General features: G+C 48.6%; 2 protein-coding genes across 2 annotated transcripts; both read left to right on the forward strand.

The window, feature by feature from the left end:
- The first annotated feature begins 14,811 nt into the window (after positions 1–14,811).
- pole2 (polymerase (DNA directed), epsilon 2) lies at positions 14,812–105,279 on the forward strand. Its single transcript, XM_072490925.1, is given in 20 exon segments — positions 14,812–15,092; positions 26,308–26,408; positions 36,973–37,048; positions 41,706–41,783; positions 45,092–45,185; positions 47,474–47,548; positions 48,234–48,317; positions 50,476–50,531; positions 53,259–53,308; positions 58,513–58,585; positions 63,272–63,444; positions 65,755–65,844; positions 65,938–65,992; positions 67,321–67,380; positions 68,068–68,145; positions 68,246–68,354; positions 92,948–93,070; positions 93,072–93,125; positions 104,107–104,174; positions 105,109–105,279. Coding segments are annotated over 20 exon segments (1,662 nt in total). The 5' UTR covers positions 14,812–14,946; the 3' UTR covers positions 105,128–105,279.
- Positions 105,280–121,538: 16,259 nt separating this feature from the next.
- Positions 121,539–137,040, forward strand: dnaaf2 (dynein axonemal assembly factor 2). Its single transcript, XM_072490939.1, has 3 exons — positions 121,539–123,522; positions 124,733–124,879; positions 135,881–137,040. Exons 1-3 carry the CDS (start codon positions 121,579–121,581, stop codon positions 136,556–136,558), a joined length of 2,769 nt encoding a protein of 922 aa, XP_072347040.1. The 5' UTR covers positions 121,539–121,578; the 3' UTR covers positions 136,559–137,040.
- Positions 137,041–144,179: the final 7,139 nt, after the last annotated feature.

The following is a 144,179-nucleotide window of genomic DNA, read 5'->3' on the forward strand; positions in this document are numbered from 1 at the left end:
CCTAGACTGGCGGGTCTTGAGCCAGCTCCAGAGATTCCTGTGTGCGGTGGCCTGGACCTAATAGAAGATTGGGTCAGTTGCCCTGAGCACCACGCCCGGGATCCAACTGGCGCAGCACCAAGATTCCAAACATAGACGGCGTCCCCTGGCTTTAAGTTGTGCAGCTGCGTGCGCCGACCAGCGTCCGTCTCTTAGCGATCTTATCGATGCCGGATCCGTGCACCAATGTCCAGGATGATGAGGTTGAGGCATATCCTGAGACGATGTCCCACCAGCAACTCCGCTGGTGCCACTCTCATGGTGGCTTGAGGGGCCGTCCAATAACTGGCAAGGAACCGGGTCAGCCGTGTGGTCAGCTTCTTCATGGCCCGGTTGAAGGTTTGGTCCGCCTGTTCAGCCAACCCGTTCGAGGCCGGGTGATATGGGGCAGTGCCCATGTGCCGGGTGTCCTTCAAGGTCACGAATAACTCAAACTCCCTGCTGGTGAAGGCTGCACCATTATCGGACACCAAAACTTTGGGGATGCCATGGGTGCTGAACATGTGCCTCAGCCGGTCCACGGTCGCCTTCGTGACCACGGTCTGCACCTTGTGGACTTGAAGACACTTTGAGTGGGCATCACCATGACGATGGACGTTGCCCCTAGAATGGGCTGGTGAAGTCTATGTGGAATGGCACCACGGTTTCCTAGGCCATGCCCAAGGATGCATTGGAGCAGCAGGTGGGGCTTTCTGGATCTCCTGGCAAGGGCTGCAGCGCTGGTCCACCTTTTCAAAGTCAGAATCTAACCCAGGCCACCAAATGTAGCTGCGGGCGAGCATCTTCATCTTGAATACCCCTGGGAGTCCATTGTGGAGGTCCTGCAGCAATGGTGAACGACCGCTTTCTGGAACACCACCTGTGACCCCATAACAAAATGCCGTCTTCCAAGCTAAGCTCCAGGAGCATCGGCGTATAAGCCCGCAGGTCGTCGGGCAGAGTCTGCATTGGGCTCCGTACTGCACCATGTGCCGGACCCGGGATAACTGTTTGACCGTCTGAGTCCACTCTTTGATGCGAGCAGACATGACCAGCAAGGAGTCCTTGAAGTGGAGGGCCGCTATGATATCTGTGGCATGGTAAAGAGGGGCAGGTGGCTCAAGGCATTGGCATGCAGGATCTATGTGCACAGGCGGTGTTCCAATGTTTACTTGTAAGCCGCCAACAATAACACCCACCGCTGAACCTGGCGGAAACAAACGGGGGAATCACCCGATCTTCTTTGAACAGCCGAAGCAGGGGCTTGTGTTCCATATATATATACAGTGAACGTGTGGCCGTAGATGTACTGGTGGAATCTCCATACTCTGAACACAACAACCAGGCCCTTCTTCTGGATCTGGGCATAGTTACGCTCAACGCCGGCAAATGTGCGAGACTCAAAAGCGATCGGCTGCTCTGACCCATCGGGCATCCGGTGTGCAAGAGCAGCCCCAAGCTTTTAGGGAAAGCGTTGCATGTGAGGAGAAGTGGTTTTTCAGGGTTGAAATGTGTGAGCAGCTTCTCGGAGGACAACCAAATCAGTCAAGCATTTTGTTTGCTGTAGTTTGTAAGGACTCTATATAAACACCATAGCGCAGAGGTTAGTTGCTTCGCAGCGCCAGGGACCCAGGTTTGATGTTCTCCCCGTGTCAGTGTGGGTTTCCTCCGAATGCTCCGGTTTCCTCCCACCAGTTCCGAAAGACGTGTTGTTAGGTGAATTGGACATTCTGAATTCTCAATGTGCCCAAACAGGTGACAGAGTGTGGCAACTAGGGGATTTTCACAGTAACGTCTTTGCAGTGTTAATATAAGCCTACTTGTGACTTGCCCAAACCAGGATCTTTATTAAATCACACATGGTAAGGTAACGATCTGATACAGAGCAAGTTATCATGGAGTTTTTTTATAGTCCCCTGGAACTACCCCTGTGCACGACTGTCCTCATGTACGTCTTATAGCCATCTGAGGATCACCGGATCTTAACTATCTATAATATTGTACAGGCATATCACCACACAGACATCTTTGTGACTCCTTTCCAGTCTGTATTCTCTACTGCTCCTACTCACTTCATTCATTTCAATCTCATTCTCCACAATGGTACACCTTGCTTTGCTCTACCATTTCTGCTACCCCAGCATTTCACCAGTAGGTTTGACAAGTTTCTCTCATATTTTGTCTCTTTTCCATCCACTCCCTATACTCCATAATATTTCCATTATTAAGTAAGAAACTTCATAAACCTACCTTTTTGACCAAGTTTGTGTTTACCTGACCTAATATCTTCTTATGTGGCTCTGTGTCATATTTTGTTTTATGATGCTCCTGTGAAGTGCCTTGGGACATTTCATTACATTAAATGTACTATGTAAGTGTGTTGTTGTTAGACTTCCTTGATCTCTTCTTCACTCTGCCATGTTCTCCTGTACTCATACTTAATAATTTTCCCCAGCTTCTCTCTCTTTCTAACTGCACTTCCCATTCTGTTTCCTATATATTTTCCCCGTTTCCCCTCTTGATTATCTCTTTTACTCTACTTTTTTAAATTTAGAGTACTCAATTCATTTTTTCCAATTAAAGGGCAATTTAGCATGGCCAATCCACCTACCCTGCACATTTTTGGGTTGTGGGGCCGAAGCCCAAGCAAACACGAGGAGAATGTGCAAACTTCACACGGGCAGTGACCCAGAGCCGGGATCGAACCCGGATCCTCAGTGCCGTGAGGCAGCAGTGCTAACCACTGTGCCACCTGATGTGTTGGGTAGGCTGAGTCGATGTGGACTGCACTTGATGCAATGTAGCGAGAGTCAGACCTCCAACACTTGATAAGATGCAACACGATTTTATTTAACATCTAAACTATTATACACGTTCAACTGTGGGTTGACACTATGCTGACTTGACTGGAGACCTGACACTAGCCTAACCAGACTTACTAGCTACCACATGGTGTTTGCGCTGGCCAGCTCACTAACTCTGACTGTCTCAGAGGCTGGGTCCCGAGAGAGCTGGAAAACTGGTGCCCTCTGGCTTTATAGTGGTCGTGTCCTGTCTGGTGATTGGCTGCTCTGTTCTGTGTGCTTAATGGTCATCCTGTGTGCAGTCACTGCCTGTCTGCACTCCATTGTATACATAGATGTATATTATGACATCTCCCCCCCCCTTTTTTTTTTGTTCTGTATTGTGTGTGTTGAGATAATAAATATTAAGGTGCATGTGCGTGTGGATTTGCATATGTGCGTGACTATATACAGAATGTACTAAAATGACCTTATGTACACAGGAAGGTGTCGCTAGTGCAGATATAGGGCAGATGAAACGGTAACAACGATATTTACAGAGGTCAAAACGATAAGGTAACACAGTTGTGCAAAAGTTCAGTCTATAGGTTTAGTCTCTGCGGCGGGCGACGAATTCTGGTTGACCACCTCAAGGGTGAATCAGGGGCCACCTGCACTTGGATAGGCGGGACCGCCGCCAATGTGGTGGTCACAGAGGTCGGCAGGATTGCTGGTAGATCGGTGGCCTCATGGTAGGGCACGTCCGGAGGAAGCATTGTGTGAGGCGGGACATCATGGATAGGTGGCAGGCATGGAACTCTGCGCTGCGCCCATCTGTTGTGTCGTGGGAAGGAGCCATCAGCCATGCGGACGAGGAACAATCTCGGGGCCACTTGCTTGACCACCACAGCTGTGGCGGACCAGCTGCCGTCAGGCAACTGCACACGAACACGATCAGTTGGGACCAGCTCGGGGAGATCCGTGGCATGAGCGTCGTATGCTGATTTCTGATGGGCCCGAGACTGCTGCATCTTTTGTATGACCGTGAGGTGGTCAAGGTCTGGAACATGGATGGCTGGAACTGTGGTTCACAGAGTGCGATTCATGAGCATCTGCGCAGGAGACAACCCAGTGGACAGGGGGGATGCTCTGTATGCCAACAGCGCCAGGTTGAAGTCAGAGCCTGAGTCTGCAGCCTTGCATAGTAATCTCTTGACAATATGGACCCCTTTATCGGCCTTCCCGTTTGACTGCGGGTAGTGGGGGCCGGAGGTTACGTGACGAAAGTTGTATAGGCGGGCAAAATCAGACCATTCCTGGCTGTAAAAACAGGGACCGTTGTCACTCATCACCGTGAGCGGTATCCCATGCCTGGCAAATGTTTCTTTGCATGCTTTAATCACCGCCTTCGACGTGAGGTCGGACAGTTTCACCACTTCAGGGTAATTGAAGAAGTAGTCGACCAGGAGGACATGGTCACGCCCCTTGGCGTGGAAAAGGTCGACACATGGGGAGGTCACTATCTCATGTTGCTGCAGAGTTTCTTTGGGTTGAGCTGCCTGAAATTTCTGACATGTGGGGCAGTTGAGGACCGTGTTGGCAACGTCCTGGCTGATGCCCGGCCAATAGACTGCCTCACGAGCTCTGCGTCGACATTTCTCGACCCCCCAGGTGACCCTCATGGAGTTGGCCGAGCACCATAGCTCGCATGCTCTCCGGAATCACAACCATATCGAGCTTCATGAGGGTTCCATCCACCACCGTCAGGCCGTCCTTGATGTTGTAAAACTGGGGACACTGTCCCTTCTGCCAGCCATTCGTGAAGTGCTGCATCACACGCTGTAGCAGAGGATCCTTGGCCGTTTCCTCACGAATTTGGATGATCCTCTCATCAGTGGCCGGAAGGTTGGAGGCATACAATTGCACCTGCGCATCGATTTGGCAGACAGTTGAGTCAGTTTGTTCACACGGTGTGGTGATAGACCTGGAAAGGGCATCTGCAACAATGAGTTCTTTGCCTGGCGTGTAGACAAGTTCAAAGTCATAGCGGCATAGCTTGAGAAGGATTTGTTGTAACCGAGGCGCCATGTCATTCAAATCCTTCTGGATTATGTGGACTAGTAGCCTGTGGTCCGTCTCAACCGTGAATTTTTGGAGGCCATATACATAGTCGTGAAATTTGTCATTTCCCGTTAGGAGGCCCAGGCATTCCTTCTCGATCTGAGCGTACCATTGCTCAGTGGGTGTCATGGCTCTGGAGGCATACTCATCTGGGACCCATGAGGAGGAGTCATCCTGTTGGAGGAGCACCGCCCCAATACCATCCTGGCTCGCGTCTGGATATTTTGGTCTCTTTGGTAGGGTCGAAGAACGCTTGAACCGGGGCTGTGGTGAGTTTTGCCCTCAGCTCATGCCATTCGTTCTCATGAGCGGGCAGCCACTGGAATTCCGTCAACGTTTTGACGAGATGGCGGAGGGCTGTGGTGTGTGCCGCCATGTTGGGAATGAACTTCCCGAGGAAGTTGACCATCCTTAGAAAGCGGAGGACCGCCTTCTTGTCCTCAGGGGTCTTCATGGCATTGATCGCCGAGACCTTGTCAGCATCTAGCCGCACGCCTTGCTGCGAGATGTGGTCACCAAGGAATTTGATTTCTGTTTGAATGAATGAGCACTTGGCTCTGTTGAGTCGGAGGCCATGCTCATGGATTCTGTGGAATACCTGCTTGAGGCGATCGATGTATTCTTGAGGAGTTGTGGACCAGATTATGACATTGTCAACATACACGCGCACCCCCTCGATACCCTCCATCATCTGTTCCATGATGCGGTGAAATACCTGTGAGGCAGAGATGATGCCAAAAGGCATCCGGTTGCAGCAGTAGCGACCAAACGGGGTATTGAATGTGCACAGCTTGCGACTGGATGCATCCAGCTGTATTTGCCATAACCCCTTGGAGGCTTCCAGCTTTGTAAAGAGTTTGGCATGAGCATCTCGCTGGTCAACTCCTCTCGTTTTGGTATCGGGTAATGTTCCCTCATGATGTTGCGGTTTAAATCCTTGGGGTGGATGAAGATTCGAAGCTCCCCTGACGATTCTTGACGCAGACCATGGAGCTGAACCAGTCCGTGGGTTCTGTGACCTTTGATATGATGCCCTGGTCCTGGAGGTTCTGGAACTGCTGCTTGAGGCGGTCCTTGAGGGGTGCCGGCACCCGACGTGGTGCGTGGATCACAGGGGTGGCGTTCGGTTTGAGCAGGATTTTGTATCAGTATGGGAGTGTGCCCATTCCGTCGAACACGCTGCGGTACTGCGTGATGATATCATCAATTTCAGCCTGGAAGTTCTCATCAGGTGAGGCTGTCGCCTGTGAGGATGACATGGTGTGGACTCGCTGAACCAAGTTCAGGAGTTTGCAGGCCCGAGCACCGAGCAGGGATGCTCTGTCAGGTCCCACGATCTCAAATCGCAGTGTCGCTTTGTAGCGCACAAAGACTCACGAGAGACGAATAGAGATGAAGTCGATGAGGCTTTATTAAGCGTGACTTGTTCCCCGCAGTTCAGTAAGACTGGCCTGCGGGGGAGAACTCCTGGTTCTTATACTCCGCCTTCAGGGTGGAGCTAGAGGTCAACAGCCAACCAGGACCCGGGATCTGTCAGCCAATGACATCACGGCTTCACAGTCCCACATGACCCCTAATGCATACTACCACATTCACCCCTTGTTAAAAATGAACCCGGCGTGGTGGTGCTTCGCATGGTGGTAAGGGTTTACAAGGCTGGTCCTGGGAGGAAAACCTTTGCATGTCATCACAGTATGTACAGGGTTTTTTTTTTGTTTTGCACTATTTACAGTAGTCGTAAGGGGGAAAAGAAAAAAGTTCTCGTTAAAGTCCACAACATTGTAGTGTTACATCCATGCCACGAGTCGGTCGGGCGGTCTGGTCGTCCTTGTCGATCGCCTCGGCCCCGGTGGTGGTGCTTGTTCCCGTGTTGTCATCTCCGGGAGCCTTACGGTTTCTGCTTCAGCTTCACTTCTGGTCGGACCTGGGAGGAGGACCGATCCTCCCGGGAAGGGGGCGGTGGCGGGGTGCGCCGGTGGCAGGGAGGGGGTGATTGGTGTCGGGGGGGTGTGCGTGTTGCCGGCGGGCGCCAGATCTCACAGGGAGACCGTGTCCTGTCGGCCGTCGGGGTACTCCACGTAAGCGTACTGCGGGTTCGCGTGGAGGAGGTGCACCCTCTCGACCAACGGGTCCGACTTGTGCGCCCGCACATGTTTTCGGAGCAAGATGGGTCCTGGGGCCGCCAGCCAGGTCGGCAGCGACGTTCCAGAGGAGGACTTCCTGGGGAAGACAAGGAGGCGCTCATGAGGCGTTTGGTTAGTGCTAGTACACAGTAGCGACCGGATGGAGTGGAGAGCGTCCGGGAGGACCTCCTGCCACCGTGAAACTGGGAGGTCCCTGGACCGTAGGGCCAGTAGGACGGTCTTCCAGACCGTGCCGTTCTCCCTCTCTACTTGCCCGTTCCCCCGGGGGTTGTAGCTGGTCGTCCTGCTTGAGGCTATACCGTTGCTGAACAGGAACTGGCGCAGCTCGTCACTCATGAAGGAGGACCCCCTGTCGCTGTGGACGTATGCGCGGCAACCGAACAGTGTGAATATGGTGTTAAGGGCTTTAATGACTGTGGCCGCTGTAATGTCAGGGCAGGGGATGGCGAAGGGAAAACGGGAGTACTCGTCCACCACATTCAGGAAGTATGTGTTGCGGTCGGTGGAAGGGAGGGGCCCTTTGAAATCCAGACTAAGGCGTTCAAAGGGACGGGAAGCCTTGATCAGGTGCGCACCATCCGGCCTGAAAAAGTGCTGTTTGCACTCTGCGCAGATGTGGCAGTTCCTTGTGACTGTACGGACCTCCTCCACAGAGTAGGGGAGGTTGCGGGACTTTATAAAGTGGTAGAAGCGAGTGACCCCCGGGTGGCAGAGGTCCTCGTGGAGGGTTTGGAGGCGGTTAATTTGTGCGTTGGCACGTGCCGCGGGATAGGGCATCGGACGGCTCGTTCAGCTTTCCGGGACGGTACAGGATCTCATAGTTGAAGGTGGAGAGCTCGATCCTCCACCTTAAGATCTTGTCGTTTTTAATTTTGCCCCGCTGTGCATTATCGAACATGAAGGCTACCGACCGTTGGTCCGTGAGGAGAGTGAATCTCCTGCCGGCCAGGTAATGCCTCCAATGTCGCACAGCTTCCACTATGGCTTGGGCTTCCTTTTCCACTGAGGAGTGGCGGATTTCTGAAGCGTGGAGGGTTCGGGAGAAAAAGGCCACGGGTCTGCCCGCTTGGTTAAGGGTGGCCGCTAGAGCTACATCGGAGGCGTCGCTCTCGACCTGGAAGGGGAGGGACTTGTCGATGGCGCGCATCGTGGCCTTTGCGATATCCGCTTTGATGCGGCTGAAGGCCTGGCAAGCCTCTGTCGACAGAGGGAAGGTCGTGGTCTGTGTTAGGGGGCGGGCCTTGTCTGCGTACTGGGGGACCCACTGGGCGTAATATGAAAAGAACCCCAGGCAGCGTTTTAGGGCTTTTGAGCAGTGAGGGAGGGGAAATTCCATGAGGGGGCGCATGCGTTCGGGGTTGGGGCCTATTATCCCATTGCGCACTACATATCCCAAGATGGCTAGCCGGTTTGTGCTGAAAACGCACTTGTCCTCGTTGTATGTGAGGTTCAAGGCTTTAGCGGTCTGGAGGAATTTTTGGAGGTTGGCGTCGTGGTCCTGCTGATCGTGGCCGCAGATGGTTACGTTGTCGAGATACGGGAACGTGGCCTGCAACCCGTGTTGATCAACCATTTGGTCCATCTCTCGTTGGAAGACCGAGACCCCGTTTGTGACGCCAAATGGGACCCTTAGGAAGTGGTATAATCGCCCGTCTGCCTCGAAGGCTGTGTACTTGCGGTCTCTTGGGCGGATGGGGAGCTGATGGTAGGCGGACTTGAGGTCCACGGTGGAGAAGACCTTATATTGGGCAATCCGATTGACCATGTCGGATATGCGGGGGAGAGGGTACGCATCTAGTTGTGTGTACCTGTTGATGGTCTGGCTATAGTCTATGACCATCCTTTGCTTCTCCCCTGTCTTTACTACTACCACCTGTGCTCTCCAGGGACTATTACTGGCCTGGATTATGCCTTCCTTCAGTAGCCGCTGGACTTCGGACCGAATGAATGTCCGGTCCTGGGCGCTGTACCGTCTGCTCCTAGTGGCGACGGGTTTGCAATCCGGGGTGAGGTTTGCAAACAAGGATGGGGGCTCAACCTTGAGGGTTGCGAGGCCGCAGATAGTGAGTGGGGGTATTGGGCCGCCGAATTGGAAGGTTAGGCTCTGCAGATTGCACTGGAAGTCTAATCCCAGTAATGTGGGCGCGCAGAGTTGGGGAAGGACGTAGAGCCTGTAGTTTTTAAACTCCCTCCCTTGCACCGTTAGGGTTACTATGCAGAAGCCTTTAATCTGTACGGAGTGGGATCCTGCAGCTAGGGAAATCTTTTGCGCACTGGGACGGATGGTCAAAAAACAGCGTCTTACCGTGTCGGGGTGGATGAAGCTTTCTGTGCTCCCGGAGTCGAGCAGGCATGGTGTCTCGTGTCCGTTGATCAGCACCGTTGTTGTCGTCGTCTGGAGCGTCCGGGGCCCTGCTTGGTCCAGCGTCATTGAGGCCAGACGTGATCGTAGTGCTTGAGCGTCTTCCTCGAACCCCGTGGAGCTGTCGACACTGGGGTCCGTTGTTGCCGTCCAAGATGGCGGCGGGGGTGAACAAAATGGCCGCCACCATGCATCGCACATGGCTGGGGGGTCACAAGATGGCGGCGGGGGTGGACAAAATGGCCGCCCCCATGCGTCGCACAGGGCTGGGGTGTCCCAAGATGGCAGCGCCCCTCCTCCCCTCGTGGTGGCCGGGACCCAAAATGGCGGCGCCTGCGGGTCGCACATGGGGCGCTGGGGGGGTTGGTGAGCATTTGAAACGCGCAGGACTCCTTGTTCTCCGGGGACAGCGGTGGCCGGGACCCAAAATTGCTGCGCTTGCGGGTCGTACATAGGGCACTGGGGGGGTTGGGGAGCGTTAGAAACGCGCAGGACTGCTTCTTCTCCTGGGACAGCGGCGACCTCCCGGGACCGGCACACAGCCGCGAAATGGCCCTTTTTCCCGCAGCTCTTGCAAATTGCTGCGCGGGCCGGGCAGCGCTGCCGGGGGTGTTTCGCCTGGCCGCAGAAATAGCAGCGGGCTCCCCCTGGACGACTTGGTGGAGTCTGAACCGCGCAAGCCTGTGGGGTGGGGTTTGTCGCGACGGGGGTCCACGGAGCCCAAGGGGCGGCCGCGCGGTCGGGGCCGCCGCGCGGGCGTTTCGCGCGGCTACATCCAGGGAGGCTGCAAGGGCCCGTGCCTCTGAGAGTCCCAGCGACTCTTTTTCCAAAAGTCTTTGGCGGATTTGGGGAGAGTTCATACCTGCAACAAAAGCATCGCGCATCAACATGTCCATGTGTTCAATCGCGTTTACCGGCGGGCAGCTGCAGGCCCATCCCAAAATTAGCAGCGCGGCGTAGAATTCGTCCAGCGATTCTCCGGGACTTTGCCGTCTCGTTGCGAGTTGGTAGCGTGCGTAGATCTGGTTCACTGGTTTAGTGCTGCGAACGCCGTCTGGAAATCCTCTGCGTCTTCGATGAGAGGGAACATTTCCGGGCTTACCCTCGAGTGCAGGACCTGTAGTTTCTGGTCTTCTGTGACCCGGCCGGGGGCCGTTCTGAGGTAGGCCTCGAAACAAGTCTGCCAGTGTTTGAAAACTGCTGCTGAGTTCACTGCGTGGGGGCTGATCCTCAGGCATTCCAGGATGATCCTGAGCTCCATAGTCCTTTAAGCACGCTTAATAAATTGTAGCGCACAAAGACTCACGAGAGACGAATAGAGATGAAGTCGATGAGGCTTTATTAAGCGTGACTTGTTCCCCGCAGTTCAGTAACAGACTGGCCTGCGGGGGAGAACTCCTGGTTCTTATACTCCGCCTTCAGGGCGGAGCTAGAGGTCAACAGCCAACCAGGACCTGGGATCTGTCAGCCAATGACATCACGGCTTCACAGTCCCACATGACCCTAATGCATACTACCACACGCTTTAAATGACTTATTGGAAACACCGAGTTGGCATGAGCCACTGGCAGCTATGGCATTGCCATTGTAGTCAAGGAGCTGGCAGGCCGGTGGAAGAATGCTTGGTCTGACGCGGATGGTGTCGAGATCGGATTTGGAGATGAGGTTCGCCGATGCGCCAGTGTCCAGTTTGAACCGGATGCGAGCCTTGTTGACTGTGAGGACAGCACACCACTCGTCGTCGGGATCCACGCTGAGGATCGGGAGGTGCTTCGCTGTTTTGGAGAAAGGCAGCGCATGCTTCGTAATGATGCCCACCCGGTATGGAGATTTGAGGCACGCAGCATCAGGATCTGTTGGGCTGTCGGGTCGGAGACTGGCATGGCCTGCTGTATTGAACGGACGCTTCTGCGCGCGGCTGGGATCGCTGGATGCTGGGCAGTGGAGCAGATCTGCAAAGGGCTGCGTAGTGGCCAAGCTTGCCACACTGTAGACACCGTCGTGATTTTGCCAGACATTGCCGCTTTAAATGGGCGGAGCCACAATTCGGACACGCCATGATGCCAACGTCAGCGCGTTCCGTGCGCCATCGCGCATGCGCAGTGTGGTCGAACGACATACACACCTGCGCAGTCTGGTCGTCGGTCTCGCCGTCCCCTCGGTCGGGGTGCGCATGTGCAGGGGTCTGGGAAAAGCGCGCGGAATGGCCACTCTCGTCGATACTTAGGCCCTGCATTTGTGCGATGGCCTGCCCCCTTTCCGCCTCGTAGGAGGTTAGCTTTGCCGTTTCTGCCGCCCTGATGTGGGAGTACCGATTGTTAGCATGTTCGTGGAGAACGTACGTTTCGATGGCGATGGTGAGGGTGAGCTGCTTGACTTTCAGGAGCTGGTGGTGGAGGGAATCGGAGTGGACCCCGAAAATGATCTGATCCCGGATCATGGAATCAGTGGTCGAGTCATAGTTACATGACTGCGCGAGAATGCGGAGATGGGTCAGAAAGGATTGAAAAGGTTCATCCTTACCCTGAAGCCTCTGCTGGAAATTGTACCATTCAAAGCTCTCATTCACCTCAATGTCGCAGTGGCTGTCGAACTTCAGTAGGACTGTTTTAAATTTCATCTTGTCTTCGCCTTCAGCGAATGTAAGGGAGTTGTACAGGTGGATGGCGTGGTCCATGGCTGTGGAGAGGAATAGTGCGATCTTCCTGGCGTCCGATGCGGCCTCGAGGTCAGGGGCTTCTAGATAGAGTTGGAACTTTTGTTTGAAGATCTTCCAATTTGCACCGAGGTTGCCGACGATGCGGAGCTGCGGAGGAGGACGGACGTTTTCCATGTCACTGGATGGCTGTTTGCTGGTCAACGCTGATTCACTCAAGGTAGGTCTGTCAATTTTCAGCATTACTCACTGGTACCATGATGTGTAGGGTAGGCTGGGTCGATGTGGACTGCACTTGATGCAGTGTAGCAAGAGACAGACCGCCAATGCTGCTGTGGACACGGAGACCCTGTCAGCTGTTTTATGAATGAGCCGCTTGATAAGATGCAACACGATTTTATTTAACATCTAAACTATTATACATGTTCAACTGTGGGTTGACACTATGCTGACTTGATTGGAGACCTGTTACTAGCCTAACCAGACTTACTAGCTACCACATGGTTTTGCACTGGCCAGCTCACTAACTCTGACTGTCTCAGAGGCTGGGTCCCGAGAGAGCGGGAAAACTGGTGCCCTCTGGCTTTATAGTGGTCGTGTCCTGTCTGGTGATTGGCTGCTCTGTTCTGTGTCATCCTGTGTGTCAATCACTGCCTGTCTGTACTCCATTGTATACATAGATGTATATTATGACACCACCGTGCTGCCTCTTTTACTCTACTTATTGCTTTCTGATCCTTCAACACTGTCTACTTTGTTTTTAAGCTTTACCTCTATATTTTCCTTCTTTATACCAAGGAATTGTCGCTGCTGAAGAACGGGAATGTGGCTGCGCACACAATATATGTTAGGATTATCTAACAAAAATCCTTATTACTGTATTTAGCGGATCCAGGACTTGGGCCACTGTCCGTGTGGAGATTACACATTCTTCCCGGGTCTGCATGGGTTTTACCCCCACAACCCAAAGATGTGCAGGTTAGGCGGATTGCCCCTTAATTGGAAAAAAAATAATAATCGGGTACTCTACATTTTTAATTAATTAATTAATTAATTAATTAATGTATTTAGTCTGTCAGGTATGGCACAAGTCCCCTTCTGATCTCATAGACTTTGGAAAATAGAAAAATAAATGTTCTATTGGTTTATAGTGTAAACTACATCAGGCGTTCTCAATCTTTCTGCCTCCGAGGCCCCCGCCATGTTATAAAAATTCTACAGACAGCCAGTAGCACAAGTATTTTTTCTGCATAAATATTAGTTATACCATTGCAAGACGAACATTGATTGTTCTCATATATTTCATGCAAAGTAACTAAATGTTTGTAATTTGGAGGGTTTTAAATATTAATTGAACAGTATTTATGCACAAATTGCTCACTGATTGTGGTATTTTTCCACTTTCAGTGCAAATAAAATTGAAATTCAAGTGGCTATCTTTATATGTCCTTAACTTTTTGAGGGTTAATGGTGACTTTACATAGTTTACTCACATCTCCACCTCTGCGATGTTCTTCAGCCCTGATGATTAAACTTAATGAAGGTAGTTCTATTTCTTCCTTTAGTGAGTTTGATAGATTTGAAGTTGCTTATCTTTTGCAACAATAATTCCTGCTTTTCATAATTTATTTGCTCCCAATGAAATAGCCTTATTAAATGTTCCGTAAAGAGAACATACTACATAACCTGAGATGCACCAGCTAGGGATGGACATATAAATGTCAGCCTTGACCACATTCCAAGATTCAAAATGAATAAGAGATATCCCAGCCATCACCTGAATAGTGAGCAAAGTATGCATAATATTGCAGTTCCGAATGGGCAAACATATCAGATACCCCACATGGATTTTAAAAAACCACCAAGGCCTTGGTTTAGCGTCTCATGGGAAAGATAGAATATCTGACAGAGCAGCACTCTCTCAGAATTGCACTGAAGTCAGGTGATTTTTTCCTTATCAAGATCATCCCTTTCCCCAAAATTCATCTTCTGGCATTTTCTGCCAGAGGGCAGGTTCAACGCAATGCAGAGCACCACAACCAGAGGTCGGTCAGGAGACAGGTCCTGAATCCAACCTGTGCAGCAATCTGATCCACACTGACCATCCCGCCAACCACCCTCCAAGGCACTACTGCCTCACAATGTCAGGGACCTGGGTTCAATTCCGGTCTTGGGGGACTGTATGTGTGGAGTTTGCACGTTCTCCCAGTGTCTGCCTGGATTTTGTCTGGGTGCTCCGGTTTCCTCCCACAGTCTAAAGGGGTGCAGGTTGGTGGATTGGCTATGCTTTTAATGCCCCTTCGTGTACAAAGATATGTAGGCTAGGTGGGGTTAGGGGATGGAGCGGGCCGAGGTAGAATGCTCTTTCAGAGGGTTGGTGCAGATGGGTCGATTGGCCCCATTCTGCACTGTAGAGGTTCTACGGAGTCTGAGTTGCTGTGATAACATACACTTTTAAATGCATATGGTGACTTGGAGGTTCAACCTCTTTCCCTCACATTTCCGACCTTTCACCGTCTGCTGGAAGGATTTAAAAGCTCAATCTGGTTGGCCACATTATGAATGTAACTTCCTTGGCCATCATGTCCCGGATTGGCAACTCGAACCTGGAGTTTCTGGCTCATTGGCAGGATGTGATCCACTAGTGGATAGCATCCCGCCTCTTTAATCAGCTGCTTCACAAGACCTCCTCGCAAAAGCTGCCAACCCCCAAAAATCTTCTCCCTCATCAATTCTATCATACTCCACAGGGGGAGGAGACTCTTTATTGGAAGCTCTCAATCTTTTCCCGTAAAGAGGGTGACAGTAGGTTTTTCGGACATGTAATGCTGCTGTGGACACTGAGACCCTGTCAGCTGTTTTATGAATGAGCCGCTTGGCGCTGTTCTCACGGCTGCGTTCGGCTTTGTGACGAATGCAGCGATTTGGCGCCAAAGCTGCAGGATGGCCACGAAAGTGAAGAGCAAAGTTTCAGCTGCTTTTAAAATGCACGGATTAATCCTGAGATCGTAAGTAGAAACTGATTTAATTACAAGACCAACTGCTTCATATATTTCCAATCTGAAAAATTACAGAAAGGAGAATCGTCAACGTTAGCAATTTTTAAAATGGTTCCTTTATATTATAACTCGTCCCCATGCAATTCAATACTAAAATGATACTTTATTATGAGCGTATATAAAATATAATTAACATTTTAGTGCGTTAAGTTCAATAATTAACGTGGCCAGCTGGTTTAAAATTCATGTTTTTTAAATGAAATATAAGCAACCCGCAAGTCACAATTACTTCCACGGTACGTTACTCTATGTCTGTCTTTTTTTAGTAACTTCATTTCAACAGCCTTTCCGGTTATTATTGTTTAGACCTGTGGCGTTGGTAGCTGTGTTCACAACAATGTGCGTTTATGTCGGGGAAGATATATTCAGTCTAAAATGGAGATCAATCGCAGGAGATAGGGGCAGGGATGACTAAAATGCATAGTCAAAGAGGGATTCTTAAGGAGGGTCTGGTGAAGTATTTTGAGGAGGCAATTGCAGAGTTTGGGGAAGGGCATCTGTAAGGGAAGCGAGGAATAAACAACACACTACAACAGGCTTTTCAGAGTTGGAGAGCTAAAAAGGTTCTGAACATTGGGAGGGATGAAGCCATAAAGGAATCTAAACACAAAGACTTTTTAAAATTTGAGGCACTGGGATATGAGGATCTAATGTTTCAAAGCGTGATGTTTGAGTGAGATGCTACAGTGTAAGGTATGGATGAACTGAAGTTTATAGGGGATTAAAGGGGTGGCTAGACCAGGCCACAGCATTGAAATAGTTCAGTTTGAATGTTCCTTCCTGGCCCTGCGTCAGCGGGTCTGGAGATGGGGCCGGGACTAAATTCGTAAAGTAGCCCACCCCAGTGCGTTCCTGTGTTTTTGCTGAAGGCTGGATCAGTTGGCCACGGTTACTTGCCCAGCAGCAGGTGGCCAATTAGCTTAATGAAGGGTCCACGGGGTCAGGGTGAGGATGGCACTGGGATCTTCCAGGTGTAAGGTCAGACCCTGCTGTCTTCTGAGGCTGGTGACAGCTTGAAGGTGCCCCCCAGCGGTAGGCCACACGTCATGACAGTGCTGCGGACTGGGCGGCCGTCTGGATGTTGGGTACAAAAGATAATATGTTGGGAGTGCAGGTGGAGACACAGCGTGTAAGAGCTGCTCAGTTATACTTGCTAAACATCTACTGTTAGTTCCAGGTTGCCAGTCATTTCAACTAGGTTACCCTAGCATGGAGCCACTAGGATGCCACAGCCAGGACTGCAAGCCATTGTTTGGAAGGGTTCACCCCTCCACACTGATGGCCCCATAGCTGTGGCTTTGTGGGATTTTTAATTTGTGCTGATGTTGCAAATAGTGCCACCATTCTGAGGTACCCTTATGGCCTTCTTGCTACCTCAGTAGCGTCAAATTCTCTCACTGGGGCTGAGGACCCTCCCACTACCCTGGTGAGCTTGGCTCTCTTAATTGGACTGGGCTCCCAGAGGTAACTTCTTAATTGGTCATCTCCGGGAAGATTGCAGCTGACAGGTTGCTTCTGGCTTCCCAACCTGTAATTGAGGGCGGCTATTGGATTGTGACACAACCAGCAAAATTTAGCCCAAAGTTTCAGCGGCAGATGGGTTGTGGCAGGGATGGAGATGGGTTCTGTTGCAGTGTTTTAGTGGTCTGGGATTGGCAGGTTGCAATTGCACGTCAGGCAGGTATGGAAAATGCCTGGTGCAGAGCTGGGAAGAACTTCAGGTTTTTTTCCCTTATCCAACAAGCTTGAGGTTCTTATGTGGATGAGGATCCATTCTGCTTATGTGGATGAGGATCCATTCTGCTTATGTGGATGAGGACAAACTCTGCAGGGTGGATAACCAGTGGTATGTGAAGTCATTCAAGTGGGAGGGGTGGAAATAAGTATTGTAAATTGCAGTGTATAAGCACCCAAAATCGTGCTTTTGACTATACTCTGTGTATTACCACCCCATCCCATTCTGTTAATACATTTCAATTTGCCTGCATTGTACCTTGGGCGCGCTTTAATGGAAACATTTTTGTGTCATTTTGGGCGTGACTGGCAGGGTGTTTCTCAACAGCCGAGTTGGCGAGATCACGGCCCGTATATAACGGCAGTTAGTGCTGAAAATGAGCCCGTGCAAACTTATTGCCATTACTGGCCATCTGATTTGCCAGGCGCATGCCTCAGCATCTCACCACTAACAAGAGGGAGATGCTTTTAAACACTCCCTCAGCACTCACTCAGTCAACAGACAAGCACAGTAGCGCGTAGATCTGCTCCTCGCTTTGGCGGTGCCGACTTGGCCAGGTTACTTGATACTATGGATACGATGTGGGACATCTTAATACCCTGAGAGGGTCAGAGAATCAGCAGCAGGGTCATCAATACCACTTGGGTGGCAGTGACAACGGCTGTAAGTGTGGGCAGCATGACTTGCGTCCAATGTAGGAAGAAGACCAACGACCTCCACCAATCTTCAAGGGTAAGTTGCCAGCTCTCTCCTGGCATCAGTTCCGCCTGCTCCTCCTCAAATTTCCAACCCACCCACCTCTCAAATCACTGGTTGGCACCTCGCACCCTCCTCGCATCCGATCTTCATGCTTGTCCCCCAGTGCAACCCCCTTGTGTCCAGTTGTGGTACTCGCACATATCACCTGACATAGACCCCCCCCCCCCCCCCCCCATATCCATCAAGCGCACGGCTCACAAAGCCCACTCTTTGTCCCCGCAGGAGAAGATAACCTTCTGGCTCCTTCTGCAACTCCTTCCGGGCTCGTCCACCTTCCCCTCCTGGTCTGGCTCCTCCTCCTCAGATGAGGCCGCATGTGCCTCCTCCCGAGCATGCCGCCCCGCTGCTATGCCAGGTTGTGGAGGACACAGCAGACCACCATATAGCTGAAGACACTCTTGGGGGGGGGGGGTGTAGTACCACAGGGCACCACCAGAGCTGTTCAGGCATCGGAACCGCATTTTGAGCAGTCCGATGCACTGCTCAATGACAGCACAGGGCCCAACATGGTCCTCCTTATATCGGGTTTCCGCCTCAGTCTCCAGCCTCTGCACTGGTGCCATCAGCCAGGACCCCAATGGGTACACCTTATCCCCCAAGAGCCAACCTGTCCTTGAAGATGCCGGAGATCTCCAAGTGTCCCAGGATGTAGCTGTCATGCACGCTCCCTGGGAAGCATGCACACACTTGCATGATCAAGAGGTGGTGGTCACACACGAGATGGACATTCAGGGAGTGGAACCTCGCCCTGTTAATGAAGGGCACTCACTGATGCCCCGGTATGCATAAGGTGACATGCGTGCCATCAATTACCCCCTGGACCTGGGGCACCTCGGCAGTGGTGGAGAATCCTGCAGCTCGGGCATCTTGGTGGACTTGATCCAGCTCAAAGTTGATATAGTTGTTTCTGGGCATACAGAGCATCATGACCTCACAGATGCACTTGTGCGCTGTTGCTTGGGAAATACTGCACAAGTCCCGCTCGAGCCCTGGAATGAACCGGTTGCATAAATGTTCAGAGCTGCGGTGACCTTCATGGCCACCGGGAGCAGGAGTCCTCCTCCTCCGCGAGGACATGGCACAGGTGCCGCACTGTCTCGTTAAGATGGATTCTCCTGCGGTACATGCTGTTCGTCATCTCCTCGAAAGACCAACAATGCCTGTACACCTTGGGCCATCACTCTCTGTTACTCCTCGGTCTGATGGGCATCCAGGTCTTCAGGGTGTGGGGCAGCCCCCTGCACATGGGCTGCAGCCGTGAGCCGGCATCGTTGCTGCTGCCTTCTACAGCATCTGGCCACTAAGCTGCCACCAACATCGCGAGGGCATCCTCTGCCTGACCGACACCACCATACATTTTGGTATCAGTAAGGAATTGGAGGAGGAGGTAGACTGACAATCAGTTAGGGCTTCCAACACCTGGACCCTCAAATCCCCAAAGCCTCTCCCATCCTTACGTGACCCGCCTTCTCTCAGAGAGCCATCCACCGAGCCAGTTGGGCTGGAAAACCTCGCTCTGCACACTCACCCCTGGACCCCTGCTGGGAACATTAGGGTGACCGTGCTCAGGTGCCCTACCCTGATCCACACTCTCACCCTTTGAATGCAAGGATATCGCCAGTACTGAAGCCCAGCTCTTGTGTTTGATTGTTGGCTGCTGCCCATATGGTGCTGACTCTTCTAGAATTCAGGCAAAGTGTTCAGGCATCAAAGTTTGATTGAAATCGATGCAATAATCATTGTCTGGTGATTACATAGAATTTACAGTGCAGAAGGAGGCCATTCGGCCCATCGAGTCTGCACCGGCTCTTGGAAAGTGCACCCTACCCAAGGTCAACACCTCCACCCTATCCCCATAACCCAGTAACCCCACCCAACACGAAGGGCAATTTTGGACACTAAAGGCAATTTATCATGGCCAATCCACCTAACCTGCACATCTTTGGACTGTGGGAGGAAAACGGAGCACCCGGAGGAAACCCACGCACACACTGGGAGGATGTGCAGACTCCGCACAGACAGTGGCCCAAGCCGGAATCGAACCTGGGACCCTGGAGCTGTGAAGCAATTGTGCTATCCACAATGCTACTGGGCTGCTACAGTAACAAATATTTGAACATCAACGACATAACATTCCACATATCACACTAACCATTAAACAACAAGGAAACATCACCGTTCCATATAGGTAACAATACAAAACTATATCAGCTCATTTTCACGAGACAAAGCAAACACATGGTATTATCCGTCACAGGTTCCTCAAGAGAAACAGGATAAGCCTGAGAATATGTTATCATGTCCCAAACTTTGTTGTAGAATTGATCTGTACATTAATATGTGACTTGTTCCACGTATCAGTGTCGTTCTCCACCCAGGAGCTGCAGCTGTGCAGGCCCTCCCACATCGCCCAATCTCACCGGAACAAAATCCTGGCATCCACATATACCACTGGCGCTCAACATCCTTTACTTCCAGGTAGTTTAACCCACAATGACGTGCGAGTTACATTCAGCACTCACCACATCAGCAACAAAATGGATCGTGTTTTTCAGGATTCTTAAGGGGGAGGGGGAGCAGCCCCAAGTCGTGGTCCACATAGGTACCAACGACATCGGTAGGAAAAGGGATAGGGGTGTAAGGCAGGAATTCAGGGCGCTAGGGTGGAAACTTAGATCTAGGACAAACAGAGTTATTATCTCTGGGTTGTTACCCGTGCCACGTGATAGCGAGATGAGGAATAGGGAAAGAGAGGAGTTGAACGCGTGGCTATAGGGATGATGCAGGAGGGAGGGTTTCAGATTTCTGGATAACTGGGGCTCATTCTGGGGTCGGTGGGACCTCTACAAACGGGATGGTCTACACCTGGACCAGAGGGGTACCAATATCCTGAGGGGGGGAAATTTGCTAATGCTCTTCGGGAGGGTTTAAACTAGTTCAGCAGGGGCTTGGGAACCTGAATTTTAGCTCCAGTATACAGGAGGTTGAGAGTAGTGAGGTCATGAGTAAGGCTTTAAAGTTGCAGGAGTGTACCGGCAGGCAGGAAGGTGGTTTAAAGTGTGTCTTCTTCAATGCCAGGAGCATCCGGAATAAGGTGGGTGAACTTGCGGCATGGATTGGTACCTGGGACTTCGATGTTGTGGCCATTTCGGAGACATGGATAGAGCAGGGACAGGAATGGTTGTTGCAGGTGCCGGGGTTTAGATATTTCAGTAAGCTCAGAGAAGGTGGTAAAAGAGGGGGAGGGGTGGCATTGTTAGTCAAGGACAGTATTACGGTGGCAGAAAGGACGTTTGATGAGGACTCGTCAATTGAGGTAGTATGGGCTGAGGTTAGAAACAGGAAAGGAGAGGTCACCCTGTTAGGGGTTTTCTATAGGCCTCCGGAAAGTTCCAGAGATGTAGAGGAAAGGAATTGCAAAGATGATTCTGGATAGGAGCGAAAGCAACAGGGTAGTTGTTATGGGGGACTTTAACTTTCCAAATATTGACTGGAAACGCTATAGTTCGAGTACTTTAGATGGGTCCGTTTTTGTCCAATGTGTGCAGGAGGGTTTCTTGACACAGTATGTAGATAGGCCAACGAGAGGCGAGGCCGTATTGGATTTGGTACTGGGTAATGAACCAGGACAGGTGTTAGATTTGGAGGTAGGTGAGCACTTTGGTGATAGTGACCACAATTCAATTACGTTTACTTTAGTGATGGAAAGGGATAGGTATATACTGCAGGGCAAGAGTTATATCTGGGGGAAAGGCAATTATGATGCGATGAGGCAAGACTTAGGATGCATCGGATGGAGAGGAAAACTGCAGGGGATGGGCACAATGGAAATGTGGAGCTTGTTCAAGGAACAGCTACTGCGTGTCCTTGATAAGTATGTGCCTGTCAGGCAGGGAGGAAGTGGTCGAGCAAGGGAACCGTGGTTTACTAAGGCAGTCGAAACACTTGTCAAGAGGAAGAAGGAGGCTTATATAAAGATGAGACATGAAGGTTCACTAAGGGCACTCAAGAGTTACAAGTTATCGAGGAAGGACCTAAAGAGAGAGCTAAGAAGAGCCAGGAGAGGACATGAGAAGTCTTTGGCAGGTAGGATCAAGGATAACCCTAAAGCTTTCTATAGATATGTCAGGAATAAAAGAATGACTAGGGTAAGAGTAGGGCCAGTCAAGGACAGTAGTGGGAAGTTGTGCATGGAGTCCGAGGAGATAGGAGAGGTGCTAAATGAATATTTTTCGTCAGTATTCACACAGGAAAAAGACAATGTTGTCGAGGAGAATACTAAGATTCAGGCTACTAGACTAGAGGTACTTGAGGTTCATGAGGCGGTGTTAACAATTCTGAAAAGGGTGAAAATAGATAAGTCCCCTGGGCCGGATGGGATTTATCCTAAGATTCTTTGGGAAGCTAGGGAGGAGATTGCTGAGCCTTTGACTTTGATCTTTAAGTCATCTTTGTCAACAGGAATAATGCCAGAAGACTGGAGGATAGCAAATGTTGTCCCCTTGTTCAAGAAGGGGAGTAGAGATAACCCCGGTAACTATAGACCAGTGAGCCTTACTTCTGTTGTGGGCAAAATCTTGGAAAGGTTTATAAGAGATAGGGTGGGTGTATAATCATCTGGAAAGGAATAATTTGATTAGACATAGTCAACACAGTTTCGTGAAGGGTAGGTCGTGCCTCACAAACCTTATTGAGTTCTTTGATAAGGTGACCAAACAGGTGGATGAGGGTAAAGCAGTTGATGTGGTGTATATGGATTTCAGTAAAGCGTTTGATAAGGTTCCCCACGGTAGGCTACTGCAGAAAATACAGAAGCATGGGATTCAGGGAGATTTAGCAATTTGGATCAGAAATTGGCTAGCTGGAAGAAGACAAAGGGTGGTGGTTGATGGGAAGTGTTCAGACTGGAGTCCAGTTACTAGTGGTGTACCACAAGGATCTGTTTTGGGGCCACTGCTGTTTGTCATTTTTATAAATGACCTGGAGGAGGGCGTAGAGGGATGGATGAGTAAATTTGCAGATGACACTAAAGTCGATGGAGTTGTGGACAGTGCAGAAGGATGTTACAAGTTACAGAGGGACATAGATAAGCTGCAGCGCTGGGCTGAGAGGTGGCAAATGGAGTTTAATGCAGAAAAGTGTGAGGTGATTCATTTTGGAAGGAATAACAGGAAGACCGAGTACTGGGCTAATGGTAAGATTCTTGGCTGTGTGGATGAGCAGAGAGATCTCGGTGTCCATGTACATAGATCCCTGAAAGTTGCCACTCAGGTTGAGAGGGTTGTTAAGAAGGCGTATGGTGTGTTAGCTTTTATTGGTAGAGGGATTGAGTTTCGGAGCCATGAGGTCATGTTGCAGCTGTACAAAACTCTGGTGCGGCCGCATTTAGAGTATTGCGTGCAATTCTGGTCACCGCATTATAGGAAGGATGTGGAAGCATTGGAAAGGGTGCAGAGGATATTTACCAGAATGTTGCCTGGTATGGAGGGAAGATCTTATGAGGAAAGGCTGAGGGACTTGAGGCTGTTTTCGTTAGAGAGAAGAAGGTTAAGAGGTGACTTAATTGAGGCATACAAGATGATCAGAGGATTGCATAGGGTGGACAGTGAGAGCCTTTGTCCTCGGATGGTGATGTCTAGCACGAGGGGACATAGCTTAAAATTGAGGGGAGATAAATATAGGACAAATGTCAGAGGAAGGTTCTTTACTCAGAGAGTAGTAAGGGTGTGGAATGCCTTGCCTGCAACAGTAGTGGACTCGCCAACACTAAGGGCATTCAAATGGTCATTGGATAGACATATGAACGATAAGGGAATAGTGTAAATGGGCTTTAGAGTGGTTTCACAGGTCGGCGCAACATCGAGGGCTGAAGGGCCTGTCCTGCGCTGTAATGTTCTATGTTCTAAAAGCAGCAGTAACCTGCAAAAGCATTTCTTAGATGGCGTTAGCAGGTGGCCCATTTGGATCAATGTCGCACACCAGGTTCCACCGCATCTTTTTGCTTCAAATCAGATTGCTTTCTGGACTCGTACGTCCCCCTGAACCTGGTTTCCAGGACCTAGGTATCTTAGAAAAAATTGTCCTTCTTTCTGGCTACAGAAAAGGAAGGAAACAGCAACGGTAACCTCCAGGGATCTGCAGCCAGCAGCAGGAGCATACCGCAAACACAACCTTCAGCTGTGAAGCTTGAGGCTGCTCTCAGTCAAAGGGAGTTAAAGTGACCGTCGGCATATAACCAAGAACAGGGCTCTGTCCTGGGATTTCTTTGGTTGGACAGACTGGCAGCAGCTGTAGTTGCCCCTGTTATCGGTATCCACAATATTTAAAGATGGTTTGAAGGCCTCATGAACTAAAAGCCCTCCCACCCAACCACCTGAAGCGTCCCCACCTCTGAGCACTGGGACAGCAGTTCCAGTGCCCTTGAGCTGCATGCCCGAAAATGGAAATGGCTACTCAACCACTTCAGTTTCCTTCAGCAGCCATTGTGCCAGCTCACGTTTTTAAAAAGGAGTACAAAACGACACCCAGGTGATTTCCCGCTGGGGTGCCGGTTAATTCCTGGGAGGCTTTTACATTTGACTTCAGTCTCGCAAATGAGAAGGAAATCAATGCAAATTGGGATTAATGATATGCGTGATCCGGAACTTGCCATTGGGAGATGGCCTGGCCGCAATCAAAAAATAAATATTAGAAGTGTACCTTTGCAAATAATTTGTATCTGATATGGTTGATGGAAAGAGCTGAATGTGAATATCTACCCTAGAAGTAAATACCAAGTGTATTTTGATGTATGGATCAATTATTCTGTTGAGATACTTTTAAAGAAAAATGCGATAAATAAATATGATTCAGATAGTAAATTGTGAGTCCTTATAAATGCTTGCACAGGGAAAAAAAACTGATAGGATGATAAGTTATTGTTGTGAATATGTATTTTCATGATTTATACGTTTTAGTAATATAATGAGTTTGGGGATTGAAATTTTAAAATATGATGCAAGTGGAAAAATATCTGGTGAGAAGCTGGTAAACTGACCTAAAGTAATCGCTATTCAAAAGGTGACCTATGTCTATTGAATAAGGTCAGAGTTGGAAGTGGGAAAACCCTAAACATTGGATGACCTTAAGTTTCTTAGTGGAATTGGAATCTCAGTAAGGGATTTAAATTATTCTTGATGTTAAGGGATGGTTTGGGAATTGGAAATGATTTGTTTGAATCTCTATCTAGGACATCCCAGGTGTGCCACATTGTCCTGGGGATAGGCTGCTTGAAGTTTTTTTTATGGTTGGATTTTAATCTGCAATTTATCACAGAAAACAGTCAGCTTTGAAATAGGCAATTGAAATCTGGGTACGGCGCAGTTTTGAGAACAACAGAAAGACAATCTGCCATGTGCTGTGGAGCAGTAGGAGAGCATTATCAGAAACTACGACTGTTTTCTGATTTGGAATCGCTAAGCCAGAAAGCAGTGAGGTTCATGCTTGAGCTGGGTGTCCACAATCCTGAGGTGTTGAAGGAGAGTTGGAAGGATTCTCTGAGTCAGGGTGCATAGCGGAAGGACCCCAAGAAATCTCATACCCCAGAGAATAGAAGGAACACGAAGGAGAACCAAAGTAATATTTATTTTTAAAAGTTACTGGTCTCGACCAAGGTCATAACACTGCTTCAGAAAACTAAAAGATGTTCTTAAAGTGCCACAGTGGTGCAGTGTGGTGAGGCATAATGTGTGTTTCGACAGAGTGAGATGATGCAGCTATGATTTCCCCATTCTTCTTAGTTCCTGATTTCCGTCATGTGCCTGAGTGGAATCAGCTAATTGATGCCATTTGCCACCTCGGCACGGGGAAGGAGGGAGATTTTGGCGGAGAAATCTTATGTGGGCCCCTATTGTTCATTGCATGGCATATGTCTGAAGAACACTTGCTGGATGGCTTGGAGGTCACCTATTTTCTGTTGCAAAAGTTTGTTAACCTGTAAAATCCTTTTAAAGGAAATGAATGATATGTCGTATGGATCAATTCCTAATTTCCACTTTCTAAACAAACCACAATCTTATCTTTCCTACTGCAATAAACCATGGTGTATAATATTCAACACGATTCTCAATTATCTACTGCAATAAACCATGGTGTATAATATTCAACACGATTCTCAATTATCTACTGCAATAAACCATGGTGTATAATATTCAACACGATTCTCAATTATCTACTGCAATAAACCATGGTGTATAATATTCAACACGATTCTCAATTATCTACTGCAATAAACCATGGTGTATAATATTCAACACGATTCTCAATCTACTGCAATAAACCATGGTGTATAATATTCAACACGATTCTCAATTATCTACTGCAATAAACCATGGTGTATAATATTCAACACGATTCTCAATTATCTACTGCAATAAACCATGGTGTATAATATTCAACACGATTCTCAATTATCTACTGCAATAAACCATGGTGTATAATATTCAACACGATTCTCAATCTACTGCAATAAACCATGGTGTATAATATTCAACACGATTCTCAATTATCTACTGCAATAAACCATGGTGTATAATATTCAACACGATTCTCAATTATCTACTGCAATAAACCATGGTGTATAATATTCAACACGATTCTCAATTATCTACTGTTTTATATCTCTATGATCAGTAATGCCGCCAAATTTCTTGTGGAGGTCTTTGAGACAGTCAATGAGTTGGAGCTTGAAGATGCAATTGAACGTATCATCGATGCAATTGAAAAACAGCCACGTAAGTAATGATTGAATATTGTGAACAAAAATGCTCTGAGATCTGTTGTGGAGCAACTCTTTTAAGAGGAATGTACTATGTTGTTCAGTCCTTGGCATTATCTTTTGTAATGGGAAAAAGATTTCATTGCATGCAATGATAATGGTTGGATTTTGGGGCATTGCGAGAATGAGTCTTTAGCGCCTTTGTCCTGGTCCAAGTTGCTTTTGGTTCTGTGCACCTGAACTGGAATTTTAGTTGTGGAAATGAGCTATACAAATTGGATTGGATTTGTTTATTGTCACGTGTACCGAGGTACAGTGAAAAGTATTTTTCTGCGAGCAGCTCAACAGATCATTAAATACATGAAAAGGAAATAAAAGAAAATACATAATGGGGCAACATAACATATACAAGTAACTACATAAGCACTGGCATCGGATGAAGCATACAGGGTGTAGTGTTAATGAGGTCAGTCCATAAGAGGGTCATTTAGGAGTCTGGTGACAGTGGGGAAGAAGCTGTTTTTGAGCCTGTTCGTGCGTGTTCTCAGACTTCTGTATCTCCTGCCCGATGGAAGAAGTTGGAAGAGTGAGTAAGCCGGGTGGGAGGGATCTTTGATTATGCTGCCCGCTTTCCCCAGGCAGCAGGAGGTGTAGATGGAGTCAATTAATGGGAGGCAGGGTCGTGTGATGGACTGGGCGGTGTTCAGGACTCTGAAATTTCTTGCGGTCCTGGGCCGAGCAGTTGCCATACCAGGCTGTGATGCAGCCCGATAGGATGCTTTCTATGGTGCATCTGTTGGACTCCCAACAGTGTCTCAATCCCTAGCAGATTCTAAAGCTGAGACTCTGTCAGCATGAACATAAGCTTTCTGGACTTGGGAAATGGAATGTGTGCAGAGAAGTATGAGTAACAGAAACCCGACAACAGCAACTTGCTTTTGTATAGCATCTTTAATGGAATAAAATGTTGCAAGGCGCTTCACAGGAATGTTATCAATAACATTTAATACCAAGCCCATAATGAGATATTAGAAAAGATGACCAAATGCTTGTTCAAACTCATAGTTTAAAAAAATATAGATATTCAAGTTTTTCAACAAATTTTCAACAAACCCCCCCCCCCCCAAACAAAATGAAAGCAACAAGAACACAAGTAGAAATTATACATTGGATTTCCCCCATATACAGTAACCCCCCCATATAACAGTAAAAAGCACAAATAGGGGAAAAAAAACCCACCTTAACCCAAACACCACCCCAAGAGAACCCCCCCCCAGCCCCTGGGCTGCTGCTGACCTCCTCCTAACGCTCCGCGAGATAGTCTAGGAACGGTTGCCACCGCCTGAGGAACCCCTGCACAGACCCTCGCAAGGCAAACTTTATCCTCTCCAGCTTGATGAACCCTGCCATGTCATTGATCCAAGCTTCCACACTAGGGGGCTTCGCATCCTTCCATAGCAAAATCCTCCGCCGGGCTACCAGGGACGCAAAGTCCAGAATACCGGATTCTTTCGCCTCCTGCATTCCCGGCTCGTCCGATACCCCAAATAATGCTAATCCCCAGCTCGGCTTGACCCGGGCATTCATCACCTTGGACATAGTCCTCGCAAAACCCCTCCAGTGCCGGGCACGGCCAGAACATATGGACGTGATTTGCCGGGCTCCCCGAGCACCTCCCACATCCGTCCTCCACCCCAAAGAACCTACTCAACCTCGTCTCTGTCATATGCGCTCTGTGAGTAACCTTGAACTGTATTAGGCTGAGCCTGGCGCAAGAGGAGGAAGAATTAACCCTACTCAGGGCATCAGCCCACAGACCCTCATCTATCTCCTCCCCAAGGTCCTCCTTCCACTTGCCCTTTATCTCCTCCACCGAGGCCTCCTCCTCTTCCTGCAGCTCCTGATAAATCGCCGAAACCTTGCCTTCTCCAACCCATACACCCGAAATCACCCTGTCCTGAATCCCATGTGCCGGAAGCAGCGGGAATTCCCTCACCTGCCGCCTCACAAACTCCCTCACTTGCATGTACCTGAAAGCGTTTCCCGGGGGTAGCCCAAACCTCTCCTCCAACGCCCCTAGGCTCGCAAACGTCCCATCGATGAACAGGTCCCCCATTCTTCTAATCCCTGCCCGATGCCAGCTCTGAAACCCTCCATCGATCCTTCCTGGGACGAACCGATGATTCTCCCGAATCGGTGACCAAACCGAGGCTCCCACCTCGCCCCTGTGTCACCTCCACTGCCCCCAGATCTTCAGCGTCGCCACCACCACCGGACTCGTGGTGTACCTTGTCGGCGAGAACGGCAGCGGTGCCGTCACCAGCGCCCTCAGGCTCGTGCCCACACAGGACGCCATCTCTAACCTCTTCCACGCCGCCTCTCTCCCTCCATTACCCACTTACGGATCATCGCCCCATTGGCTGCCTGTGGCGCACAAAGACTCCATGAGACAAATAGAGTGAAGTCGATGAGGCTTTATTAAGCGTGTCTGTTCCCCAGCAGCCCGATAGTAAACTGGCATGCGGGGGAAGGCACCGGCTTCTTATACTTCGCCTTCAGGGCGGAGTATGAGGTCAACGGCCAACCAGGACCCGGGATCTGTCAGCCAATGACATTAGGGCTTCCAGTCCCACATGACCCCCAATACATACTACCACATTCACCCCTTGTCAAAAATGAACCCGGCGGGGTGATGCTTCGTATGGTGGTAAGGGTTTACAGTACTGGTCCTGGGAGGAGAGAACAGTTACATGGTAGTACCGTATTGGACAGTATCGTCCTGTTACAACTATTTACAGAGGATATAGGAAAACAAAATGTTCATTGGACAGTCCATTTTTGTTTTACATCGACGCCACGAGTCGGTCGGGCGGTCTGGTCGTCCGTGTCGATCGCCTCGGCCCCGGCGGTGGTGGTGGTGCTTGTACCAGCGTTGTCGCCTCCGGGAACCGCACGGTTTTAGCTATCGGTGCAAAGGGGAGGGGGACTGATCCTCCTGGGAAGGGGGCGGTCGCGGGGTGCGGCGGTGGCAGGAAGGGGGGCGGTTGGGTTGATGGTGTCGGGGGGGTGTGCGTGGTGCCGGCGGGCGCCAGATCCCGCAGGGAGACCGTGTCCTGTCGGCCGTCGGGGTACTCCACGTAGGCGTACTGGGGGTTTGCGTGGAGGAGGTGAACCCTTTCGACCAACGGGTCCGCCTTATGTGCCCGCACGTGCTTTCGGAGCAGGATGGGTCCTGGGGCCGCCAGCCAGGTCGGCAGCGACGTTCCAGAGGAGGACCTCCTAGGGAAGACAAGGAGACGCTCGTGAGGCGTTTGATTAGTGCTCGTACATAATAACGACCGGATGGAATGGAGAGCGTCCGGGAGGACCTCCTGCCACCGTGAAACTGGGAGATCCCTGGACCGTAGGGCCAGTAGGACGGCCTTCCAGACCGTGCCGTTCTCCCTTTCTACTTGCCCGTTCCCCCGGCGGTTGTAGCTGGTCGTCCTGCTTGAAGCTATACCCTTGCTGAGCAGGAACTGGCGCAGCTCGTCACTCATGAAAGAGGACCCCCTGTCGCTGTGGACGTATGCGGGGTAACCGAACAGTGTGAATATGCTGTTCAGGGCTTTAATGACTGTGGCCGCGGTCATGTCGGAGCAGGGAATGGCAAAAGGGAAGCGGGAGTATTCGTCCACTACATTAAGGAAATACGCGTTGCGGTCGGTGGAGGGGAGGGGCCCTTTGAAATCGAGACTGAGGCGTTCAAAGGGACGGGAAGCCTTAATCAAGTGCGCTCCATCTGGCCTGAAAAAATGCGGTTTGCATTCTGCGCAGATGTGGCAGTCTCTTGTGACTGTACGGACCTCCTCTAAGGAGTATGGGAGATTGCGGGACTTGATGAAGTGGTAAAACCGAGTGACCCCCGGGTGGCAGAGGTCCTCGTGGAGGGCTTGGAGGCGGTCAATTTGTGCGTTGGCACATGTCCCGCGGGATAGGGCATCAGACGGCTCGTTCAGCTTTCCGGGCCGGTACAAGATCTCATAGTTGAAGGTGGAGAGTTCGATCCTCCACCGCAAGATCTTGTCGTTCTTGATCTTGCCCCGCTGTGCATTATCGAACATGAAGGCTACCGACCGTTGGTCAGTGAGGAGAGTGAATCTCCTGCCGGCCAGGTAATGCCTCCAATGTCGCACAGCCTCCACTATGGCTTGGGCTTCCTTTTCCACTGAGGAGTGGCGGATTTCTGAGGCGTGGAGGGTTCGGTAGAAGAAGGCCACGGGTCTGCCCGCTTGGTTAAGGGTAGCCGCGAGAGCTACGTCAGAGGCGTCGCTCTCGACCTGGAAGGGGAGGGACTCGTCGATGGCGCGCATCGTGGCCTTTGCGATGTCCGCTTTGAAAGCCTGGCAAGCCTCTGTCGACAGCGGGAAAGTCGTGGTCTGTATTAGGGGGCGGGCCTTGTCTGCGTACTGGGGGACCCACTGGGCGTAGTATGAAAAGAACCCCAGGCAGCGTTTCAGGGCTTTTGGGCAGTGCGGGAGGGGAAATTCCATGAGTGCGCGCATACGTTTGGGGTCGGGGCCTATTATCCCATTGCGCACTATGTAGCCCAGAATGGCTAGCCGATCGGTGCTAAAAACGCACTTGTCCTCGTTCTACGTGAGGTTCAAGGCTTTGGCAGTCTGGAGGAATTTTTGGAGGTTGGCGTCGTGGTCCTGCTGATCGTGGCCGCAGATGGTTACATTGTCGAGGTACGGGAACGTGGCCCGTAACCCATGTTGATCAACCATTCGGTCCATTTCCCGTTGGAAGACCGAGACGCCGTTTGTGACGCCAAAAGGGACCCTTAGGAAGTGGTATAATCGCCCGTCTGCCTCGAAGGCTGTGTACTTGCGGTCACTTGGGCGGATGGGGAGCTGATGGTAGGCGGACTTGAGGTCCACGGTGGAGAAGACTTTATACTGGGCAATCCGATTGACCATGTCGGATATGCGGGGGAGAGGGTACGCGTCTAGTTGTGTGTACCTGTTGATGGTCTGGCTATAGTCAATGACCATCCTTTGTTTCTCCCCTGTCTTCACTACTACCACCTGCGCTCTCCAGGGACTATTGCTGGCCTGGATTATGCCCTCCTTTAGTAGCCGCTGGACTTCGGAGCGAATGAAGGTCCGGTCCTGGGCGCTGTACCGTCTGCTCCTAGTGGCGACGGGTTTGCAATCCGGGGTGAGGTTCGCAAACAAGGACGGGGGTTGCACCTTGAGGGTGGCGAGGCCGCAGATAGTGAGTGGGGGTATGGGGCCGCCGAATTTAAACGTAAGGCTCTGTAGGTTACATTGAAAATCTAAGCCCAGCAAGGTGGGGGCACAGAGTTGGGGAAGGACATTAAGTTTGTAGTTTTTGAATTCCCTCCCCTGTACCGTTAGGGTAACTATGCAGAATCCCTGGATCTGTACGGAGTGGGATCCTGCAGCTAGGCAAATCTTTTGTGCGCTGGGGTAGGTAGTTAAGGAACAGCGTCTTACCGTGTCGGGATGTATAAAACTTTCCGTGCTCCCGGAGTCGACTAGGCATGGCGTCTCGTGGCCGTTAATTAGGACCGTTGTCGTCGTCGTCTGGAGAGTCCGGGGCCGAGCCTGATCGAGTGTAACCGAAGCGAGCCGTGGTTGTAGTAGTGGGGTGGGGTCCGTTGTTGCCGTCCAAGATGGCGTCGGGGATGGATAAAATGGCCACCCCCATACCTCGCCCGTAGATGAGGGGTCACAAGATGGCGTCGGGGGTGGACAAAATGGCCGCCCCCATGCGTCGTACAGGTCGGGGGCGGTCCAAGATGGCGGGGCCCCTCCTCCCCTCGTGGTGGTCGGGACCCAAAATGGCGGCGTCTGCGGGTCGCACATTGAGTGCTGGGGGGTCTGGGGGGCGCTAGGACCGCGCGGAGTTCCGGGGCCGCGGGCGCTAGGACCGCGCGGAGTTCCTTGGCTGCGAGCGCCAGGGCCGCGGGCGCTAGGACCGCGCGGAGCTCCCTCGCTGGGGACCGCGGTGTTCGGGGCCAAGGCCGGCAGGTCAGTACTGCGAGCGCTGGGACCGTGAGGAGGTCCCTCGCCGGGGACGGAGATCGGGGTCCAGGTAAGTTGTATTGCCGGCGGGTCAGGCGTGGGGCGCGGGACGGGGGCGAGGGCCAAGGTCGGCGGGTCAGGCGTGGGGCGCGGGACGGGGGCGAGGGCCCAGGTCGGCGGCTCCGGCGGGTCAGGCGCGGGGCGGGACGGGGGCGAGGGCCAAGGTCGGCGGGTCAGGCGTGGGGCGAGGGCCCAGGTCGGCGGCGCTGGCGGGTCAGGCGTGGGGCGCGGGACGGGGGTGAGGGTGGCGTTCGGGATACGAAAAACCCCTTCCTCTCCGTGGAGAGTGTTGGCCGGCACCCAAATCGGGAGCGCCGGCGGCGGGTCGTACATGGGCTGCGGGGAGGGGGGTTGGGGGGCGTAGGCGGCGTGCAGGGCTCCCAGTTCTCCCGGGGCCGCGGTGGTCGGGACCCAAAATGGCGGCGCCTGGGGGTCGCACATGGCGTGCTGGGGGGGTTGGGAGGCATAGACTGCCTGTAGGGCTCCCTGTTCTCCCGGGACGGCGGCGACCACGCGGGACCGGCACACCACCGCATAGTGGCCCTTTTTCCCGCAGCTTTTGCAGATGGCTGCGCGGGCCGGACAGCGTTGTCGGGGGTGCTTCGCCTGGCCGCAGAAATAACAGCGGGCGCCCCCGGTGCGACTCGGCTTTTGGACTGCGCAAGCCTGTGGGGTGTCCGGGGGGGGGGGGGGGGGGGGTAGGGGGTTTGCCGCGGCGGGTACGTACGGGGCCCAATGGCCTGCCGCGCGGTCGGGGCCGTAGGCGCGGGTATTACGCGCGGCTACGTCCAGCGAGGCTGCCAGGGCCCGTGCCTCTGAGAGTCCTAGTGACTCTTTTTCTAGAAGTCTTTGGCGGATTTGGGAGGATTGTATACCTGCAACAAAAGCATCGCGCATTAACATGTCCGTGTGTTCGTTTGCGTTCACCGACGGGCAGTTGCAGGCTCGTCCCAAAATCAGCAGCGCGGCGTAGAACTCGTCCATCGATTCTCCGGGAGCTTGCCGTCTTGTCGCGAGCTGGTAGCGAGCGTAGATTTGGTTAACTGGGCGAACGTAGAGACTTCTCAGTGCTGTGAAGGCCGTCTGGAAATCGCGGGTGTCTTCAATGAGGGTGAAAATCTCCGTGCTCACCCTCGAGTGCAGGACCTGCAGTTTTTGTTCGTCTGAGACTCGGCCTGTGGTCGATGTGATGTAGGCCTCGAAGCAAGTCTGCCAGTGTTTGAAGGCTGCTGCCGCATTCACTGCGTGGGGGCTGATCCTCAGGCATTCTGGAATGATCCTGAGCTCCATAGTCCTTTTTAGACACGCTTAATAAATTGTGGCGCACAAAGACTCCATGAGACGAATAGAGTGAAGTCGATGAGGCTTTATTAAGCGTGTCTGTTCCCCAGCAGCCCGATAGTAAACTGGCCTGCGGGGGAAGGCACCGGCTTCTTATACTTCGCCTTCAGGGCGGAGTATGAGGTCAACGGCCAACCAGGACCCGGGATCTGTCAGCCAATGACATTAGGTCTTCCAGTCCCACATGACCCCCAATACATACTACCACACTGCCCAATAATAGCCACACAGATTCGGCAGTGCCAGCCCTCCCTGTCCCTGCTACGCTCCAGAAACACCCTCTTCACCCTTGGGGTCTTATTCGCCCACACAAATCCCATGATGCTCCTGCTTACCCATTTGAAAAAGGCCTTGGGGAACAAAATGGGAAGGCACTGGAACACCAAGAGAAACCTCGGAAGGACCGTCGTTTTTACCGACTGCACCCTACCCGCCAGTGAGAGTGGCAGCATATCCCATCTTTTAAAATCCTCCTCCATCTGCTTCACCAACCGCGTCAAATTAAGCTTGTGCAGGGCCCCCCAACTCCTAGCTACTTGGATCCCCAGGTACCGAAAGCTCCTTTCCGCCCTCTTCAGCAGTAACTCGTCTATCTCCCTTCCCTGGTACCCTGAGCGCACCACAAAGAGCTCACTCTTCCCTACGTTGAGTTTATACCCCGAAAAGTCCCAAACTCCCTAAGGATCCGCATGACCTCCGCCATCCCCTCCACTGGATCCGCAACATACAGCAACAGGTCATCGGCATACAACGACACCCGGTGCCCCCTCCCCTCCATTTCCTGGTCTCCCTCAGTGCCATGGCCAGCGGCTCAATTGCCTGTGCAAACGGCAAGGGGGATAAGGTCTCTTCCCCTGGTACAGCTGAAAGTACTCCGACCTCCGCCGGTTCGTAGCCACACTCGCCATCGGGGCTCTATATAGCAGCCTGACCCAACTGATGAACCCCTCCCCGAACCCAAACCTCCGCAACACTTCCCAAAGATACCCCACTCCACCCGATCAAAGGCCTTCTCCGCGTCCATAGCTGCCACTACCTCCGCTTCCCCCTCCACCGAGGGCATCATACTCACATTGAGGAGCCTCCGCACATTTTTATTTAGCTGCCTACCCTTCACGAATCCTGTCTGGTCCTTCTGAATCACTTAGCGTCAACATTGAGGAGCGAGATCGGTCTATACGACCCGCATTGCAATGGACCCTTGTCCTGCTTCAATATCAAAGAAATCAGCGCCCTGGGCATTGTCGGCGGCAAGGTCCCCTCCTCCCCCGCCTTATTAAAAGTCCTCACTAGCAACGGGCCCAGCAGGTCCACGTATTTCCTAGAAAATTCAACCGGGAACCCATCCGGCCCCGGGGCCTTCCCCGCCTGCATGTTCCCCAATCCTTTAACCAGCTGCTCCAGCCCAATCTGCACCCCCAAACCAGCCACCTGCTCCTCCTCCACCCTTGGGAACCTCAGCTGATCTAGGAATCGTCACATTCCCTCCTCCCCCGCTGGGGGCTCAGACCTGTACAGATCCCCATAGAAGTCCCTAAATATCTTGTTTATTCTCACCGCCTCCGCACCGTATTCCCCCCTCTATCCCCATCTCCACTAATCTCCCTCGCTGCCTCCCTCTTACGAAGCTGATGTGCCAGCATCCGATTCGCCTTCTCCCCATACTCATACGCCGCCCCTTGCGCTTTCCTCCACTGTGCCTCTGCTTTCCTTGTAGTCATCAGGTTGAATTCCGTCTGGAGGTTCCGTCGCTCCCTAAGTAGTCCCTCCTCGGGGAGGCCTCTGCATAACTCCTGTCCACCCTTAAAATCTCCCCCACCAACCTCTCCCTCTCCCTCCTCTCTCTCTTCTCCCCTGTGGGCCCTAATGGAGATTAGCTCTCCCCTGACCAACGCCTCCCAGACTACCCCCACCTGCACCTCCCCGTTGTCGTTGGCCTCCAAGTACCTTTCAATACACCCCCGCACCCGCCCTCACACCCCTTCATCCGCCAACAGTCCCACATCGAGGCGCCACAAGGACGCTGGTCCCTCCTCCCCCCAACTCCAGCTGCACCCAATGCGGGGGGTGGTCCGAGATGGCTATGGCCGGGTATTCCGTTCCCTCCACTTTCGAGATTTGCCCCATTATCGAGCTTCCTACCTCTAGATCCGGAATCCGACCCAACATGTGTTTCATAAATCCGGCATCATCCCAATTCGGGGCATATACGTTCACCAGTACCGCCCGCACCCCCTGCAACCTACTGCTCACCATCACATATCGACCTCCATTATCCGCTACAATATTCAGTGCCTCGAACGACACCCGCTTCCCCACCAGTATTGCAACCCCTCTGTTCTTCGCATCCAGCCCTGAATGAAAGACCTGCCCTAACCATCCCTTTCTTAGCCTAACCTGATCTGCCACCTTCAAATGTGTCTCCTGGAGCATAACCACGTCTGCCTTCAGTCCCTAAAGACATAGTTTTTTAACAAGCATCTTAAAAGTGGAGAGAAGTTTATGGAAAAATCACAGACTTTAGTGAGGGATTCCCAGAGCTTGGGGCACAGCTGTCAGTGGTGAAGCAGTTTAAATCAGTGGTGTGCGTGATGCTAGAATACAAGGAGTGCAAAGTTCTCAAAAGGCTGCAGGACTAGAGAGTATTACAGGGATAGGGAGGGGCGCAGCAGTGGAAGGATTTTATGAATCTGATGAGAATTTCAAAACTGAGGCATTGTTGGACCAGGAGAAACTGTAGGTCAGTGGGCTGGTTTAGCACAGTGGGCTAAACAGCTGGCTTGTAAAGCAGACCAAGGCCAGCAGCTCGGGCTCAATTCCCATACCAGCCTCCCCGAACAGGCGCTGGAATGTGGCGACTAGGGGCTTTTCGCAGTAACTTCATTTGAAGCCTACTTGTGACAAGAAGCGATTTTCATTTTTTCAGTGAGCACAGGCACGATAGGTGAACGGAACTTGTGGCGAGTTAGGATGTAGCCACAAAGTTTTGGAGTTGTAAATTTTTTCAGTACCTTGAGTTGGAGTCTTTAACTCGGGCAATAGAAATTCATATGCGTTGGATACCGGTGTATTCTAATTTTTTAAATATCCAGTTTGGTTGTTACAAGCTATAGGTAACTGTTTGATTTGTGTGTTTCTCCTTTTCAGTGAATTGCAACATGATAGAGCAATCAATGGTGGAGGCAGCAGTCCAGGAGTGCAGTCAGACATGTGATGAAACAATGTAAGTCAACTGACAGATTTGTATGTTTTGTTGACCAGAAATTGGGGGTGACAATCTCAACAATTTTCTGGCTTTCATGCACACTGATATACAACTTGGAAATTCCGAATTCCCATGCCATTTGAACAAAAGTTCAGTCTTTGTAATTTGGGGAATATCCATTCACTAAGATAATTGTATTTTAGTCTTCCAATACTCCCAATTTAGTTGAGTGTTAAGAGGGGTATAAAGGCACTAAAGACACATAATTTGGATTATGATCAGTGCCATCAACGTCTCCCAACAAAAGGGACGGAGAACTACCAGGATTGGATCACAGGACAACAAAGAGCCAGGGCCCAACTGTGGATTTGTATTCCCCCCAGCGCAAGCTCACCATCATTGATGAGAAAGAGAAGAAAGGCTGCTCAATCAAATAAAAGAGCCTCCCGACCGCAAGGGAGGGGGGAGGCAACAGGATATCGACTAAAGTACAGACAACGCTTGACCCCTGGCCTCTATGCACAGAAGAGTCGTCTCAGGATTTCCCGAATAAATGCTGTCGAAAAGGAACATCCTAAGTTCAGGGGGCCAACAGGATACCAACCACAACACTGGACCGGGCCTAGCCCAGTACACTCCGACACACAAAGTCAGCACCCCTAGGATCTCCAACTCACCTGGTAACCTGTATCCCAGCCAGTCCTGCACCTCCTCCATCACACCCAGGGCAGTGCAAATCCCCCACTGCTACCAAAAAATAATTACGACAGCTTCAACCGGGGAGACCCAATCACCGAAGAGAAGAAGAAGCGTCAAAGTACCCAACAGTCGGGTGCCTAGGGAGGGGAGGCCGACTCCCTCCTCCCCGGTACAATAAGGGGAATAGGGGAACCCCCCCCCCCGGGGCCACCAAGCACCCCGACCACAAGAGGGGGGAATAGGTTATCAAGCAAAGTGCAGGACTCTGCTCAACCCAGACACATGTGCACAGAGGAGTCGTCCAAGGATGTCCCTAAAGTCCCAAAACCTATACCCCAGCTGGTCCTGCACCTCCTCAACTACCCCTAGGGCAGTGCACCTCCTCCACTGAACACACTGCTCATCCAGATGAAGAGATGAAGACTTAAAATGTGATTGAGAAAAGAACATGAGATGAGGACTTTTTTCTTTTTGAAAACACGGTTGTGATTTGAAATGCAGTGCCTGAAGGGGTGTTGGAGGCAGATTATATAGTGTCTGATAAGGAATTGGATAAATATGTGACAGGGAAATAAGGGTTTAGGGTTATGGGAATGAGTAGGATTAGTTGGATAGCTCTGCCAGCGAACCAACACAGGCATGATGGACCAAAAAGCACTGTTCTTCTATGAACTGAGCCAGGCATAATTTGACATTCCAAGGCAGTTTTGACATAGCCAATCTTATTCACCAATAAACCGGGAAGAGTAGACTTGTCACCTGGAGCTAGAATTGTTTTTACTTAGCTCTTGGTGACCATTCAAGCCAACATCCAAATGGATAGGATGGTCCTGGCTTGATGAGCAGCAACAAACCTGCTGGTGCTCTGTGCTAGCAGGCTACATGTTTTTGCTCGGTTAAACTCAGCAATTCTGCATACTCTGGGAACCCTAAGCCTTGGCTATGAAAACCACTAGACTTAGTTAAGTGGAGTGTGTCACTTCTGGGAGAGTGTCTGACTCCTACTGAGTGTACAGAACCTCTAGCTATATGAATTTCTCAAGTTGCTTGTCTCCGATATTATTAAACATGCAAATTACACGCCTGACTGATAAAGGAGGCAATCAAAGGTGTTTTTTGTCCAACCAGGACTTCTGCCTGCTTTCTAGCCCTCATGTCACACTCCATTTCAGCATAGACCTCAAATCCTTAGTTCCTGTTATGCACTTTTAGTGGCTACTCTCACAGGAACCCTGTGAATGCCAGAGTAGAAGGATAATAGGACAAGGGAACAGCTTCTTCCCCACAGCTGACATAGGAATAGCTTCTTCCCCACAGCTACTAGACTCCTCAACTAACTCTCCCTCGGACTGATCTATTTCCTGTAAGAACACTATTGACGACGCCCTAAGCTGCTCTTGCTCATAGATCATAGAATTTACAGTGCAGAAGGAGGCCATTCGGCCCATCGAGTCTGCACCGGCTCTTGGAAAGAGCACCCTACCAAGGTCAACACCTCCACCCTATAACCTAGTAATCCCACCCAACACTAAGGGCAATATTGGACACTAAGGGCAATTTATCATGGCCAATCCACCTAACCTGCACATCTTTGGACTGTGGGAGGAAACCGGAGCACCCGGAGGAAACCCACTCACACACTGGGAGGATGTGCAGACTCCTCACAGACAGTGACCCAAGCCGGGTCAAAAATTGTTTTGTTTGGCCCCTTGTTCCGCACTGTAACCAATCACTGTTTGTCGATGTACCATTTGTCAATGCTCTCTGTTGATTATTCTCTTTGTCTACTATGTGCATACTGTGTACGTTCCCTTGGCCGCAGAAAAACACTTTTTTCACTGTACTTAGGTACATGTGACAATAAATCAAATCAAATTAATATGTATTAATGATTGGATGAGGGAACAAAATGCAACATCTCAAAGTTTGCAGATAATACCAAGTTGTATGGGAGGGTGAACTGTGACGAGGATGCAGAGATCCTACAGCATGGTCTGGACAGGTTGGGCGAGTGGACAAATCAATGCTAGATGCAGTATAATTTGGACAAGTGTGAGGTTATTCACTTTGGAAGCAAAAACAGGAAGGCAGCTTACTACCTGAACGGTTGTAAATTGGGAGAGGTGAGTATGCAGCAGGACCTGGGTGTCCTTGTGCACCAGTTGCTGAAAGTAAGCATGCACCCCGGTGCAGCAGGCGGTAAAGAAGGCTAATGGTATGTTGGCCTTCATTGCGAGAGGCTTTGAGTACAGGAGCAGGATGTGTGGTTACAATTATACAGGGCCTTGGTGAGGCCACACCTAGAATATTGTGTGCAGTTTTGGTCTCCTTTTCTGAGGAAGGGTGTTCTTGCTCTCGGAGTGCAGTGAAGGTTTACCAGACTGATTCCTGGGATGGCGGGACTGTCTTATGAGGAGAGATTGACTAGGTTAGGATTTTCTCGCTGGAGTTCCTAATAATAATAATCGCTTATTGTTACAAGTAGGCTTCAATGAAGTTACTGTGAAAAGCCCCTAATCGCCACATTCCGGCACCGGCACCTGCTCGGGGAGGCCGGTACGGGAATTGAACCCGCCATCATGGCCTTGTTCTGAATTACAAGCCAGCTGTTTAGCCCACTTTGCTAAACCAGCCCCTATGAGGGGGGGATCTCATAGAGACTTATAAAATTCTAACAGGGTAGATGTAGGGAAGATGTTCCCGATGATGGGTGTGTCCAGAACCAGGGGCGTCATTCTCCGACCCCCCGCCGGGTCGGAGAATGGCCGTAGGCCGCCGTGAATCCCGCCCCCGCCGAAGTCTCCGGTACCGGAGATTGGGCGGGGGCGGGAATCGGGCCGCGCCGGTTGACGGGACCCCCCGCTGGATTCTCCGGCCCGGATGGGCCGAAGTCCCGCCCAGAAACTGCCTGTCCCGCCGGCGTAAATCAGACCTGGTATTTACCGGCGGGACCAGGCGGCGTGGGGGGGGCGCGGGGCGATCTGACCCCGGGGGGTGCCCCCACGGTGGCCTGGCCCGCGATCGGGGCGCACCGATCCGCGGGCGGGCCTGTGCCGTGGGGGCACTCTTTCCCTTCCGCCTCCGCCACGGCCTTCACCATGGCGGAGGCGGAAGAGACTCTCCCCACTGCGCATGCGCGGGAAACTGACAGCGGCCGCTGACGCTCCCGCGCATGCGCCGGGAAACTGTCAGCGGCCGCTGACGCTCCCGCGCATGCGTCGCATTTCCGCGCCAGCTGGCGGGGCAACAAACGCCATTTCCGCCAGCTGGCGGGGCGGAAATCCCTCCGGCGTCGGCCTAGCCCCTCAATGTTGGGGCTAGGCCGCCAAAGATGTGGAGCATTCCGCACCTTTGGGCCGGCGCGATGCCCGTCTGATTGGCGCCGTGTTTGGCGCCAGTCGGCGGACATCGCGCCGTTGGGGGAGAATTTCGCCCCAGGGGTCACAGTCTGAGGATTCAGGGTAAACCATTTTGGACAGAGATGAGGAGACATTTCTTCACCCAGAGAGTGGTGAGCCTGTGGAATTCATTACCACAGGAAGTAGTTGATGCTAAAACATTGAATATATTCAAGAGTCGGCTAGTTATAGCACTTGGGGAGAATGGGATCAAAGGTTATGGGGAGAAAATAGGATTAGGCTATTGAGATGGATGATCAGCAATGATCATGATGAATGGCGGAGCAGGCTTGAAGGGCCAAAGTACGTCCTCCTGCTCCTATCTTCTATGTATCTATGTATAAAAGAGTCCGAGACAAACAGAAATACAGTGAAATGTTTTGAGAAGCAGCTGAAAGAAAGTGGGAAGATAAGTAAATTATAAACGACTGGAAGAGAAACAGAGTGCGATACAACTGTTTTATTTCAGCAATGCTACTGGAGATTACGAATGGCATATATTACTTTCATCTGTTTAAACCAATTACAACAGCAAACGGTGCAAGTTTGTTTTAATAATTCTGTGCTTACATATACAGAGAACACGTTTTCAATGTAATTGGTGCATTTGAAGTTCCTCGTTATATCTACAATTCAGAAAGGAAGAAGTTTTTACCGTGAGTTTTTACTAATTCTATTTATTTAGACGGCCAAACCATTCATAATTCTGCATGTACAGTGCTATTTGAGTGACTTTGTTCTCGGAAATAATCTTTCAATATTCAGGCCTATTATGACGCGGATTGCTTTTGGTCTATGCTTTTACATGATTCCTAAAAGACCTAATTATGTAGTGGAACTAATGCATTTGATAAACTATTGGAACTCTGTAAATTATTTATCACCAGTTACATTTTTCTTTTGTATGTTGAGCCATTACTTCTTGAAGATGTGCTTTGCTGCTTCTGTATCCTGTTAGGCCCCCAGGTGGCCGTTCGTTTCAGGTTACATAGAAAAAGGAACAGGCTGTCCTTGAGGTATAATATCATCGGAGCATGGAGCCCATCTAATTTTGAATATGTTTAAAACTGGAATAAATTTAGCTTTTTGTTCACTGTGGAACTTCAGCAGTTTGATTATTATAACTATAGGCTCTAACTCACTTTCATGAAGTCTAGATCTGGGCTTTTCAAAGTGCGGGTCACGACTCGTGGGTGGGTGTCGGGAGGGTCGCAGAGTGATCGGTCACGCCGTTCCCACGGTAGTCCCGATGTGGGAGAAGTGCCAAATGGCCACTACTGGCTTTTACATTGAGAATGGCGGCCACTGCGGTCTTCCAAATAAAAATAAATGAGGTTGTGTGGAGTCTTCCGGCCTGGAGCGACACCAGAGAGCAGGTTATGCACCCTGCACGTACACTTGTCGTCTAGTGCCTTTTGCGTGCTTTTGGTGCCAAATCACAGAGGAGAGCTCCTTTCATTTACCAGCTGCTGCCAACTGGACTGTGAAAATGGATTGTTTCCTTAAAAATAAGAGCATTGCCAAAGACTCAAATAGGCAGTGTACCTACTCGACAGGATTTCACAACAGGATCTGCTGGAGAGAGCTACCCAGGAGAGTCCAGGGCATGACAGAACAGTTCTAGTGTTAGCTCGGTAGAGAACTCCAGGGCCTCTGGTTAAATGCTACAGAGAAGAAACTTAACTCGGGAACAAAGCAGTATAAAGATGATTTCTTGAGGTACGGTTTTGTCAATTGTGCCAATGCAAATAAGGATGCAAAGCTCATGTGTGTTATATGCAGGGAAGTACTACCAAATGAGAGGCGAAGTTTCAGATTTTGACAGAGGAATGGAGGGTGAAAAATCCCTTGAGGTTGTGATACCAGAGTCATATTAATTTAGTGCTGACTCCAAATTAAAAGACTATGCCGCTGTAGCTGACCTGTAATACCACATTAAAAACACGCCAAAAGCCCATGAGGCTGTCATCGCTCTGGAGTAGCATCTTCCAGGAGTATCCAGTGCTGAGTAAAACAAGCATTTTGCTGCTATTGCCCTTCGATGACCTACATGTGGATTTGGATTTTGTTTATTGTCACATGTATCAAGGTACAATGAAAAGTATTTTCCTGCGAGCAACTCAACAGATCATTAAGTACATGAAAAGAAAAGGAAATAAAAGGAAATACATAATAGGGCAACACAATGTACCTACATAACACCGGCATCGGATGAAGCATACAGTGGTGTAGTGTTAATGAGGTCAGTCCATAAGAGGGTCGTTTAGGAGTCTGGTAACAGCGGGGAAGAAGCTGTTTTTGAGTCTGTTTGTGCGCGTTCTCAGACTTTTGTATCTCCTGCCGATGGAAGAAGTGAGTAAGCCGGGTGGGAGGGGTCTTTGATTATGCTGCCCGCCTTCCCCAGGCAGCGGGAGGTGTAGATGGAGTCAATGGATGGGAGGCAGGTTTGTGTGATGAACTGGGCTGAGTTCACGACTCTCTGAAGTTTCTTGCGGTCTTGGGCTGAGCAGTTGCCATACCAGGCTGTGATGCAGCCAGATAGGATGCTTTCTATGGTGCATCTGTAAAAGTTGGTAAGAGTTCATGTGGACATGCCAAATTTCCTTAGTTTCCTGAGGAAGTATAGGCGCTGTTGTGCTTTCTTGGAGGTAGCGTCGACGTGGGTGGACCAGTACAGATTTTTGGAGATGTGTACCCCTAGGAATTTGAAGTGCGAGGTTGGATTTTCCGTTTTCATCAGGATGAAAACTGCACAAAGGAACTGGCTGAGGTCTACACCTGATAGGGCCAAGCAGGCTCCACTTTCTCAGTGGCATGCGTTGCGAAGGTTGGCCGCCATGGGTTGCGAAAGGCGGCCAGTTGGCAAAAGTAGGTCCTGGGGAAAAAAAAGTTTGAAAAATGCTGGTCTAGATTCTGCCTTCTTGATTTCAAATTTAATTAACTAACTCAATAGGTAAACAATGAAATCTTCTTGAATACATACCTCATCATGGTATCAGGTTAACAAGCATCCATAAAATATTATAACTATCTAGGCTAGGCTTCTTGGATACTGGAAGAAAACAATTGTCACACAATGTCTTTAAAAACAATTAAACAAAACAAGCAGGTGAACAGGGATGCAATTTAAAGCATTGCCATAAGACCATAAGACATCAGAGCAGAATTAGGCCACTCGGCCCATCGAGTCTGCTCCACCATTCAATCATGGCTGATATTTTTCTCATCCCCATTCTCCTGCCTTCTCCCCATAACCCCTGATCCCTTTATTAATCAAGAACCTATCTATCTCGGTCTTAAAGCCACTCAGTGATTTGGCCTCCACAGCCTTCTGCGGCAAAGAGTTCCACAGATTCACCACCCTCTGGCTGAAGAAATTCCTCCTCATCTCTGTTTTAAAGGATCGTCCCTTTAGTTTGAGATTGTGTCCTCTTCTTCTAGTTTTTCCTACTAGTGGAAACATCCTCTCCACATCCACTCTATCCAGGCCTCTCAGTATCCTGTAAGTTTCAACAAGATCCCCCCCATATTCTTCTAAACTCCAACGAGTACAGACCCAGAGTCCTCGAGCTTCCTCATACGACAAGCTGTTCATTCCAGGGATCATTCTTGTGAACCTCCTCTGGACACTTTCCAAGGCCAGCACATCCTTCCTTCGATACGGGGCCCAAAACTGCTCACAATACTCCAAATGGGGGTCTGACCAGAGCCTTATACAGCCTCAGAAGTACATCCCTGGTCTTGTATTCTAGCCCTCTCAAAATGAAAGCTAGCATTGCATTTGCCTTCCCAACTGCCGACTGAACCTGCACGTTAATATATTTAACAGTCACTGTTCCTGTGCATCAACCTGGTTGTATTGTTTTCTTTTTGAACTTGGAAAAGTAATTGCAAATTAAATTAACTTGTATTTTTTTTTACAAAACAAGGATTTTGGCTAAAATCTTAAGTTTCTGTACTGCAGCCTTGCCATGACAGATCGTAGTGCGTCTTGTCTGTTTGGAACGGCCAGAAACAAAGCTGAACTTTTTTGTGAGCGCTATACGATTATGCAACAGGTAAGTGAGAGGACTAAAAATAGAATTTGCACACGCTTGGGAGAAAATGATTTCCTTGTTTCATAATTTGTTACTTTTTTATTTAAGACATCATAGCATCTCTACAGTGCAGAAGGATACCATTTGGCCCATTGAGTCTGCATCAACTCTCCAAAAGAGCACCTTAACCTAGGCCCACTCTACCGCCCTATCCCCATAACCCTGTCTAACCGTAGGCTCTAAGGGACAATTTAGCATGGCCAATCTACCTAAACTGCACACATTTGGACTGTCGGAAGAAATGGGAGCACCCGGAGGTATCCCACACCGCATGGGTAAAAGATGCAAACTCCACACAGACAGTCACCCAAGGTCGGAATTGAACCCAGGTCCCTGGCGCTGTGAGGCAGCGGTGTTAACCACTGTGCTTTTTCAAACAAATCACTTCAAACACCATTTTCAAACAAATCACTTCAATGGATATTTAGAGGTCACATGGCTAGAGTGTTAAAGACTAAAGAAGGTGCTGATATAGGTATAAAGGTAAGATTCAGATGGTCCTGTGGGGGAGAGGGGGCATAGGGTCCAAAAAAAAAAAAAAGAATTAAACAAGGGGGTCAAGAAGAGAGTTCTTAGTCTAAAGTTGTTAAACTCAATGTTAAGTCCAGAAGGCTGTAAAGTGTCTAATCGGAAGATGAGGTGCTGTTCCTCCAGTTTGTGTTGGCTTCAACATTGCAGCTGGCAATGGACAGACATATGGGACAACACAAAGATGTGCATGGTAGGTGGATTGAACACGCTAAATTGCACCTTAACTGGAAAAAATGAATTGGGTACTCTAAATTTTTTTTTTTAAAGGGGCAGGTGTTGGACTTTCTGCGATTGCATGGGAAGGGGATGAGGAGTAGGGGTGATGGAGGAAAGGACTCGAGTATCGGTATCACGGAAGGAGCGGTCCCTGTGGAATGCTGACAGGGGAGGCGAGGGGACGGTGTCTTTGGTGGTGGCATGCTAGAGTTGGCGGAGGATGATCCTTTGAATGCGGAGGCTGGTGGATGAAAAGTGAGTACAAGGGGGACCCTATCCTGGTTCTGGGAAGGAGTGTGGAAAGCGGTGCAGATGATGGGTTAGATGAGGTTGAGCGCCCTGTCAACCAACAGTGGAGGTGAACTCTGAGTTCAGGAAGACGGAAGACGTGTCAGAAGCAGCGTTTTGGGAGTTGGCACCATTGGAACAGATGCAACGGAGGCGGAGAAACTAGGAGAATGGGATGGAGTCCTTACAGGAGGTGGGGTGTGAGGAACTGTAGTTGAGGTAGCTGTGGGAGTCAGTGAGCTTGTAATTTATAGATGAATATTGGTTGTCAGTCTCTCATCAGAAGTGGAAACAGAGGTCAAGGAAGGGAAGTGGCGGAGATGGACTGCTTTCAGTCCTATGCATACAGCCCTAGTATTTGGTGGAAGCTTGGCAGTTGTGCACAGAAGTAGAGAATTGGAAATAATGTTTATGGCATATTCTAGATGCAATTTGGCAAATTACACTTTGGTTAGCACTACTGCCTCACAGCGCCGAGGACCCGGTTCACTGTCCGTGTGAAGTTTGCACATTCTCCCTGTTTCTGCATGGGTCTCACCCACACAATCCAAAACAATGTGCTGGCCATGCTAAATTGCCCCTTAATTGGAAAAAATGAATTGGGTACTGTAATCTTTTATAAAATTAATCACATAGACATTTTGGCTTTTAGATTGTTATAAATTTCTCTATCCTGCACATATATAAACAAAATTACTTCGACAAAGCATCCTAATATGCATTTTCTACATTTCTAGCAGTCACATGAAAATCCTCAACTTCTATGAAACAGCAGCATTATTTTAGTTTAAATGGGCGGGATTTCCACGCAACCCGACGCGTGTTTCTAAAGGCGGCCCACCATTGCCCGGAAGGGCCATCATCTGGACCTGCCGTTGTCAATGGGGTTTCCCGCCAAATGCACCCCTCACCGCCGGGAAACCGGGGGTGCGGTGCTGGCGGGATTAAAAGATCCCGTCAGTAGGAACAGCCGTAAAGTTCCGACCAATAAGTTTGACTCCTCGGGAAGGAAAGGCTTTACTTTATATGTGGAATCATGCAGCACAGAGGAAGCTAAGCAGTCCATCGTGCCTGTGTCAGTTCTTGGGGAGAGATTTGGAAGTGTTATTGATTTCCGTTTAATGATGTCCCTATTTCGAATTTTAGAAAAGTTAGGTAACTGAAATTGATAAACAACTTGTTGCATCTCATATTCTTAACACTTTATTTTCTAGCGAACGCATAGACATGAATTATTTACACCGCCCGTGACAGGTGCACACCCTGATGAGAACAGGAATAAGTTTCAAGTAAGTTTGACAACAGTTGAGCTTCTTAAAATTGTTTCTGCTTGACCGTCACTCTAATTTTTCTCCAACTTTCTTCCTCTCTTTTATCTTTTATACATTTTGGGGAGAGTTTAAGAACCACACATAGTGGATCAATATAATGCCCTGTTCACACTTATGATCCATTTGCCGCCATTTCGGGTTGGTTCCTGAGGTGGGAGTCAGAGCACTTGCCCTTTTCAGGTGGGGAGCCATTTATAATATGCAATTCGGGGTCTTATGCCACACAGCAGCCACTGAACGAAGGGGGCTCATGGTAATCTTTAACCCATATTTACTGTCACATAATTAGCACAATTCTTGCATAAAGCTGATTGACAAATTAAGAACTATTTTTATGTCGATCCTTTCCATAGTCTGCAAAGAAAACAGATATAGCAATTTGAAAATGGTGACATTAGGTGCAACGTAAATTGCAGAATAAATACTGAAATGTTCCCCTTTTTGGATAGTGTACAATAATGGGAAGGGAAAAGTAAAATGGGGAAGGAGGTGCTATTCTGCGGTAAATCAAATGCAGTACTTGAGCTATTTTAAACCTCTGCTGGGAGGTGGGCTGCAAGTATCGCCACAGTATAAAGTAAGGAAGAAAATGCTTTTTAAACCTGTAATGCCAATTTTTTAGATTTGCTGCTTTATTTTTTAGCTAAACACCGTGGAAATGCTCCTTGGCAGCACATCCAAAATCGGAGAAGTTATTGTTCTGGGGATGATAACACAACTTAAAGAGGTAGGCTAAAAGTATGCTGAAAGACAATTATTTTCTGCTCGATTCTGAGAGCAATAAAATGAACAACAGTAGGATAACTGTAAAGTGATATAAGATCATTATGTATTTGAGAAGTTCAGTGTTGCACTGCTTTTTATGGAGATATCTGATATGGATGTTTGCCTATATTTTACCCACATTTTGAATTGATGCAGTGGAGCTTCGTTACTCTAAATAAAATTATGGTGAAGTTGCTTAAAATACTTGCTACAAAGTGCAGAGCTGGGTCAGAGGGGTTGATTCTCAGTGGGTCAGAATGGAGGAGAGTTTGTGCAGGGGGTCGGGGCTGAAGGCACTTGCAACAGCGCCGCTCCCGATAGCTCCGGGGAAATATTCAGGGAGTCCGGTAATAATAGCTTCATTGAAAATCTGGAGGCAGTTTCGCCAACACTTCGGGTTGGGTTTAGGGTCAAGGGAAATGCAGATTCAGGGGAACCACAGATTTGAGCCAGGGAGGTGGGATGGAAGTTTTCGGAAATGGGAAGAGAAGGGGATTAAGATGCTAAAAGATTTGTTTCTTCGGGGTCGGTTTGCAGGATTGAGGGAGCTGGAAGCGAAGTATGGGCTAGAGCAGGGAGAAGGGTTTAGGTACATGCAGGTTCGGGATTTTGCCAGGAAGGAGATACCGAGCTTCCCAGAGGAACCGGCCTCCACATTGCTGGAGGAGGTGTTGATGACAAGGGGACTGGAGAAGGGGGCAGTGTCAGCGGTGTACGGAGCTATTCTGGAAGAGGATAAGGCACCACTGGAAGGGATCAAAACAAAGTGGGAGGAAGAGCTGGGAGAGGTTATGGAGGAGGGGGTCTGGTGTGAGGTGCTCCGGAGAGTTAATGCCTCCACCTCATGTGCGAGGTTGGGGCTGATACAGCTGAACGTGGTATATAGAGCGCACCTCGCGAGGGCGAGGATGAGCCAATTTTTTTGAAGTAGAGGATGTGTGTGAGCGTTGTGTGTGGGGGGGGGGGCCCACGAATCACGTTCATATGTTTTGGTCCTGTCCAAAGCTAGGGGAGTATTGGAAGGAGGTGTTTAAGGTAATTTCCAAGGTGGTGCATGTGAAACTGGACCCGGGTCCCCAGGAGGCCATATTCGGGGTGTCGGACCAGCCAGGGTTGGAAACTGGAGCGGAGGCAGATATCATAGCCTTCGCCTCGTTGATCGCCTGAAGGTGGATCCTGCTGGGATGGAGAGCAGCCTCTCCACCCAGTGCCCTGGCGTGGCGGGGGGGACCTGTGAGAAGGTTAAGTTCGAACTGAGGGGAAGCTCGGAGGAGTTCTACAAGTCATGGGCACTATTTATTATGCACTTTCAAGAACTGGATAACATCGATCGTTAGTTGTGGAGGTGGGTGGGAGGGGGGAGGGGGGCTGTGTAGATTAAGGGTGACTACGGGTAATCCCTGATTCCTTTTTGCCATTTGTTTATGTAAACATGCGGGTTGAGGTTTGGGGGTTGGTGGGCGGATGGGATCGTTATTATGAGGATTGACATATCTTGTTGATTATTGTTTATTGTTGATGGGTGTAAATGTGGGAGAAAATGTGAAAAAGGAGGAGAATAAAAATATTTTTTAAAAATAAAAATAAATACTTGCTACATATTATGGCTATACCAAATAGTGAGATCCCATAGTGGGAATGATACATGGTCTGCATTAAGTTAACTACCAAAACCTGGTGGTAGAAATATCACCATTGGACTCCGAATCCCTGAAAGACTAACCAGGTTGCTGTAGCTTGTTTGCTGTCCAGTAACCTCTTTTGGAATTGTGCATGCTGTGTGAGAAGTGGATTGGGCTCACTTGCCATGACTCTCTTTCGTAAACATTCACTGTACAGGCAGTCACACGAAGAGTGATCACATGGGTAAGATGCACAAATTGCTGCCTGTAATACTGTGCCCCACCGGAGGACTGGGAGAAAAGCGGGGGAATTTGGGAGAGTGAGCAATAAATTATTTGTTGTCCTAACTTAAGTAATGTTATTAGCTATCACTGACACCACTTTTGTAAACTAATATTTTTTTTAAATCCAGTGCATCCAAAAACTGAAATGGACATTTTGTTTTCAGTGTTATGAATGCTGAATGACTATATTATTAATTGTATTTACTGTTTTAGGGGAAATTCTTTCTTGAAGATCCAACTGGAACTGTTCAACTTGACCTTAGCAAAGCCATATCCTTTTATGTGCTCTCAACCATGGAGTTTAAAACTCTTGTGACTTCGGAGGGAAAAGCAAAGTATAGCCACAATTTTAACACCTAAACTTAAAGGAGATGAAATGAGAACATAAGATGTAGGAGCAGAAGAAGGCCAATCTGCCCATCGACTCTGCTCTGCCACTCAATGAGATTGTGACTGATGTGATATAATCCTCAGCTTCACTTTCCCGTCTTGTCTCCATAACCCTTGATTCCCTGACTGATTAAAGATCAAGTCAAATACAGTTATTTGGTTATAAAGTTGTATTGTAAGGAAAGATTGAGAGAGTGAAGGAACTCCACTTTCATAAAATCTTGGAAAGGAATGAGTGGGAGTAAGAAATTGTTCAGTGAAACCCCTGATGTCAACAATTGAGGACAAAATAATGAGGAAGAGAATATAGTGGAAGGAATCTGAGGAAAGGTTTCTGAGAAACAGTGCTCATAGTAATATTAACTGAAATAAATGTAGAAACTCTGCTTGGGGATCAGATAACATCTTCATGCACTGTGTTAGGTGAATTGAATATTCTGAATTCTCCCTCTGTGTTCCCGAACAGGCGCCGGAGTGTGGCGACCAGGGGATTTTCACAGTAACTTAATTGCAGTGTTAATGTAAGCCTACTTGTGACACTACTTCAGATGATTATTGTTGTTATTATTTTGCAAGTATTTACAAGCGGGGCCTGGACACCATGGCTGTTGAGGGGGGAGCGAGAGGCTACCAAAACTAACAAAATTTGTCGGGCTTGCTGGGGGGTGTGGCTGCCTGGGGGGGAAGTGGCAGGGAACAGGTTGGTGCCAAGTCCGTGGACTCGGGTTTCCCCGTCAGGATAAATGTGGTCTGGCTCAGACCGCCATTGCTGCAGTATGTCATTTAAATGCACCCCTCTGCTGCTACTTACTGGCTCCTGGCTGCTCACACTGCTGACTGATCACTGTGTCCTGTAAATCCTCAAAGAGCCTCTGGTGACGTGGGAGCCCACCGAGACTGCCCTTTTGGAAACCCTCATATCCCAGCAGTATCATCAAGGGAATAGTAATAATAATCTTTATTAGTGACATAAGTAGGCTTGCATTAACACTGCAATGATGTTACTGTGAAAAGCGCCGAGTTGCCACACTCGGTGCCTGTTTGGGTACACTGAGGGAGAATTCAGAATGTCTAATTCACCTGATTAGCTGGTCTTTCGGGACTTGTGGGAGGAAACCGGAGCACTGTGACCATGTTCAGTCTTTGGCCCACCACGTGTTGGCATTCCTCAGTGCAATCCTCAGAAGCGCAGCTACACTGCAGGGGATTAGCAGAGCTCATCCCAGCCAAAAGACACATGCACAATGGCATTTGGAACCCTCCCTGGCACACTGCCCGTCTCTGAGCAGAGGCCTCACCAATGGCACCCACTTCTCAGGATCACCAGCTCCTCCTGGTGAGGCTGGCAGCATTGACTGCCTTTTCCACCATCTTTCCAGGCGCTGTTCAGGAGGGTGGGCTTGAGTCTGTGGCCCAACCTGGGGAAGAGGGTGTCCCTCCTCTCCTCATTGGCATCAAGCAGTGAGTCCACGTCAGATCCCCGAAATTGGGGGGCAGGTCTTTGAGCCATTTTCGTGGCTGGAATGAGTGTGCGATTGGTAGAGCGCTTATAAGCAGCTCCACCTTGTCAGGCACTTTAGTGCAAATTCTGGCCCCAGAGGTTACACCGCCTATGGGGATGGGAATTGCTTCCGATTCACGCTGGCAGAGTGCTGGCCCATTTGCGTGTCTTAAATCGCAGAACAAATAGCACCCTCAATGGGAACGTGAATTGCATGCTATTCATTTCCGGCGAGAACACTTTGGGCGGGATTTACCAGCTGTTCAGGCCAGACAGATATTACGGTCCCACCGAGGGCGCACGGGTTTCCCGGCGACGAGGGGTGCAGTCAGCGAAAAATCCCGTTGACAACGGCGGTGCCAGAAAATCCTGCTGGCAGGCCTCCTCATCTGCCGAAAAACAAGCGGCGGGTTGCTCGGTAAATCCCACCCGTAGTCTCCTAAATGGAGAATTCGGTCCCAGATGGGGACAGGATTGGGCTGGAGTACGGTGCTTCACACTGATCGGTAGCAAGCCAATATCCGCAGTCTTTACTCCTCCATGAAGAGTTCCACATTGCGTGTGTTACTGGAGGGCTGTTGGCATTCTTGGAATGGTTCTACAACAACTTGACGAGTTTTTTTTTAAATATGTGAAGAAAGAAAAATGCACAAGATGTGAAAATCCTCATTTTACTATTGCACTGCAGAACATTCAGTGTGCCGAATGGTCTCCTTCTGCACTGTAAATTCTATGATTTGTATAAGCTTTAGATAAAAATGTATGAAACCAGAACCAATGGAAAATTGTTTCCCAGTGACCATTGGGTCTCTATCTGTGTTTGCATTGAATCTACCACTAACGCAATTGTCACCTGAAGTGATTTGTCTTTTCATTGCCTATGTAAACTTCTATGATTCTATAACAACATCCAATTCCCTCAGTTAAGAGAACTGTCTAACCTTCATTCAGTTGCTCTTTCATATGATCCAAAGGTTAGTGTGCCAAAAAAGCTGACTACAAAGCTGACTACAGTGGGAGCTTTCCATTAATGTTAAGTATTTCTGTAATTTATGATCCTGAAATTCCATATTTTCTTGTTAATAATTTCTTTAACATCAAAGCACCAGTTTCACAGTGGCTTGTATACCGAATCCTGCTTCGTTCTTACAGAAGGTAATGAATGAGAATTAATTTATCTTGACCGTGCTTGCAGACATTTTCATGTTTTACTGCCACCAAATACCATTGCCTTGTGAACTCTCCTTGTTTTTCCATCTATTTCAATGGGAGGTACACAGTACTGTTTTTTGGCTGCATTGAAAAGTATCTTTGTTCCTGAATTTCAACAGTTCAATTTAGGTGATTTTAAAAAGATATTGATGAGTTGTGCCCTGATTGTAACAGGACGACATGAACCCTAATCATAACTACAGGTGGAGCAGCCCATATCGAAAATTCAAAAAGCTCTGAAATCCGCACTTTATTTGGCTTGGTCAAATCTGCTGTTTTTTGATGCTGTCTTTGATGTAAGAGTTGGTGGCAGATTTCAGCTGCCTGGACACGGCGCTGTTCTCCACATAGCGCTTGTGGATCGTTTTGGTCACTCTCGGTGTCTTGGGATTTCGGAGGTCCATCTGCCTGAACCCATTACAGATGAACCAGAAATCCAACGTGGCCATTCTGGCCCCCAAGAAGCAAGTGCAAAGACTTGGTCTACCTGGTGAGGGGGATTCTGGAGACGCATGCTGGCGTACGGGAAGGCTTACCACCATGAGAGCGGTGCTCATGGCTGTGGACATGGGGCCCGCGTTCTCTCTCCCTCTCTCTCTTTCAATGGGCTTTGCCAAGCGCCTCTCCAGTCAGCAGGGAATCACAGGGCCCCCTCCTGTCTACAATGTGGCAAACTCACTGTATGCGCTACCTCATTATACACATATTCCAAAATCCAAAAATTTCCAAAATCCGAGACACTTTCGGCCCCAAGCATTTCGGATAAGGGATGCTCAATCTGTGTTTGTTAATAAGCTATTGTAATAAGATAATAATTTGCATTTATCTGGTGCCTTTCGTAAAATCAGGACATTCCAAAGTTCTTTCAGCCAAAGAAGTACTTCTGAAAGGTCGTACTGTTGTAAGGAAACAGGACAACCAATTTGTGAACAACAAGGTCTCTCTGTTATTGGCTAGAAAATCTATTTTTGGAGTATTGGTTGAGGAATTAATATTTCTGACACCAGAAGAACTCCCCTGCTTTTCTTTGAAAATCCCTGTGGTATGTTTTGCATCTGAAACAGCGGGTTTCACATGTCATCCAAAAACTGGCACCTCCAACAGTGCAGCACACCCTCAACTGAACTGAAAATTCAGCCTAGATTATATGATCTGGAATGGGACTTGAATGTTATAACCGTCAGATGAGGCAAGAGTGCTGACAGCTATTTAGTTTTCCTCACGGCTCACTCTTTGAATATCCCAAATCAGTGGTGGTATTCTCCCCCACCCCGCCGGGTGGGAGAATCGCCAGGGCGCCACGCGAATCACGCCACGTGGCCCCGACCCCCGCACGCGATTCTCCCGCCCTCCTGAAACCAGCGCCGCGCGAATCGCAAGCGGAGATTCTCCGGCCCGGATGGGCCGAGCGGCCGCGCGTAAACGGCCTAGTCCCGCTGGCGCCGTCCACACCTGGTCGCTGTCGCGGGTACTCGTCGCGAAGGCTTGGGGGGGCGGCCTGCGGGGAGGGGGGTTCCGTTCCCAGGGGGGGCCTCCGGAGTGGCCTGATACGCAATCGGGACCAACCGATCGGCGGGCCGGCCTCTCTGTCGGCGGGTCTCCTTTCTTCCGCCGGCGAGCCTGGATCCATCCGCCATGTTTGTGCGGGGCGGCCTGGGGGAGGACGGCCACCACGCATGCGCTAGTTGCCGCCGGCCCAACTGCGCATGCGTGGGACCCAAGGCGCCGCGTCTTTTACACCCCACGGAGGGGGGAGAATAGGGGTCTGGGAACGGGCGCCGACGCCGGAGTAAAACACAACCGGTTTTTACTCCGGTGTCGGCACTTAGACTCCCGTTGGGAGAATCCTGTCCCAGATTTTCCCTTTTATTCTTTCATGGGATGTGGGCGTTGTGCATTTGTTGCCCATTCCTAATTGCCCTAGAGATGGTGTTGCTGAGGCGCCTTCTTTCTATCCTACCATAGCACTGAAACCGACCCTAATTAACATCACAAAGTGAGATGCATTACGACTGTGCTGCATTTTCCCTCCTCATTGTCCTTTACTGTCCACCACACCATCCTTCTCCATCAGCTTTCCTGCATTGTTCAGATAAGTTTGTTCTCTCTTGGTTCCATCTTACCTATCGAATCATACTCTAGGTATCTGCAGCAATAGCTTTCCTTCCTGCTGTGTTACCTCCTGAGGTCCCCAATGATCTATCTTAATCCCAGTCTTTTTCTCGCCTGCAAAAGGCATCGCAAGAATCATCCACAGATATGGCATCAGGTTTCATATAATACCTGGTTCAACGTCTCTGCAATCTTTTGACTCTTCCACAACTTCTTTATTGTTAGATTCCTTGTCAGACATCCAACCTTGGAATGAACTGCAGTTTACTCCAATTGAACCTGTGGCTTCTGATACAGGTTGCATACGGTTGCCACCAATTCCAACCCTCTGGTCACTTTCTAGTGTTGAACCAGGTTGTTTGTTTGCATTTAGTATGTGAGACCTAAGCTGAGCTGAACCTATGTCATCATCACAAAGACCACGGGCGGGAAACCAGAGCACCCGGAGAAAACAGACGCAGACACGGGGAGAACATGCAGACTCCGCACAGACAGTGACCCATGCGGGAATCAAACCTGGGACCCTGGCGCTGTGAAGCTACAGTGCTAACCACTGTGCTACCGTGCCGCCCTGTATCTATCCTGCCTAGTCCTGTTAGAATTCTATTGGTTTCTATGAGATTCCTCCTCATTCTCCTGAACTTCCGCAAATATAATCCTAACCGACTGAATCTCTCCTCATACGTCAGTCCCACCATCCCAGGAATTAGTCTGTTAAACCTTCACTGCACTCGCTCTGTAGCAAGAACATCTTCCTTATTTAAGGATAACAAAACTGCATACAATATTCCAGGTGTGGTCTCACCAAGGCCCTTATAATTGCTGCAAGACATTGCTTCTCCTGTACTCGAATCCTTGCGCTATGAAGGCCAACATATAATTTGCCTTCTTTACTGCCTGCTGCACCGCATGCTTGCCTTCAGTGACTGGTGTACGAGGACACCCAGGTCTCGTTGCACATTCCCCTCTCTCAATTTGTAGCCATTCAGATAATCTCCCTTCCCGTTTTTGCTACCAAAGTGGATAACCTCTCATTTATCTACGTTATACTGCTTATCCACATCACACTGAGGAATCTCTGCGTCCTCACAGCTCCCACCCAACTTTGCAAATTTGAAGTTATTGCATTTGGTTCCCTCATCAAAATCATATTGTGAATAGCTGGAGTCCCAGCACCGATCCCTGCAGTACCCCACTAGTCACTGCCTGCCATTCAAAAAGACCCGTTTATTTATACTCTTTGTTTCCTGTCTGCCAACCAGTTTTCTAATCATCTCACTACACTACCCCATGTGCTTTATTTTACACGGTAATCTCTTAAGTGGGACTTTCCACCTACCTGCACATCTTTGGGTTGTGGGGATGTGACTCCCACAGACACTGGGAGAATGTGCAAACTCTACTTGGACAGTGACCCGGGGCCGGGATTGAACCCAGATCCTTGGCACCGAGAGGTGGCAGTGCTAACCACTGTGCCATCATGCCGCCCTTCAATTTCCTTTTTAATGTCATTTCCCAACATCACCACGATAATTTGGATCTCAATATACAAACCCCCACTAATGTATTTTGCTCCTTAGTGTTCTACCCATACAAATTCCACATCGTCGAGCTAATATCTTCTTCACTGTTGCATTAATTTCTTCTTTATCCAGCAATATAACTCCACCACCTTTTCCTTTTTGTCGTTTCCTAAATACTGAATACTCCTGGATGTTCAGTTCCAATCCCTGGTCACCTTGCAGCCATGTCTCCATAATACCGACTATATCATATCCGTTTACATCTATTTGCATAATTAATTAATCCACTTTATTGCAAATGCCCTGTAGGCACGGAGCCATTAAGCCTTAAGGCTTGTCCTTTTTAACATGACTTGGCCCGTTCCCACTATTTTCTCTGAGGTCCTGCTTAATTCATTTCCTTGACTTCTCTGCCAATCACCTTTTTTATTCCCTTTATTGTATTCTGTTCTTGTCCCTGATTCTCCCTACTATGACTCCTTACCTAGGTTCTCACCCCCCCCCCCCCATGACTCCGTACTTAGGTTCTCACGCACCCCCCCCCCCCCCCCCCCCCCCCCCGGAATTTGAAATTCCCCCCCTCACACCATCTCTTCAGCCACATATTCATCCCATATATCCTGCTATTTCTGCTCTGACTAACACATGGCACTGGTAGTAATCCTGGGATCACTACATTTTGAGGTCCTACCTTTCAACTTACTTCCTAACTCCTTATATTCTGCTTTTAGGACCCCATCTACTTTTACCTGTGTCGTTTGTACCAATGTGTACCACGACCATTGGCTGTTCACAGTCCCCCTCCAGAATGTTCTGTAGCTGCTCTAACACATCCATGATCCTAGCACCAAGGAGGTAAAATACCATCCTGGAGCCTCGTTTGTAGTGACACAAATGCCCATCTAGTCCCCTTAGAATTGAATCATAGAATTCTGACAGTGCAGAATGAGGCCATTTGGCCTATTGAATCTACACCGACCTTCTGAAAGAGCACCCTAGCTAGGCCCACTCCCCCAACCTATCCCCGTAACCCCACCTAATCTGCACAAATTTGGACTGTGGGAGGAAACTGGAGCACCCGGAAGAAACTCTACACAGTCGCCCAAGGCTGGATTGAACCCAGGTCCCTGGTGCTGTGAAGCAGCAGTGCTAACCACTGTGCCACCCACTATAACTATTGCATTCCCACACCTTTTACTACTCCACTGTACAGCAGAGCCAACCATGGAGCAATGAATGATCTACAGTATTGAACATGGGATGGTTATCAAAATGATAGTCTTTCTTAAAAAATTAGGCAAAAATTAGATCACTCTTTTCAAAATACTTACTTAAGATATTCTTCCATTTTGATCGCGCAGAAAAGGATATATTTTGGCAAGCGTTGAGATGTGGAGCAAGACAGAATCTGATTACTCAGTTTTGTATATTTGTTAATAGAATTATTTTTGGGTAGTTTTACAATCAACATTAACTCTGAAAATGGATGTTATAATGAGAATTTCTTTACAGGGTGGTATGAAGATGGAATTTTCCATGTCAATGGATTTGGATTTCCACCTACTGAATCTTCCAGCGTTACTAGGTAATTTTTACCACAGAGTTTTCTATGAAGTATCTGCTTTAGTGTAGTTTTCTGGCATTTGATTTGATAAATGAATAGTACTTTGGTTAATTGCAAAGCCAAAGGCTCAAACCATTATTGCAGGCTATCAATGCTACTATACTAAACAATATATTTCATTTTATTTCCTTAACCAATAACTACTGTTTTTATCAATTTCATGCAATAATTAAAGTGCAATAAATTAATAAATATATAGTTTAATTTCCATTAGTACCTTGCATTTATATGATCTTTAAATGTTCAAAAATGTCCCAAGATGGGGCAGCACAGTGGTGCAGTGATTAGCACTGCTGCCTCACAGTGCCGAGGACCTGGATTCGATCCTGGCCCCGGGGCACTGTCCGTGTGGAGTTTGCACATTCTCCCCATGTCTGCGTGGGCCTCATCCCCACAATCCAAAAAGATGTGCAGGGTAGGTGGATTGGCCACGCTAAATTGCCCCTTATCTGGAAAAAAAAGAATTGGGTACTCTAAATTTATGCAAAAAAAAAAACAACAAAAAAGTCCCAATATTCTTAATATAGAGGATTTTGGATTGTGGGTGCCAAGCTATTGAAGGCTGGATTAGTTCGAGAGAGAAAGGTTTTAAGGAGATCCTTCAAGGTGGAAAGGTGAAGAAATTTAGGAAGTGAATTCCAGAGAGTGTTGAAGAAAAGGGTTATGTCGGAGTCGATTAAACAGTTTAATGGAGGGATATAAAGCATTGAGAGGGGATTGATGTGGAGGAGGTTACAGAATTGAGATGAGGTGAGGGAATTTGAAGATGAGGAAATAGTTTTAAATTTGACTTACTGATGGACCAGGAGCCAATGTCAGTGAGCATGTAGGGTGGAATGGGGTGCGGAACAGAATATTCACAGCAGAGTTTAGGATAATCTAATGAAGTGTTGGATAATGGAAAACTGGCGAGGAACTACATTTTGGTTCTGTGACAGCTAAAATAATGTGTGGATGATTCATTGCAATGTGAGTTCTAGATCTCAGCTAGACATGAGACAAACTAGAAACTGGAATTTCGGAGCATTCTCGTTATGCAGTCGTTTCACTGCAATCAGGTCACACAAAGTACCCATAGAAAACATTTTGTAACATTTACTAGGTGTATAGCATAGCTCAACCCAACTTATTCTGCTATCCCAGTAATCATTCACATTATGGAAATTTATGTTGCATTCTGTCTAATTGTGTATTTGGGAATATGACAGAATTTATAATAATATAACACACATCTTTGGTTATGTCTAACCTAACTGTGGTGAGCCACGTATGGCTATTATATATACTCACTGTTGTTCTATTATTACTATTGTCATCGATATCCACTATTGTATATACCTACTGTTGTGCTGTTACTGTTGCTGTTGAATTGTTGTGTTGATGCTGTTGTTGGCTCCACCTGTGGCTCCGCCCCTCTGAGGAGGTATATAACCGGCCGATCTGAGACGGGCTCTCCCTGTGGGAGAAGCTACAGGTTGGCACACATCTAGTTGATTAAAGCCACTGTTCTTTGGTACAAACTGTCTCAACTGAATTGATAGTCATCACTAACTAGCCCCAAGCCAACTATACTGCTCACACTGAGAGTTTATATCTGCAATGTTGCGCTCTCTAGCAGCACGTTGGTGGAGCAGAGTTGTCTTCAGGTTGGCCCGTCATACTGTTTGCAACAGGTAATGGAAATGTCAGATTAGTTGATGGTTTAGCAACAGGTGAGGTATGCTTTAAGCATTATCTGCAGCTTCCTTCGTTTCAGAAGGGCACCAGAAGAAATTTTGAAATTGGAATGCAAGCAGGGAGCAGGTTGCATTATAATTAGAAGCTGGATGCCAGTATGAATTCCAGTGCTCCATCTCTGTATATGTCCATGAATAGCCAGACAGAGGACCAATCGAAATATACCTGAATGAGCAAAATCCTACCTTTATGCCTGACTTTTATTTCTATAATAGCATCTAATCCTAATTACAGCCCTTGACTAAAAGTTCCTGTGTCAGATATAGAAGCCATCAGGGCAACGTTTACTTGGCTGCTTAGGGTTTCTCAATCATAGGAACTGGAGTAGGCTGTTAAACCTTTCAACCCTCCGCCACCATTCTGTTCGATCATGGCTGATCTGTACCTCAATTTCATTCACCACTGTTCCATATCCCTCTACCCTTGTCCAACAGCAAAACCTGAAAATTTCAATTGACTTTGCATCCACAGCCTTTTGTGGGAAACAGTTACATGGAAACGCTAACAGAAAATCTGGAAAAAGTGCTCCCCAACATAAATTTAGAGCTAGGACATTTTATTTTTTATTATTTTTATATAAATTTTAGAGTACCCAATTAATTTTTTCCAATTAAGTGCAATTTAGCCTGGTCAATTCACCTACCCTGCACATCTTTGGGTTGTGGGGGTGAAACCCACGCAAACATGGAGAGAATGTGCAAACTCCACACAGACAGTGACCCAGAGCCGGGATCGAACCTGGGACCTCGCCACTGTGCTGCCCTTGAGCTAGGACATTTTAGAGTTAAGATCACTTCCTTACTTAAAGTGTCAACATTCCATCAGCCTTTCCAATTACCCTTTGTACCTGTGCACTAGCTTCTAGTGATTTGTGTATACAGATGCCTAAAACGCATTGCTCTTCAAAGTATTCTGATTGTTATTCTCAGATCCAAAGTGGATTGTCTCCCACTTTCCCCACATTGAACTCCTTCTGCTGTAGATTTACCCACTCACTTAGTCTGCCCCAGTCCCTTTTGTTTCCACTTCAGTCACTTGGAGATCTGGGTGTTCCGCTCAGATATAGATGTCTCTTGAGATGAATGTCTCCGATTTCTCCTCAACATCTGTGTTTTTTGACATTTTCTGAAAGGTTTCAAAGAGTTTGTTTCCTGATAATATGCTAAACTGCTTTGTGTCGTTGATTTTAAACTGTTAACCCAGTTTGATGAACAGTGATCAGCCTAAACTGTTGCATTCTTGCTCTTCATAAATTAATTCCACTTGACAATTAAAAAAAGAAGATTGGATCGCTTCTTGGCCTCTTATTAAAAAAATATTTTATTGAAGCATTTGTAATTTTCACAATTCAACATATTGACAGTTCTAAAACAACCGCGCGGGTCGATGCACAAAATGCCCCCTAAAATAACAACACGCAATAAACCACGTACCCTCCTTCTCCCGCCCTATCCCCAATTACCTGTATACCAAATTCCCCTGTACTTATTTAACATTACCATGCCTCCTATTTTCCTTCCCCACCCCACCCCCCCTTTTTCCCCCCTTACTGCTGACGTTCAGTTTTTGTTGAAGAAAACGATGAACGGCTGCCAACTCCGGGCGAATCCCTGTATTGAGCCTCTTAGAGCGAACTTTATTTTCTCCAGACTGAGAAACCCTGCCTTATCGCTGACCCACACTCCTGATTTCGGGGGCTTCGAGTCCCTCCATCTCAGCAAGATCCGTCTCCAGGCCACCAGGGAGGAGAAGGCCAGAATACCGGCCTCCTTCCCCCCCCCCCCCCCTTGCCCCTGGATCCTCCGACACCCCAAATATTGCTAATTCTGGACTCTGAGTTACCCTACCTTCCAGGACTTCTGACATAACATCTGCAAATCCCTGCCAGAATTCCCTCAGTTTCGGACATGCCCAAAACATATGAACATGGTTGGCCGGGCACTGCCCACATCTGTCCTCCACCTCCTCGAAGAACCTACTCATCCGGGCTACCGTTATGTGGGTTCTATGGATTACCTTGAACTGAATCAAGCTGAGCCTAGCAGAGGACGAGGATGAATTTACCCTTTTCATGGCTTTCCCCCACAGTTCATTTTCCAGCTCCCCTCCCAACTCCTCTTCCCACTTCCTCTTCACCTCTCTGATAGGGGCCCCTTCCCACTCTAACAATTCCCTGTATATGTCCAAAACCTTCCCACCTCCAACCCCTGTTTTTGACAGCACTTTATCCTGTAGTCCCCTCAGGGGGAGGCGAGGAAAGCTTGGGACCTGTCTCCGTACAAAGTTCCGCACTTGAAGATACTGAAACACATTCCCTCCCGGCAAGTCAAACTCCTCCTCTAATGTCTCCAAGGTCAGGAAGCCCTCCTGGATGAATAGATCCCCAAACCTCTCAATCCCTGCCCGCTGACATACCTTAAAGCCCCCATCCAGCCCCTCCGGGACAAACTGGTGATTGGCACAGATCGGTGACCACACTGATGCCCCCTCCAGTCTCAGGGGCGCCGTCAGTAAAGCCTCCAGACTCGTACCTTTGCAGGATGCTGCCTCCATCTTCTTGGCCTCTTGGCTAAGATCAAGTGTAGTGCTTCTTGACCTTTTTGCTAAGAAATGAGTGTGGGATCAGGTGTAATGCCTGGATCTGGTATGTCTCTCTTGTGGAGACCATGAATTGGATTCAATTTGAATTGGTTTTTGGAGCAGGCAAGGAGCTGGAATAGGGGTTCGCCCCTGTTCACACTCTGAGCTCTGGCTTTGTAACTCAGATAAAGTAATGGATTAAAAAAAAAAGAAGACTGGATCCATTATAAATTAAAATCGTCACTAGGGGAATATACTCCTTATGTTGTTTGTGATTGTCCAGTCTTATCTACTTGATGATCCTGAAACGTTTCATGCTCTGTCCCTCAGAGCTTATTATGGCAACGTAAACCTTTTTGGCGGTCCCTCTGCTACGTCGGTGAAGTCGTCTGCAAAATTAAAACAATTGGAGGAAGAAAATGAAGACGCCATGTTTGTCTTTGTCTCTGATGTATGGCTGGACCAGGTGGAAGTACTTGAAAAACTTCATATGATGTTTTCAGGTAATATGTTTACTGTATTTATTCAAACAAATATTTTCAACTTATCAGGCTACGTAGAGTATAATTGGACATCGGGGCACTGAGCTAGTGTGAGCTTATACTTTGAGGGGAGGAAGCATCAAAGTTGCTCGGGATCTTGTCCTTGATCAGCAGCCATACATATCTTTTTCTTCTCTTTACCCTAACATCACTAACTTTCCTGATTTGTATGGCTTTTAGAAACTTGAGCATTTGGGGGCAAATGCTCACTTGAGCATCTGAAACAAGTTGGCTTGTTGATGTGAATCTAAGATCCTAAATAATGTTATGTTCAACTGTATTACTGTAATTGTAAATCTTTTTATTGATAACAAGAACATAAGAAATAGTAGACCATGTAGCCCATCGAGCCTGCTCTGACATTCAATGTGTCCCTTTCATGGCTGATCTTGGTCTTCAACTTCAATTTCCTCAATGAAAAAAGTGTGATAACATTGATTGGTGTAAGAGGGAGGATGCAGAGGCATTGGAGAGAATACAGAGGAGATTCACAAGAATGATTCAATGGATAAAGAGCTGTAGCTATGAGGATAGATTAGAGAGGTTGGCATGTTTTCCTTGAAGAAGAAAAAAGACTGAGAGGACACTTGGTGGAGGAATTCAAGATTGAAGGGTATGGATAAGGTGAATAGTGAGAAACTATTCCCACTCAAGAGAGCATCAAGAACTAGAGGGCACAGATTCAAAATAATTGGCAAAAGGAATAAAAGTGATGCAACAAAAAATCTATTCACCCAGAGGGTGATTGGAGTGTGGAATGAAATTTCTGAGAGGGTGATGGAGGCATGTTTGTTCGAGGTATTCAAAAGGGAATTGGATTGCTATCTGAAAAGAAAGAATGTGGAAAGTTAAGGGGATAAGGCAGGAGAGTGGGACTAGGTAGAATGCTCTTTCATTGTGTCAGTGCAGACTCAATGGGCTGTATGGCATCTTTCTACACTGTAAAGATTCTGTGATTTCTGATCCTGTGATTTTTCCAATACCAAATATCTGTCCAAGCCAGCTTTAAAGTTATTCGACAATGGTACATCCACAATCCTCTGGGGTGGAGAATTCGAAAGATACACAACGTTTGAGTGAAGTGATTTCTCCTTATCTCAGTCCTAAATGGTTGGCCGTTTATCCTGAGATGTGCCCCCCTGTGTTAGACTTCCTGGCCAATGGAAAGAATCTCAGCGTCCACCCAATCAAGCCCCTACAGAATTTTATAAGTTTCAGCGCGATTGCCTCTCATTCTTCTAAACTCCAGAGAATATAAACCCAATTTACTCCTCTTCTCATCATAGAACAACCCTCTCCTCTCGGGTACGTTCTTTGTACCACCTTCAATTCAGGTACATCCTTTCTAAAATATGAAGTCCAAACAGCACACTGTGTCCCAGATGTGGTCTTATGTACAATCATGTACAGTTGCACCAATACTTATTTATTCCTGTGCTCTAATCCCTTTGCAGTAAAGGCCAACGTGACATTTGCTTTCATTGGGCGGGCTTCTCGTGCAATTGGTGGGATGGCCCGATGCTGGCGCCAAGAACGGCGCGAACCACTCCGGCGCGGGCCACCGGGAAGTTGCGGAATCCTCCGCACTGCACCATGCCAACTGGTGCCGAAGGGCCGCCGTGGTTTCGTGCATGCGCAGAACCGGCGGTGTGTTCTTGCGCATACGCAGGGGGTTTCTTCTATGCGCCGGCTATGGCGGAGGGAAAAAGTGCCCCCACGGCACATGCCTGCCCGCAGATCGGTGGGCCCCAATCGCGGGCCAGGCCACCGTGCCCCCCCCCCCCGAGAACCCCACTAGACGGCCGACAAGCCAGGTCCCGCCATGATGGACCATGTCCATTTCAATCTGGCGGGACGGGCCGAAGACGGGGGCCGCTCGGCCCATTGGGGCCCGGAGAATTGCCGGGGGGGCCCGCTGGCGACGGCCCCCGACTGGCGCGGCGGGACAGGATTCACGCCGCCCCCCCCCCCCCCCCCCCCCCCCCCCCCGGCGATTCTCCGCCCCAGCGGGGGGGGTCGGAGAATTCCGCCTCTAATTGCTTGCTGCACCTGCATGGTAACTTTCTGCATTCCTGTTTTAACTTGCTTCTATTTATTAGCTATCTCAAAGAGATATATGGAGACTAGAATGAAAAAAGTTAAATGAAGCAATTCTCCTCAATCTATTACTGGATACAGTGATTTAAAAGTGACATTTTCTATACATAAACATTGGTGGATACACATTCTTGAAACTGTAAAGCATATATACTTGTACATTATGCTCCGCAGGTTATTCTTCCGTGCCGCCCACTTGCTTCATCTTCTGTGGCAATTTTTCCTCTGCTCCCTATGGAAACAATCAGATCAAGTCTCTAACAGGTGAGGAGTAGTTCCTTTCTTCAAATTAACTGATTCCTCACTTTAGAACTCCATCTTTATTTTTAATTGTTTTAAATCTTATCACATTTTCAGAGTCGCTGAAAGCACTTGCGGATATTATCTGTGAATATCCCAATATACATAAAAAGTAAGTGCAATAAAACATACTATCAACCTTGTTAGTAGATTGCAATAATCCTTGGTTAAGTGAGTATGAAGGATTGCAATGGATGGAAGAAACAAATTCATTTAATTACTTAATCTTCATGGAAATGTTGATAGATGTGTGTTTTGCCCTCCTCTAAATTTCCTTTTGTACTTATTTGGCGTTTTGCAAATTCAAGAAATTTATTTGAGTTAACTTTCTTGATGTTTCTTAATCAGACTACAAGCCCGGCAATTTATATAGGGTTGTGTTCAACACTAATGGCTGCTTACTATTATTGCCAGTGGGATTATAATGGCACTATATACTCCACCAATGACGTGTAAGGAGTAATAAGGGGAAAACTGCAGAGTATTGTAGACTGAGAAGTTTTGGGATGTGATGGGGCAGCAAATGGTGAAGGCAGTTAAGTAGATGGTCTCAACTTTGGAGACCAAGAAATGGATGACCGCTTCACATTTGATATCAGAGGCATGTGTAAAGATTAATTAATTAAGTAAGGAGGATTGTGGTGAATATTGGATTATCCTTGCCCTCAAAGTGAAAGTGTCTATAGTCCCAGAGGGCCATAGGCTGCTCTCCTGTTTGAGAAAGAGAGAGCTGACTGGTGATGATTTAACCACAATCCTCTTAACTATTCCAAGATTTGATGGCAGGTATGGTAATTGCTTGGTCAGAGAATCCCAACAGTGCAGAAGGACGCCATTCGGCACATTGTGTCTGCACTGACCCCTGAAAGAGCACTCCACCCAAGTCCACTTCCCACCCATTCCCAATACCCCTCTCCTAACCTAACCTACACTAAGGCGCCATTTAGCATGGCCAATCCACCTAACCTGCACATCTTCGGACCGTGGGAGGAGACTGGAGTACCCGGAGGAAACCCACGCAGACACGGGGAGAAAGTGCAAACTCCACACAGACAGTGACCCAAGGCTGGAATTGAACCCTGGTGCTGTGAGGCAGCAGTGCTACCCACTGTGCCACCGTGCTGCCCATGATCAGCCAGCACTATATGACAACAGCAACTTGGGGTTTAGTAAATTAGCTACACTCATAGTTGGGAGGTTCCAGCCAATCGATTTCCAAGCCAAGTAGACCCTCGCACAATTTTATATTATAGGAAACATTAGAAATAAGGATTCTTCTTTGCTCTTCAGTGTAGAACATTTCACCTGGTGCGATGTGGAATATTATTGCATCATGCACTTTTAAAAATAAATTAATGCTTATAGAAAATGTTGTGGAATTGGTTCATATTATGTTGTAGTCAATAATAGAATCTAAATATTTTTCTTCTCATTTTGCAGCTGTCGCTTTGTTTTTGTTCCTGGCCCTGAAGATCCAGGTCCCAGTTCTATCTTACCCAGGTAATCATCAGTCCTTACTGTATTTCTGGGGCCCAATTTAGCTCAGTTAGCTAGACCGCTGATTTGTGATGCAGAGCAAGGCCAGTAACGCGGGTTCAATTCCCGTACCGGCTGAGGTTATTCATGAAGGCCCCGCCTTCTCAACCTTGCCCCTCACCTGAGGTGTGGTGATCCTTGGGTTAAATCACCATCGGTCAGCTCTCCATCAAAGGGGAAATGGTCACCTGGGACTCTGTGACTTTATACTCCTTTTCAATATTGATGATGTCCAGCGCCATTGGACTTGGTTTCCCAGTAGCACAACTGACCTTACATCCATCACTTCAGCAGCGACGGGGGGGACCAAATGAATTCATTCTGTTGCTGTTGGCTTCCAACTATCCCAGCCACTTCACTCATCTGAAACCCTTTTTGTGACAAATAATACTTGATGTTGTCCATCCAGCACTTCCTCAGTCTTCTTTGGCTTCTTGTTCCAAGTACCTTTGTATGGAAGGCCATGAAAGATATTCTAGCTGTTCACATCCTTGAAATGTTCCTAATAGCATTTTTTAAAAATGTGGCATTCTATTTAGACGCTACGGTTCTCCTGAATACACCAGGAAGCAAGATCACCTTTTTCAATTGTCTAAAATTGGTTTTATAGATGGAAGATTATTTTATAACCCTATTTTCATTTGTTTAAAGGCCTCCGCTAGCTGACTACATCACGGAAGAGTTCAGTAAGAGAGTTCCGTTTTCCGTGTTTACTACAAACCCTTGCAGGTAAACTTTCTGCTTAACTGATCGTTTTATTGAGTGGATATTCCGTATAATTTTTTTAAACGTCAATTTAGTAATATTTTTCTGTGCTTAATACTGTTAGGATTCAGTATTGTACTCAGGAGATCGTCATTTTTCGTGAGGATTTGGTTAATAAGATGTGTCGAAATTGTATCCGTTTTCCTGGCAGTAATTTGGATATTCCAAACCATGTGAGTAATTCTTCATTTATTTGTGGAATTTTACACTGGATATTCCGGTTCGGTGTTATAAACCACTACTGTAGACTGTCTTTGTATGCCCCATGAGCCTGAGTCTCGCTTTACTTGCCCTACTTCTGGGAACAAAAGCACCAAAAGCTCAAATACTTACTTGCTGGCTTACTGAAATATTTCATGTGCTGCCAGGTGATTTCTCTTGCCTTTGGTATCATTCTACTTGGTTTTATAAACCCAATAACTGTTGAACATAGGTCAGGCAAATAAATACTACATAGGTTGGCAGCCATTTTGTGGGAGTCAACCAGCGACAATCCTCATGGAAACAATTTGGAACCCGAGTAGCTTAAAGGTTCAAAATAAGACAAGAATTGATGCACACACCTGGAAGAAGAGAATGGGGGCAGGGTGGATGGAGGTAATTGGAGTGGGAGAAGCTTCACGGGGAGCATAAACATTAACATATATTGGTTGGATTGAATGGAATAATTCTGTGATTAAGATCCTTTAGGTAAATTCTGTGTTCTTGATTTTTAAAAAAATCAACTTGCCACATGAGCTGGTATAAAAGAAACCAAATCATGAATCATATGGAGGCAAAAATGTTTTAATTTTGTCGCAGCAAGTTTACCTTTTTTAAATTGCCATGTTTTTTTCACACTGCACCCCATTCCCAAATCCAAAACATCACAGCCATTGTATCTGTGTCAGTATTACATCACATTCAAAACCAATCTACTCTAATCCACCTTTCTTTTATAGTATGTTTTCTTTATTCTTTTTTAAGTACTTCTCCATTTCTTTAGTCTCTGTCCCAGTAGTCGTTTTGTGGAAAATAAATCTGCTTTCTAATAAACATCAGTTGACGTTTAAAAAAAAAAAAACCGACAGTTTCAAAGCCCTTCCCTCAACCTCCTGAAAAGATGTCCAAGGTAACTAACTTCCTTGGGCCGAGCTTGGATAAATTTGTTCACCCGTACCCTCTTCCCCTGCCTAGATCCCTCTTCTCCTCTCCCACTCCGCTCCCACATCACCATTTGTGGACTACTCCTATCTTGTTGAAGCCAGGAGGAGAGTGGTGCCAATGCAGTTCACTCCTGTCTTTATCTGCTTATGCACAGTGTGCCAGCTCTAGACTGTAAATGTGCAGAAGCGCCATTATTTTTTCTTTCCAGGGATGAGGGCTTCACTGGCTTGGCCTGCATTTATTGCCCACTTCTAATTGCCCATGGGATTGTGGTGTGAGCTGCCTTTTTGAACCGTTGAGGTCCATGTGGTGTAGGTGCACCCACAGTGCTGTATGGGTGGCACGGTAGCACAGTGGTTAGCACTATTGCTTCACAGCGCCAAGGTCCCAGGTTCGATTTGGGGCTTGGGTCACTGTCTGTGCGTAGACTGCACGTTCTCTCTGTGTCTGCGTATGTTTCCTCCGGGTGCTCCGGTTTCCTCCCACAAGTCCCAAAAGACATGCTTGTAGGGTGAATTGGACATTCTGAATTCTCCCTCAACCTGAACAGGTGCCATAGTGTGGCAACTAGGGGCTTTTCACAGTAACTTCATTGCAGTGTTAATGTAAGCCTACTTGTGCCACTAATAAAGATTATTATGTTAGGGAGGGAGTTCCAGGATTTTGACTCCGTGACAGTGAAGGTACAGTGATATATTTCCATGCCAGGATGGTGAGAGGCTTGGAGAGCAACTTCCAGGTGATGATGTTCCCATGTATTTGCTGTCTTGTCCTTCTGGATAGTAATGTCATGGGTTAGGAAGGAGCTGTCTAAGGAACCTGGGTGAGTTCCTGCAGTGCATCTTATAGATGGTACATACTACTGGCTACTGTGCATTGGTGGTGGAAGGACTGAAAGTTTGTAGCTGGGTTGCCAAACAATCGGCTGCTTTGTCCTGAATGGTGTCGAGCTTTTTTTAGAAATAAATTTAGAGTACCCAATCATTTCTTTTTTCAAATAGGGTCTAATTCAGCATGGCCAATTCACCTACCCTGCACATCTTTGGGTTGTGGGGGTGAAACTCATGCAGACACTGGGAGAATGTGCAAACTCCGCACAGACAGTGACCCAGGGCCGGGATCGAACCCGGGTCCTCAGCGCCGTAGGCAGCAGTGCAAACCACTGCGCCACCATGCTGCCCGGTGTTGAGCTTCTTGAGTGTTGTTGGAGCTCTACTCATCCAGGCAAGTGGAGAGTACTCTATCATGCTCCAGGCGTGTGCTGTGGAGATTGTGGACAGACTTTGGGGAGTCAGGAGTTGAGTTACTTGGCACTGGATTCCCAACCTCTTACCTGCTCTTTCAGCCACAGTTGGTCCAATTAGTTTCTAGTTAATGCTAACCCTCAGGATATTGATAGTTGGGGATTCAGCCATTAAATGTTATGGGATGGTGGTTAGATTCTCCTGTTGGAGGTGATCAATGTCCAGCACTTGTGTGGCTTAAATGTTAGTTGCCACACGTCTTGCTGCATTTGGACAAGAACTGCTTCAGTATCTGATGAGTTGCAAATGGTGCTGAACATTGTGCAATCATCAGTGAACACCACCACTTCTGACCTTATCATGGAAGGAAGGTCATTGATGAAGCAGCTGAAGATGGTTGGGCCTCGGACACTTCCCTGAGGAACTCCTGCAGTGATGTCCTGGAGCTGAGATCACTGACTTCCAACCACCACAATCATCTTCCTTTGTGCCAGTTATGACTCTACCTAGTGAAGTTTCCTCCCTGATTCCCATTGACGCCAGTTTGGTTAGGGCTCCTGAATGCAACAGTCAGTCAAATACAGCCTTGATGTCAAGGGCACTGCTCATCTCTTGGTTTCAGTTCTTTTGTCTATGTTTGTACCAAGGCTGTAATATGGTTTGTGGCAGTACTGAAGCAGCTTGACTCGACAAGTTATAGAGCACAGGTCTTCAGTACTATTGCAGGAATATTGTCAGGGTCCATAGTTTTTTGCGATATCCAGTGCCTTCAGCCATTTCTTGGTATCGCGTGGAGTGAATCAAATTGGCTGAAGACTGGCAGTTGTGATGCTGGGAACCTCCAGAGGAGGTCAAGATGGATCATCCACTCAGCACTTCTGTCTAAATGTCATAGCAAATGCATCAGCCTTATCTTTTGCATTGTTGGGCTACCCCATTCTTGAGGATGGGGATAGTTGTGGAGCATGATCCTCCAATGAGTTGTTTAATTGTCCACCACCATTCACGGATGGATGTGGCAGATCTGTAGAGCTTAGATTTGATGCTATGATTGTGGAATTGCTTAGCTCTGTCTGTTGTTTGCTTCTTATCCTGTTTGGTATGCAGGTAGCCCTGTGTTGTAGCTTCACCAGATTGACACCTCATTTTTAGGTTTGCCTGGTGCTGCTCCTGGCATGCCCGCCTGCACTCTTCATTGAACCAGGGTGGATCCCCTGGCTTGGGTGGTAATGGTAGGGTGAGGGATATTCTAAGCCATGAGATTATGGATTCTGCTGCTGCTGATGGCCCACAGTGCCTCATGGTTGCCCAGTCTTGAGATGCTAGATCTGACTGAAATCTATCCCATTAAACATGGTGGTAGTGTCACACAACAGGATGGAGGATATTCTCAATATAAAGACGACACTTCAGCTGCACAAGGACTGTCCAGTGAGTACCCCTACCGATACTGTTATCTGTGGCAGGCAGGTGAAGATGAGATCAAGATTTCACAAAGAGTCATCCAGACTCCATGTTAGCTCCTTTCTCTCTCCACAGATGCTGTCAGACCTGCTGTGATTGGCCAGCATTTTCTGTTTTTGTTATGAGATCAAGAATATTTCCCCCCTCGTTGTTTCCACAGGCCCAGTTGAGCAGCTTTGTCCTTTAGGGCTTGGTCAGCAGTAGTGTTACCGAGCTATTCTTGGTGACGGACATTGAAGTCCCCCACCCAGGGTTTCTGCATCCTTGCCACCCTCAGTGCTTCCTCCAAGTGCTGTTCAACATGCAGAAGTACAAAAAAGCCCCCCAACCCGGTTGATCACGTGGAATGTGAGAGGGCTGAACGGGCCGATAAAGAGGGCACGAGTACTCGCACACCTTAAGAAACTTAAGGCAGACGTGGTTATGTTACAAGAGACGCACTTGAAACTTATAGATCAGGTTAGACTACGCAAAGGATGGGTGGGGCAGGTGTTTCATTCGGGGCTAGATGCGAAAAACAAGGGGGTGGCTATACTAGTGGGGAAGCGGGTAATGTTTGAGGCAAAGATCATAGTGGCGGATAGTGGGGGCAGATACGTGATGGTGAGTGGCAAATTACAGGGGGAGGCGGTGGTCTTGGTAAACGTATATGCCCCGAACTGGGATGATGCCAATTTTATGAGGCGTATGCTAGGACGTATCCCGGACCTAGAGGTGGGAAAGTTGGTAATGGGGGGAGATTTTAATACGGTGCTGGAGCCAGGGCTGGACAGGTCGAGATCCAGGACTGGAAGGAGGCCGGCTGCAGCCAAGGTGCTTAAAGATTTTATGGAGCAGATGGGAGGAGCAGACCCGTGGAGATTTAGCAGACCTAGGAGTAAGGAGTTCTCGTTTTTCTCCTATGTCCACAAAGTTTATTCGCGAATAGACTTTTTTGTTTTGGGAAGGGCGTTGATCCCGAAGGTGAGGGGGACGGAGTATACGGCTATAGCCATTTCGGATCTCGCTCCACATTGGGTAGACTTGGAGATAGGGGAGGAAACAGAAGGGCGTCCACCCTGGAGAATGGACATGGGACTAATGGCAGATGAAGGGGTGTGTCTAAGGGTGAGGGGGTGCATTGAAAAATACTTGGAACTCAATGATAACGGGGAGGTCCAGGTGGGAGTGGTCTGGGAGGCGCTGAAGGCAGTGGTTAGAGGGGAGCTGATATCAATAAGGGCACATAAAGGAAAGCAGGAGAGTAGGGAACGGGAGCGGTTGCTGCAAGAACTTCTGAGGGTGGACAGGCAATATGCGGAGGCACCGGAGGAGGGACTGTACAGGGAAAGGCAAAGGTTACACGTAGAATTTGACTTGCTGACGACGGGTACTGCAGAAGCACAGTGGAGGAAGGCACAGGGTGTACAGTATGAGTATGGGGAGAAGGCGAGCAGGTTGCTGGCCCATCAATTGAGGAAAAGGGGAGCAGCGAGGGAAATAGGGGGAGTGAGGGATGAGGAAGGAGAGATAGAGCGGAGAGAGTGAATGGAGTGTTCAAGGCATTCTATAAAAGATTATACGAAGCTCAGCCCCCGGATGGGAAGGAGAGAATGATGTGCTTCCTGGACCGGCTGGAATTTCCTAAGGTGGAGGAGCAGGAGAGGGTGGGACTGGGAGCACAGATCGAGATAGAGGAAGTAGTGAAAGGAATTAGGAGTATGCAGGTGGGGAAGGCTCCGGGACCGGATGGATTTCCAGTCGAATTTTATAGGAAATATGTGGACTTGCTTGCCCCGATACTGATGAGAACCTTTAATGAGGCGAAGGAAAGGGGACATAGAACATAGAACAATACAGCGGAGGACTTCCGGGTGCGGCGATGACCAGCTGAGTCGCACGTTTCGGCAGCTCCCGGTGAAACGGACTTTTGGGCTCTTGATAGGAGCCCCAACGGCAATTTTGATGGCTAAAAACACTGTGCGGTAAACCAGAAGGGAATCCCCCCTGGATACGGATGAAAAAAGGAGGAGAAAGTGGCCGGATTGCAGTGGATCCTTTAGAACAGCGGCAAGGAAGGCAAGCAAAAACCAAGATGGCGTCGGAAGGTGGCAGTTTAACATGGGGCCCTGAACAACAAGACTTCTTGAAATGCTGTGTGGAAGAGCTCAAAAAGGAAATGAAGGAAGAGCTGTTGGCCCCGATACTACAGGCGATCGAAGGGCTAAAGGAGGAACAAAAGACCCAGGAGCGGGAGCTTCGGGTCGTGAAGGCAAAGGCAGCCGAGAATGAGGACGATATACAGGGCCTGGTGGTGAAGACGGAGACGCATGAGGCACATCAGAAACGATGTGTGGAAAGGTTGGAGGCACTGGAGAACAACGCAAGGAGGAACAACCTGAGGATTCTTGGCCTTCCTGAAGGTGTGGAGGGAGCGGACGTCGGGGCATATGTGAGCACGATGCTGCACTCGTTAATGGGAGCGGAGGCCCCGGCGGGTCCGTTGGAGGTGGAGGGAGCATACCGAGTGATGGCGCGAGGACCGAGAGCAGAAGAAATTCCCAGAGCCATAGTGGTGAGATTCCTCCATTTTAAGGATAGAGAAATGGTCCTTAGATGGGCAAAGAAAACTCGGAGCAGTAAATGGGAGAACGCGGTGATCCGCGTTTATCAAGACTGGAGTGCGGAGGTGGCGAGAAGGAGGGCGAGCTTTAATCGGGCCAAGGCGGTGCTTCATAAAAAGAAGATAAAATTTGGAATGCTGCAACCGGCAAGACTGTGGGTCACATATCGAGGGAGGCACCACTACTTTGAGACGGCGGATGAAGCGTGGACTCTTATTGTGGAAGAAAAACTGGAATGAGCGGGTTATTTAAAAGAACGTTTGAACAAAGTGATGGGGCGAATGTGGGGGGCGAAGAGGGGGGTTTAAAAGGGGGGAAAGAGGAGTTTTATGTACTAATCCTGCGATGTGGTAACTTTTCTCTCTTCCACAGGTGGTGAGGAGGGGAGGTGGAGGAGGTGGGGCGTTGGCCATTGGGGGCGGGGCCAAGGGAGAAGCGCGGGCTTGGTTCCCGCGCTATGATAATCATGGCGGGAATAGAGAAGCAGGAAGGCGGGGGCGTCGCACGGTGCGAGCCGAGGTCACGGGGGGAAGCCGAGGTCGGCCAGAGTTTGCTGACTTCTGGGAGCAACATGGGGGGAGTAATTACGCTAGCGGGGGATCTAGCGGGGGGGGGGTGGGAGGGGGGAATTACTGGGTTGCTGCTGCTGGGGAGAGGGGGGAGCTGGTATGGGCGGGGGGGCACCGCCTGGGGGAGATACAGCTGCGTGGGAACTGGGTGAGGAGCTGGAAAAAGGGGATGGCTAATCGACAAGGGGGGGGGGGGGGGGGGGTAGGAAGCCCCCCAACCCGGCTGATCACGTGGAACGTGAGAGGGCTGAACGGGCCGATAAAGAGGGCACGGGTACTCGCACACCTTAAGAAACTTAAGGCAGATGTGGTTATGTTACAGGAAACGCACCTGAAACTGATAGACCAGGTTAGGCTACGCAAAGGATGGGTGGGGCAGGTGTTCCATTCGGGGCTAGATGCGAAAAACAGGGGGGTGGCTATATTAGTGGGGAAGCGGGTAATGTTCGAGGCAAAGACTATAGTGGCCGATAACGGGGGCAGATACGTGATGGTGAGTGGCAAACTACAGGGGGAGACGGTGGTTTTGGTAAACGTATATGCCCCGAACTGGGATGATGCCAATTTTATGTGGCGGATGCTAGGACGCATTCCGGACCTAGAGATGGGAAAGCTGATAATGGAGGGAGATTTTAATACGGTGTTGGAACCAGGGCTGGATAGGTCGAAGTCCAGGACTGGAAGGAGGCCGGCAGCAGCCAAGGTACTTAAAGATTTTATGGAGCAGATGGGAGGTGTAGTCCCGTGGAGTTTTAGCAGACCTAGGAGTAAGGAGTTCTCGTTTTTCTCCTATGTCCATAAAGTCTAATTGCGAATAGACTTTTTTGTGCTGGGAAGGGCGTTGATCCCGAAGGTGAGGGGAACGGAGTATACGGCTATAGCCATTTCGGATCACGCTCCACACTGGGTAGACTTGGAGATAGGGGAGGAAACAGGAGGGCGCCCACCCTCGAGAATGGACATGGGACTAATGGCAGATGAGGGGGTGTGTCTAAGGGTGAGGGGGTGCATTGAAAAGTACTTGGAACTCAATGATAATGGGGAGATCCAGGTGGGAGTGGTCTGGGAGGCGCTGAATGCGGTGGTTAGAGGGGAGCTGATATCAATAAGGGCACATAAAAGGAAGCAGGAGAGTAAGGAACGGGAGCTGTTGCTGCAAGAACTTTTGAGGGTGGACAGACAATATGCGGAAGCACCGGAGGAGGGACTGTACAGGGAAAGGCAAAGGCTACATGTCGAATTTGACTTGCTGACTACGGGCACTGCAGAGGCACAATGGAGGAAGGCACAGGGTGTACAGTACGAATATGGGGAGAAGGCGAGCAGGTTGCTGGCACACCAATTGAGGAAAAGGGGAGCAGCGAGGGAAATGGGGGGAGTGAGGGATGAGGAAGGAGAGATGGAGTGGGGAGCGGAGAGAGTGAATGGAGTGTTCAAGACATTTTATAAAAAATTATATGAAGCTCAACCCCCGGATGGGAGGGAGAGAATGATGGGCTTTTTGGATCGGCTGGAATTTCCCAAGGTGGAAGAGCAGGAAAGGGTGGGACTGGGAGCACAGATCGAGGTAGAAGAAGTGGTGAAAGGAATTAGGAGCATGCAGGCGGGAAAGGCCCCGGGACCGGATGGATTCCCAGTCGAATTCTATAGAAAATATGGGGACTTGCTCGCCCCGGTATTGACGAGAATCTTTAATGAGGCAAAGGAAAGGGGACAACTGCCCCCGACTATGTCTGAAGCAACGATATCGCTTCTCTTAAAGAAGGAAAAGGACCCGCTACAATGCGGGTCCTATAGACCTATTTCCCTCCTAAATGTAGATGCCAAGATCCTGGCCAAGGTAATGGCAATGAGAATAGAGGAATGTGTCCCGGGGGTGGTCCACGAGGACCAAACTGGGTTTGTGAAGGGGAGACAGCTGAACACGAATATACGGAGGCTGTTAGGGGTAATGATGATGCCCCCACCAGAGGGGGAAACGGAGATAGTAGTGGCGATGGATGCCGAGAAAGCATTTGATAGAGTGGAGTGGGATTATTTGTGGGAGGTGTTGAGGAGATTTGGTTTTGGAGAGGGGTATGTTAGATGGGTGCAGCTGTTGTATAGGGCCCCGATGGCGAGCGTGGTCACGAATGGACGGGGATCTGCATATTTTCGGCTCCATAGAGGGACAAGGCAGGGATGCCCTCTGTCCCCATTATTGTTTGCACTGGCGATTGAGCCCCTGGCGATAGCGTTGAGGGGTTCCAAGAAGTGGAGGGGAGTACTTAGAGGAGGAGAAGAACACCGGGTATCTTTGTATGCGGACGATTTGTTACTATATGTGGCAGACCCGGCGGAAGGGATGCCAGAAATAATGCGGATACTTGGGGAGTTTGGGGATTTTTCAGGGTATAAATTGAACATGGGGAAAAGTGAGTTGTTTGTGGTGCATCCAGGGGAGCAGAGTAGAGAAATAGAGGACCTACCGTTGAGGAAGGTAACAAGGGACTTTCGTTACCTGGGGATCCAGATAGCCAAGAATTGGGGCACATTGCATAGGTTAAATTTAACGCGGTTGGTGGAACAAATGGAGGAGGATTTCAAGAGATGGGATATGGTATCCCTGTCACTGGCAGGGAGGGTGCAGGTGGTTAAGATGGTGGTCCTCCCGAGATTCCTCTTTGTGTTTCAGTGCCTCCCGGTGGTGATCACGAAGGCTTTTTTTAAAAGGATTGAAAAGAGCATCATGGGTTTTGTGTGGGCCGGGAAGACCCCGAGAGTGAGGAAGGGATTCTTGCAGCGGAGCAGGGCTAGGGGGGGGCTGGCACTACCGAGCCTAAGTGAGTATTATTGGGCCGCTAATATTTCAATGGTGAGTAAGTGGATGGGAGAGGAGGAGGGAGCGGCGTGGAAGAGATTAGAGAGGGCGTCCTGTAGGGGGACTAGCCTACAGGCTATGGTGACAGCCCCATTGCCGTTCTCACCGAGGAACTACACCACAAGCCCGGTGGTGGTGGCTACACTGAAGATTTGGGGACAGTGGAGACGGCATAGGGGAAAGACTGGAGCCTTGGGGGGTCCCCGATAAGAAACAACCATAGGTTTGCCCCGGGGGGAATGGATGGGGGATATGGAATGTGGCAAAGAGCAGGAATAACGCAACTGAAAGATCTGTCTGTGGATGGGAAGTTTGCGAGTCTGGGAGCGCTGACCGAGAAATATGGGTTGCCCCAAGGGAATGCATTCAGTTATATGCAACTGAGGGCTTTTGCGAGGCAACAGGTGAGGGAATTCCCGCAGCTCCCGACACAAGAGGTGCAGGACAGAGTGATCTCAAAGACATGGGTGGGGGATGGTAAGGTGTCAGATATATATAGGGAAATGAGGGACGAAGGGGAGACTATGGTAGATGAACTAAAAGGGAAATGGGAAGAAGAGCTGTGGGAGGAGATCGAGGAGGGGCTGTGGGCAGATGCCCTAAGCAGGGTAAACTCGTCGTCCTCGTGTGCCAGGCTAAGCCTGATTCAGTTTAAGGTATTACACAGGGCGCATATGACTGGAGCACGGCTCAGTAAATTTTTTGGGGTAGAGGATAGGTGTGCGAGGTGCTCGAGAAGCCCAGCGAATCATACCCATATGTTTTGGTCATGCCCGGCACTACAGGGGTTTTGGATGGGGGGTGACAAAGGTGCTTTCAATAGTAGTGGGGGTCCGGGTCGAGCCAAGCTGGGGGTTGGCTATATTTGGGGTTGCACAAGAGCCGGGAGTGCAGGAGGCGAGAGAGGCCGATGTTTTGGCCTTTGCGTCCCTAGTAGCCCGGCGCAGGATATTGCTAATGTGGAAAGAAGCCAAGCCCCCGGGGGTGGAGACCTGGATAAATGACATGGCAGGGTTTATAAAGCTAGAGCGGATTAAGTTCGTTCTAAGGGGGTCGGCTCAAGGGTTCACCAGGCGGTGGCAACCGTTCGTCGAATACCTCGCAGAAAGATAGATGGAATGGAAAAAAGAAGGCAGCAGCAGCAGCCCAGGATCGGGGGCGGGGAACCAGAAGGACTCTCAGGGTTGTTAATATATACTGTATAATATGTATAGGTCGTTGCTACAGATAATTATATATTGGACTGTTAAATTATATTTTTGGAGAGTGTTACTTGTGATAAGGCAGTTGCCAATTAGGGTTAGTTTTCATTTTTGTTATTTATTATTTATTCATTTTCTGTTTATAAAATAGGTCATTGTTATTTGTGTTGTTATAATATTGTGTAAAGGATGCACAATGTACTGTGTTGGTTGACCAAAAATTTTCAATAAAATATTTTTTAAAAAAGAACAATACAGCGCAGTACAGGACCTTTGGCCCACGATGTTGCACCGAAACAAAAGCCATCTAACCTACACTATGCCATTATCATCCGTATGTTTATCCAATAAACTTTTAAATGCCCTCAATGTTGGCGAGTTCACTACTGTAGCAGGTAGGGCATTCCACGGCCTCACTACTCTTTGCGTAAAGAACCTACCTCTGACCTCTGTCCTATATCGATTACCCCTCAGTTTAAAGTTATGTCCCCTCGTGCCAGCCATTTCCATCCGCGGGAGAAGGCTCTCACTGTCCACCCTATCCAACCCCCTGATCATTTTGTATGCCTCTATTAAGTCTCCTCTTAACCTTCTCTCCAACGAAAACAACCTCAAGTCCATCAGCCTTTCCTCATAAGATTTGCCCTCCATACCAGGCAACATCCTGGTAAATCTCCTCTGCACCCGCTCCAAAGCCTCCACGTCCTTCCTATAATGCGGTGACCAGAACTGTACGCAATACTCCAAATGCGGCCGTACCAGAGTTCTGTACAGCTGCAACATGACCTCCCGACTCCGGAACTCAATCCCTCTACCAATAAAGGCCAACACTCCATAGGCCTTCTTCACAACCCTATCAACCTGGGTGGCAACTTTCAGGGATCTATGTACATGGACACCTAGATCCGACTATGTCGGAGGCAACGATATCGCTTCTCCTAAAGAAGGAAAAAGACACGCTGCAATGCGTGTCCTATAGACCTATTTCCCTCCTAAATGTAGACGCTAAGATTCTGGCCAAGGTAATGGCAATGAGGATAGAGGATTGTGTCCCGGGGGTAGTCCATGAGGACCAAACTGGGTTTGTGAAGGGGAGACAGCTGAATACGAATATACGGAGGCTGCTAGGGGTAATGATGATGCCCCCATCAGAGGGGGAAGCGGAGATAGTGGTGGCGATGGATGCAGAGAAAGCATTTGATAGAGTGGAGTGGGATTATTTGTGGGAGGCGTTGAGGAGATTTGGCTTTGGAGATGAGTATATTAGATGGGTACAGCTGCTGTATAGGGCCCCGATGGCGAGCGTGGTCACGAATGGACGGGGGTCTGCGTATTTTCGGCTCCATAGAGGGACGAGGCAGGGATGTCCTCTGTCCCCATTATTGTTTGCACTGGCGATTGAGCCCCTGGCAATAGCATTGAGGGGTTCCAGGAAGTGGAGGGGAGTACTCAGGGGAGGAGAGGAACACCGGGTATCTTTACGCGGACCATTTATTGGTGTATGTGGCGGACCCGGCGGAGGGGATGCCAAAGATAATGCGGATACTTGGGGAGTTTGGAGAATTTTCAGGATATAAGCTGAACATGGGAAAAAGTGAGCTGTTTGTGGTGCATCCAGGGGAGCAGAGCAGAGAAATAGAGGACTTACCGCTGAGGAAGGTAACAAGGGACTTTCGGTACTTGGGGATCCAGATAGCCAAGAATTGGGGTACATTGCATAGGGTAAACTTAACGCGGTTGGTGGAACAGATGGAGGAGGACTTCAAGAGATGGGACATGGTATCCCTGTCACTGGCAGGGAGGGTACAAGCGGTTAAAATGGTGGTCCTCCCGCGATTCCTCTTTGTGTTTCAGTGCCTCCCGGTGGTGATCACGAAGGCTTTTTTCAAAAGGATTGAGAAGAGTATCATGAATTTTGTGTGGGCCGGGAAGACCCCGAGAGTGAGGAAGGGATTTTTGCAGCGTAGTAGGGATAGGGGGGGGCTGGCGCTACCGAGCCTGAGTGAGTACTACTGGGCCGCCAACATCTCAATGGTATGTAAGTGGATGGGAGAAGAGGAGGGAGCGGCGTGGAAGAGATTGGAGAAGGTGTCCTGTAGGGGGACTTGCCTACAAGCCATGGTGACGGCGCTGTTGCCGTTCTCACCGAAGAAATACACCACAAGCCCGGTGGTGGTGGCTACTCTGAAAATTTGGGGGCAATGGAGACAGCATAGGGGAAAGACGGGAGCCTCGGTGTGGTCCCCGATAAGAAATAATCATAGGTTTGCTCCGGGGAGAATGGATGGGGGATTTGGAACATGGCAAAGAGCAGGAGTAACACAATTGAGAGATCTGTTTGTAGATGGGACGTTTGCAAGTCTGGGAGCGCTGACCGAAAAATATGGGTTGCCCCAAGGGAATGCATTCCGGTATATGCAACTGAGGGCTTTTACGAGGCAACAGGTGAGGGAATTCCCGCAGCTCCCGACGCAGGAGGTGCAGGACAGAGTGATCTCAAAGACATGGGTGGGGGACGGTAAGGTGTCAGACATATATAGGGAGATGAGAGACGAGGGGGAGATTATGGTAGACGAGCTGAAAGGGAAATGGGAAGAAGAGCTGGGGGAGGAGATTGAGGAGGGGCTGTGGGCTGATGCCCTAAGTAGGGTAAACTCATCGTCCTCGTGTGCCAGGCTAAGCCTGATACAATTTAAGGTGTTACACAGGGCGCACATGACTGGAACACGGCTTAGCAAATTTTTTGGAGTAGAGGATAGGTGTGCGAGATGCTCGAAAAGCCCAGCGAATCACACCCACATGTTCTGGTCATGTCCGGCACTACAGGGGTTTTGGGTGGGGGTGACAAAGGTGCTTTCGGAGGTAGTGGGGGTCCAGGTCGAACCAAGCTGGGGGTTGGCTATATTTGGGGTTGCAGAAGAGCCGGGAGTGCAGGAGGCGAGAGAGACTGATGTTTTGGCCTTTGCGTCCCTAGTAGCCCGGCGCAGGATACTGTTGATGTGGAAGGAAGCCAAGCCCCTGGGTGTGGAGACCTGGATAAATGACATGGCAGGGTTTATAAAACTGGAACGGATTAAGTTCGTCCTAAGGGGATCGGCTCAAGGGTCCACCAGGCGGTGGCAACCGTTCGTCGAATACCTCACAGAAAGATAGAGGGAATGGAAAAGAAGAAGACAGCAGCAGCAGCCCAGGGTGGGGGGGGGGGGGGGGGGGGGGGCGGGGGGAGGAACCAGAGGGATTCTCAGGGATGTTAATATATAAGTATAATATGTATAGGTTGTTGTTATAGATAATTGTATATTGGACAGTTAAAACATATTTTTGGAGAATATGTATCTGGGACAAGGCATTTGCCATTTAGTTTTGTTTTTGTTTATATATTATTTATTTCTTGTTTATAAAACTGGCCATTGTTATTTATATTGTTATATTACTGTGTAAAGGATACACAATGTACTGTGATGGTTGGCCAAAAATTTTCAATAAAATATTTATTAAAAAAAAACATGCAGAAGTACTGATTCATCAGCTGAGTGTAGATGGTAGGTGGTAATCAGCAGGAGGTTTCCTTGCCCACGTTTGACCTGATGTCACAAGATGTCATTGGGTCTGAAGTTGATGTCGAGGACTCTCAGGGCAACTCCCTCCCCACTGTGTACCACTGTGCTGGTCAGACAGGACGTACCCAAGGATGGTGATGGTTGTATATGGAGGACATGATTCTGTGAGTATGACTACGTCAGGCTGTTGCTTGACTAGTGGGGGGAATTGAACCCAGGTTCCCAGAGCATCACCCTGGGTCTCTGGATTACTTGTCCAGCGACAATACAGCTATGCCATCACCTCTCCTGTGCGCATGCACGGACACGTACCATGATCAGGCAGCCATGAGAGGAGAGAAATCTGGGACAGCTGCCATCCCGCAACCCCATGCCTGGGAAGCAAGACAGGAAGGAAGTTCTGTGACAATCCCAGAAAATCCGGGAGGGTTGGGCACCATGGAGATGTCCGATTCTTGGTACAGTTCTATACCCACTAGGTGTCCTCCATTATTATTGAATAAAGTAAGCTGAAGTTGGTGAGCATTAGCAAGCTGTGCAGGTATCAGTGGCCTAGCATAGTACATCCATGCATGCAATTTCCAGTAGACGTCCCTACAGTGATCAATTGACACATTCCCTCACTCCAGAACAGTGATATTGCTGCCAGTTACAGCATTTCTTTTTGTGCTATCTTTGCTGAGATCAGCTAATTCAGCACTGATAGGGACGCAAACTGCAAAACTGAAATTTGATGGCTCAGAGATTTTGCACCATCGAAGAAACATTATTCAAATAAAATGTAAGTTTCCTGATTATTGTGAATATAGAACCTTGAGGGTTTAATTTTATAGTAACAAAATTCAAACTAGATACTCCCCATCATAGTCAGTTATGGCAATCTAGACTTAAATCTATTTGTGTTTGTTAGGGCTCTCATTTTACCTTCTAATAAGAGTCGATAGTCCAGTTGATTGGATGTATCAAAACACAATGTTATTGCTAATTACTCACTTGAATACACTTGGTTAAAAACTGAATCAAAACTTTAGAAATGAAAGTTCAAATGATACATAAAAGGATCAAACTCATGGTATAAAACATAAAAGCATAAAGAAATCACTTTAAACACAAACAAACAGATGACTCAAGAATTTAGGAATTCAGGAACAAGACCTCGACCAGGAGGCCCTACTTTTAAGGGAATTCTTATCTATGGTTTAACCCCTCATTTACTCTCATTGGTTTCTAATTCTCAGCTGAGACCTGGTTTGTTCAACTGGATGTCTGTTACTTAGAGGATGATTTATTAATCAAATATTGGACATTACTTAAGATTGACTGGTGCCTATCAAAGCTAGCTCAGGGTCTGCATGCGCAGTCTTAGGAAAATTACTGGATAGGTTTCTCATTCCACAGCTCGGCCCAGAGACCTTGCTGTAGCTGATTAGCTGATACATTTTTAGTGCTGTTTACAGTGGAATACAGTGGCTGATTCATTATATGAAACAATGGCAGTCAGGACACTGGAATATAATGGCTAATTCATTCTGTGAAACAATGTCTGGATTCTCACAGTCAAAACACTTTTAATAATTTTACCTGGGACCTCCGGTGGCGGCTATGAGGGAGTAGGTCGCACATTTGGTGGCTTTTTGCGCTTTTGAGCATGGAACTGGAAAGCAATAGTACTCAGGCACAGGACACATACAGAATTGTATGGACCTAAGAAGCCGGAGGGACCGTAAACAGCAGAAGACGTGGTCGGGTAAGGGCACAGTGGAGGCTGTGAGAGGGCCCAGCGTGGCTGGTGTGCAGAGCAAGGCTTCGACAGCCCAGCCCACAATAGAACAGCTGCTGCAGACTATGCAGGAGGGCTTTTTGCCTCTGAAGCGTGACAACTTGGAGCTGCTACAGAAGTCGATTGACCGGATGGAAAAAAGGCTGGATGATCAAGCTGAGAAGCTCCAGCAGTTGGAGAAGTCAGTGGAGGAGCAGGCTGACTTTCAACAATGGTGGATGTGGAGATTCGGAGGTTGAGGGACCAGCAAAAAGTGCTTCTGGAAAGGTTGGAGGACCTGGACAACAGATCTCGTTGGCAGAACGTTAGAATCGTGGACCTCCCGGAGGGGTCAGAGTGGCTGGACGCTGCCGCGTTTGTGGAGGGTATGTTTCAGAAGTTGCTGGGGAACGAGGTATTCCCGTGTCCGCCGGTGGTGGACAGGGCACACAGAGTGCAGGTGAGGCAGCTGTGACAAGGGAGTCCCCCACGAGCGATGGTGGTATGCTTTCACAGGTACCTGGACAAGGAACGGGTGCTGCAATGGGCAAAGAGTACACAAAACTGTACTTGGAACAATACCACCTGCGTGCTTACCAAGATTTGAGCGCTGAGGTGGCCAGGAGGAGGGGAGGCTACAGGCAGGTGAAGGAGATACTATATAAAAACAAAGTGAAATTCGGGCTGCTTTTTCCGGCGTGACTGTGGGTTACATATGAGAGTCAAGCACCACTATTTCAAAGAACCCAAAGAGGCGATAGACTCCGTTAAGAAGCAAGGGCTGGCCCTGAGCTGAGGACGTTTGGACTCATGTCAGAACTTCTAAGTATATGTGGTGTCTCTCCCGTTTTGAAAATTGCCTGCATGTTTGGGTCCGTTTTTGTCGGGTTTTTCTTACGACCTTTTTAGGGTGTTGGAAGGTGGTCGAGATGTGTTTTTTTGCGTGGTTTACCTGCATGTTTCCTTTTTGGGCTCTTTGATTAGTTGGAGTTTGGCTGGGGGGAAAATAATAAAGAAAACAGTTAAAAGGGTTGGGTTAAGATGGATGCTTCAGGGGAACATTGTGCAATCTTTTTCTGTGTCTATGGGAAGGACTGAGAGTGCCTGTTATTTCTTATCTCTTTTTGTTCTTGCTTAACTTGAATTATGCTAGTGTGGGGGTTGTTCATGACTTGTACAGAGTGTTTGCTTAAGTAGGGCTGATCTGGGGAAGTGGTATGGATGGGTCGGAGTCGGGGTGACTAGGAACAATGGGTGGGAGACGCGCTGGCGCCGAGGCTGGGACCCCCAGGCTAGCTGAGTGGGGCTAGTCAACGGTAGCCGAGGTGGGGCGGGGGGGGGGGAGCATATAGTTAGATTAGAGCAGGGGTTAGGTGATAGGATGGTGTTGCTAAAGGGACCGGGGGGGGGGTTGTTCTGCTGACGGGGATGGAAACTGGGCATGGCAACAGTGACGAGGTCATGGGTGGAGCCGGTCAGGAGGCAGGCCAGATGAAGTGTGACACATGGGTGGGGTGCTGGCCAAGGAAAGGGGATGGCTGATTGGCATGGGGGGGTGGGGGGGGGGGGGGGGGGGGTGAAGTGTCCCCCAACCAGGCTGATCACCTGGAATGTTAGAGGGTTAAACGGGCCAGTGAAGAGGGTGCATGTGTTTGCGCATCTGCGGGTTCTGAAGGCGGACATAGTCATGCTGCAGGAGACGCACCTGAAAGTGGCAGACCAGGTTAGGTTAAGGAAGGGCTGGGTCAGTCCGGTCTTTCATTCGGGGCTTGATACTAAGACGAGGGGGGCTGCGATCCAGATTAATAAAAGGGTACAATTTGAGGCGGAGGACGATGTGGATTTTATTAGGAGGATGCTGGGGAAGATTTCCGACTTGGACCCGCGTAAGCTGATCATGGGCGGGGACTTTAATACAGCCCTGGACCCGAGCCTGGACCGGTCATGTTCAAGAACGGGCAGGTTGCCAGCGATGGCAAAGGTACTGAGAGGGTTCATGGAGCAAACGGGGGGAGCAGATCCGTGGAGATTTAGCCGGCCGACTGCGAGGGAGTTCTCGCACTACTCCCACGTCCACAAGATGTTTTCCCGAATCGACTACTTTGTTGTGAGTAGGGACCTGCTGGCCGGAATGGTGGGGCCAGAATATTTGGCAATTTCCGCACTGGGTAGACCTGCAGTTTTGTAAGGACAGCTTTCAGCGCCCACGATGGAGGCTGGAAGTTGGATTACTCGCGGACAAGGCGGTGTGCGAGAGGCTGAGGAAGTCCCTGCAGAATTACCTGCAGGTGAACGATACTGGAGAAGTCTCGGCAGCGGTGCTCCGGGAGGCACTGAAGGCAGTGGTGAGAGGGGAGCTGATTTCAATCCAGGCGTACAGGGACAGGACAGACAGGGCAGAGCCGGACCAACTGATTAAGGAAATTCTACAGACTGACAGGAGTTACGCGGAATCCCTGAGGCCAGAGTTACTCAAGAAACGACAGAGGCTGCAGGCAAGGCTGTAGAGCAGCTTAGAAAGGTAAAAGGCGCGATTTATGAGCGTGGGGAGAAGGCCAGTAGAATGCTTGCGCAACAGCTAAGGAAGAGTGTAGCGGCTAGGGAAATAGGGAGGGTAGTGGATGGGGAAGGTAATCTAGTGGGTGACCTGGCAAGGTTGAACAAGACCTTTAGGAACTTTTATAGGAAGCTGTACACTTCGGAACCACCGGGGGATGAGGCGATTCCTGGACGGACTGACCTTCCCAAGAGTGGGGAGGGGGTTGGTGGACGGACTGGGGGCTCTAGTCAGGATCGAAGAGGTATTGGGGGGCCTGAAGGTCATGCAGTCGGGTAAAGCCCCGGGGCCGGACAGGTATCCGGTGGAGTTTTACAAAACATTTGCCGGTATAGTGGGGCCGGTGCTGGTCAGGGTCTATAATGAGGCAAGTGACAGAGGGAGTTTACCCCGACGATGTTGCAGGCCACTATCTCGTTTATTCTGAAACGGGATAAGGACCCGGAGGCTTGTGGGTCATACAGGCCGATCTCTTTGATCAACGTAGAGGCCAAGTTACTGGCCAAGATTTTGGCGACTAGAATTGAGGTCTGTGTACCGGATGTAATTGTTGAGTACCAAACCGGGTTTGTAAAGGGGAGGCAGCTGGTGGCCAACCTAAGAAGGCTGCTCAACGTGATTATGATGCTCCCGGAGAGTAGGGAGATAGAGGTAGAGGTGGCCATGGATGCTGAAAAGGCTTTTGACCGGGTCGAGTGGGATTATCTGTGGGAGGTACTAGGAAGGTTCAGGTTCGGGGCGGGGTTTATCGACTGGGTTAGGCTTTTGTATCAGGCCCCGCAGGCGAGTGTAAGGACGAACAGGATGACATCGGACTACTTTAGACTGCACCGTTGGAGAAGACAGGGCTGCCCTCTCTCCCCACTGCTGTTTGCACTGGCCATAGAGCCGCTGGCAATTGCACTGAGAGCTTCTAGGGGCTGGAAAGGGCGGGGGGGGGGGGGGGGGGAGAACATAGTCTCGTTATACGCTGCTGTTATATGTATCGGACCCAATGGTGGGGATGGACGGTATCATGGCATTCACTGAGATAATTTGGCGCATTCTCCGGATACAAACTGAACATGGCTAAGAGCGAGTTGTGTGTAATTCAAGCGAGGGAGCAGGAGAGTAGGCTGAAGGAGTTGCCGTTCAGGCTAGTGAGGGAGAGCTTCCGATATTTGGGGATTCAGGTGGCACAGGACTGGGGCAAGTTGCATAAGCTCAACCTGTCCCGACTGGTGGAACGAGTGAGGGAGGAGGTCCAAAGGTGGGATGCGCTCCCGCTGGCATTGGCGGGGAGGGTGCAGACTGTTAAGATGATGATTTTCCCGCGGTTCTTGTTTGTTTTTCAGTGTCTCCCCATCTTTATCCCGCGGTCCTTCTTTAAGAGGCTGAATAAAATTATTCTGGGATTTGTATGGGCGGGAAAGTCCCCACGGGTGAAGAGGGTGATGCTTGAAAGGAACAGAGGAGAGGTGGGGCTGGCGTTGCCGAACTTCAGCATCTATTACTGGGCGGCCAACTTAGCGATGATAAGGAAATGGATGGTGGGTGCGGGGTCGGTTTGGGAGCGGATGGAGGCTGCTTCGTGCAGGGGCACTAGCTTAGCAGCCCTGGTCACGGAGCCTCTGCCGCTTCCGCCGGCACGGTACTCCACCGGGCCGATAATGGTGGCGGCTCTTCGGATCTGGGGCCAGTGGAGGAGGCATGTAGGGGAGGTAAGAGCATCGGTGTGGCCCCCAATCTGCGGCAACCACCAATTTGCCCCGGGAACATGGACGGAGGAGGGCGGGGATTGTGAGGATGGGGGATCTGTTCCTGGAAAGGAGCTTTCCGAGCATGAGGGCGCTGGAGGAGAAGCTTGGGCTGGTGAGGGGGAACAAATTTAGATACTTACAGGTGCAGGATTTTGTACGCAGACTGGTGCTGTCCTTCTCATGTCTCCCGCTGAAGGGAAGGCAGGACAGGGTAGTTTCTAGGGGAGAGGTGGGAGAGGGTAGAGTCTCCGACGTCTACAAGGAACTAATGGGAGCTGAGGATACGCATACCGAGGACCTGAAGCTTAAGTGGGAAGAGGGGCTGGGGCGGGGGGGGGGGGGGGGGGGGGGGGGGTGCGGGGGGGCCTTTGCTTCCCTGGTAGCCCGGCGACAAATACTGTTGGCATGGATAGACTCAGAGCCCCCGAGGGCTGAGGTATGGCTATCGGACATGGCGAGCTTTCTTGGCCGAGAAAAAGTCAAGTGCGCCTTGAGAGGTTCGCTATTAGGGTTCGCCCGAAGGTGGCAGCCATTTATTGACTTCTTCGCAGAGGAGTAAGCGTCAGCAGGGGGAAAGGGGAGGGGGGGGGGGGCTAGGGTTGAGTAGAGTAGAGTAGGGGGATATTAAGGCAGGTCCTTTCATTTTTGTCTTGACTTTTTTCTGTACTGTACAATGTCACTTTTTCTATATGCCTAAAATACCTCAATAAAACTGTTTTTAAAAAAAATAATAATTTTACCTCTCAGTTAATTGCTTTCAATTGCCTAAAACTATGAATAAATCAATACTCTTGTTAAACTTTAGGTAATTTACTTACAGAATCTGAAATTTTAGTCCTAAAGGAAGCAAGAAAATACTTTCATTATACAATGCTGGCTAAATTTGCCTGACATCAAAATATTAAGGATTGCTACCTTACTGCAGTTAATAATCGCTTATTGTCACAAGTAGGCTTCAATGAAGTTACTGTGAAAAGCCCCTAGTCCCCACATTCCGGCCCTTGTTCGGGGAGGCCGGCACGGGAATTGAACCCGCGCTGCTGCCTTGTTCTGCATCACAAGCCAGCGGTTTAGCCCACTGTGCTAAACCAGCCCAGTTATTTTAGTTTGTACATTTTCCCAAATGGAGATCCACCACTTGGCACTAAATTAAAATCTTGGAAATTTATGTTGCTGAGGATCAACATGTCTGTGTTAGCTTTTTATTGGAGATGAATCCCACTGTTATGGATTCTGCCTATAGGTCAGTGTCTTTGATGCTCCGAATTCATCAGTGGCCTCTACCTCAACTTTGCTTTGTGGCAATGTGTTCCTTGCTATAACGATTCTGCATAAAGCTGTATTGTCTAACATTTCTCCCCGTTCTCTTAATAGCTGTGTTAAATTGATGACCTCTTTTCACTGACTTTCCAACCATAAGAAGTTCTCCATGGAGTGTTCTCTGCTCCATTGAAAGTTTGGCATTTTTTCCAAGTATCGTTGCTCAACCTTGTTGTCGTCCTGTTGGGTCCGTGCCACATGCCTTTTATGGCTTTAATATCCTGTCTATAATTCTTACAAGTCTTGTGTTAAATTCGTGACTTCATTTCAGAAGTACGTTTGGCTGTAAAGCACCATGGGAAGTCTTGAGGTTGTGAAAGATGCTACATCAATGTGAGTCTTTGAGGCCTCCCAAAATGCAGACCAATTCATGGATTTTGCACTGCTGTATACAGATTTATTATAACCACTTTATTTATGTTCTATCCTGTTAGTTAAAACATGTGCTATATGTTCAGTGCCTTTCAATTAGACACAACAATCAAATTTTTAGATGTTAATTTAATTCTTATTTATGACAGATATAGATAGACTTTACAGCATAGTGTACAAACAAAATGACCAGAGCAGTGAAGAAAATTACATTTCTATTGTGTAACAATCATATCAAATGAATACAGTAAATATCTGTGTTCCAGAACCAACTGTAATTTGTTTCTTCTGTAGAGGATTTGTCTTTGTTTCTTGTCTAGGTATATACCCTCTCCCTTTATACCTTTTCTTATTGCCACTATGTGACAACTCTGCTGTAATTGTCATGTTTCCCAGCTTTCCCATACATTTTACTACCCTTGCCTAAACAGGTGGCACCTCCTTTGTTAATGACATTAATAAGTTCCATCCAACCATCAGACTCACCATGGACTACTCTCCAAAATCAGTTGCATTCTTGGACACACTCGTCTCCATCAAGGACGGTCACCTCAGCACTTCGCTTTACCGCAAACCCACGGATAACCTCACGATGCTCCACTTCTCCAGCTTCCATCCTAAACACATTAAAGAAGCCATCCCCTATGGACAAGCGCTCCGTATACACAGGATCTGCTCAGACGAGGAGGAGCGTAACAGACATCTACAGACGTTGAAAGATGCCCTCGTACGAATGGGATATGGCACTCGACTCATCGATCGACAGTTCCAACGCGCCACAGCGAAAAACCGCACCTACCTCCTCGGAAGACAAACATGGGACACAACCGACAGAATACCCTTCGTCGTCCAGTACTTCCCCGGAGCGGAGAAACTACGTCATCTTCTTCACAGCCTTCAACATGTCATTGATGACGATGAACATCTTGCCAAGGTCATCCCCACACCCCACTACTTGCCTTCAAACAACCACGCAACCTCAAACAAACCATTGTTTGCAGCAAACTACCCAGTCTTCAGAACAGTGACCACGACACCACACAACCCTGCCATGGCAATCTCTGCAAGACGTGCCAGATCATCGACATGGATACCACTATTACACGTGAGAACACCACCCACCAGGTACGCGGTACATACTCATGCGACTCGGCCAACGTTGTCTACCTCATACGCTGCAGGAAAGGATGTCCCGAAGCATGGTACATTGGCGAGACCATGCAGACGCTGCGACAACGAATGAACGGACATCGCGCAACAATCACCAGGCAGGAATGTTCCCTTCCAGTCGGGGAACACTTGAGTAGTCAAGGGCATTCAGCCTCTGATCTCCGGGTAAGGTTCTCCAAGGCGGCCTTCAGGCCAGCAGAAACTTATAGCCAAGTTCCGCACACATGAGTGCGGTCTCAACCGGGACCTGGGATTCATGTCGCATTACATTCATCCCCCACCATCTGGCCTGCGAAATCCTACCAACTGTCCTGGCTTGATACAATTCACACCTCTTTAACCTGGGGTTACCCCATCTCTGGATCTGTAAAGATTTAATCACCTGCTAATGGTCGCATTCCAAGCATTGTTTGGCATCTTTGAATTTGTCTATATATATGTTTCTGGAACATACCTCTTCATTCACCTGAGGAAGGAGCAGCGCTCCGAAAGCTCGTGACATCGAAACAAACCTGTTGGACTTTAACCTGGTGTTGTAAGACTTCGTACTGTGCTCACCCCAGTCCAACGCCGGCATCTCCACATCATTATAATTAGTACTGGTAAGGATCAATTGCCTTTCGCAGAGAATATTTCTCCCCTTTTTTGAAGGCTATTCGACTTGGGGAACCATTCTGCCTATACACCTCCTCACTTCGCAGCAACATTTCCATACTATTATATTTATTTCTGCAATCTGCTCCCTTATACAAGACTATCTGTTCAGATGTTCCAAACATTGATTAGCTATTTTAACCTATTTTTTAAACAAAATCTTTGATACGATTACAATAATAAGAAAATAAGCTTAGCAATATTACGGTAATGTGTCTCTTTGGAGAATTAATCAGACCTATTATCCAGCAATTCCCCATGCATGAAATTAAACTTGATTACGGCCCTGCTCATGCATTTTATCTACTTGCTAACCCTTTAACTAATACTTTTTTCAAAGCTGCATTTGAGATTCTTTGCCTCCTGAGTGGGGAAATCTACTCCTCACTTGCTGACTCAGCAAGAATCTCTTGCGTATTTGGGTAACTGGTGAGTTAAAGTGTAACTGTTTTTCCGATGAGCCATCTTGATTTTTGTTCTTTAAGTCTTTTGAGGGTTTTGTGTGACTAAAATATTAAACTTCACTGATTTTTTTTTTTCTGGGCAGTTTGTGAAGACCATCATAGCACAAGGACATCTAACACCGTTGCCACTGTTTGTCAGTCCGGTCTACTGGGCCTATGATTATGCTCTTTCTGTGTACCCAGTACCAGACCTGATTGTGTTCGCCGGACAAATATGATCCATTCAACATCATGCATACAGATTGTGTCTGTATCAATCCAGTAAGAATCACTGCATAAAATTCTTATCACAATGTAAACTGAATTAATGTTACAAAAAGAACATATCAGTATTCCTCTTTAAAAATATTAACATTTTATTTCTAATAACCATAGTGAATTTTCTGAATTCAGTGTTACAGTACTGTTCAGCATTGTACTTCTTGACCAAATCGGTTGCAGGTTCTTGCAATGTTTTCACCTTTGATCGATTGTCATTTCTTTTTTTTTAAACAAACAATATTATTGAGGTATTTTTTGGCAAAGTAAACAGTTACAGATAACAGAAATGTGCAAACATCAATATAAAACCAATACTTCAATCAAACCATACTGCACATGCCCGCTCCTCTCCCCTAGACGTACCCGCCTATTTATCCCTCCTACTCTACTCTAATCCCCCCCCCCCTGCTGACGTTCACTCTCCGCGAAGAAGTCGATGAATGGTTGCCACCTTCGGGCGAACCCCAGTACAGATCCCTCTCAGGCGAACTTAATTTTATCCATACACAGAAAACCTGACATGTCCGAAAGCCATAGTTTGGTCTTCGGGGGTTTGAGTCCCTCCATGCCTGCAGTATTCGCCGCCGGCTATTAGGGAAGCAAAGGCCAGAACATCTGCCTCTTTCTCCCTGGACTCCCGGGTCTTCCGAAACCCCGGAAATTGCCAACCCTGGACTCATCACCGCCCTTGTTTTCGCACCCGGGACATGACCCCCGCAAATCCCTCCCAGTACCCCTAAGCTTAGGACATGCCCAAAACATGTGAACATGGTTCGCTGCTCCTCCCGCGCATCTAGCGCACTTGTCCTCTACCCCAAAGAATTTACTCATCCCAGCTACCGTCATGTGGGCCCGGTGAACGACCTTAAATTGAATCAGGCCGAGCCCTGGCACATGTTGCGGTTGAGTTTACCCTACTTAGGGCTTCTGCCCACAGCCTGTCCTCCATCTCCCCGCCAAGCTCCTCCTCCCATTTGAGTTACAGTTCCTCGCCTGGGACACTTCCCCTTCATGAGCACCTTGTAGATATCCAAGACTCTACCCTTTCCTCCTCCTCCTCTAGAGACTATTCTGTCCTGGATCCCTATTGGTGGGAGGCGTGGGAAGGATGGGACCTGTCTGCGTACAAAGTCCCGCATCTGTAAGTACCTAAAGTCATTTCCCCTTACCAGCCCACATTTCTCCTCCAAGCCCCTCAAACTCGCAAAGCTCCCCTCCAGGAACATATCGCCCACCTTCCCCACACCCGTCCGCCCCCCATGTTCGAAACCCTCCATCCATGTTCCCGGGGGCGAATCGATGGTTATCACATGTTGGAGCCCAGACAGACGCCCCCCCCCCCACACATGCCTCCTCCACTGGCCCCATATCCGCAGGGCCGCCCCCACTACCGGGCTGGTGGAGTACCTGGCCGGCGACAGCGGTAGGGGAGCCGTGACCAGGGCTGCCAAACTGGTGCCCCCTGCACGAAGCCGCCTCCACTCGCTCCCAGATAGACCCCGTACCCACCATCCACTTCCTTATCATGGCTATGTTAGCCGCCCAGTAGTAGTTGATCAGACCCGGCAATGCCAGTCCCCCCTCGCTACAGCTCCTTTCAAGCATCGCCTTCTTCACCCGCAGGGTGTTTTCCTCCCGGCAGACAAAGCTCATGATGATTTAGCCGGTCCTTTTGAAGAAGGACCGTGGGGTAAAGATCGGGACGCACTGGAAGATTAACAGAAATCTAGGGAGGATTGTCATCTTTACAGACTGCACCCTCCCGCCAGTGACAGCGGGAGTGCATCCCATCTCCGAAACTCCCTCATTGTTCCACCACCCTAGTCAAAATTTAACTTGTGCAACCTGCCCCAGTCTCGTGCCACCTGTATCCCCAAGTACTGGAAACTTTCCTCCACCAGCCTAAATGCAGCTCCTTCAGTCTATTCTCCTGGCCCCTTGCCTGCACCACAAACATCTCACTCTTGGCCATATTAATTTGTACCCTGAAAACCGGCCGAACTTCCTCAGTGTACAAAGAACAAAGAACAAAGAAATGTACAGCACAGGAACAGGCCCTTCGGCCCTCCAAGCCCGTGCCGACCATACTGCCCGACTAAACTACAATCTTCTACACTTCCTGGGTCCGTATCCTTCTATTCCCATCCTATTCATATATTTGTCAAGATGCCCCTTAAATGTCCCTATCGTCCCTGCCTCCACTACCTCCTCCGGTAGTGAGTTCCAGGCACCCACCTACCCTCTGCGTAAAAAACTTGCCTCGTACATCTACTCTAAACTTTGCCCCTCTCACCTTAAACTATGCCCCCTAGTAATTGACCCCTCTACCCTGGGGAAAAGCCTCTGACTATCCACTCTGTCTATGCCCCTCATAATTTTGTATACCTCTATCAGGTCGCCCCTCAACCTCCTTCGTTCCAGTGAGAACAAACCGAGTTTATTCAATCGCTCCTCATAGCTTATGCCCTCCATACCAGGCAACATTCTGTAAATCTCTTCTGCACCCTCTCTAAAGCCTCCACATCCTTCTGGTAGTGTGGCGACCAGAATTGAACACTATACTCCAAGTGTGGCCTAACTAAGGTTCTATACAGCTGCAACATGACTTGCCAATTCTTATACTCAATGCCCCGGCCAATGAAGGCAAGCATGCCGTATGCCTTCTTGACTACCTTCTCCACCTGTGTAGCCCCTTTCAGTGATCTGTGGACCTGTACTCCTAGATCTCTTTGACTTTCAATACTCTTGAGGTTCTACCATTCACTGTATATTCCCTACCTGCATTAGCCCTTCCAAAATGCATTACCTCACATTTGTCAGGTTAAACTCCATCTGCCATCTCTCCGCCAAGTCTCCAGACAATCTAAATCCTGCTGTATCCTCAGACAGTCCTCATCGCTATCCGCAATTCCACCAACCTTTGTGTCGTCTGCAAACTTACTAATCAGACCAGTTACATTTTCCTCCAAATCATTTATATATACTACAAAGAGCAAAGGTCCCAGCACTGATCCCTGTGGAACACCACTGGTCACAGCCCTCCAATTAGAAAAGCATCCCTCCATTGCTACCCTCTGCCTTCTATGGCCTAGCCAGTTCTGTATCCACCTTGCCAGTTCACCCCTGATCCCGTGTGACTTCACCTTTTGTACTAGTCTACCATGAGGGACCTTGTCAAAGGCCTTACTGAAGTCCATATAGACAACATCTACTGCCCTACCTGCATAATCATCTTAGTGACCTCCTCGAAAAACTCTATCAAGTTAGTGAGACACGACCTCCCCTTCACAAAACCGTGCTGCTCTCACTAATACGTCATTTGCTTCCAAATGGGAGTAGATCCTGTCTCGAAGAATTCTCTCCAGTAATTTCCCTACCACTGAAGTAAGGCTCACCGGCCTGTAGTTCCCGGGATTATCCCTGCCACCCTTCTTAAACAGAGGAACAACATTGGCTATTCTCCAGTCCTCCGGGACATCCCCTGAAGACAGCGAGGATCCAAAGATTTCTGTCAAGGCCTCAGCAATTTCCTCTCCAGCCTCCTTCAGTATTCTGGGGTAGATCCATCCGGCCCCTGGGGACTTATCTACCTTAATATTTTTTAAGACACCCAACACCTCGTCTTTTTTGGATCACAATGTGACCCAGGCTATCTACACCCCCTTCTCCAGACCTCAACATCTACCAATTCCTTCTCTTTGGTGAATACTGATACAAAGTATTCATTTAGTACCTCGCCCATTTCCTCTGGCTCCACACATAGATTCCCTTGCCTATCCTTCAGTGGGCCAACCCTTTTCCCTGGCTACCCTCTTGCTTTTTTGTAAGTGTAAAAAGCCTTGGGATTTTCCTTAACCCTATTTGCCAATGACTTTTCATGACCCCTTCTAGCCCCTCCTGACTCCCTGCTTAAGTTCCTTCCTACTTTCCTTATATGCCACACAGGCTTTGTCTGTTCCCAGCCTTTTAGCCCTGACAAATGCCTCCTTTTTCTTTTTGACGAGGCCTACAATATCATTCGTCATCCAAGGTTCCCGAAAATTCCGTATTTATCTTTCTTCCTCACAGGAACATGCCTGTCCTGTATTCCTATCAACTGACACTTGAAAGCCTCCCCACATGTCAGATGTTGATTTGCCCTCAACATCCGCCCCCAATCTATGTTCTTCAGTTCCCGCCTAAATTGTTATATTTAGCCTTCCCCCAATTTAGGCACATTCATCCTCGGACCACTCTTATCCTTGTCCACCAGTAACTTTAAAACTTACTGAATTGTGGTCACTGTTACCGAATGCTCCCCTACTGAAACATCTACCACCTGGCTGGGCTCATTCCCCAATACCAGGTCCAGTACCGCCTCTTCCCTAGTTGGGACTGTTTACATATTGTTTTAAGAAGCCCTCCTGGATGCTCCTTACAAACTCTGCCCCGTCTAAGCCCCTGGCACTAAGTGAGTCCCAGTCAATATTGGGGAAGTTGAAGTCTCCCATCACCACAACCCTGTTGTTTTTACTCTTTTCCAAAATCTGTCTACCTATCTGCTCCTCTATCACCCGCTGGCTGTTGGGAGGCCTGTAGTATTCCCCCAACATTGTGACTGCACCCTTCTTATTCCTGATCTCTACCCATATAGCCTCACTGCCCTCTGAGGTGTCCTCTCGCTGTATAGCTGTGATACTCTCCTGAACAAGTAGCGCAACTCCGCCTCCCCTTTTACATCCCCCTCTATCCCGCCTGAAACATCTAAATCCTGGAACGTTTAGCTGCCAATCCTGCCCTTCCGCAACCAGGTCTCTGTAATTGGCAACACATCATAGTTCCAAGTAGTAATCCAAGCTCTAAGTTCATCTGCCTTACCCGTAATGCTCCTTGCATTAAAACATATGCACTTCAGGCCACCAGACCCGCTGTGTTCAGCAACTTCTCCCCGTCTGCTCTGCCTCAGAGCCACACTGTCCCTATTCCCTAGTTCTCCCTCAACGCTCTCACCTTCTGACCTATTGCTCCCGTGCCCACCCCCCTGCCATACTAGTTTAAACCCTCCCGTGTGACACTAGCAAATCTCGCGGGCCAGGATATTTATGCCTCTCCGGTTTTAGATGCAACCCGTCCATCTTATACAGGTCACACTGCCCCGGAAGAGCTCCCAGTGGTCCAGATAACAGAAACCCTCCCTCCTACACCAGCTGTTTAGCCACGTTTTGTCTGCTCTATCTTCCTATTTCTAGCCTCACTGGCACGTGGCACAGGGAGTAATCCGAGATTACAACCCTCGAGGTCCTGTCTTTACTTTTTTAACTTTCTGCCGAGCTCCCTGAACTCCTGCTGCAGGACCTCATGCCCCTTCCTGCCTATGTCGTTAGTACCAATATGTACAACGACCTCTACCTGTTTGCCCTCCCCCTTCAGGATTCCCTCTACCCGTTCGGAGACATCCTGGACCCTGGCACCAGGGAGGCAACATACCATCCTGGAGTCTCTTTCACGTCCACAGAAGCGCCTATCTGTTCCCCTGACTATAGAGTCCCCTATAACTATTACTCTTCTGCGCTTTGACCCTCCCTTCTGAACATCAGAGCCAGCCGTGGTGCCACTGCTCTGGCTGCTGCTGTTTTCCCCTGATAGGCTATCCCCCCCGACAGTATCCAAAGGGGTATATCTGTTCGAGAGGGGGACAACCACAGGGGATTCCTGCACTGACTGCCTGCCCTTTCTGGTGGTCACCCATTTCTCTGCCTGCACCTTGGGTGTGACCACACTTACATAACTGCGATCTATGACGCTTTCCGCCACCTGCATGCTCCTAAGTGCATCCAATTGCTGCTCCAACCGAACCATGCGGTCTGTGAGGAGCTGCAGTTGGGTGCACTTTCTGCAGATGAAGCCATCCGGGACGCTGGAAGCCTCCCGGACCTGCCACATCTCACAGTCAGAGCACAGCACCCCTCTAACTGACATTGCGTCAATTAATTAAAATTAAAATTTGTCTTTTTTTTTTTATAAATACTTTTTTTTTTAAATTACAAAGTTACTGTCAACTATCTGTTTCCTAGCACTAGATTTCTAATAGAAATGCGATAGCTAACTATAATATCCTCCGATCTCTGGCTTAGATATCCTCTAAATTATAATTAAGTTATTATGTTTAATTAGTTCCCAAATACTCAAAAAAATTTAGGTTAGAATCCCAACCAGCCACTCAGGTCACAGCTTTTCTGTGATGTCACTTCAGTTTCCCCCCGACACACACAATTTGAAAAAAAGGTATAAAAGTAAAAATCACTTGCTTACCTTCTGAGATGTTCTCAGGTTCTCTCGCTGACAGAGACTGCTCCTCCACCTCCAATCCTTGGCCTGCACAATGCTAATAATATAATAATATAATATGGCACTTACCTTACACCAATGGGTCTTATTATTAGGTTAGAGGAGGAGGGTGGGTGGGAGACACTACACGTGTAGTGTCTCGGGTTTCCTCTCCACCAGAATTTATTTGGGGGCGGGGGGGGGGGGGGGGGGGGGGGGACTTGCCAGAGGTCGAACTTCCGGTTCCCGCCGAAATCCAAAGGGCTGCTCCTGTAAAGGTAAGAGCTTTTAAACTAACTACTCACCTCCCAGAAGGCCCCTGCGCACCGCTGCCGCCGAAATCCAAAGGGCTGCTCCTGTAAAGGTAAGAGCCCTTAGTGTTTCCAGTATATTTTCCATCCCGGCCAGTGAGTCCCGACACGTACAGGAGCAGGTTGTACGCATAGAGAGAGACCCTATGTTCCACCCCCCCCCCTTCGCAGCTCTCAAAGCCATCGCCAACGGCTCTATGGCCAGCGCGAACAGCAACGGGGAGAGTGGGCACCCCTGTCTGGTCCTGCGATGTAGTCTGAAATAATCTGACATTATCCTGTTTGTCCTAACGATAGCTTTTGGGGCCTGGTACAATAGTCTGACCCAATTAACCAGTCCCTCCCCGAACCCAAACCGTCCAAGCACCTCCCACAAATAGCCCCGCTCCACCCGGTCGAAGGCCTTCTCAGCATCCATTGCCACCACTACCTCCACCACCTTGCCCGTCGGGGGCATCATGATCACATTAAGCAATCTTCTCAAGTTAGCTGTCAGCTGCCTGCCTTTCACAATCCCTGTCTGATCATCCCCAATCACCTCCAGTACGCAGTCCTCAATTCTAATCGTCAGGACCTTGGCCAGGAGCTTGGCATCCACATTGATCAGGGTGATTGGCCTGTATGACCCGCAGGATTCCGGGTCCTTGTCCCGCTTCAATATCAGCGAGATGGTGGCTAGCGACATCGGCGGCGGCAGGGTCCCTCTGTCCCTTGCCTCATTAAAAACCCTTGTCAGGACCGGTCCCACTATCTCGGAGAACTTCTTGTAACACTCTACTGGGTATCCATCCGGTCCCGGGGCTTTCCCCGACTGCATGGCCTTTAGGCCCCCCAATACCTCCTCCGCTCTAATCGGGGCCCCAGCCCGTCCACTAGTCCCCTGCCTATCTTTGGGAAGGTTAGTCCATCCAGGAACCTTTCATCTCCTCCGGCTTTTCCGGGGGTTCTGAAGTGTACAGCTTACTATAGAAGTCCCGAAATACCTTATTCAGTCCTGCTGGGTCCTCCACTCTGCTCCCCTCCCCATCAACCACTCTACTTATTTCCCTTGCCGTCCCCCTCTTCCTGAGTTGCTGCGCTAGCAAGCTGCTGGCCTTCTCCCCATGCTCATACACCACTCCCCTCGCCTTCCTAAGTTGTTCCACGGCCCTACTCGTGGATAGCACCCCCAGTTCCGCCTGCAATCTCCGTCTCTCCCTGAGTAGGTCCTCCCCCGGGGACCCCGCATGCTCCTCGTCTATCCGGTGAATTTCCCTAAACAATCTGTCCATTTCTGCTCTGTCCGCCCTGACCCTGTGAGCCCGAATTGAGATCAGCTCCCCCCCTCACTACTGCCTTCAGCGCCTCCCACAGGGTCGCTGCTGAAACCTCCCCCGTATCGTTCACCTGCAAGTAATTTTGCATACACTTCCGAAGTCTCTCTCATATCCCCTCCTCCGACAACAGTCCTACGTCTAACCTCCATTGCGGGCGTTGGTAATTCGCACCCCCGAGGCACTGGTCCACCCAGTGCGGGGCATGGTCCGAGATAGTGATTGCCGAGTATTCTGTATTCTTTACCTCCCCTACACAGTCCCTGCTCACGATAAAAAAATCAATCCTAGAATATACTTTATGAACTTGCGAATAAAATGAGTAGCCCCTTCCCATCGGCTGTCTGGCTCTCCATGGGTCCACTGCCCCCATTTGCTCCATGAACCCTTTCAGCTCCCTTGCCATTGCTGGGAGTCTGCCCGTTCTGGGTCAGGACCGGCCCAGCCCCAGGTCAAGGACCGTATTAAAGTCCCCCCCCCCCCATTATCAACTTACGTGAGTCTAGGTCCGGGATCTTCCCCAGCACTCTTTTGATAAAGTCAACGTCGTCCCAGTTCGGCGCATACATGTTCACCAGCACCACTCTTCTCTCCTCCAGCTTGTCCCTTACCATAAGGAATCTGCCCCCGCCGTCTGCGACTACGTCCTCTGCCTCAAATTGAACCCGCTTATTGATCATAATTGCTACCCCCCTGGACTTAGAATCCAAGTCCGAGTGGAAGACCTGGCTGATCCGGCCCTTCCTTAGCCTAGTCTGGTCAGACACTTTCAGGTGTGTCTCCTGCAACATAATTACGTCCGCCTTTTGAGCCCGCAAATGCGTGAACACAGGTGCCCTTTGAACTGGCCCATTTAGTCCCCTGACATTCCAGGTGATCAGCCTGGTTGGGGGGCACACACACACACACACACACACCCCCCCCCCCCCCCCGGCCGGTGAGCCATAACCTTTCTTGGGCCCGCCCCCGGCCCATGCGCCGTGCCATTCCTGGCTCGCCTCTTGGCCGCCTCCACCCCCGACCTCCTTTCAATTACGTACTTCAGATTCCCCCCACGTCAGCAAAAGACCCCCCCCCCCCCCCCAAACAACATCCCCCGATAACCCCACCCTGCCATCCACTGGCTGCATTCTCTTTTCCCCCCCCCCCCCACCTGACTCCCTTGACTAGCCAATCTGCTAGCCCGGTGACTCATCGCTCCGGCACCCCCTTGTCTCACTCCCATTGTTTCCCCGACCTCATCTCCCCAGCACACCATCCCCCACTCCGATCCACTGGAGCAGTCTCACTAAGATGGGAAAGATCAAACAAGATGTAAACATCAAACAGCAACGCGAGGCTGCTCCAGGTACAACACAGTTCCAGCTGTGTACACAGAAAAGTCCCTTTCTGAGCACTAAAAAAATATATATATAACACCGCGATAACCCAGTACCTGTACATCCCCCATCCGAAACAAACATAAAAACCATAGACATAAATGAAACCAAAGCCCCTAACCAACATCTTTAATCCACATTGCAGACCGCCACCCTTTTGTTACAATACAGGCTCCAGCGCACTCAGAGAGCCCAACAAAAGGTACCAACCACACCAGGAAAATAAAAGGAGAGGGAAAAAAAAACAACAGAAAAAAGGAAAAAGACCATACGAGGGGGGCGGGGGGAAGATACCCTTCCCCCACAGGCAAAGACTGCCCACAAAAAAGACACCACAAGGCACCTTTAAAGCAGTAAACAGTCGACCACAAGTCCAGGCACAGTAGGCATCCCTTCAACCAGTAATTCTCGGACCCTAGCTTGCGTCCGTGGGTCCCTTTTTCGAGACCAGCCCCTGATCCCTCACAAAGTCCATCGCTTCTTCGGGCTCGGAGCCTGCCAACCTAGATGAGTAACCCAAAGACGGGCCGGGAAGAGCAGACCAAACTTCACGTGCTTTTTGAACAACACCTCCTTAACTTGTTTGAAGGCTGCTCGCCGCCTGGCAACCTCCTGCCTTAGGTCCTGGTAAATGCGAAGGCCACTGTTATTCCACGTGCTGCTCTGAGCGCTCTTTGCCCACTGCAGCACCCGCTCCTTCTCCACAAACCTGTGGAACCTAATCACCATCGGACGGGGGGGGGGGGACCCCCGGACGTACCTGTCTCGCCTGTACTCTGTGTGCCCCCTCCAGCTCCGGCGGTTGCGGACAGGCTTCAGCCCCCATCAGCTGCATCAACAGGCCCGCCACAAACGCTGTGGCATCAGCTCCCTCCGCCCCCTCCGGGAGGCCGATGATCCTCAGATTTTGTCTATGGGCTCTATTTTCCAGCTCCTCTACTCTGTCCAGCAGTCTTCTCTGTCTCCTTCAACCCGTCGACTTCTAGTGCAGCAATGTCTGCGCGTCCGCCTGCTCCTCCACCACCTCCCCCAGCTCCTTAACCTTTTTGTCCTGGGGATCCAGTCTCTGGTTCAGCTGATCCACTGCCTTCTGAAGTGGGTCCAAGGTATCCCGCTTCAACGACTCAAAACTGCTCTTTATCACCTGCAGCATGTTTTCCAGCGCCTGCTGGATCGCCGGGTCCGAGGTCCGCCATCGTTGCTCCCGGGTCAGCTTCCCCTGCACCTTGCCTTTGTCCCTTCCTCTCCCGTTTGCGCTGCTTTCTGCTCTCCCGCAGTTCCATGCAGCTCTGCTCGCTCCTTAGCCCCCCGTGGCCGTCCTTTCAGCGCTCCACAGCCCCGCAAAACCGGGGAACCAGGTCCTCAAATCCCACCGGGGTGAGAGCCCCTGAATGTGCGGCTCACTCACTCATTGCCGCCACCGGAAGTCCAATTGTCATTTTCAATGCATTTTATTTCTCCCGTTAATCTGCTTTTGGTTGCAGTTGTTGCCACGAGCGTAGGCCGACAACCGGCGCATAACAATGACCTCGGCGCTGGAAGAAATTGAACGTGCACCGGCGGTGGATGGAGTGGGTGCCAAGTGGGCAATGCGCAACTGTTCTGGTGTGGCGGCAAGAGTTACAGTGATAATTGTACATCTTTTAATACAAGTCTTGCTTCTTTGTTTTAGGGCTCATTTCCACGTAGTGGATTCTGCTTCAAGGTGTACTACCCCTCAAATAGAACTGTGGAGGACAGGTAATGGAGAAACGTTGTGTAGAGCTTTCATTGTGATTTAAAATAGAAACATTTGTTTTCATTTTCCTAACTTGGGCCAATGTAATCGGATGCAACAGCGCAGGAATATTTTGTGTAGTTCAAGATCCCGGAATCTATAAAAAAAGGAAACATTATTTTGAATTCACGTCACAACAGATCCTTTCAAGTCAGCTTTGGATTAGGCTGGAAGAGAGGAACGTGTAGGAAGCCAAGGGCCGAGCTCTGTCTCACTCTGGCCTCTCTTTCTTTGTCTCTTTTTGCCTTGTGCCACCATCCCTTTTGGCCATTTAATCACTCCTGCAGACTTTCCCTATTGTATTCTCAACCTTTGTTAGAATTATAGAAATCTAGTGTACAGAAGAAGGCCATTTGGCCTGCTTAAAACCCATTTCATCACAGTTCTGTTGAAAGATCAATGACCAGCATCATTAACTCTGTTTCTCTCTCTCCATGAATACCACCTGACCCGAGTGGCATTTCCAGCATTTTCTGCATTCACATCCTGTTTCCTGTAACTAACGGATTTTATTTGTCACAGAATTAGGGTTAGTAGTCATGGTCTTACTGCATTAAAAAGCCTGCCAACTACATCATTTAGACTCTCAAATGAAGAATAAGAGGCAAAATGAAATAATTAAGCCCTGCAAGCCACTGCAATTGTATCCCAGCATAAGTTAAGCGATAGGGTAGGAAAAATCTGTTTTCCACATAAACTAAATATATTAATCGTGGACATTCATTCCAAATGTATTCTTTATAGGTGTATTCATAATTGTGATTATTGGTTTTTTAATATTAAAAATGTGAAAATTAGTTGACAGGGATGCATCAGTTTTATTGCATTCAAATCTATCCAGAGAATAGTTTCAATTTGTTCTGCAAAAATACTGATTTGATTATTCTTCCTTTTCAGTAAACTTCAAAATCTTTGATTGTGAATTTTTAAAAGTTGGAAAAATCCAGATGCCGAATACTTACTCACACTTGCACATTAATGTCTTTTAACTTTCTGATAATTCCTTGTTTATTTGTATATATTTGTATTGGTGTTTTATTATGAATTAAACTTAAAATATCTGTCTGATTTTGTTGTATGTGCATTATTGATAACTATATTAAGATTTTTGTTAAGCAAAGTTTTTTTAAAACTTTAGAGTACCCAATTCATTTTTTCCAATTAAGGGGCAATTTAGCGTGGCCAGTCCACCTAACCTGCACATCTTTGGGTTGAGGGGGCAAAACTCACGCAAACATGGTGAAAATGTGCAAACTCCACATGGACAGTGAACCAGAACTGGGATCGAACCTGGGACCTCGGCGCCATGAGGCAGCAGTGCTTTTTTAAAATAAATTTTTTCCATTTAAGGGACAATTTAATGTGGCCAATCCACCTACCCTGCACATCTTTGGATTGTGGGGCGAACTGACATAAACGCGGGGAGAATGTGCAAATGCCACACAGACAGTGACCCAGAGCCGGGATCAAACCTGGGATCTTGGCACCGTGAGGCAGTAGCACTAACTATTGTGCTACCCTCAAGGCAGCAGTGCCAACCACTGTGCTGCCCTCATTTCTTTTCCAATTAAGGTGCAATTTAGCGTGGCCAACCCACCTACCCTGCACATCTTTGGGTTGTGGTTGGTTGGTCACCTGGAATGTAAGAGGGTTGAGGGGGTGAGACCCACGCAGACACTGGGAGAATGTGCAAACTCTACACGGACAGTGACCCGGGGCCGGGATTGAACCCGGGTCGTCCGACCTGTGAGGCAGCAGTGGTTAAGCAAAGATATTAAGGGATATGGGCCAAAGGCAGTTAGATGAGTTAGGCCACAGATCAGCCATGATCTAATTAAATGGTGGGACAGGCTTGAGGGCCTACTCCTGTTCCATTGAATTCCTATTTTTTCAAAGCTTGATGCCAATTTAAAATTTTCAGTTTATATCAATTACAATTAAAATAGTTGTCCAATACGAGAATTGACCTGGCGTTGGTGTTGTTACTTGCTTCTCCCGGACAGTTTTCGCTGCCGTTGTTGTTGCGCGCGCGTTCACCTCCTCTTCGGCCGTTCGTCCTGTCTTTCTCCCGTATTTTCTTGCTCTCTGTTACTGTATTTGCCGAGTTTGATGTTGTTTCCCGTGCTCTTCTTCCGGCTTTTGTTCCCTCGCCTTTCCACACCTCCCTCTCTGGTTCCCCTCTATTGTTCCCTGTCTCCTCCTTCCCTCTTCCCCCACCTCCCTTCTCCTGTGGTTCACTTTTTCTCTTAGGTTTGGCTGTCCAGTACCCATCAAGTCTGGGGCAAGACGGGCAGCACTGCAGTCTCACGGCGCCGACGTCCCAGGTTCGATCCCGGCTCTGGGTCACTGTCCGTGTGGAGTTTCCACATTCTCCCCGTGTTTGCGTGGGTTTCACCCCCACAACCCAAAGATGTGCAAGGTAGGTGGATTGAACACGCTAAATTGCCCCTTAATTGGAAAAATTAATTGGGTACTCTAAATTTATTTTTAAAACGTCTGGTGCAAGACCAGAACATGTGGGTGTGGTTGGCCGGGCCGGTCCTTGGCACTGCTCACATCGGTCCTCCACCTCCGGGAAGAACCTACTCATTCGAGTTCTTGTTAAGTGGGCTCTATGTACCACTTTTAATTGCGTCAGGTTGAGTCTTGCGCACGTGGAGGTGGAGTTGACCCTATGCGGTGCTTTGCTCCAGAGTCCCCACCCTATTTCAATCCCCAGGTCTTCCTCCCATTTCTTTCTTGTTGCGTCCAGTACAGTGTCGGCCCTTTCTCCCAGTCGTTCATACATGTCGCTACAGTTTCCTTTAGGATGTTTGCGTCCAGTAACTCTTCCATTAATGTCTGTCATGGCGGCTGTGGGTACGTCCTTGTCAGTGGCAGTCTTCGGGGTATCAGACCAGCCAGATCTATTCACGAGGAGGAAGTTTTTGAGTTGCAGGTACCTTAGCTCGTTCCCCCTGGCTAGCTGGAATTTCTCTGTCAGTTCGTCCAGTGTTGTGATCCTGCCGTTCGTATATAGGTCCCTGACTATCAGTGTCCCTCCGTCCAGTTCCCACTTTTTAAAGGTGGCGTCAGTCAGCGCTGGTGTGAACCTATGGTTTGTCTGACATTTTGGTCAGGCTAAATTGCTGCTGTTGGTTCCAGGACTGGAGGGTGGCTATCACCACGGGGCTGCTGGAATGTCTTTTGGGTGGGGGTGGGAGTGCCGCCGTGGCGGGGGCCCAGAGGGAGGTCTCCTCGCAGGAGGACTCCTGTCCCTGAAGGTTTTTAATCATAATCCAAATTTATGAAACTTGTATCTGTCGCAGTTCTGATACAAATTTACTGCAAGAATTATACTGGAGATACCTGAAACTGTTGCTATGATAAACAAAGGACACTCAAAACTGTTAGCGGGAATAAAAAAATTTCTTCGGTAGCAAGAATGCCCAATTGCCCAGTATATCAGCGCCACATGTTCAAATATGACTAATCGCCAAACTAGAGACTCTAGAGACTGAAAAGTATGTTCTATATGTTTAAGATAATATTCTGAGGCAGAACAATACTTTATTTAACCACTTTTTGAGGCCAGAGGTACTGCATTTCTGTTAGGAAAACTAAACTTAGTTTTTTTGGATTGGTCCAGTCCCTCCTAACTTCGATGCTGTTATGTTTTTAGCATATAAATTTGACAGATGACCATTAAACATCCTAATTTTAACTACTTTTAGGCCAGTCCTGTCTGTTGATTGGCCAGCCAATTTAATCATCAATCCAACGTATTGTGATAGAATTGAAGCATTTCCAATTTCTGACATTACACAAGAATCTCAAGTTCACGAAGGTTTGTATTCGTTGATCTAAACTGTCCACGGAGTACTTTCGGAGGCAGCATGTGAGAAGAGGTCACTCACTCGGCAGCTCCTCCCAGGATCCTTGTTCCAGAGTCCTTTTTGCCTGGGTTTTCGGGACATTTTTGCTGAACAACTGATTTGTTTGAGGATACTGCGTACCTGTGCCGAACCAATGCCTAAAAAGGAGGTAATCAGCCCGCAGTAGGTAAATCGGCGACTGATTCGGAGGCACCGGGCAGCACCTCCATGGAGAATTGCCGGAGGCTGCATCCCCGATAACAGCGGATATGTTCTCCAGTGTGCTGGCAAAAGAATTTGGTTGGTCACCTGGAGCGTAAGAGGGTTGGGTGGCCCGGTACAAAGGTCGAGAATTTTTGCTTACCTAAAGAATCTAAGTGCTGATGTGATGTTTCGGCAGGAGACTCACTTGTGTTTCATTCAGTCTTTGATGGAAGGGCCCGAGGTGCAGTGATTTTAATTAACAAACGGGTTCTTTTTTCGGCCACTAAGACCGTGGCGGATCTCAACGATAGATTTGTGATGGTCAGTGGGTCTTTCGTGGATACGTTGGTGGTACTGGTAAATGCCCACGCACCAAATTTGGATGTTGCGGCATTTGTTTGGAGACTGTTGGCTTCCATTCCTGATCTGGAGATGCACCAACTGGTTTTTGGAGGGGGCTTCAACTGTACTGGATCCTAAGCTGGACCGATCCAGGCCTAAACTGTTGGCTCTCTCAGGGGTAGCAAAGGCGCTTCTGGCCTTTGAGGAGCAAACGGAGGGGGAGGGCAGACTTGTGGCTGTTTTTTACCCAAGGGATAAGGACATTTCATTTTCCCATGTGCACAAGGTGTATTCCAGGATTGACTTCCTCCTACTGGGTAGGTCCCTTCAACTTGGGTGAGGAAGGTGGAATATTAGGTAATCGTAATCTCAGACCATGCTCCACAATTTGTGGACTTGGTCTTTGTGGTAGTATGTATTGGGGGTCATGTGGGACTGGAAGCCCTAATGTCATTGGCTGACAGATCCCGGGTCCTGGTTGGCCGTTGACCTCATACTCCGCCCTGAAGGCGAAGTATAAGAAGCCGGTGCCTTCCCCCGCAGGCCAGTTTACTATCGGGCTGCTGGGGAACAGACACGCTTAATAAAGCCTCATCGACTTCACTCTATTCATCTCACGGAGTCTTTGTGCGCCACAATTTATTAAGCGTGCCTAAAAAGGACTATGGAGCTCAGGATCATTCCAGAATGCCTGAGGATCAGCCCCCACGCAGTGAATGCGGCAGCAGCCTTCAAACACTGGCAGACTTGCTTTGAGGCCTACATCACATCGACCACAGGCCGAGTCTCAGACGAACAAAAACTGCAGGTCCTGCACTCGAGGGTGAGCACGGAGATTTTCACCCTCATTGAAGACACCCACGATTGCCAGACGGCGTTCACAGCACTGAGAAGTCTCTACGTTCGCCCAGTTAACCAAATCTACGCTCGCTACCAGCTCGCGACAAGACGGCAAGCTCCCGGAGAATCGATGGACGAGTTCTACGCCGCGCTGCTGATTTTGGGAAGAGCCTGCAGCTGCCCGTCGGTGAATGCAAATGAACATACGGACATGTTAATGCGCGATGCTTTTGTGGCAGGTATGCAATCCTCCCAAATCCGCCAAAGACTTCTAGAAAAAGAGTCGCTAGGACTCTGAGGCACGGGCCCTGGCAGCCTCGCTGGACGTAGCCGCGCGTAATACCCGCGCCTACGGCCCCGACCGCGCGGCAGGCCCTTGGGCCCCGTACGTACCCGCCGCGGCAAACCCCCTACCCCCCCCCGGAAACCCCACAGGCTTGCGCCGTCCAAACGCCGAGTCGCACCGGGGGCGCCCGCTGTTATTTCTGCGGCCAGGCGAAGCACCCCCGACAACGCTGTCCGGCCCGCGCAGCCATCTGCAAAAGCTGCGGGAAAAAGGGCCACTATGCGGTGGTGTGCTGGTCCCGCGTGGTCGCCGCCGTCCCGGGAGAACAGGGAGCCCTACAGGCAGCCGATGCGTCCCAACCCCCCCAGCACGCCATGTGCGACCCGCAGGCGCCGCCATTTTGGGTCCCGACCACCGCGGTCCCGGGAGAACTGGGAGCCCTGCACGCCGCCTACGCTCCCCAACCCCCCTCCCCGCAGTCCATGTACGACCCGCCGCCGGCGCTCCCGATTTGGGTGCCGGCCAACACACTCCACGGAGAGGAGGGGGTTTTCCGCATCCCGAACGCCACCCTCACCCCCGTCCCGCGCCCCACGCCTGACCCGCCGGCGCAACCTACCTTGACCCCGACCACCGCTGTCCCCGGCGAGGGAGCTCCCCACGGTGCCAGCGCTCGCGGCCCCACGACTGACCCGCCGGCGCCGCCGACCTAGGCCCTCACTCCCGTCCCGCGCCCCACGCCTGACCCGCCATCCTGGGCCCCGACCACCGCTGTCCCCGGCGAGGGAGCTCCCCACGGTCCCAGCGCTCGCGGCCCCACGACTGACCCGCCGGCGCCGCCGACCTGGGCCCTCACCCCCGTCCTACGCCCCATGCCTGACCTGCCGGCAACGCCGACCTGGGCCCTCACCCCCGTCCCGCGCCCCACGCCTGACCCGCCGGCGCAACTTACCTGGACCCCGATCACCGCTGTCCCCGGCGAGGGAGCTCCTCACAGTCCCAGCGCTCGCGGTACTGACCCGCCGGCCTGGGCCCCGACCACCGCTGTCCCCGGCGAGGGAGCTCCGCGCGGTCCTAGCGCCCGCGGCCCTGGCGCTCGCAGTCAAGGAACTCCGCGCGGTCCTAGCGCCCGCGGCCCGGGCGCTCGCAATGCAGGAACTCCGCGCGGTCCTAGCGCCCCCCAGACCCCCCAGCACACCAGGTGCGACCCACAGACGCCGCCATTTTGGGTCCCGACCACCACGAGGGGAGGAGGGCCCCCGCCATCTTGGACCGCCCCCGACCTGTACGACGCATGGGGGCGGCCATTTTGTCCACCCCCGACGCATCTCCTGACCCCTCAGCCACGGGCGATGTATGGGGGTGGCCATTTTGTCCATCCCCGACGCCATCTTGGACGGCAACAACGGACCCCACCCCACTACTGCAACCACGGCTCGCTTCGGTTACACTCGATCAGGCTCGGCCCCGGACTCTCCAGACGACGACGACAACGGTCCTAATTAACGGCCACGAGACGCCATGCCTAGTCGACTCCGGGAGCACGGAAAGTTTTATACATCCCGACACGGTAAGACGCTGTTCCTTAACTACCTTCCCCAGCGCACAAAAGATTTGCCTAGCTGCAGGATCCCACTCCATACAGCTCCAGGGATTCTGCATAGTTACCCTAACGGTACAGGGGAGGGAATTCAAAAACTACAAACTTAATGTCCTTCCCCAACTCTGTGCCCCCACCTTGCTGGGCTTAGATTTTCAATGTAACCTACAGAGCCTTACGTTTAAATTTGGCGGCCCCATACCCCCACTCACTATCTGCGGCCTCGCCACCCTCAAGGTGCAACCCCCGTCCTTGTTTGCGAACCTCACCCCGGATTGCAAACCCGTCGCCACTAGGAGCAGACGGTACAGCGCCCAGGACCGGACCTTCATTCGCTCCGAAGTCCAGCGGCTACTAAAGGAGGGCATAATCCAGGCCAGCAATAGTCCCTGGAGAGCGCAGGTGGTAGTAGTGAAGACAGGGGAGAAACAAAGGATGGTCATTGACTATAGCCAGACCATCAACAGGTACACACAACTAGACGCGTACCCTCTCCCCCGCATATCCGACATGGTCAATCGGATTGCCCAGTATAAAGTCTTCTCCACCGTGGACCTCAAGTCCGCCTACCATCAGCTCCCCATCCGCCCAAGTGACCGCAAGTACACAGCCTTCGAGGCAGACGGGCGGTTATACCATTTCCTACGGGTCCCTTTTGGCGTCACAAACGGCGTCTCGGTCTTCCAACGGGAAATGGACCGAATGGTTGATCAACATGGGTTACGGGCCACGTTCCCGTACCTCAACAATGTAACCATCTGCGGCCACGATCAGCAGGACCACGACGCCAACCTCCAAAAATTCCTCCAGACTGCCAAAGCCTTGAACCTCACGTACAACGAGGACAAGTGCGTTTTTAGCACTGATCGGCTAGCCATTCTGGGCTACATAGTGCGCAATGGGATAATAGGCCCCGACCCCGAACGTATGCGCGCACTCATGGAATTTCCCCTCCCACACTGCCCAAAAGCCCTGAAATGCTGCCTGGGGTTCTTTTCATACTACGCCCAGTGGGTCCCCCAGTACGCAGACAAGGCCCGCCCCCTAATACAGACCACGACTTTCCCGCTGTCGACAGAGGCTTGCCAGGCTTTCAGCCGCATCAAAGCGGACATCGCAAAGGCCACGATGCGTGCCATCGACGAGTCCCTCCCCTTCCAGGTCGAGAGCGACGCCTCTGATGTAGCTCTAGCGGCTACCCTTAACCAAGCGGGCAGACCCGTGGCCTTCTTCTCCCGAACCCTCCACGCCTCAGAAATCCGCCACTCCTCAGTGGAAAAGTAAGCCCAAGCCATAGTGGAAGCTGTGCGACATTGGAGGCATTACCTAGCCGGCAGGAGATTCACTCTCCTCACTGACCAACGGTCGGTAGCCTTCATGTTCGATAATGCACAGCGGGGCAAGATCAAGAACGACAAGATCTTGTGGTGGAGGATCGAACTCTCCACCTTCAACTATGAGATCTTGTACCGGCCCGGAAAGCTGAACGAGCCGTCCGATGCCCTATCCCGCGGGACATGTGCCAACACACAAATTGACCGCCTCCAAGCCCTCCACGAGGACCTCTGCCACCCGGGGGTCACTCGGTTTTACCACTTCATCAAGTCCCGCAATCTCCCATACTCCTTAGAGGAGGTCCGTACAGTCACAAGAGACTGCCACATCTGCGCAGAATGCAAACCGCATTTTTTCAGGCCAGATGGAGCGCACCTGATTAAGGCTTCCCGCCCCTTTGAACGCCTCAGTCTCGATTTCAAAGGGCCCCTCCCCTCCACCGACCGCAACGCGTATTTCCTTAATGTAGTGGACGAATACTCCCGCTTCCCTTTTGCCATTCCCTGCTCCGACATGACCGCGGCCATAGTCATTAAAGCCCTGAACAGCATCTTCACGCTGTTCGGTTACCCCGCATACGTCCACAGCGACAGGGGGTCCTCTTTCATGAGTGACGAGCTGCGCCATTTCCTGTTCAGCAAGGGCATAGCTTCAAGCAGGACGACCAGCTACAACCCCCGGGGGAACGGGCAAGTAGAAAGGGAGAACGGCACGGTCTGGAAGGCCGTCCTACTGGCCCTACGGTCCAGGGGTCTCCCAGTTTCACGGTGGCAGGAGGTCCTCCCGGACGCTCTCCATTCCATCCGGTCGTTATTATGTACGAGCACTAATCAAACGCCTCACGAGCGTCTCCTTGTCTTCCCTAGGAGGTCCTCCTCTGGAACGTCGCTGCCGACCTGGCTGGCGGCCCCAGGACCCATCCTGCTCTGAAAGCACGTGCGGGCACATAAGGCGGACCCGTTGGTCGAAAGGGTTCACCTCCTCCACGCAAACCCCCAGTACGCCTACGTGGAGTACCCCGACGGCCGACAGGACACGGTCTCCCTGCGGGATCTGGCGCCCGCCCGCACCACGCACACCCCCCCGACACCATCAACCCAACCGTCCCCCTTCCTGCCACCGCCGCACCCCGCGACCGCCCCCTTCCCAGGAGGATCAGTCCCCCTCCCCTTTGCACTGACAGCTGAAACCGTGCGGCTACCGGAGGCGACAACGCTGGTACAAGCACCACCACCACCGCCGGGGCCGAGGCGATCGACACGGACGACCAGACCGCCCGACCGACTCGTGGCGTCGATGTAAAACAAAGATGGACTGTCCAATGAACATTTTGTTTTTCCTATATCCTCTGTAAATAGTTGTAACAGGACGATACTGTCCAATACTGTACTACCATGTAACTGTTCTATCCTCCCAGGACCAGCCCTGTAAACCCTTACCACCATACGAAGCATCACCCCGCCGGGTTCATTTTTGACAAGGGGTGAATGTGGTAGTATGTATTGGGGGTCATGTGGGACTGGAAGCCCTAATGTCATTGGCTGACAGATCCCGGGTCCTGGTTGGCCGTTGACCTCATACTCCGCCCTGAAGGCGAAGTATAAGAAGCCGGTGCCTTCCCCCGCAGGCCAGTTTACTATCGGGCTGCTGGGGAACAGACACGCTTAATAAAGCCTCATCGACTTCACGCTATTCGTCTCACGGAGTCTTTGTGCGCCACAGTCTTGGAGTCAGATCCCAGCCAATGCCCGCCGTAGAGGTTAGATGTAGCGGATAAAGGGTTTTGTGAGTGCATGTCACGACCATCAAGGAGTATATTAGATTCAATAGGAACAACTCTGTCTCATCGCTCCACACGGGTTATTAAAGGGGTGGTAATCTCCTATAAGGCGCATTTTGATAGAACTGTGAGGGTGGAGCGGCAGCGACCGGTGGATACGATTCTTGAGATGGATCGTCGATATTCGTGTAATCCTAGCCCGGAGTTGTTACCGAACAGGAAACAGCTGCAAACGCAGTTTGATCTGTTGTCACAGGGAAGACAGTGGGCCAGCTTCAGCCACCCTTGAGGGTATTTTACGAGGCTGCGAAGAAGGCCAGCTGTCTTTTAGCCCACCAGCAGAGGCGACAGGCGACTCCCTGGGAGATCATGCAGATCAAGATGTGGCAGCTTGGTTTCCGCCTGAGGGAAGTCAATGTGACTTTTGAGGCATTGGACAGGAATCTCTAGGTCAGACCCCCCGGAGAATGGTTCGGCCTTGTCGCCGTCCCTAGATATGTTGTCCTTTCCAGTGGTGGAGAGAGAGAGACGGAAGAAGTTAAGAGGCCCTGTTGAGTCATGAGGGAATACTGAAGGGCATTGGATTTATGCAAACAGGTAAAGCCCCAGGCCCGGATGGGTTTCCGATCAAATTTTATAAGATGTACGCGAGCCAATTAACGCCATTAATAGTGGACATGTTTAATAATTCCATGTCATGGAGTTCCTTACCCACCACACTTGCACAGGCCTCTATATATATCTCTCATTTTGAAGGACAAGGACCCCACGGAATGTGAATCATATAGACCCATATCTCCTTTGAATGTCGATGCCAAATTACTAGCTAAGTTGTGGCACTACAATTGGAGTCCTGTGTCCCAGTGGTGATAACAGGCAACCAGACAGGCTCAGTTAAGGATCGGCAATTATCGGCTGATATACTATCGGCTTTGACAGAGAGTCATCCAGACTCGAACCGTTAGCTTCCTTCTCTCTCCACAGATGCTGTCAGACCTGCTGAGATTGTCCAGCATTTTCTGTTTTTGTTTCAGATTCAGGCATCCGCAGTAATTTGCTTTTATTGGCTAATATACAGCAGCTGTTGAATATTGTCCTTATCCCCCGCCTCCAGTTTCCGAACCAGAAGCGATTGTGTCCATAGATGCTGAGAAAGCATTCAATAGGGTAGAGTGAGAATACCTTTTTGAAGTCCTCGGAAAATTTTGTTTTGGGCAGAAGTTCATTTTGTGGGTTCGGCTGCTGTATAGGGCCCCTTTGGCCAGTGTACACACCAACACTTCGAACCCGGGATATTTTTTATTGAGCAGGGGTACTAGGCAGGGGTGTCCTCGGTCTACACTCCTATTTGGGTTGGTGATTGAACCTTTGGCCTTAGCGCTGAGATCTTTGGGTAAATGGAGGGAGATAAGGCGGAGGGTATAGGGTGTCCTTATATGCTGATGACCTGCTTCTGTATATTATGGATCCAGTCTCTATGAATGAAATAATGAAGCTACTTGGAAACTTTGGTTCCTTTTTGGGGTATAAATTGAACCTGGAGAAGAGTGAATAATTTCTGGTTAACACCCCGGGGAGGGGAACTAATCAAAAACTACCTTTTTGTCTTGCCAAAGGTAGCTTTCGTTATTGGGTATTCGGGTAGCCCATAATTAGCCATCGCTCCATAGATTGAATTACACCAGTCTGAGCAGGGTGAGATCCAATTTGCAGAAGTGGGATAACCTCTTCTGTCCTCACGGGCAGAATACCCTCCCAAGGGCGACATGGCAGCACAGTGGTTAACACAGTTGCTTCGCAGCACTAGGGACCTGGGTTCGATTCCCAGCTTGCGTCACTGTTTGTGTGGTGTCTGCATGTCCTCCCTGTGTCTGCGTGAGTTTCCTCCGGGCGCTCTGGATTCCTCCCTCAAAGTGCCTAAAGACTAGCTGTTAGGTGAATTGGATATTCTAAATTCTCCCTCAGTGTTCACAACAGGTGCTGGAGTGTGGCGACTAGGGGCTTTTCACAGTATCTTCATTGCAGTGTTAATGTAAGCCTACCTGTGACACTAATAAAGACTATTATTATTGCAAATTGTTTTTGCTAAGTTTAATATGTTAGTGGACTCCTTCTTCTGGGTGGCTAAGATCCCAATAATCCATAGGATATTCCTTCAGTGTTGGGGGTCTAGAGTTACCCAACTTGCTCTTTTATTATTGGGTGGCTAACATTGAGATGGTGCTGGAGTGGATTGGGAGCTAAGCTCCATTTGGGGACAGGTGAAGGCGAGCACTTGTAGAGGCTCTAGTGTAAGGACTTTGGCAACAGCTTCTCGTCCCTTATCTCCAACAAAATATACTTCGAACCCCGAGGTGGTGTTAACTCTCAGGATATGGAGGCAATTTAGGCAGCATTATAAATTGGGCTCCATGTCATTGCTGGCCCTTTTCTGTGGCAACCACCTATTTGTACCGTCTAGTCTAGACGCAACATTCAGATCATGAGGGGAAGGCCTCGAGAGTTTGGGGGATTTGTTTGTGGAGGGACTGTTTTTACTTTAGAGGAGCTAGCGACAAAGTTTCAACTTTCAGGGTGGACTAACCCTAACCCTAATCTGTTACCTCCAAATACGTGATTTTGTCTGAAAGATTTTTCCTACTTTTCCCTTGGCTCCACAACCCTTCTTGTTGAATACGGTCCTATTATTAACAGAGTCTGGGGGGTGGGGGTTGCACTTCAGATAGCTATGGACAAATCCTGTCAACGGAGGTAGCCCCGCTGAATGAGGTGCAAGCCAAATGGGCGGAGGAACTGGGACCTACTTTACATGAGGATGTGTGGTGTGAGGCCCTTCACAGGGTAAACTCCATGTCTTCCTGTGTGTGACTCCGCCTAATTCAGCTCAAGGTGGTACATAGGGCTCACCTAACTAAGGTTAGGATGAGTGATTTATTTTCGGAAGTGGAGGACAGGTTTGAGCGGTGTTCTCTGGGGCCGACTAATCGCACCCGTATGTTTTGGTCGTGTCCCAAGATGGTAAGCTTTTGGGTCTCCTTCTTTAGCACCATGTCAGCGATTCTTAACATTGATCTGGAGCCTCGTCTGTTAGTGGCCATTTTCGGGGTTTCAGATTCACCGGGGATGAAGGCGGATGTCCTCGGCTTTACCTTGCTAATAGCCTGGAGACAAGTTCTGCTGGGATGGAGATCTCCTACTCCGCCCAGTGCCTCGATCTGGTTGGGTGAGCTCATGGAATTTTTACATCTGAAGAAGGTCTAGTACATCGTCAGGGGGTCAATTGAGGGATTTTACCTGAGGTGGTGGCCATTAATTTCCTACTTAAAAAAATTAGTCACCATCTGCTATTAGGGGCGGGGGGTTTCCTTCTTGGTTGGGATTTATATGGTTGTGTTTTTGTTATATTGCATTATGTAACATCCGTTTTCTGTGTTGATATTATGTTTGCCAAAAATGAAAAGTGTTTTAATTGAAAAAAAAATGTTTTAAACTGTATCCGTGTGGTGCATCACAACTGACCTTGATTCTGATCTCAATAGACACACACAGTTCAGAACAGTGATCCAGAGCTCAGGACTTGATTTTCTTCCCCCGTTCCCTTGCTAACTATGACATTGCTAGCTTAGCACAGATGGGGAATTGAATCTGGACCACCATGTCTCTGTAGCTCAATATCAAAGTTGGCAATGCATTGAGTAATTAGGAAAATAATAGATTTGACAGTCGGGTTTTTTTTAGGCCCGGGGTTCTACTTTTTTCAGAGCCCTCAGAATATCCTTGTGTCCTCCTGGTAGCTTGGGTCCTCTCTGATATGCAAGTAATTAAATTAAAGGGCCTATTTTATCTCAATGCAGAGAAGGCACTGTGAGGTGATTGCCAATCCACCTGCAATATTGCCTCGCTGACCACATTTAATCCTAATTATCTTCTGAAATAAAATGGGAAAAGCTGATGGCACGTCAGAGGTCGGAAATATGATCTTTAGAGTATCCATGGTCGCATTAGTGCAATTACTTTCAAGCTTCACTGAGAACTTCCAAATCCATTAACCATCCATTTTGAGTTTATTTATTTTTAACTTATTTTCTCTTGAACCGCAAGTCTTCAGGAATTGAGGGAAATTAGTATCATTAAGCAGGTTGTATTGGAGAAATTAATAGAACTGAAAGCTGACTGATATTTCACATTTCAGAATAGATGCATTGGTGATCATCTTCCAAAATGTGATAGATTCTGGAATGGTTCCTGCAGATTGGAAGGTAGCAAACGTCACCCCGCTATTTAAGAAGGGAGGGAAAGAAAAAACTGGGAACGACAGACCGTTAGCCTTACATCAGCAATAGAGGAAATGCTGGAATCTTATAAAGGATGGGATAAATGGGAATCTAGATAATAATGATCTGATTAGACATGTGCAGTGAAGGTTCACCAGACTTGTTCCTGGGATGGCAGGACTGCTCTATGAAGAGAGATTGAGTTTTGAAGAATGAGAGGTGAGGAGAATGTGAGGCAACATCGTTTTGTGGAAGGGATATCATATTTAACCAATTTACTGGAGTTCTTTGAAGGAGTCACATGTGCTGTGGGGAAATGGGAACCAGTGGATGCATGCAATCAAAATGCTCCTCTCTTCACTTACTTGTGTATCAGTCATTCCAGTAGAAAAAAAACCATGCAGATGGAAATCAACGGAATGTGGCAATCCTGCACGCGGGTAACACTCAAGAAAATGTCTTGTGGGCTGCACGCAGAACCCAGATGGGCTTCACGTGGTCCCAGATATTCCTTATTTCTAATGCATGTCACCAACACCATAATCCCAGCCAAGCTCATATCAAAGCTCCAAAACTTAGGACTTGGCTCATTCACTCTGCAACTGGATCCTTGACTTTCTGTCCCATAGACCACAATCAGTAAGAATAAAGTAAGAAGTCTTAAAACAGGTTTGTTTCGAAACATTAGCTTTCAGAGCACAGCTCGTTCATCAGGTGAATCAGTTTGGACTTTAACCTGGTGTTGCAAGACCTCTTACTGTGCCCACCCCAGTCCAATGTCGACAGCTCCACATCAAGTAAGAATAAACAAAATCTCCACAATACTCCTCAATACCGGGGCTCCGGAAGTCTGAGTACTTGATCCCCTACTATATTCTCTATACACACGACTGTGTGGCAAAATTTGGCTTTAACTCCATCTACAAGTTTGTTGACGACATGACCATCGACACGGATCTCGAACAACAACGAGTCAGAATACAGAAGGGAGATAGAGAACCTGGTGGAGGGTGTAACAACAACAATCCCTCCCTCAATGCCAGCAAAACTAAAGACCTGGTTATTGACTTCAGAAAACAAAGTACTGTACGCACCCATCTGTATCAATGGGGCTGAGGTAGAGATGGTCGACAGCTTCAAATTCCTAGATATGCACATCACCAAAAATCTGTCCTGGTCCACCCATGTCAACGCTACCAAGAAAGCACACCAACGCCTATACTTCCTCAGGAAACTTGGCATGTCCACATTAACTCTTACCAACTTTTACAGGTGCACTATAGAAAGCATCCTATCTGGCTGCATCATAGCCTGGTATGGCAACTGCTGGGCTCAAAACCGCAAGAAACTTCAGAGAGTCATGGACACCACCCAGTCCATCACATGAACCTGCCTACCATCCATTGACTCTATCTACACCTCCCGCTGCCTTGGGAAAGCGGGCAGCATAATCAAAGAGTCCTCCCACCCGGCTTACTCGTTCTTCCAACTTCTCCCATCGGGCAGGAGATATAAAAGTCTGAGAACACTCAGAAAACAGATTCAAAAACAGTGTCTTCCCCGCTGTTACCAGACTCCTAAACAACCCTCTTATGGACTGATCTGATTAATGCTACACTCCTGTATGCTTCACCCGATGCCGGTGTCTATGTATTTACATTGTGTATCTTGTCTTGCCCTATTACGTATTCTCTTTACATGTACAAATGATCTGTTTGATCTGCACACTGAAAAATACTTTTCACTGTACCTCGGTACACATGACAATAAACAAATCCAACAGCTATCTACTAGAAGAGAGAAATTACAATTTAAAACTTGATAACCACCCAGAATTGGAGAGCAGCATTATGGAATGTGGGTTTCGCTGGCAAGGCCAGCATGAGGGCAGCACGGTAGCACAGTGGTTAGCACTGTTGCTTCACAGTGCCAGGGTTCAATTCCCGGCTTGGGTCACTGGCTGTGCGGAGTCTGCACGTTCTCCCTGTGACTGCGTGGGTTTCCTCCGGGTGCTCCGGTTTCCTCCCACAAGTCCCGTAAGACATGCTGTTAGGTGATTTGGACATTCTGAATTCTTCCTCAGTATACCCCAACAGGCACTGAGTGTGGCGACTAGGGGATTTTCACAGTAACTTCATTGCAGTGTTAATGTAAGCCTACTTGTGACACTAATAAAGATTATTATTGTTGTTGCCCATTTCTAATTGCTCTCGACTCAAGTGGCTTGCCCTGCCATTTCAGAGGGCAATTATGGGTCAAATATATTGCTATGGGTCTGTAATCTCATAGAGGGCCAGACCAGGCAGATATCCTTCCCGAAAGGGCATTAGTGAACCAGATGGGTTTTTTGTTACCACAAATCAATGATAGTTCCATGGTCGCCATGATTGAGACTGACTGCAGTGGTGCATTTCAAACCCATGTCCCAGGAATATTAGCATGGATTACTAATTAGTCTGTGATATTATCACTGTCTCCCCTCAAATGTCTGTATAATGATTGCAACATGAACAACGGTGAAGTGAAAGCAGCAGAATTGAGGCTGTGTTTGGGTTCGTTTCCGTAGCAACCAAGACGCGACACATCAAGATTCCGCGTGTCTCTTGTCTGCATCCGCCACAGAGGAGCTAGCGCCCGCACAGCGTCTCCTGGATATAAAAGGACGTGGCGCTAAACGGCTCTTTAAAAAAAATTAAAATCAACAACCAATCAGGAAACTTAAAACAAAGCCTCCGGAGGCGGAGAAATTGTGAGGAAGAAAATGAGGTCCGGCACTGACGTCATCAGGATGCGCCCCCTCCCAGCAGCGGATGGAGATGTGCTGAGGCTGCCCCACAGTCCCAGGCTGGACAATGAGCGCTTCCAAGCTGGAGGAGTTAGACTTGACCCAGGCCGAAGTGGAGCGCTTTGCCAAAGCGTTCAAAGATGAGAAATTTAGAAGCATGCTGTGTGAATACGCGGAGGAGATCTCCAACCCGGAAAATAAGAAGAAGTACGAAGAGGAAATCACCCAGCTGGAGAAGGAGAGAGGCGTGGACATCAAGTTCGTGCATCCCAATCCCGGCTACGTCCTCAAGACTAGCGTCAGCGGGGACAAGAAATGTTTCATCAACGTCTGCAGTAACGACCTGATAAATAAGCCCGTTTGCAAGGCCGGAAAAGGTGCTAACGGGACGGTGGGGCAGCATTGGTCTCTTCCCTACAGTTTGGCGCCTGGGAGGGAAGATCTAAGCGCAGGTGGCAGAAAACACATGATTTATGATGTGGTGTTTCACCCAGACACCCTGTACATGGCCAGTAAAAATGCCAAGTTTAAAAAAATGGTGGATCAAACTTCCATCGACGTCATAGAGAAACAACTAAATGCAAAACTAGATTTGAGAAACGCTAAGACCTTAAAGGTGAAATACAAGGGGTTACCTGACGCTGCTGTCATTCGTAAACCCACTCTCGGTGGCCCCAAAGAGTCTCCGGAAGAAGACGACCCTTTAAGGTTTCCTTATCCCTTTGATCCTCCAAAGTCAAAAACTGCCTCTGAGAATGACACGAAAGCTAAAACAACGAGCAAGGGTTCAAAAACTGCGGCGAAAGACGAGAATACAAATATGCAAGACAGCAAATTTACCCAACCCAAATACTCCATTGTTTACAGATCGCATTTCGATTTACAAGATTATCGATATGCTCGTGAAGCTGCTCCCAGCACCAGACCTAAAGAACTGGTAGTTACCATCGACCTCCCTTTGCTTAAATCTGCCGAGAATGCTTGCTTAGATGTAACCGAGAAACTGTTATGTTTGGAGTCGCAGAAACCAGCTTACAAGCTTGATGTGCCTCTGCCATATTCAGTAGATGAAAATCTCGGGTCAGCTAAGTTTAACAAATCGAAGAGACAGCTTGTAGTCACTTTGCCTGTGCTACCTGTGAAGCAACCCTGTAATTTGAAAATCAAACAAGATCACAATAGCGATCTTGATCAAACAGGGGAGAGCAGTGAGACCACAGAAAGTGGCCAGTCACTCTGTGAATCAGAATTATGTCAGCTTGAAGGACATTCCCATCAACAAAATAGAGAGTGTGCGGGTGCTTGCATAAACCCTGAAGGTGAGTTTTGTGCCCTTCAAGATTTCAATTTGGAAAAATCTCAGAACAATGAACACCTTGAACTGAGCCAAATAAAAACATCTACTGAGTCAGAAGTTAAAGAAGCTGCATTGGTTTCAAATAATAGTTTTGTAAAAATAAATGATGTGATTGCTTGTCCCAAACTTCTTTCAGAGGTAGATTCTGATGAACAGGAAAATGGCGCCAAAGAAGACACTTTGAGTGGTCCAGACATTCCTGGGACTATGAAAAAGGCATGCAGTCATTCTGTGGGTGGGCAAGTAAACGATCATCTCCAGGTAGATTCATCCGATCACCTTCAAATAGATTCATCTGCAAACACTGAATTCTGCTCCGATAACTATTTAAAGAAAACTGAACCAGTACGTCCTGATTTCCATTACCATCAAAATGAAGACTCTATTACATTCATACTACAAGTACGAAATATTAATGAAGAGAGTTTCAAGTCCGTACTTCATACTCATGAGTATAATGTTATATTTGGGACTCAAGACTCTGATGCCTTGTATTCCTTGGTTGTTCAGTTTCCTCCAGAGCATCAGCTGGACACTGCAGAAAGTATACTCAACATATCTCAAGACAATGCTGCAGTGGTGCTAGTAAAATCACCTGAGTGTCGAGGCTTGTGGCAAAGCTTTCATGCCGGCGATACGCACAACTGTTTACAGGTAAAATTTCCAGCCCCAGAAATCTGATGATGTGTACAAAACATGATTGCTACATTCATTCTTCTGCTCTGTCTAATTTACCTCTTCACTGACATAATAATAATCACTTATTGTCACAAGTAGGCTTCAATGAAGTTACTGTGAAAAGCCCCTAGTCGCCACATTCCGGCATCTGTTCAGGGAGGCCAGCACGGGAATTGAACCCGCGCTACTGGCCTTGTTCTGCATCACAAGTCAGCTGTTTAGCCCACTGAGCTGACATGGCTTTTACAAAACAAATACTAAAAGCATTTTACAATCAGCCCCTAATATTGTTTCTTTTTAGGGTGAACAGCAAATGCAGTCTAATAGATTGGAAAATGTCTTGCATGAAAAATTATCAACACCGGTTTCAAAAAAGAGTCCTTGATGATTTAGTGATTCAACCTGCTCGTTCTCCATTTTATAATAGGCCCATGATATGTTACGTAATCTAATGATATTAATGGGCAAAAACATTAAAAAATATTGTTATGTGTTCATATTATAAATGATAATTGGGATTGAGCAGCTTTCCATTTGTAGATTTGTGAGTAAGGAAATGTAAATTACAAAGACACTTGGCCAATTGGAAGTGAAGCTGATATGTCAAGTTTATTAGTACAATATCAGTTTCTTTGCCTCCCTGTAAGTAGTGTAAACAAGTTTTCATTGGTCTTATTCATAGTCAAGTTACATTTTATAGAAGAGATTTAATTAATTTATTCTACATATACTGATAATACAAAAAAACCCAAAGTACTTTTCAAAATAAAATATCTATTAATACAGGTTGACTCCTTATAAAGAAAGAATTAATTAAGTTAGATTTGAAAGAATTGAAGGGGTGGCATGTGGCGCAGTGGTTAGCACTTGGACTGCGGCACTGAGGACCCAGGTTCGAATCCCGGCCCTGGATCACTGTCCATGTGGAGTTTGCACATTCTCCCCATGTCTGCGTGAGTTTCACCCCCACAACCCAAAGATCTGCAGGTTAGGTGGATTGGACACACTAAATTGCCCCTTAATTGGAAAAAAAAAAATTGGGTACTCTAAATTTTTTTTTAAAGATTTGAAAGAATTGTGTGTTGTATTTCAGGAGTACTGTTTGTAAAGGTGGATGCATAATGAATATGCTTTTGTTAGATGTCATCAATTAAATATGTGAACATGAAGTGTTCTTTCTGTTTAGAAGAGGTTGTTTGTAACTTCGGAAAATATTGATCAATTCCTGAATACTTCCTTGGAGGATCCAATCCCAAATGAGTTGACCGAAAAACATCCTATGGTAATTAATGTGGCGGAAGTCAGTGAAAATGGCCTTGTTATTAATTCTAAGGTAAGTTATGTGAAACCAAATCTAAAGGTTAAATAAAAAGAGTGCCATTTGCAAATTATTCTTTTCTTTGACCATCGAGAATAAATAAGTTGTGGAAAGAGCGGAAGTAGGTTGCTCCATATCAACTAATTAACTTAATATGTTTGAATTCAATAGATGTGTTCTTTCCCGCATTTTCTTTGCTGAAGGTTGTGTCCAAGTTGACATCTAATATCTTATTTAAATGCCTTTGTTTCTTTGTGAGCCTGCAGTGATTGTTACAGTTGAGCGGATCCCACCCTCGCCAATATCCTAACACAAGAACTTACGAAAGGTATTGTGCTTGGGTGTCTGTTTTTTACCACCTGGCAAAGAAAATTCCAGACTCCTACCCCAACTAATTTAATCTAGCACAGCACAACCTGGTCAGACCCGGGACATTCCTGGTCTGAAATGGTCAGCTACTCATTTTAACCTCCCCTCCTTTTAGAAAGAAGCACTCTCAAAGTATGTGGCATTGCTTGTAGCCAGATAATCCTCCATAAGCTGCCTATCTATCCTCTCACCTAAAGACATTGTACTCTGGCAAAAATGAAAATCCCTGTTAACTGAACAACACCAGTGGACTAAACAAGACTGAAAAGAAGGTCAAATGGAATTGTAATTGGGTGTTTTCAATTATGTAAAATGCATTCAAGTATCCACCTTCTGAACTAAACGTTTTGAGCAAGTAGTGAATCATTATCAAACCAGAAATGTTCTTTTCATTACAGATATGTTTTGCACAACAAGAAATTGATTTAAGAGGGGAAAAATAGAGTACGAGAGGAAACTTGCAAGTAACATAAAAATGGACTGTTAAATATATAAAAAGAAAAAGATTTTTGAAGACAAATGTCTACAGACCAAAACAGGAAAATTTATAATAGAGAACAAAGAAATGGCAGAGCAATTAAACAACTACTTTAGTTCTGTCTTTACAGAGGAAGATACAAATAACTTCACAGAAATGCTAAGGAACCAAAGGTCGAGTGAAAAGGATAAAATGAAGGAAGTTTGTATTACTAGAATAATAATGCTGGAGGAATTAAGGGAATGACAGCTGATAAATCCCTAGGGCCCGATAGTCTACATCTTGGGGACTGAAGGAGGTGGCCATGGAAATTGTGGATGTACTGGTTATCATCTTTTAAAATTCTGTAGATTCTGGAACAACCCCGGCAAATTGGAGGGTGGCAAATATAACCCCACTATTTAAAAAAGGAGGAAGGGAGAAAATGGGGAATTACAAACCAATTAGCATAACATCAGTAGTGGGGAAAAGCTAGAGCCTATTATAAAGGATGTGAGAACAGGACACTTAGAAAATATCAACGGGACTAGACAAAGTCAACATGGATTTGTGAAAGGGAAATCATGTTTGACAATCTTTCTTGAAATATTTTGAGGATGTAACTGGTAGAATAAATATGGGTGAACCAATGAATGTGGTGTAATTGGATTTTCAGAAAGCTTTTTTTTAAAAAAAGTATTTTTATTAAGGTTTTGCAGAATTTTTCATAATAAAAAACAGTAGTAACAATAATAACAAAACAAACTAGAGTGAACATTAACATAGTGCAAAAAGAGAATATACAATAACAATTAAATAGATATTACCCCACGTGACTCAGTCTTCCCACACCATCCCAATGAAGCACTCCCCCCCCCCCCCCCCCCCCCCCCCCATACTGATTGCTGCTGCTGCTGACATTTTAATTTTCCCCGAGAAAGTCGACGAATGGCTGCCATCTCCGAGAGAACCCTAGCGTAGACCCTCTTAAGGCAAACTTTATTTTCTCGAGGCTGAGAAACCCAGCCATGTCGTTAACCCAAGTCTCTACACTCGGGGGCTTTGGGTCCCTCCACATTAATAAAATCCGTCTCCGGGCTACTAGGGAGGCAAAGGCCAAGACGTCGGCCTTTCTCGCCGTCTGAACTCCCGGGTCTTCTGACACTCCAAAGATCGCTATCTCTGGACTCGGCACCACCTATGTGTTAAGCACCTTGGACATTGCCCTCGCGAACCCTTGCCAGAACTCTCTAAGCTCCGGGCATGCCCAAAAGAGGGATTGAATTTAAGAGCCGTGAGGTGATGATGCAGCTGTACAAAACTTTGGTAAGGCCACATTTGGAGTACTGTGTACAGTTCTGGTCGCCTCATTTGAGGAAGGATGTGGAAGCTCTGGAAAAGGTGCAAAGAACATTTACCAGGATGTTGCCTGGAATGGAGAGTAGGTCTTACGAGGAAAGGTTGAGGGTGCTAGGCCTTTTCTCATTAGAGCGGAGAAGGATGAGGGGCAACTTGATAGAGGTTTATAAGATGATCAGGGGAATAGATAGAGTAGACAGTCAGAGACTTTTTCCCTAGGTGGAACACACCATTACAAGGGGATATAAATTTAAGGTGAAAGGTGGAAGATATAGGAGGGATATCAGAGGTAGGTTCTTTACCCAGAGAGTAGTGGGGGCATGGAATGCACTGCCTGTGGAAGTAGTTGAGTCGGAAACATTAGGGACCTTCAAGCAGCTGTTGGATAGGTACATGGATTACGGGAAAATGATATAGTGTAGATTTATTTGTTCTTAAGGGCAGCACGGTAGCATTGTGGATAGCACAATTGCTTCACAGATCCATGGTCCCAGGTTCGATTCCGGCTTGGGTCATTGTCTGTGCGGAGTCTGCACGTCCTCCCCGTGTCTGCGTGGGTTTCCTCCGGGTGCTCCGGTTTCCTCCCACAGTCCAAAGATGTGCGGGTTAGGTGAATTGGCTAATGATAAATTGCCCTTAATGTCCAAATTGCCCTTGGTGTTGGGTGGAGGTGTTGAGTTTGGGTAGGGTGCTCTTTCCAAGAGCTGGTGCAGACTCAAAGGGCCGAATGGCCTCCTTCTGCACTGTAAATTCAATGATAATCTATGATGAATCTAGGACAAAGGTTCGGCACAACATCGTGGGCCGAAGGGCCTGTTCTGTGCTGTATTTTCTATGTTCTATGTTAAAACATGTGGTCATGGTTTGCAGGGCTGCCCTTGGACCTCATACAACTGTCTTCTACCCCAAAAACTTGCTCATTCTCGCTGCCGTCATGTGTGCCCGGTGGACCACCTTAAATTGAATTAGATTGAGCCTGGCACATGATGAGGAAGAATTAACCCTGCCCAGGATCTCTGCCCACAGACCCGCTTCCAACTCCTCACCTAGCTCCTCCTCCCAGTTGGCCTTGAGCTCCTCCATCGGGGTTTCCTCCACCTCCTGTAGTTCCTGGTAGATATCCGACACCTTCCCCTCCCCCACCCAGGTGCCGGAGACCACCCTGTCCTGTATCCTCAGTGGCGGTAGCGTCGGAATGGTCACTACCTGTTTTTTCATGAAGGCTCGTACTTGCAGATATTTAAAGGCGTTTCCTGGTGGCAGATTAAATTTGTCTTCTAGCGCCTTCAAACTGGGAAAGCTTCCCAGATCTCCCATCCTTCTGATGCCTGCCCTCTGCTAGCTCTGGAACCCACCATCCATCTTACCTGGGACAAACCTGTGGTTGTTACATATTGGGGTCCAGACCGACGCTCCCTCCACCTTCTTGTACCTCCTCCACTGTCCCCAGACCCGCAGTGTCACCACCACCACCACCGGACTTGTGGAGTAACGGGTCGGCGAGAACGGCAAAGGAGCCGTTATCAAAGCTCCCAGACTAGTACCTTTACATGACGCCGCCTCCAGCTGCTCCTAATCATAGCTATATTGGCCGCCCAGTAGTAGTTGCGAAAGTTCAGCAGCACCAACCCCCCCCCCCCCCCCCCCCCACCCCCGACTGCGCTCCAACAGCGATCTCCTTACTCGCGGGGTCTTATTCGCCCACACAAAGCCCGAAATGATCCTACTCACCCGCTTAAAAAAGGCCTTGGCGATGAAGATGGGGAGGCACCGAAAGACAAACAAAAATCTGGGGAGGGCAGTCATTTTCACGGTCTGCACCCTCCCTGCCAGTGACAGCGGGAGCATGTCCCACCTTTTAAAGTCCCCTTCCATTTGCCCCACCAACCGGGTCAGGTTGAGCCCGTGCAGGGCATCCCATTTCCTGGCCACCTGTATACCCAGGTAACGAAAACTTTTCTCTACCATCCTGAGCGGCAGCTCTTTCAGTCTCTCCTCCTGCCCCTTGGCCTGGATCACAAACAACTCGCTCTTTCCCATGTTCAGTTTGCACCCTGAAAAACTACCAAAATCCCTCAGGATCCACAGAACCTCCCCCATCCCCTCCACAGGGTCCGAAATGTACAGGAGCAAATCATCCGTCTATAGCGAGACCCGATGTTCCACCCCTCTCGGACCCAGTCCCCGCCAGTTCCTCGAGGCTCTCAGTGCCATAGCTAGCGGTTCTATAGCTAGGGCAAATAGTAACGGGGAGAGGAGACACCCCTGCCTCATTCCCCGGTGAAGCTTGAAGTACCCCAACCTCAGCTGGTTTGTACATACACTTGCTACAGGCGCCTGGTACAGCAATTTCACCCAGCGAATAAAGCCCTCATCAAACCCGAACCTCCCCAGCGTTTCCCACAGGTACTCCCACTCCACCCTGTCAAAGGCTTTCTCTGCGTCCATCGCTGTTACGACCTCCGCCTCCCCTCCCTCTGAGGGCATCATAATATTCAAAAGTATCTGGACATTGGTATTGAGTTGTCTACCTTTAACAAACCCAGTCTGGTCTTCCTCTATCACCCCTGGGACACAATCCTCAATTCTTGTGGCCAGAATCTTAGCTGGCAATTTGGCATCCACGTTAAAAAGCGAAATCGGCCTGTATGACCTGCAATGTTCTGGGTCCTTCCCTCGTATAAGAATGAGTGAGATCAAGGCCTGTGACATTGTTGGGGGGAGGGTTCCTTTCTCTCTAGCCTCATTGAAGGTCCTCATCGGGAGTGGGCTCAATATTTCCGAAAATCTCTTATAGAATTCTACCTGGTAGCCGTCCGGACCCGGGACTTTACCCGATTTCATGCCCTCTATACCCTTGACAATCTCCTCCAATTCAATCGGGGCCCCCAGCCCCTCCACCAGGTCCTCTTCCACCTTTGGAAACCTCAACTGGTCCAAAAATTGCCTCATCCCTTCCGCTCCCGTTGGGGGCTCCGACTCGTATAGTTTACTATAGAACTCCTTAAAAACTCCGTTCACCCCCCCCCCCTGGATCCAAGACCATGTTACCCTCCTTATTCCTTACTCCCCCGATTTCCCTGGCATCCTCCCTCTATCGCAGTTGATATGCCAGCATTCTTCAGAAAGCTTTTGATAAAGTCCCACATAAGAAGTTAGTGTGCAAAATTAAAGCACGTGGTATTGGAAGTAATATAATGGCATGGAATAAGAGTTGATTTGCAGACAGGAAACCGAGAGTAGGAATAAATAGGTACTTTTCAAGATGGCAGGCTGTGACTAATGGCGTCCAGCAAGGATCAGTGCTTTGACCCCAGCTATTCATAATATATATCAATGATTTCGATGAGGGAATCAAATGTAATATTTACAAGTTTGCTGATAAAACAAAACTTGGTGGGAATGTGAGTGGTGAGGAGGATGTTAAGAGGCTTCAGGGTGATTTTGATAAGTTGAATGAGTGGACAAATACACGGCCGATGCAGTATAAAGTGGATAAGTGTGAAGTTATGCACTTTCGATGGATAAACAGAATGGCAGTGTATTATTTAAATGGTGATGGATTGAGAAATGTTGATGTATGCAGGGACCTGGGTGTCCTTGTATGCCAGTTACTGAAAACAAGGAAGCAGTTAGGAAGATAAATGATATGTCGGCCTTCATAATAATAATCTTTATAATTGTCACAAGTACTACGGCTCTGAGGACCCAGGTTCAAATCCCGGCGCTGGGCCACTGTCCATGTGGAGTTTCCACATTCTCCATGTGTCTGCATGGGCTTCACCCCCACAACCCAAAGATGTGCAGGTTTGGTGGATTGGCCATGCTAAATTGCCCCTTAATTGGAATAACATAATAATTGGGTACTCTAAATTTATTTTTTAAAAATTATTGTCACCAGTAGGCTTACATTAACACTGCAATGAAGTTACTGTGAAAAGCCCCTAGTTGCCACACTCTGCCGGCTGTTGGTGTACACTGAGGGGGAATTCAGAATGTCCAATTCACCTAACAGCACGTCTTTCGTGACTTGTGGGAGGAAACCGGAGCACCCGGAGGAAACTCATGCAGAAACGGGGAGAACGCGCAGACTCCGCACAGACAGTGACCCAAACCGGGAATCGAACCTGAGACCCTGGTGCTGTGAAGCAACAGTGCTAGCCACTGTTATCATTGCAAGAGGACTTAAGTACAGGAGCAAGGATGTCTTACTGCCGCTGTATAGAGCCTCGGTAAGACCACACCTGGAGTATTGTGTGCAGTTTTGGTTTCCTTATCTAAGAAAGGATATATTTGCCATAGAGGGAGTGCAGTAAAGTTTCACCAGACTGACTTCGGGACTGGCCGGATTGTTGAATGAGGAGAGATTTGGTTGTCTGGGCCTGTTTTAACTGGCATTTTGAAGAATGAGAGGGGGTCTAATTGAAACGTATAAATCTGACAGGGCTGGACAGATTAAATGCAGGGATGTTATTTCCTCTAGCTGGGGGTCCAGAACAAGATCTTACAATCTCAGGATACGGAGTTGGCCATTTAGGACTGAGATGAGAACAAACGTCTTTACTCAGAGGATAGTTTTCATTTGTGTCCCAAGAAAGGGAATTTATAAATTGTTCATAATTGAACTTTTATTGGTGTTTTCATTGACCAAACGTAGTCAAAAACTAAAAAAACGTTGTTTTTGTACAATTCTTTCTTCAATTTTATTTCGAGCTTAATTGATTTGTATGTACTTATTTTGAGATTGCTCATGAACAGTTTTAAAGTATGCCTACTATAAGATTTACTAAATTTGGAATTCATATATTTCCATGTTTTTTTTTAACAAACAATTTAATTGAGGTATTTTTGGCATTGTAAACGGTAACAATATACATTCGTGTGCAAATGTCAATTACAAAAACATAGTGCAAATAACAGTTCCTCTCTCGCAAATAGACCCGCCTATTCTTTCCCCCCCCCTACTTTCCTCTCTCACAAATAGACCCGCCTATTCTCTCCCCCCCCCCCCCACTCTACACTATTCTATTCTACCCCCCCCCCCCCCCCCCCCCCCCCCCCCCCCCCCCGCCGACGATTACTTCCCTGCGAAGAAGTCGATGAATGGTTGCCACTTCCGGGCGAACCCCGATAATGATCCTCGTAAGGCTAACTTGATTTTTTCCAAGCCGATAAAACTTGCCATGTCCGACAGCCATACTTTGGTCTTTGGCGGCTTTGAGTCCCTCCAGGCCAACAGTATTCGTCGCCGGGCTACCAGGGAAGCAAAGGCCACAACGTCGGCCTCTATCCCCTCCTGGACTCCCGGGCCTCCTGTGAAATCCCAAGTTTCTTTACCCGTCAGTCTGGCCTCTATAAAAGTCGAGATGGATTTGCACGTACAGCATTAGTTATTTTATTTAGCTTGCAAGCTTTCCTCAATTCTCAGGAGCACAAAGCACATCCTGCTTCGTAGACTTCTGGAATCAAGTGAGGCTGTAGAACAAAGGAGTCTGTACTGATACATTCAAATGGCATCAAGTTTCACATACACGATTCCCATAGGTCATCCTATATCCCTCCTGACCTGTTGATATATTCTGATTGGCTCACTTCCAATCCCTTCCTCTGGCCCCTATTACCCAGCATCCTTTTCTCCTCCTTTGGTGGACACACCTCTTCCTTGCTTTGCCATGCGGTCTGAAATCCTTTGTCTGTGAACTCACCAGAATTAGACTGGCCTACCTCTACATTACATTAACTAATATCTCTAAAGTAACTATTTTATATCGCATTCGTCACTCCGACACCCCAAAAATCGCCACCTCTGGACTCATCGCCACCCTTGTTTTCAGTACCCGGGACATGACGTCCGCAAATCCCTGCCAGTACCCCCTGAGTTTTGGGCACGCCCAGAACATGTGGACATGGTTCGCTGGTCCTCCCGCACATCTAGCACACTTGTCCTCCAGCCCAAAGAATTTACTCATCCGGGCCACCGTCATGTGGGCCTGGTGAACTACCTTGAACTGAATCAGGCCGGGCCTGGCGCATGTTGCGGTTGCATTTACCCTCCTCAGAGCGTCTGCCCATACGCCTCCCTCCAGCTCCCCACCAAGCTCCTCCTCCCACTTGAGTTTCAGTTCCTCGGTCCCTGTATCCTCCGCTCCCATAAGCTCCTTATAAATATCCGAGACTCTCCCCTCTCCTACCTCTCCCCTGGAAACTACTCTGTCCTGGATCCCCTTTGGTGGAAAGCGTGGAAAGGACGCCATCTTCCCCGGGCCAAATCGGTGGTTGTCGCATATTGGGGACCAGACCGACGCTCCCACTTATCCCGTGTGCTTCCTCCATTAGCCCCAAATCCGCAGAGCCGCCACCACTATAGGGCTGGTGGAGTACCTGGTCGGCGGGAGCGGCAGAGGAGCCGTGACCAGGGCTGCCAAGCTGGTGCCCCTGCACGAAGCAGCCTCCACCCGCTCACAAACCGACCCCGTACCCACCATCCATTTCCTTATCATGGCTATGTTAGTCGCCCAGTAATAGTTGCTGAGGTTCGGCAACGCCAGTCCCCCCTTGCTACGGTTCCGTTCCAGCATCCCCCTCTTTACCCGCGGGGACTTCCCCGCCCAAACAAATCCCAGGATGATTTTATTGATCCTTTTAAAAAAGGGCCGCGGAATGAAAATAGGGAGACACTGAAAAATAAACAGGAATCTCGGGAGGATCGTCATTTTCACCGTCTGTACTCTCCCCGCTAGTGTCAGCGGGAGCGCATCCCATCTCCGGAACCCGCTCCTCATTTGCTCCACCAGCCTAGACAAGTTCAACTTATGCATCCTGCCCCAGTCCCGTGCCACTTGTATTCCTAAACACCTAAAACTTTCCCCAACCGGCCTAAACGGTAGCTCCCTCAGCCTATTCTCCTGACCCCTCACCTGCACCATAAACATCTCGCTCTTTGCCATGTTCAACTTGCACCCCGAAAACCGGCCAAATTCCTCTAGGATTTCCATAATCCCGTCCATCACTGCCACTGGATCCGACACGTACAAAAGCAGGTCATCCGCGTAGAGCGAGACCTTGTGTTCTATCCCCCCTGACCATTCCCTTCCATCCCCTTGCCGCTCTCAGAGCAATTGCCAGCGGTTTTATGGCCAACGCAAACAGCAATGGAGAGAGGGGGCACCCCTGTCTTGTCCCACGGTATAGTTGAAAATACTCAGATGTCGTCCTGTTCGTCCTTACACTAGCCTCCAGGGCCTGATATAGCAGTCTAACCCAGTCCACAAAGCCTTCCCCAAACCCAAACCATCCCAGCACCTCCAATAAATAGTCCCACTCCACCCGGTCAAAAGCCCTTTTGGCATCCATTGCCACCACTACCTCCACCTCTCTGCCCTCCGGGGGAATCATAATCATATTGAGTAGCCTTCTTGGGTTGGCTACCAGCTGCTTGCCCTTTACAAACCCTGTTTGGTCCTCCACAATCACGTCCGGTACACAGTCTTCGATTCTGGACGCCAGGATCTTGGCCAGTAGTTTAGCGCCAACATTAATCAAGGAGATTGGCCTAGAGGACCCACAGGCTTCTGGATCTTTATCCCGTTTTAATATCAGCGAGATGGTGGCTTGCGACATCGTCGGGGGTAACACCCCATTGTCCCTCGCCTCGTTAAACACCCTAACCAGCACCGGCCCCACTATCCCCGAGAACTTTTTGTAGAACTCCCCATGATACCCGTCCGGCCCCCGGGCTTTACCCGACTGCATGGCCTTCAGGCCCCCCATTACTTCTTCAGCCCTAATCGGGGGCCCCCAGCCCCTCTACCAACCCCTTGCCCACCTTTGGGAAGGTCAGCCCATCTAAGAAGCGCCTCATCCCCTCCGGCCCCGTGGGGGGTTCCGAGGCATACAGCTTGCTGTAAAAGTCCCTGAATACCCTGTTCAATCCTGCCGGGTCTCCAACCCGGTTCCTTGCCCCGTCCACTACCGTCCCTATTTCCCTGGCCGCCTCCCTCTTCCTAAGTTGCTGTGCAAGCATTCTGCTGGCTTTCTCCCCATACTCATACACGCGCCCCTTGCCTTTGAGCTGCTCTACGGCCTTCCCAGTGGATAGCGCCCCCCCAGCTCCGCCTGCAGTCTCCGTCGTTCCCGAAGTAACTCTGCCCTCGGGGACTCCGCATATTCCCTGTTCGTCCGTATCATCTCCTGAACCAGTCTGTCCATCTCCGCCCTGTCCGTTCTGTCCTTATGGGCTTGGATTGAGATCAGTTCCCCTCATTTCCAGTTTTTTTTAACTCTCAGACACATCATCATCATAATTGTGAAGAAAATATTATACCGTCACCAATTATCGTGAAATCATAGAATCTTACAGGAGGCCATTTGTTCCAGTGTGCCTTTTTAAAAGAACTGTCCAATATGTCCCCCTCCCTTGCTTTTTCCCTTTTATCTTTGCATTTTTATTTCCTTTCCAATTATGTACCCAATTCCATTTTGAAGGTTGGATCTGCTTCAGGCTGTGCATTCCAGATTTTTACTCTTGTGTTTTGTGAAAGGGTTTTGAAATTACTATGTGAGATCACTGTCATGACAACTTTTGTTAATCATGTAATTATTAATGACATTGAATCGCATTATTCCACATCTCAATCACAGAAACAGTCATATGATACCAAGGAACCGTTACTATGCAAAACAAAATTTTCCAAATCCCTCCCTGCCTTTATCGGCATTAGCTCGGAGGCCTTGCAAACCAGAAATTGATCGATGATGTAATTTGTTTTACACTTTTAAATATTTTCCATTTCTAATTCAGATAAATATTAATGTTGGTTTTATAATTTCAGCAACAAGAGACTAATAACACCAATTCTCAAGGAGCTTCTCTGAAACCAGATAGAATCAACCCCAGTGACGCTTCTAATCCTGGATCAAACATTCAGCAACATGCAGAAGAAATCTGCTTCTCTGAATCGACTGCAAGGGGAAACATATTGGATAAGGAAATACCTAAGGAAAATGATGCTGTTGAGTTTGTATCTAGTCTTGGAGACCAGTTAGTTGCTGTGTCAGGGACTTGCAATAATTTTACACCGGCATCTAACACAGCAGAAGGAACTATAACAAAAATTCCAAGGGATCAGGCGGATCAATTGACCAGCAGTAACTGCTTGACTCCTGTTGATGGGAGCAAACTTAATAGTGAAGTTGAAATTAAAAGTCAGTCAATGATACCATCCTCGCAGCTCAGCATGGCAAATGTTGAGGATCCAACATCAGTGAATTGTAAAAAGTCAGTCAATTTTAAAAGGTGTGTAAAAGTGGATGATAATAATGTACTTGATGAGGATGACCTTCCAAGTGACCAGAAGAGTGGCAACTCTCCTGAGTTTACTAAGCCCACAGCTGCACCACAAATTCTTGAGGAGATCAATCCTGCTGATGGAAGTGTTAAGATTATTACTGACCACAGAACACATTCTGCATTCAAATTCCAGAACACGGAGTTATATCAACTAGATTAATGTAATGTTTGATCTGTTTAGAAACAAAATTTCAACTTTATGGTACAGTAACTGATTTAGCATTTGTTTGTTCAGACTCTTGCAATACTAAGATTTGGTTATATTTTAAAATGTAATGCTGTAAAGAAATTGTATTAAAGGTTGATTTGCATTTTTACAGTGAATACCAAATCAAAACATAACTTGTAGCTGATGGCCACATAATGGGAGCTGAGATGGTAATTTCTGTGACCATAATTTGTGATTTGTAATTAAGTCAGCAGGAGTTATTGAGTAATTCTGTAGTCTAAACTTCTTCTCAGGAACAACAGGTATGTATCATAATACCTATTTTGTTGAATTTGAGTTAATTAACTTTAGCCTCAAGTATATGGTTTTAAAAAAAACCTTGTTTATTAAAATTTGTTTTAATTTCTACACCCGGATGACCTTTTTCGTATGCCAAAACCAATTTGTTATTAAACAAATTATTTTTTGAACTATTTGATAGTTTTCAAATTATTTAAAGTTTACAATTTGTTGTTAAGATACAGTAATACTGTAGTTGGAGGTTTTGTGGTATAGTGTGTAACATTCTGGCTCTGAGCCAGAAGCTCCAGGATCTGGCCAAGGAAGATGTGTTCATAACACAGCCAAACAGGTTTCATATCAAGCTGCAAATCCTTCCAAAGTCGGGCAGTAACAGCAGTAGAGACTCCCATTAGCTGCGGGATCAAAAGAAATTTGGAGCCGCTACCATCACTTTCTATAGCTCAAGACTACAACTTGCACGTAAAACTGCATGTTGCCACAGCAAATCAGACTCCTTGTGAGAATTTGCACCACCACCAATGTTTTTGAAATGAAATGAACGAAAATCGCTTATTGTCACAAGTAGACTTCAAATGAAGTTACTGTGAAAAGCCCCTAGTCGCCACATTCTGGCGCCTGTTCGGGGAGGCTGGTACGGGAATTGAACCGTGCTGCTGGCCTGCCATGGTCTGCTTTAAAAGCCAGCTCTTTAGCCCTGTGCTAAACCAGCTCCTATAGCTTTTCTATAGCTCCAGACTTACTTGCACGTAAAACTGCACGTTGCCACAGCAAATCAGAGTCCTTGAGAGAATTGGCACTGCCACCAATGTTTTTGCTCGTATCAATGTCTAGCTCAAATTTAAACTACTGGTTTATGATTCTCTGATCCCTGTGTAAAAAAATAAAATAAACAGGCTGGACATTAGGAATTACAGGCACTGCTCTCCAATCTCCAGATTTGCCACCTTGCACTGCTGTTTCAGTTGACATTTGGACCTGAGCATGAGATGGGTACTAGAGACATTTTCAAAGATAAAGATGGTGACAGAGATTTCTGAAGCAATAAAGAGGTTACGCAAGGAAATTGCAATTGTGGGCACAGTAGACCAAGGTTGGAAGAGTAAAAAATTTAGGCACAGGCATAGGACTGAAGATAATCTTAAGGGGGGAATGAGGGCATGAACTATTGAAAATAAACATTGCATTGAAGAACTCAAAATCAATGGAGGATTTGAAAGTGTGGTAAATTAGATAGACTGGGATAGATCTGGGGGGTGGGGCATTGAACTCTTCAATGAGATTGAGAATTTTCACTTGAAGTACATTGACCACTCTTTTTACTGAGAAGACTATGCTACCACAATCATAATGAGAAAGAGGTTATTGAGTTACTGAAGGGGCTAAGAATTGATGAGATATTAGAAAGGCTGGCTGTATATAAAAGTTGATTAAATCAACAGAACCGAGTGGGACATCCCAGGATATTGAAGGAAGTAAACTTAGGCATTGCAGTGGTGTTGGCTGTAATCTTCCAATCCTTAAAAAAAATGGGGGTGGTGCTAGAGTACTGAAAATTTGTAAATATTATACCCTTCAAAAAGGGTGTAAGGATAAATCCTGCAATTACAGATGAGTTGATTCTCTCCCTGTCTGCATGGGTCTCACCCCCACACCCCAAAAATCTGCAGGTAGGTGGATTGGCCAGGCTAAATTGCCCCTTAATTGGAATTAATCAAGGAAACTAACCAACTAATTTAATTGTGCTTTTTGATGAGGATGTGGTGTGCATGGATTTCTAAAAAGTGCCTGATAAAGTATCACAAAGGCTTGCCAACAAAGTCTTAAGCCCGCAAAATACAAGTGACAGCATTGATATGAAGTTTGTGAGTGACAGTAGAGTGATGTTGAATGGTTGTTTTTCAGACTGGAGGGTGGATGTACAGTGAGTTTCCCTGAGGTCAGTACTTGGATCACTGCTTTTATTGATCTATAAAGTTAAAGTCCAACAGGTTTGTTTCGAATCACTAGCTTTCGGAGGGCAGCTCCTTCATTACCTGATGTGGGAGCTGTGCTCCGAAGCTAGTGATTCAAAACAAACCTGTTGGTCTTTAACCTGGTGTTGTAAGACCTTAACTGTGCCCACCCCAGTCCAACATCTCCACATCATTTTTTGATCTGTTTTAATAACATACATTTAGGTGTACAGGTCACAATTTCAAAGTTTACTAATGGTACAAAATTTGAAAGTATTATGAACTTTGAAGTGGATAATGATACACTTCAAGACACAGGCTGGTGGCCAGGGTAGACATGTGGCAGATGAAATTCAATGCATAGAAGTGTGAAGTGATACATATTGGTAGGAAGAATTAGGAGAGGCAATATAAGGGTACAATTTTTAATATATGTTTATTTAAAACATTTCCGTAATAAACAAAACCATACAATGCAATTAACCAAAATTGCACAATAGAAGAAAGAGACTAACAAGCGAACACACATATTTACTTTAACCCCCAAAGAATCCTTCTACTGACCCTCTGTTGGTGCACTTAACCTTCTCAAAATGTAAAAAAGACATGAGGTGACCATATCAAGCTGATGCACTAGGCAGAGTAGGAAACCTCCACCCAAGGAGAACTCGTCTCCGGGCTATCAACAAACGAAGATGAGGACATGCACCTTCAACCCCAACTGAAGCACTGGCGAGTCTGATACCCCAAATAAGGCCATCGGCAGACGTGGGTCCAAATCAACATTGAGTATCTCCGACATGGAGGAACTTGAAACAATTACTCACCAGGAAAGAGTACTTAGAAAATTATTGGAACTAAAAGCTGACAAAGAAAGAGGCCCAGAAGCTTACCAACTTGGGAAAAGACCAGAACATATGTGTGTGGTTCACAAGACCGAGAGTAGCACTCAAACTTGTCCTTCAACCCAGAGAAAAATCCATTGATCCTCACTTTAGTCATTTGCGCTCAATACATCACTTTGAAATGAATCAAACTTAGCCGAACACAAGAAGACATATGATTGACTCTATGACGGGCCAGACTCCACACCTCACCATCCAGAATGGGACCCAATTCCCCCTCAACGGAGCTGATTCCGCTGAGAAGATATGTCCATATATGCCTGAAATAGTCCACCAGCCGAAGATAAAATCCTCTTCAACAGGGAAGAGGGTGGTGCCAAGGGAAGGAGAGAAAACTCAAATCTGAAAGTACTTGTAAAGACTGGAACCTGGCAGTTGAAATTTCTCCGCCAACTCCTTGAAACTGGCAAACCTCCCTCCACAAACATGGGTCCGATTTAAGGGAAATGAAACAGTCCCGCATCAGGCGCTTTTAACTGGGTGTTTCCCGGCGCTGGCAGCGCTGAGAGTGGCCCGTTATTAGGGTCCCAGTGAGGAACGACCTGCCAGGGCCGCACAGTCCCATTTTTAAATGGCGCCAGATCTCTAGAGCCCCCCTCCATGGCCTCTGGACCCCCCCCCCATGCCCAACTCACCAAAATGGGGGTCATTGAGGCCCCCACACCCCCCAGGGCACACCGGGGCCTGATCCTTGGCATTGGCAAGATGCCACTTGGACATCTTGGCACTGACACCCTGGCAGTTCCCCAGCCAGGTAGTGCCACCTGGGCACACTGACACTGCCAAGATGTCTGGGTAGCACTGCCAAGGTGCCAAACTGGCTGTGTCATGGTGCCCAGGTGGCATCGGGGATGCCAGGTTACCACCCTGCCCATAGCCCAACCACCTGGGGGCTCTCGATCACCTGGGAGACCCCCCTCCCGAAGTACCGGTTTGCTAGGTCCATAGTTGTGGAATCTAGTGCTAAACAGCGCCACATCACCCGAGGTGAGGCCATTAGCTCCTGGGTAGATCCGGCCTAGACATACTCAAGTGAGACAAACTGCTCACTGGAATATGTAAATCTGGATCCTGACCTCATTGGACTCTACAGAGGTAACAGTAGCACTGCTCTGTCCTGTCCTGGACTCTCCTGAGCAGCTCCTTCAAGCAGAGTTCCTGGCCAGGAATTACACTGTCTATTTGTGTCTCTATCCCTCTTCCTTATATAAAAAAAATCCATCTTCAGTTCTTCACAGTTCCTTGCCCGCAGCTAGAAAATGGAGGCATCTTTCCTCCGTGATTTTGCACCAAAAGCATAGACGTACAGTGTATGTACCAAGCACGTGATCTGCTCTCTGCCACCGCTTCTGGCCAGAGGACTACATTGTCCCATTTAAAAGCCTGTCACGGCCAGCATTCTCAATTTAAAAGCCGCTCACAGCTGGCATTCTTAATTTAAAAGCCGGTCCCAATCATTGGGCGCTTCTCCCGCGATGGAAAACGCCACGCCCGATCGCTCCGTCACCCTCCCAACACCCTCCGTGACCCATCCGTGGGTCGTGACGTGCACTTTGAAAATCCTTGCCCTACACCATGAGCTCTTACTTTGCGTAGTAACCATTGATATGGTGCCTTGTCAAATACCTTCTGGAAATCTAAGTACACCACATCCATGGATTTTTATGAACATTACTTGTTACTTCCTCAAAGCACTCCAATAAATTAGTCAAACGTGATTTTGCTTTCATAAAGCCATATTAATTGTGCCTGATCACACTGAGATTTTCTAAGTGCCCTCCAAAACCTTAATAAAACATCCCAGCAGTTTCCCTATGATATATGTTAAGCTAACTGGTCTGTGGTTCCCTGCTTTCTGTCTCCAACCCAACTTGAACAGAGGAGTCACATTCATTATTTTCCAATCTGCTGGGATCTTTCCAGAATCTAGGGAATTTTGGAAAATTAAAACCAATGCATCTACTCGCTCAGCAGCCACATCTTTTAAGACTCCAGGATGGAGCCCATCAGGACCTGGGGACTTAGCTTTTAGTTCCAATAATTTTCTAAGTACCCTTTCCCTGGTGATTAGTTGCTTCAAGTTCCTCTCTCCTTTTCACCTCCTGATTCACAATTTTTTATAAGGAATGTTATTTGTATCCCCTACAGTTAAGCCAAACATCTGTTCAATTCATTCTACAATTCCTTATTTTCTATTATTAATTTCCCAGATTCTGTCTCTAGAGAACCAATGCTCACTTTACTTAATGTTTTCCTCCTTAATTACCTGCAGAAACTCTTACTATCTGTTTTTATAATTCTAACTAGATTTCTCACGTACTCTAATTTCTCCCTCCTTGTTAATCTTTTTTAAAAAAAATAATTTTTATTAAAGGTTTTCATAAAATATCAATAACAAAATGAGAAAGAAAAAAGAACCCAACAGGGGTAAGTACAAAACACAATCTAAAAAAGCAACCCCCCAAACCCCTCCCCCCCCATACCTAAATAATAAATTAACATTAACACCCCGACTTAAGACAACAGGTGTATACACCCCCTCAGACCCTTCCAGTGTAAATAACATAAACAAAAATAAAGTAAACCCCCCCCACCCCCCGAGCTGCTGCTGCCATTGACCAATGTCTAGCGTTCTGCCAGAAAGTCTAAGAACGGTTGCCACCGCCTAAAGAACCCTTGTACCGACCCTATCAAGGCGAATTTCACCCTCTCCAATTTAATCAACCCTGCCATATCGCTGATCCAGGATTCCACACTTGGGGGCCTCGTATCTTTCCACTGAAGGAGAATCCTCCGCCGGGCTACCAGGGACGCAAAAGCCAGAATTCCAGCCTCTTTCGCCTCCTGCACTCCCGGCTCCTCTGCCACCCCAAATATTGCGAGCCCCCAGCCCGGTTTGACCCTGGATCCTACCACCCTCGACACCGTCCTCGCTACGCCCTTCCAAAATTCCTCCAGCGCTGGGCATGCCCAGAACATATGGGTGTGATTTGCTGGGCTCCCTGAGCACCTAACACACCTGTCCTCACCCCCAAAGAACCTGCTCATCCTTGTCCCGGTCATGTGTGCCCTGTGCAGCACCTTAAACTGTATGAGGCTGAGCCTCACGCATGAAGAGGAAGAGTTCACCCTCCCTAGGGCATCTGCCCACGTCCCCACTCGATCTTCTCTCCCAACTCCTCCTCCCACTTACCTTTCAACTCCACCACCGAGGCCTCCTCCTCCTCCTGCATCACCTGGTAAGTTTCCGAGATCTTCCCCAATCCCACCCACCCCCCTGAGAGCACCCTGTCCTGTACTGTGTGTGGCAGTAGCCATGGGAATTCCACCACCTGCCGCCTGGCAAACGCCCTTACCTGTAAGTACCTGAAGGTGTTCCCCGGGGGGAGCCCGTACTTCTCCTACAGCTCACCCAAGCTCGCGAACTTCCCGTCCACAAACAGGTCCCCTAACTTTCGTATGCCTGCCCTGTGCCACCCCGAAAACCCTCCACCTGTTCTTCCTGGGGCGAACCGGTGGTTCCCCCGTAATGGGGTCCACGCCGAGGCCCTAACTTCCCCCCTATGCCGCCTCCACTGCCCCCAAATTTTGAGGGCCGCCACCACCACCGGGCTCGTGGTATACCTCCTTGGAGGGAGCGGCAGCGGCGCCGTTGCCAGCGCCCCCAGACTCGTACCCACACAGGATGCCATCTCCAGCCTCTTCCATGCAGCCCCCTCCCCCTCCATCACCCACTTGCGCACCATTGTCGCATTGGCGGCCCAGTAGTACCCACAGAGGTTGGGCAGCACCAGCCCCCCCCTATCTCTACTCCGCTCCAGGAACACCCTTCTCACCCTCGGAGTCCCTCGCGCCCACACAAACCCCATTATACTCCTGTTAACCCGCCTGAAAAAAGCCTTCGGGATAAACATGGGGAGGCACTGGAACAGGAACAAAAACCTTGGGAGCACCGTCATTTTGATTGACTGCACCCTACCCGCCAGGGACAGCGGCAACGCGTCCCACCTCTTGAACTCCTCCTCCATTTGCTCCACCAGCCTTGTAAAGTTAAGCCTATGCAGGGCCCCCCAGCTCCTGGCCACCTGGACCCCCAAATATTTGAAACTCCTCTCCTCCCTTTTTAGTGGGAGCTCGCCAATCCCCCTCTCCTGGTCCCCTAGCTGAACTACGAACAGCTCGCTCTTCCCCATATTGAGCTTGTACCCCGAAAAGTCCCCGAATTCCCTAAGCATCCTCATTACCTCTGGCATTCCTCCCACCGGGTCCGCCACATACAGCAGCAGGTCGTCCGCATAAAGCGACACCCTGTGCTCCTCCCCACCCCGCACCAACCCCCTCCAGTTCCTCGACTCTCTCAGTGCCATAGCCAGGGGTTCAATCGCCAGTGTGAAGAGCAGGGGGGACAGGGGACACCCCTGTCTCGTCCCTCGGTGCAACCGAAAGTACTTG

Source organism: Scyliorhinus torazame, chromosome 2 (genome assembly GCF_047496885.1).
Source record: "Scyliorhinus torazame isolate Kashiwa2021f chromosome 2, sScyTor2.1, whole genome shotgun sequence".
NCBI lineage: Eukaryota > Metazoa > Chordata > Chondrichthyes > Carcharhiniformes > Scyliorhinidae > Scyliorhinus > Scyliorhinus torazame.

What these genes read in the sequence shown, in the direction of transcription:
- dnaaf2 (XM_072490939.1), top strand. Translation starts at nt 121,579, where the DNA reads ATGAGCGCTTCCAAGCTGGAGGAGTTAGACTTGACCCAGGCCGAAGTG. An exon ending in ATACGCACAACTGTTTACAG is followed by an intron (nt 123,523 to 124,732) that starts GTAAAATTTCCA and finishes CTTTCTGTTTAG; the next exon opens with AAGAGGTTGTTTGTAACTTC. An exon ending in GCCTTGTTATTAATTCTAAG is followed by an intron (nt 124,880 to 135,880) that starts GTAAGTTATGTG and finishes TTATAATTTCAG; the next exon opens with CAACAAGAGACTAATAACAC.